Here is a 122,672-nt window from a genome sequence, read left to right on the forward strand (position 1 = left end):
CATGTTATTCTTATGGAGAATATTGTAAACTGTTGTATTTTGCTTTTTTATGGATATATTTTGATCAAACTTGGCAAATTTGTTTATTTTACACTAAGCTATTAATATTTTACTAAAAAATACACTATAATAATTTCCTTGTAGCAGCAAACCTAGGTACTCATTAAACCTAATGTTATTTAAATAAATTTCATTGAAAATCAATTCTGACAAATGGAAATTCGCTTAGTCGGCAGGTTTGCTGCGGTGGGGGTATTTATACATACAAAAGTTTAAAACATGTACAACGTATAATGCCGGAACCTTTACAATAATTTATTAAACTTTTATTTTATGTTTTAGGTGAATTTTATAAACATAAAAAAACACTTTATTTATTCGAATTAGTATCTGAAAATTAATAATAACCACCTATTCATTTGAATATTCTCCAAAGAAGTCTTTTCTGAAAGTCTTCAAATCATTTTATACACAATTACAGTTAAATACTACATCTACCCAATTACTTAAAAAATTAATTACGACAAATTATTTTTCATCCAAATCAGTTCTAGTTGGAGATGCACGGTTGGCATAGTGGTTAACCACGAGGCTTTTATCCTGAAGATACGGGTTCAAATCCTGCCAGTTACCAGTAAACTCTGTGAAAATGTAAAATCCTGGTGGTTCGGAACCCACGATCAGCTGTAGGAAAAATTAATAGTTATGTTATCAAAAAAGAAGACCGTTTTCTGTGTTGAAGAACTCCTTCAACTAAAATATACACAATTATTAAGAAATGTGTTATTAAAATTATTGATTCGGATAATCCGAATCACCAGTCAATATCCGAAAGTATTTGCATGCACGACACGACGGTCGCACGGCCGCCACGAACACTATCATTTAACACTTTCCCGGCCTAACAAGAGCGGTTGGGGGCGTGGCACAACCGAACGTGTTAGGTTAAGGTCCTCTCTGGACGTAAATCATGTGCAAAACTAATCAATTTCTAATTTAATTCCTTTTTTAACCCACCGCTCGTATCCAGCTCTTCCTCATTAGATGGGAAATATGTGTGGAAATTCTTTCACGTGTTCTCAACGGGACTTTAAACCGTTGTGAGAGTTGTGGTATTTATTTTAAAGATTTTCAAAATCGGTATAGTGTAAAAGTATATGATTATATTTCATCACGAGGGTTTAAAGTGACTCTTTTCGACACGAACTGATGTTTAACGACTGACACGATAGCTAGGTTGAAAAATAATCGAGGGTGAGACACTTGTCCATTTAATGAACTGAATGTTCATGATGGCAAACCTCTCTTTTATCCAGCTATATCACAAAATGTAAGTTTCTTATTTTGTTTACCTTTTTTAATTGTTTTCCTTCATGTTATCAAATTTCCCTTATAGGGAAGAAGCTATATAGGAAGCATTTATTTTTGTTTAAATTTATATAACGTATAAGTATGTGTTCGCAAACACAATCTACAATGCGCGAACAGGCTTGAGCGGACTATGCGAGCAGAGCTTTAAATAAAATTGGGTTTTCACATTTTGGCCATCCATATATTAAGATTCGCAATTTCTTTTAAAAACTCGTCTGTATAGCTTAAAAGACTGCTGTGTAATGTTTATGGAGTATAAGTGCTTATCAAAACTCGTTCTATTTAAATAGTGAATTAATGTAACATGTTTGAGGAATTACTTGAGATAAAAATTCATTCAAACAAATGACAATGTGCTTAGTCTGCATGTTTGCTGTAACGGGACAATTTTGTTTTTATATTCGACAGTTATTTTATTATGACCGTCGATTTCACGCTGTATGTAATTTTTCCCAATACAATTGAAAATGCATATTACAATTACTCAGTTTCTTTTAATTTGTCTAAATGAAGTTTTAGAGGGATATAGTAAAATGAAACATGATAAATATAACAAATGTGGGAAATGATATGATAATATTTTAATTATAGTACTATTATTTGATTTCGTCGGCGATATAAGCGATGATTGTACAGCCATAGATGAAGTAATACTTCATTTCTGGTACAACCTGGTACAACTATGAAAATGTACAGCTGATATCCGAACCGAAGCTGTATCTCTTTTTGCCATAGGGAGGAAAAAACTACAGTAATTCAGCCCCGCAACGCAAAGTATCTAGCAAGGTTTTTGAATTGTTAAAAAGAAGGTTTGATCCTGATAAAAGTGTAAATCTGAAGTTTCAACCTGAATTCAGCTATCCTGATCATAGGTGAACTGGTCTGAACAGCCTGATCTTATTCAGTAACAAAGCTGTAATTGCATTTATTCAACATTCATCGTTCACTCTGCAAAATACGCATCCTGGAGTGATGACGTAATATCTACCGTGATCTTTTAAAACAGCCATGTGTGCCACAGTATAACGAAAATCATTTCCCATCACTACTCTCTCGCATGAGCTTTCTTCCCACCGAAGTTTTGACCACACAAGGATTCAATCTATAAGATTACAGTTCGAGTAGGTGAGTATTTAGTAGTAAATTGTATCGAAGATGCAAATACCTAGTGATGTTATTAGTTGGAAATGGACGAGTGTCGTAATGAATTTCGGTTCACAGGGGGCGGAGCCCTAATTGGGAAGGTGTAGGACGGAGTTAGGGCTTGATGAATTGACTTGGGATGACTATCAACATTTGTGTGATTAGTTGTTTGTATTTACAACACTCAGTTATGGTGGGAACTGGGGACCATTTAGCTCTTTCTTTTTAAGTTAAGTGGTTTACAAAAAGATTCTACCATTTTTTTATGACCATTTTACTGTATAACAATAATTATTTTCTTTCACTTTTTATAGCTAATTAAAACATAAGAGTCGCATGGTTTCGTCTTTAGAAGTATGTATCATTATAGCTTACTGTACGATATAAACAAAAGTAATAGTTTTCAACGCCAGATTTATCCCTCTTCATGTATATTTTTCTTATGTTATCATGTTAGTTAATTTCCGTTTTTGACTGTTTTATGTAACACTTCTGGTCTTCCTGGACAAAGAAAATTCTAAAATTCATTTGATTTGTAGTTAACCTAACAATCTTTTGTTTATAAAAAATAGTTATGTTTTAAAACGAATCCATCTCAAATCTGAGTCGCAATTACCCCTGCAAAACCTTCTAATCACTGAGACCCCACTGTGTCTTTTGTAGCTGTTTTGTATGTCTCAGTTGGTATTGTAATTCCGTTAGGTATTCTTTGATGGGAATAAGGCCATGAAAATCGTATATAACCATTAAAACCATTTTTTTTTACATTCCATCCATCAACAGTCGTGAAAATAATCCAGAGTCAATGTGGAACAGTTTATACTGTTTCACGTATTGTTATGTTTATTACAACGTTGCAGTCATCTCCCGTTACTGTTATATCCTATTGTTATTCTTGGTTATGCGGACATCAGGAGCACAATAACAACGTTCTTTGGGTGAATAATACAATCAATGATACACGGAATCCTTTAATACGTTGGGATTATCAAATCTTGTAAGTTTGATAAAGGTTTATACTAATAGTTTTTAGATGATCGATAAGCAACAACCATCACAAGGTTTCTGTTACGTTTCTAGTTTGTATTTTCCCGTCACTCATAATTGTGCACCATCGATTAATTTACTATAATTCAAAAGTATGTTAGGGAAACATCGTAAGCATAAAACATACAACAGAATATTGATAATATTTGTTCACATAAACTAGGAGAAGTAACAGTCGTTGTAAGCATTGTTTATTTCAGTGTTCAACCGATTTTAACTTACAAATATTACACAAACCCTTTAATCAGTGTTCTATAATACGTTTTGACTCTAAGTTAGTCCTATCAACATCTCTAAACATAAATAGACATCTTTAAAGGTTTGTTTTTAAATTCTGTGTTCAATTGCAAAACATAGACAAATCTTCTAGTTTATTCATAAGATACAATAAAAGTGTCAATCGTTAGGATAAATAACGCAAAGTATTGGTAAGTTTCACTATCATTTCGAATGCTTGTTATCCCCTGAGACACATGCCCGTCTGTCTGTCTGTCTGTCTGTCTGTCTGTTACTCAATCCAATCAGAGACGTCCCGGTGGGTCCGGTAAGTGGAGGTAGGTGACTAGGCAGCGGCAGCAGATTCCGCGTTAGACGATTAGACTGGATATCGATAAGATTAGATGAGATGGAAGTGATGTTCGACCCAGCTTGACCCTACAAACTGTGTCATCCCACCACGAGGGGGGCTGTGTAAGGACTTCATTATACAATCTCTTAACAACTGACTTTCGTTGTAAGAATCTCGAGGAATTGCAAAGATGAAACTTGAGGTCATACTTAATCCACAAGATATATTGGGTGAAAGACATCTTATCGACAGAACATCAGTACGATACAACCTATTACATAATATTTAAACTTGAAATATGTAATATTTAAAATTCCACAGCGTCACACTTAGCCTAACACTCTTAAATAATGCCTTTACCTTTTTGTAGAGAACTACCTACCATTTGTTTCTGCTAGCAAAAAGCTTATGTGGATTTTCTTGGTCAGCTAACAGTTTCATTTAGTATGTCTGGAAAGCGTTATGTACCATTTCCGTCATAAGAGTTTGTCCCAAAGTTCCTCTGCTATCCAAAAGTGTCTTAGAATTTCTCAGTAAGCTCAGTCAGCTAATAAGTTCTTATTATAATATTTCTGTTCCAGCCAACAGCTTCGGCGTTCCTTTTTTATGGATATTTACTATTTATTTCCCTTGGATAAAATGTTACTACTAGAAAATACTTTTGAAACAGTTGTTCCCAAATTAGTGAGTTCGATACATTTACATGTACAAGATGCAACAAGAGAACAGAACCAGATAGATTGAATATTCCTCTTTTTTTACGGCTGATATTAAAAAAGGCTAAAATAGCTCAAGTAAAAAATACTTACAATGTTTCTTACAACATAAGAGTTTACAGTAGCCTGCATTGGAAAATGACTGACACTACTCTTTGGAAGATATTAGAGCACAACTGGAAGATAAGTTCAGATATACAAACACAAAGAACAAAGTTGCATCTATTTTGTGCTGATTCCATGTCTGGTGGTGTTTCCCGTCTATCTTTATCTAGTCTGTTAATGGCATTACCTTATTCATGAATGCAAATAAGCGTTTCACTTATTGTGAAAGGGGAGAAGGCAAAGGAGAGTACATATCGGACGTGTCCAGCGCTGCACCTATGAAATCCGCCCGGCTGAATTCCTGGACGAGGAATGTACTTTATCTTCCTAGAAAACATTTATAGGAAGGTACTGCGTATGTCCATATTATAAATTATAATATTCATAGTGTCATTCGCCTATTGGGTCTGATGATGATTGGAGGGTCCAATCGAAATCGATCACCACTTACCATCTTGTAAGTATTTACCACAGACGATATAATACTTTAAAGTTTTAAACTTTATTTCTGTTGTCTGTGGTATTTACCGTCTTCTGAGTCGACAGTATAAGTGTAAATATATTACTACAAGTGTTATTTGACTATGTTTTGTACTTTCAGGAAATTCTCACGGAAAAATATCCTAAATAAAATAATATCCAGCGGTTTTGTTTCTAAAGACAGAGAAAATAATTCTGGGTACAAAATCAATCTTTGCTTGTTTACTAAATGTACCTTCTGCGTGGTCTCTAAGCCATCGAGTCACCACACGATAATATAGCTACAAGCTACAAGTGACAAGGTACAAGATACAAATGATAACCTACAAGCTACAAGGTACAGGCTATAAACTACAAGAGACAAGCTACAAGTTACAATTTACAATATACAAGCTACAAGGTACAAGATAGAGGCTACAAGCTACGATCTACAATGTGCAATGTACAATATACAAGCTACAAGGTACAAGCTAGGAGCTACAAGCTACGATCTACAATGTGCAATGTACAATATACAAGCTACAAGGAACAAGCTAGAGGCTACAAGCTACAGACTACAGGGTACAGACTACACGCTACAAGGTACAATGTACAATATACAAGCTACAAGGTACAAGCTAGGAGCTACAAGCTACGATCTACAATGTGCAATGTACAATATACAAGCTACAAGGTACAAGCTAGAGGCTACAAGCTACAGACTACAGGGTACAGACTACACGCGACAAGGTACAATGTACAATATACAAGCTACAAGGTACAAGCTAGGAGCTACAAGCTACGATCTACAATAAATGTGCAATGTACAATATACAAGCTACAAGGTACAAGCTAGAGGCTACAAGCTACAGACAGACTACACGCTACAAGGTACAATGTACAATACACAAGCTACAAGGTACAATCTAGGAGCTACAAGCTACGATCTACAATGTGCAATGTACAATATACAAGCTACAAGGTACAAGCTAGAGGCTACAAGCTACAGACAGACTACACGCTACAAGGTACAATGTACAATACACAAGCTACAAGGTACAATCTAGGAGCTACAAGCTACGATCTACAATGTGCAATGTACAATATACAAGCTACGAGGTACAAGCTAGAGGCTACAAGCTACAGACAGACTACACGCTACAAGGTACAATGTACAATATACAAGCTACAAGGTACAAGCTAGGAGCTACAAGCTACGATCTACAATAAATGTGCAATGTACAATATACAAGCTACAAGGTACAAGCTAGAGTTTACAAGCTACAGACTACAGGGTACAGACTATACGCTACAAGGTACATCTTACAAGATACAGGCTATAAGGTACAGACTACAAGCTAAAAGCGACAAGGTTCAAGCCATTTGTGACTTGAAGGATTTAAACACGGGTCTCCTAAAAAGAAGTTCCACGCTTTAACGACTAAACCAGCCACGACATTTGGCAATAAAAATCAACACCTTGAACAAAACCCATGCTTGTAATACCATTTTTTTAAATTGCCTGATAAAAACAATATTTATTATAAAAATGCCTTAGTTTTAATCATTCTAAATATTCCAGACTTTGAATGGAGTATGCTCATTTTAAACATAATTATTGTAAACGCAGAAACTAGGTATACATATTAGAACACAATTAATTTAGACTAAATTGCATCGCCAACCGTCAATAGTATGGTAACCGTTAAATCATCCTCTACACAAATCGTACGAAACGATCCTTAAAAACTTGCATAACCTAGATTACAAATCCGCCATGATACTTACAGCAAAAATAAAGTATACATTCTGATGGACATGTACGCCGAAGAAGATATAGATTTATTTCAGGTAAATTGAACAGAAAGAACAGTTTCAGTTGGCGAGAGAAGTGAGAGGACGGGAGAGTGAGAGAGACGGATCAGTTTAATTTACACAGGAGCCAGGCCGGCAGGATGGCAGGATCAGCGGCAGCCTATTTTCCATGTGACTGGATCCAAATCGCCTCTTTCCATTGTCCACCTAACAAGAAGAAGGACTGTAGGGATCTACCGGGATCAACGTGGAATTGCTTTTTGAACGCGTTTCAGAAGTCGATGTTGCGTTAAAGTAGACGAAACTTAAAAAGGAATCTGTTAGGATCCCGGGATCAGCGGAGTTGACCAAACTGCTTTGGGTGTCGCCGTTGAGGCGATTGGAGGAACGCTGTGATAGATTGTAAACACGTCAACATATCGTAAACGTACAACGTTAAGTGTCAGTAAGTGTGAAATTGAATTATATTAATCATGGAATTGCGGAAATCCCGTTCTTTTCCGTTAGTTAACTTTCAAAATTCTATGAAAATGTGATAACTATAAACCTTTGAACAAAAATTCCACGAAGCTGTAACGAAATAGTTATACAAATGTATAATGAGATTAATACGGAAACACGTCATTAGAATAATAAAATATCCCGCAAATTCGCCACCACTATATTTTTCCTTCGTTTATTCACTATAATTTCAAAGGTAGGTTTTAGCTAAAGAACGGGATCCGTCAACTATTTGACATGATTCTTTTAACAGATTTGATGCTTCGTATCTCGAGTGTAAGTGTATAAATAAATATTTGTGATTTAAGTAACCTGAGCTTATACAACCTATCCCAACCTAACTGAAAGTAAGGAAAATAGTGATGGTGAAACGACGGAAAAGAACCAAACATTCACAATATAATGAAAACCACTGACTGATGACTCTGACTCAACATGATTTTTCAAAGATGAATGATAAAGAGACAGTTAATTAAGACTACGTTCATAACGTAGCAGTGTTAAAATTGTTACAAACTTCTGTCAAATGGCTACTTGGATCAAGCGAAGTCTGTATTAATGTAGTCTTCGTTTCGATAAAGGGTTTCTATATAATATTTTTTTACAAATATTTTCGTAATCCCGTTTATCGGATTTGGAAAGTACGGTGTAAAGCAGTTATTAGAATCCACCATCGTCCAATAACGCATCGATTTGGAAACGAGGGAAGCCATTAAAATGTTGACCGCTCCGATCTGATAAAGAGGAACATCCCCGTCTCTACCTTCTACAAACATCGTTAGCCGATGTCCAACGCTTCTACAAGGCGCGGTTATGATTCTAGATTATCACATTGTTAAGTCGTTATGTCAATTTGAAAACACAGTTAGATGGATAGTTGTGTGAAAAAAAATGTTATTCAAGTCTTTATTACTATTTTTCTATAAACCTACAAACACTGCGCAAACCGTAGTTAAGCATGATAACTCGAACCTTCCTTCATATTAACTTGCAAAACACACAATGGATAATTATGTGAAAGTTTTAAATATTTAAACATTTTTAGGTCTCTTTGTCATTGATAACAGATTTTAAGGATAATTATTTTAAGTCCAAACAAGTATTTTCTTCTGGGTAAAACATGTGCACACATCCCTACGCTATAATATAAACAGGAAAATATATTTTCAACAGTATGCATAATTTTTCTCTGCGATGCACACGAGCTGAGAAAAAAGGTTTTAAAGAAACACGCTTTTGCCTATTAATAAATAACTTCTTGATCAGCATCGCACGTGTTATTATTTACCTGAAAGCACAAAAGATGCGTCAAATAACACTTATTATATATTTACACTTATACTGTTTACTCACAAGACGTTAAATACATATAAATACCCCCGCCGCAGCAAACCTGCAGACTAAGCAAATTTCCATTTGACTGATTTGATTTACACTGAAATGTGTACTTAAAAATATAACATTTATTCCCGATTTAAAAAGAATTAGTTTAGCAAGTACTTAGGTTTGCTGCATCAGGGAGGGTAAAACTGTTTTTTTTTTTTTTTTTTTTTTTTTTGTAAAATGTTAATAGTTAGTAAGAAATAAAAACATTTTCCAAATTTGATCAAAATATGTTCATAAACAAGCAAACTACAACAGTTTACTTATTCTCCATAAGAATAACATGGGAATTTTAAATTTACAATTTTTTGGAACCATTAGGCGCATAATAACGCTTCAATATACTAAATTATTAGTTTTTTTAAGATCTACAAAATGGTTTCGAAAGAAATTGCTAAATTTTATGTTTTTTGGGTCAAAAATGGGAAAACCCTATTTTTACCCCATAAAACTATGGGGTAAAAACGGGGATGTTCCTCTTTATCAGATCGGAGCGGTAAACCCCCGTTCCCATGGTCCGATCATGCTGGATCGCGAACTCGTTCGAATAAACGTAGGTTTACACGTTTGTACCAAATTTCATCAAAATCGGACCATTTTTGCTCGAGTTATCGTGCTAACGGACACACATATATATATATATATATATAAATATATATATAAATATATATATAAATATATATATAAATATATATATATATATATGAATTTGAACGGATAGTGTTTTTGGCCTCTAGGGACCTCAAAACGAAAAAAAAAATCGGTCCCGCGTCCAGGTCTTACCATGAGTACTACGGTAATAGCTTATTCCCTATATGGGAAATTTGCTAAAAATGGTAATTGGTGATCGATTGCGATTGGACATTCCAATCATCATCAGACCCAATAGGCGAAATCATTATATGGATATACCTATTAATATAATAGATTTCAATAAACACCAAGATGGATGATTGTGTAAACAAATTATGATTTTTGAAGTTATTTATTCTTAATTGCCACACCTGAAACAACAAATAAATAACTGTCTCAGTCAATATTTGAGAGAGTGGAATAAACTATTTGTATTTCAGTAGACTTCATCAATAGATTAAAACGGACTTAGGACCTTATTATCCTTACATACAGTTAACATATCTTAGATCAAACCTTTACATATCAATACAGTATATCAATTTTAACAACTGGTATCAAGATGGGTAGTTCTGTAGGAGGAACAAACATTTTGAATTTAAATTTTCATTTATACTAAGAACAATGGTTTATTTTCCTACAATAAACTATTTATCTTCATTGAAGATATTTTTTATTTATCTTCTTGGCATAAGATATACAAACATTTGTCGAAAAATGATTTCAACAATATAGCAATATTTTCGTAGAAGAGCTATTCTATGTACGTTTACAATTTGAAAACACAGCAAGATGGGTAGTTGTGTAGAAAAATGACCGTTCTAAAGAGTTTTCATTGCCATTCATTGAAAAAATTACGAAATATGCCTTTAAAGTCTTTAAAGTCTTTTGGGCACTGTGTGGATTTAAGATAATTGAACTACTTAAGATGAACTACTATTTAATATGAATGTTTACTTGTGGACTTGCACGTTCCTCTGTTATTTTATAACAGTGGTACTCAGTGTGACAAATTTTTTTGGTGTAAGTACAAAGTAAATGAAGTGTGATGATGCATATCAAATGCTCCAAGTCTAAAAATTAGCTTCCCAAAAAATTAGTTTATGTTTTTCAAAAATAGCCATGCTTTTAAACTTAATACAGCGATTCTCAATTACCTGTATATGGATTTGAGTAGATATTGTCATTTTCGTGTTCTGCATTAAATTTTGAACAAGAATAATAGAAAATGACGGAGGATCAGGCGTAAAACTCCATTGTCAATAGATTCAAAGATAGAAATTAAGATGTTTGATAAAAATTAAAAAAAAAACAATAGTCTATTGCATTTTACACACCCTATATACAAGAAAGTGTCGGAATATGTTAAAAACTGCGCCATTTTATAAGCTTTCCAACTATATGCTACACTATTGAGGTTTAGATATTTTTTGTTTGTTTTAGTGGTTTGAATACCAGAAAACAGGGAACTTTTTTACAGTTCTTACTGTTCAAGCCGAAACAAAAATACAACTTTTGCTTATATTAATATAGGCCCTATGCCGACTTTCTATGTTTTAAATGTTAAAGGTACCATGCTTAAGTCTTCAAACCACTAAAGCGCACACAAGCAGACATAAAACTCAATGGTGTATCATATAGTTGGAAAGCTTATAAAATGGCGCAGTTTTTAACATATTCCGACACTTTCTTGTATACAGGGTGTGAAAAATGCAATAGACCATTGTTTTTTAAATTGCTATCAAACATCTTAATTTTTATCTTTGAATCTATTTACAATGGAGTTTTTACGACTGTTCCTCCGTCATTTTCCATCTTTCTTGTTCAAAATTTAATGTAGAACACGAAAATGACATTATCTAATCAAATCCATATACAGGTAATTGAGAAATCGCTGTATTAAGTTTAAAAGCATGGTTATTTTTTAAAAACATAAAATATTTTTTTGGGAAGCTAATTTTTAGACTTGGAACATTTGATATGCATCATCACACTTCATTTACTTTGTACTTACACCAAAAAAATTTGTCACACTGAGTACCAATCACCCTGTATAGATTAAAAGTGTTATTAGATAATTCAGCGAAGACATTGTGTGGTGTGAGGGCTTAATTTACTAATAACTTCTTAACAGTTCGAGAAAAAGTGTTGATTAGTAACATCGAGCAAATCAATTAATTACTTAAAATAGTTGTTTCATTATAATGTTTGTGCAGTATTAAGCTAGTACATTTGTTGTTTATCAAGTTAATCGACGAAACGCTAATAATTAAAACAATTATGTAATTTTCCGTAGTATGAGTGTTTGACACAAAACCGTTTCAATCAATAACTTCAATTAATAAGGAGAAACCAGATCTAAAATCGGTTTATCTTTTGGGTTAACTGGTTCAAAAGAATCGTTTAAACCTCGTTTGTAATATAAATTTTCCAATAAAAGTTTTTTAATTAATAATCTAATAAAATCTTGTTAGAAAAGGTATCTGCAAACTAAACTCGGTCACTGGTAAGTGATGAGATTTGCAGAGCTAAGCAGTAGTTTGGCAAATCAATGAGAAGGGAGGGTGAACATCTTAACAGCTGGGGGGGGACCTTAGATTTGAGGGATACTAGACACGTCCGATTTTTCTTACTATCGTAACTTTCTATATCATCAAAGTACGCTGTTTGCCAATCAGTAATAATAGAGGCTGATTATTTCCAAGCTATTTACTTTATTGAAGTAGTTGACACTATTATTTTACAAAGGTTTATTATCAATTTACCACTATATTATTAACCGTATATCCAAATAGGAACTGCCTATTTAGTATTGGGACTGACAATAAAAATTCAGAATTAATTATTTATAACTGATATTTCTGAGTCGAATATTTGCTATCAAAATTATATTGCCAATAAAGTATTATGCTATTAAAATGTTAAATGTTTAATTCATATAATGCATTGAGTTTTTATTGGACCCAATTCGTTTTACAATGGTATTTGTTACAAACTATTATTTATCAGATTCCATTTTGAACAGTTTTACTAATATTTAGTATGAAATAACTATCCATTAATCTTAATACAGTATGTGTGTATTGTAATAGTTCAAAAACAGGAACTAGTGATTCCATGTTTTAGGTCAAACTATCAATAAAATATATACAAGGAAGTGTTAATTTACGTCAAACAGGTATACAGTCACACGCCATGACTATCCATAATAATATGGTCATTGGAGGTGTAAATATAATCCATCATCTTTGGTTCTGTATTCAAATGCAACAATTATAGGCCTATGAATCTGATAAATTCTGCTTTTTATTTTACTACTTGTTGTCATTTATTAAAAAACAATATAATTCTAAGATGGGAAGTAAATGTTCAATTTGTCGAAAAGTTAAAGTTTTGATATTTTAACATCACTAATGTTAACGAGGTTAAACCAGTTATGCAACAACCGACATGTGACTTGACAGATTGTCAGTGTAGCCAACACAATATAGGTAAATTAAAATTCTTACTATTTGTGCCTAATATAATAAGGAATTACGGTATTTAATAGTTACGAAATTACTACAAAAACCCAACATGTGAAGAATTAAAATCTTTCATTGGGCTAGTTGCTTATATTCCAGTACGATTAATGCTATTTTTTTAATTCATCGACCTAATTAATGGGTGAATGAATGACTGTATGCTTCTTTGTTGATTTGACGGGGAAAAGAAGCAAGCAAATACTCTTTTCTAGCATTAAATAAGTTTAATTATTTATTTTTTATAATAAAACATCATTATGTGGATCCTCCTATATATAGTAGGCTTTGTTATAGAACATATGTGGAACGGAGAGACTACCCAATGTTTTAGGATTTATGTTACCTGTAAAGTATATTTAGGAGGCATATTTTGTTATATATTATATGGCGTTTCTATGAAATATGGCTAATTTGTTATATACTTTGTAATCAGGCATTCTATGAAATATAGCTCTTTATATACTTGTTATATTCATTTTACAGAATGCCCGTTGCTACTGCTGGTAAAGTATAGAATACGCGGTTGTAGGATTGTGTTGTGCTGTGTAGGACTTTTGTTTCTCGTTTGGCATTAACTAATCTAATCTAAAATATACAAACCTAAGCTAACCATCCATACATTATTGCATTATTCTAAAGCACTTTTTTAAGACTTTTATTCTTTTTTCAGCATTATCTAATATCAAATCAATTAGACTTAACTAAACCAACCCTAAACATAAATAAAACAATTTAATACTTTTTTTGCTTGATTACTTTTTTATTGCTTACTTGTTCATACTTTGTAAATAGTTTCTTTGGTAGACTTTGCCTGACACACATGTGGGCATTTTATGGAAAGACTAGATATAATACACAATGTCTAAGTCTAGTCAAAGTGTATTAAATACTATGGCGATTGGTCATTGTATTTAGACAATGTATATAGAATGTCTGCGTCATATAGGCCTTCATTCCCGGTAACATATTACATTAACCTAACACCTCTTCACTCGCTTAGCTTAGTGAAGAGGTGTTAGGTTAATGAGACATAAGACTGCTTAAGGGTGTTACTCAACGTGTAATGAACAAAATATAAATTTAAAGGAACAAAAAGTTACAAGGTGAAACAACAGCAAAAGAAAACTTTGAAAGGGAAAAATCAACAATAATAAAATAAATTAATTTACAACGTTAAATTTACAAGAAAAGAAAATCAATTGAAAATTTAAAAGAATTAGTTACTGACAAATTATATGACTTGTATGTTTGACAAAACTTTAGTTATATATTTTTTTCTTTTTACATACTGTTTATTGTCCCAGAAGCACACGCACTCCGTAACTCCTCGATCTTCTTATGTTTAATGTTTAATGTTATGTCTTATGTTTATGTTTCGATGTTCTTATGTTTATGTTGTTTTCTTCTTTGTTTATGTTTGTTCTTATGTTGTTTTGTGTTTATGTTTTGTGTTTGTGTCTTGTGTTATGTGTTTCTTATGTTGTTTCTTATGTTTATATTGTTTATTTTATGTTTTTAATCAAACGTTGGTTTGTCCTATGTTTTCTTATTGTTAAAACGCACACCTTGTTTTGTTCATAAATTAATACATACACATAAATAAGTTCGTTTTTGTTATTCATCTCTGCTATATTGTTTGCATCTTGCAATGTTTTCTGGCTTTTTAGACTTTTGAAATGGAATAATAAATGGAGTTAAATACATTTTCATGATCGATTTTGATTCAGAAAATAATCATTAGCTTTGAAATACAAAAAAACTAACCTAAAATATTTATCACATTTGTCATAACGTGTTAGTTGTTTTAAGTTAGATCAATGTAAAACGTTTTGACCTTTCCTTGTAATAACCATATAAGTTCTGAGTCTAGATAGTATATTATAACAACAAACGAACTAAAATAAATATCCATAATCATTCCACATTCTCATATTCTGTGTAGGTTTATGTTCCAAAAATCTATCCAATCTGTTAGAACAAAGGATAAGTCAACTAGCAACAATTTATTATAGGACAGGACATGGCAAAGGACACAACTGTAGTAATACTTAATAATATGTAATTGTTTATTTAAATTAGGTACACGACAACGCACACGTAACTGTATACAAATAAGTTGTCACAGGACATGGATATATTACAGGTGGGTTGGTCCAGCGAGCGAACTCTAGATCGCTTCCCAGGTCGCCGGTAAACAATATCATACAATATCATACAATTGCAACATATCACTAAATAATATCATAAACTGTCATTGAACATTTACAAGTGTATTTATGGTGTTATCTCTGATAAACTATAAATACATTTATCTCTAATTTTAATGTTTAAGTATTGCTCATATTAGCAATTGGTAGTACAACCATTTTACAAAATAAGTATGACCAATGTATCTTTTAACTATTGGTGGAATCACAATTTCGCTAAAATTAAATGCCAATAACACTTTGATTATGTTTTCTAACTGTTGAAAGAAATTATAACGTACACGAGTCTCTAGAACACACATTATGTTATTAGCCTAAAGACTATAAAATTAAGACATTTGGTGTCTAGTACAAAAATACATAAGTTTACATTGATGTAAAGTTGATACTCAAACAGAATAATTTAGTGTCACGTATACATAGTCATTTCATGTCACAATTTACAAAACCAAAATAAAATTTCTCACATGAAACAATAACAAATCCTCCCCAATTTACCAGTGTCTTTGGGAGGCGACCTAGAATTTAGAAGTACCCAATTCTTATAATTATGCAAAAGTAATCAAAATATAATTTACAATTTTTACATTAAATAACACTTTAAATTATCTTTCACTATTTGTACAATAACAAAATTTAAAACATTGCACTCCTTAACACAAACGTGTTTAATATAGCGATCGAGACGAGCGTTTTAATAAATAAAAACCGCACTGTACAGTCTATAACGGCAGTCTAATATACAATATATACACGAGACAGTCTTGAGAACGCCATCTCGATCTCGGGGTGGTTTTGTACTTAACCGAAATCTATCACGGAACAACCTGCGTATTTACAGTATCAATGCCGTAAACAAAATGAATGTGAAGATGGGGAGTTGTAGGACATTGGTGAGTAAGTTTGTGATTTTGATGATCGGGATCTCTGTCAGATCACAGGGATTGGGTTCAGAATTCATAAAAATAGGATAGAGTTTCGAGTCCCCTCTGGAGGCAAATCGTAAAAACGGATTTTTAGAGGTTGGCAGCAGGTTGGCAGTCTCTTTTAGCATTGCTTTTTCACATATGGGACCTGAAATTTATGTGTGTGGATCGTATGAAAGGAGTGAGAAGAGCAAACGGTGATACCGAAACGCCAAAGCTACGATATCACCTTCCCTGATCCGATTGATAACCAAACCATGATATATATCCAAGACTTGACAATTAGTTTGTAATAAAGCCACTTTTGTGTTTTGTAACGCTGCGTTTAGTAATATATATTTTTGAGGGGTTATTCAAACTGTCATGGTCTTTTAAGCAATGGTTGTTACAATTAAAACTTATCGAGTGCAGTTTGAGATCGTAATGTATTGACAACTAAACTCGTATTTCATAACAAACCCACCAAGTCCACAACACCCTATCCTCCACACATGTGGCTATGTACAAGGTCAATTTACAAGTACTCGACTTGGCCGGTTAAAGCTCGACTCGGGACGAAATCAAATAGGAATCTGTAAAAAAGTGGGTTATAGCTAAAGGCAAGGGAGACAGATAACACAGATAAATCTATCAGTCTGCTAGACTGGCTACAGCGGACACTCACGAAATAATATCTCTTAAACTAGGACTAGACTGGAGAGCGGAGGAGTGAGAGCGGTGGCGACTCGGTCGGCACATCAGGTGTATTCAGATCTCCAACTGGGCTGAAACAAGAGAAAAATAGGTCAGAGGGTGGTACAGTAGTGTATAAATATAAATAAACTCATGGAAAGCCTACATCGTCAAGTGAATCTCAATTTGAAAGTGCTCTGAAGAAAAAAAACAAGTTTTAGAAAACAGGGTGGTTAAACATTACAGGCAAAAAATAACTATTTTGTTGGAGGAAAGGAAATAGTATTTTATCACTTGGGCTAAGAATGCCTATTTTCGACACAAGCCCAAGTTAAACGACCAAGGTAAAGACTACATTGGAAAATAACCAAGGATGGAAATTAAACTTTTGCATGATCAAATACATTTTTCCTCATACTGCGCAATCTTTTAAGGTATCCAAATCACAGAATGATAATGACAAAATACTCTACAGGTCGATAAGGGGTGAATTTTGATTTTATTGTAGAGAAACATTCAGTAAATTGTTGCACAATAGCAAACAAAAGAATATTTTGATAATAATAGAGCTTTAAGTCAGAAAAATTTACAGATGATGCACTGTAACCAACGAACGAAAGATTCGTTTTCTTTTTTATAGGTAAACCGTAGTGTGAGTCTCCTGTTAAGCAGACAACTTCAAAGTTTCTTTTAACATTTCTAGCCATATAATACTATAGTGTGAACAAATGTTGAGAATTTTTGAGATCCTAAGTTGGCACCACTGACGGAAGTACAGACAGGTGATTGATGGCGGGAATGTGTCGTGAAACAAGGGACGTGGGCGTGCCGGGTTAACAAGGTTATGTCGACATAAATCCATTAGCAAGTGTTATTAATTGTAAGTTTCGACAACTCCAAGGCTTGGCAATCTTCAATTATTTGCGTAATCAACACTTTGGAACCATTGGAAAACATTCTTTAGCATTGTATATTTTGATACCCATTAGTATCTGTTACTGTAATCGTACTTGGTGTGGTTTATTCTAATTGTAAAAAATATGATGTTTTCGGAGACGTTCGTTCATCTGTTGTCAAAAAGAATTGGCTCGAAGTTTTCTTTCGGGACCTTAAAATGCCCTTTCCGAATTGGGTGAGTACTGTATTTAGATTTATTTCAGTTAACGTTTCGCAATCCTACACATAATATAGTATAGTCCTTTCAATTATTTGGCAGTGGAAGTGTATATACAATACAATTGACTCAGGAGTTCGTAATAGTACTTGATAAAATAGAAGGGAATGAATTTTGCATTTACACGATCACTTTTAAAACGAATAATTAGGAACAGTCCGCTATGTCCAGTTACATGTTCCTAACAGTTGGACCAGCTGTTATTTATGTGGGAAACGGAAAGAATAGCAGTTGTATCAGAGTTCAGCGGGAACGAGTTTTCGAACAAATGTCTCGGAAGTGTTCAGGATTGATGTGTTGGGATCTGGTGGTCGTAGTGGGCGATGTCGCGTAGGTCTCTCCCCCACTACAGCTGTTTAATACCTTGTCCAGTCACTGCTGCTTGGATATGTTAATTGTCAGAGCAACTAACTTGCCACACAATCCGATTGGAAAGTAAATAAGGTGTGAGTAATGGGTCAGGTCCTCTACCTACTTACTTCAAGTTGGTATGCCAAATAGGTGTATAGGAGGAAAGTTGCTGCAGGTAAACAAGTTTTCACGAGTGATTTAAGAATTAAGTGCTTTAAGTGTAGCATTCGTTCTGAATCATACATCCAATGTTTACCAGCTATAGCTAGATTTTTCAAATGAATCCTTCAATAGGGATTTCGCCAAATGTATAACTCTGAATCTGTTTTTTCTTCCCAAATGAAATTTAGGTGATTTATGAGGCAAAAAAATCGTACAGTTTAGAATAATTGTGCTAATAAGTGTACAATTGACCTTTGGTTTCACAAAGGTTGGCAACAAAAGTGGTACCAACGTCATCAGATTGTAGGAGGCTCAATCAAACCAGGGCTAGAGATATACATATACTGCATGTATATTTCTAGCCCCGCAATCCAACTACGTTCTCGCTTGTATACTCATTGTCTTCTGGATATCTACAATAGAGGCCGCAAACTATGGTGCGGATTGTGTGGCTCAACTCACCTACTCCTCTATTGACTCACACTACCATCACCGTCAGTCCATGAGGATAGAATGCATTTAATAAAAATATATTCAATGGTTAGTCAACAAGATATCTCTCTTGTAAGAACAACTGTAAAATATTGTATTATTTAAGACCTCTTTTTGACTAGCTTCAACTTTAAACCTTCAACGGCAAGTATACACCATGATATTCTATCCATTTCCAAGGCCAAAGAAACTAGGAACATTACTTGTTTGCACTGAGTAACTTAAACAACTGACTTCCCAGTCGCATTTTACACTCACCATTCCGTTGGACGTCCCCGGAAAGCCGAAGCTGGTGAAGGTGGCCATGTGATGATGGTGGTGCATTCCCGGAGGTGGCGCAGCTGGGCCCGGGGGCTGCGGCGACCCGAAGTGCGCCTGAGGGTGGATGTTACTATGCGGATACATGTAGTGACTCATATGGTGACTGTTAAAGGCGTGAGGCGAGCTGAAGCCTGCCCCCTTCGACCCCATCCCGTCCCCTTGGAAAGGTTTCATCATGTCCCCCATGACCCCCGTCAGTGCTAAGCAGGAACCTGGCAAACTCCCGCCTTTTTTCTTCTTCGACTTTGACGACAATTTTCTATTCCTCGTCTGTATCCCTTCCTTCTTCATCGTCAGCGGCCTGTTAACCTGAAACAAAATGCATACGTAAATGTGGTGCTTTTATTTGAAAATCCAATGAGACATGGGTTTCAAGTTGTTTGAAATTGTAAACATTCAACTACGAAATACGATTTCAGATTCTTTCCAAGTAGATGAATATGCCAATGTTATCATTATACTGATTAAGGTGCATCATTATGAAAAAGTTTAGAGTAAGATGGGTTTTTACACGAATTTTTAACACAAAGGGTTAGTCGCTTAAAATTTTAAAGCACCATAAACTAGCATGCTAACTTATGTGTTGGAATATTGGCATTGATCTTGCATTTACTGTATCCTATTTTATCGAAGTATTTACAGTTGTGTTTAAAATATTGAAAAAGGAATTTCCTCTATCTTCTAATTTGTAAACCTTGATGAAAATCGAAGCAACAAAAATGCTCAAAAACTTCTTAATTTACTAAATCATTGGTAATTACAGCTTATACTCTATTGTATTACGACGATGAGAAACAATCTGAAAGAGCTTTTATTGAGTTTTTACCAAGTATTCTATCGTACCCTCAATTTTTGACTACAAGAAGCATAAACATACAAAAAATACTTTTTGTACATTAAAATTTAAACCTTAAGCGCTTCCAATTCATCAATATTCCCTAACCTCAACTTGTCGAGTTGACAAATGAAAGTCACTAAGTGCCCAAACCTCACAACTTTCATCCGCAAGAAAGGCCCGTTGTTTGAACAGTTAATCGCAACAAGACCCATTGTACTGCTGGCTGCCCACACTGTTAACCCTGACATGATAGGTAATTATTAATTAAACAGACGCGTCTCTGGCACGGCGGGTGATTCCACCCCAATCTGCGTCCATTGTAACACCCTGCGGGACGCCTAACTCACATCGCATATTGTTTTTATTTTCAATTTAGTTTAAACGCTGGACGTGTATTAATGATAAGACTGGGTTGTGGGTGGCTCGCCGAAATGAGCTCACTTAACCTTGTGTGCTGTACCGGTTGTGCTAGAGCCAAGTGTTGGGATAAACTTTAAACCTATTTGTTAAACTCACTAATTTGCATTTATTTTGTTACTGTTGGTAGAACTTTCCATGGATGCAGTCAAACAAGGGACTAGAAACGTGGAATAAGAGACTACAAATGTGAAGCAGGGGAGATAGGACGTGGAAAAAAGTATAGTGGACATGAAACAAGTATAACCTATATCATGCTATAAATTAAAATAAGATCCATCTTTTAACCAATTAAAAATGCATATTAGGTTAAAAAAATATGAGTAAGGAGACATGATGAGATTTCCTATGCATAAAATCCAAAGTTAAATCATAAACGTAACAAAAACCTTAAAACCAGCGAAAATGTTTGTATGTACAGTACTTAAAAACGTCGAAGCAGACGAGAGACATTCATTGGCTTACTTTGGTGACCATCAATTTCAACCATCTCATCATTATTGCAATTAATAACGAAAACAAAAATATGACAAATACATTCAAAATAAACAAAAAGATTCCTTAAAAAGTTTCCAATTAAAAAATGCTACAAAGTGAAAATTACTTTTTCCTTGGCCTTGGAATGATCTAGTAGAGTCAATGACATTCCGACCTTCTTCAATGGAGCTTTTGTTTTAGCACTACCTTTTGGCATTTTGACGAGATGGAGACACAAAAGCCTGGGACAGACAGACACGCCTAGTGGCGCACCCAGACGGAGGGTGTCGTCGTAGTCGTAGTCTGGACACTAGACACAAGCGTCGTTCTGTTATAGCGGAAACACGAGTCGCCGGGCAGACAGCTTGTAACAGCCTATTTCACTTTTTATACGGTCACTCCTAAAATCCCGAATTCTTTTCGAATGAGAGGGTCAATCGAGCTGAAAGCTAATCCTCTCCACCAGTTAATGCAGTTAGATGGGCAAAACGAAAGAATGGTTAAATATTATGAAATTAGATGTTGTCTCCTATACTCTAACACTTATGTGTATGTATTTTAGATTCAGAACACTATTACAATAAAGCTTGAATATTGATGAAATAATAAGTGAGTAGTATCAACGAAAAGGATGTTTCTGGTCTTCATTTCTGATCTTCCAGGACTGTCTGATATTCAGGGATTGTATAGTGTTCAGAGGTTGCATTTTGAAGGGTTGCCTTCTCTTTGGCTCACAATATCCATCTTGGAAACCGAACATTGACTATAAATAAAAAAATATCTGATGAAACCAGATTAATGAGAATATTTTGGTATCTTCAGACTTTCTATTTGTTTAACAGCTGCCCTTTTTTATTTTTCTCAATATCAATTCAGAAAAAAAATGTTGCTTCCTGTAGAACTATAGTAACGTGTAATTTGAAAAATCAATCTCGTGGATTTGAAAGTTTAAAGCCAGATACGTCGAATCTTAAGGGATTGACTGATCTTGAGGGATAAGCTGATCTTACGAGTTCAAACAGCTGCTTGAACTCATTGAACTCAAAGGGTTGTTGAAGGATGAACACTACAACGTTCCCATGCACACCTAATGAGTCGTAGAAGTACGTCAGCCGTGGTAGACCGCAAGGGTTGTGACTAGACAAATATTAGCTCGCCGTTAAGCCGCAGATTTAATTGTGGGCAAAAAGAGCAATTTGTCAGAGGAGAAGTCTCGGCCCATCTGTCGTCTGTCGACACCGCACCACCCGACATCCCCTGACTAGGGGGGAAACACCCACATGATTAGGGCAAAATAGTGTTTAGGGGTTGCAACATTACATAGTATTGTCTTTAAGTATAAATCAAACCTCTGCAGTATACACTCTGCCCAAGACAATTTACTAATTATTCATCTAAACGTGGCATCATCAAAACGAAATTATGAATCTTTTAAATAAAGCTATAGTTCGATTGATGAAAACATTTCCGGTTACATGAGCCAATAATCATCCTATAAAATGTTCCAACATGAGTCCTAATAGCAATATCAATCGCAATAATTGCAGTTCATAAACACAGCGGCTATGTAATTGTTTCGTTGACACAGTATATTGTTGGTTGATGGTCATGTGCTCAATACTGTTCAAAGAGTTTATGTGCTATTGGAGTGCGTTGAACATTAAAATTATATTTCATTAATTATAGTTCTCTAAGAAGTTAAAATTTCTGACAAAGCAATTGGAATCAAATTTTGTCTTACTTCTCACATAGGAAAAAAATACTGCCTTTTTAATTTCTAAAAATTAGTTTAAGTTTTGATTTAGATTTATGTAGGGGTGGGAGTAGGGACTACTCCAGATTAGAAGGTTCAAATATAAATTTAGGCCTAAGCTCAAGTCAGCACATAAATTAAACAAACTGCTTCCTCTAACTTATAAAAAAAAATTATCAATAACTTAAATACTAGTAATCGCGTCTTTCACTACTTCAAAGAGAAAAATGGAAACCTCAATTTCTCTTACAGATGCCTCTGGACATTATTTTTAAGTGAAAATATTCTAAGTCGATGCTAAAACCAGAACTTAGAAAACCTAACAAAAATAGCAGTTGGAGCAATTACTGGAGCTTTCTCTGAGTTTTTGCAAAGGGCTCAATTTAGCTAACATTTTAGCGACGAAAATAGCGGAAAAGAAGGGCAGTGACCGCGCCCTCCGTAGTGTTTTGACAGCGAGGTTATCCCTTTGTAGTGGCCAAGCCCTTTAGGGTGGATATCCTCTCATTAAGGGTTTTATTTGTAGCACTTTAACTCGCTTGTACTTAACGTTCGCAATCTATTTTCATCCTTAACTTTAATATAGTTTACTTAAAAAGATTAAACGGTGACAAAATGAAAAGTGTTTATTAGTAGAAGACAGAAACTGTATAAATTACTATTTTACTATTTTTAAGGAGTTTGCGTTCACGTACAATAATTAACTAGTATATTTGCCATATTGAAATTATTACTAGTTAATTTTTTTAATCGGACAACTAGTGAACATCTTCTATTATCTATGGCAAATATATATTTTTTTTTAAGTAAAAACAATTGAACTCGTTTTTTAATAACTTAGGTTGAGATCAAAATTTAATAAATAGAAATATTGACATAAATTAATTTTAATAAACGAAATCATCCGTAAAAATATCACTTTTGGGATCATAGAAAGTGAAGGTTTCAAGAACGGCGTGAGTTATAAGTTATAGATTACTTGAAAACCAGCGACATGGCAGAGAACATCTTGAAATAAATGATGTTGCGGAGAGAAACCATTAATCATATTCTGGTAGAGTGACTTGGCGATCGGAGAGAAACATCAAGCGAAGTAATCTTGTGACATGAGCAGAGTGTGGGACGGGGAATTGGGGACTAGGGATAGAGAAACAGGGAACAGGAACATAGGACTGATGGAACAGGGGACTAGGGATAGGGACACAGGGAACAGGAACAGGACTGATGGAACAGGGGACTAGGGATAGAGAAACAGGGAACAGGGACCTAGGACTGATGGAACAGGGGACTAGGGATAGAGAAACAGGGAACAGGAACAGGACTGATGGAACAGGGGACTAGGGATAGAGAAACAGGGAACAGGAACAGGACTGATGGAACAGGGGACTAGGGGTATGAGACAGATGGAACAGGGAACTAAGAACACAGAATACGGAACAATTGGAACAAGGGGACATGGAACAGAGGATTAGGGGTCCAGGAACAGGACACATATGAAACAAGATAATGGACAGGTAACTAGAAACCATAGAAACATAGAACAGGAGGGGGAAAACACGAAACTGGGAACTATATAAGAATAAGGGACATCTGACTAGGAATATGAAATAGGGAACTGGGTCCAAAATAACAGATGGATATGGAAAAATGGATCGGAGAAGTAAAATATGAAACAGAGGTGAACATGGAACAGGTATACACAGAGGACTGAAAACTTATAACAGATGAAAAAGGTGTAGGAATGTGGAACTGAGGTATCAGGGAAATAGGGACATAAAATAAATACGATATGCAGCTAATGATGTGGAACAAGGAGCAATGTAAGAATTACTGTAAGTCAATACTATTTCTAATTGTTTATTTCTCCAGATTTAGTTAACTGTTAAGAATTTACAAATAAGTACTTATTTATAGATAATAACTACCATACCGATAAAAATACTATTTACGTAGAAAACCCCTAGATTTGTAGCTAAAAAGGGGTTAACGTAGAAAATAATACAAACAAATTTACATCAATCATGAGTCACTAACCTATTAATTTTCATAGATTATCTCCTAATATTCTGACGGGAATTCGTATTTAGCACACGACATAAGCTGTACAAACACACATAACCTAGTTACAACAAAGCCTCAGTTGGAGACAGCGGTCCAGACGTCCCGAGGGGTGTTCACTGTTCAGGGAGCGCCTGTAAATGTCGACGTTATCTGACAAGACTCCCAGATCTACATGTCACCGCCACTGTGCCCTTTGTACCCTTTGGCGGTGGACGTATATTTAATTTATTTCAGGTGTTCAAATGAAAGTTTGTTGAGTTAAAAATGAGGATTTTGGGTGCAAATTGAGTTGATTATTTAAGATTTAATTTTAGATTTCAACAAGTTATTCAGAATTTACTTTTAAAATATTTGTTTTCCTTTTTAATTGCATAATACTCTTTCAACACTCAAATTTAAACCCTCCAACGTGTAAACAGCAATTACTCCTGATTTCACCAATTGAGAGGACGTTTTCTAAACTTCGCACGCACTTTTCGCGCCACCGAGGTTTATTAACAATAAAGCGGCTATTAAAAAGCACTTGGGTGATTGTTGGTACAAAGTAAGTCACGGTAAATACCGCAAGACACGTCAACTTCACGGTCTACTTGGATAGTTCGCGTGGTACGTGGTCGAATTGTGGACCTCTGGAGTAGTAAACTATTCGGCGTTGCAGAAGACAGTAGGTGGAATGAATACATTACAGATAAATAATCGTTGAGCCACCCACCGCGCCGGGCACGAACTGCTGCTTTATGTGAAGCGGTTGAAAAGTACAAAATAATTTTGAAAAAAGAAACAGTAATATTTCCTGAAGTAAAGAGTGTGCATATGAGATATGAAACGCAGCCTGAAACAGCAGGGTTTTTGTGGAATTGGGTTAAGAAAGTTCAATATAATTTTAGAGGGAAATGAAAAGGTGACTATTTCCTGGGTGAAGTGGTAAAGACTTACTATCATACCATATTCAGTAAGATTCTTCTATTTGTATCGTAATGGTTGTGAATAAGTTTATAGTCAACCTCCTTGAATCAAACTAAAACAACCATCCTAATTAAGGAATTAGAACGTGGTGATTAAAACTATCCAATTCTTGCACCAACATATGTCAAGGAAACTTTCTCAAACCATAATCGCAGCTTCAGTAACCACTTCTACATTTTCCGCCCGATCTACCCCACCGGGCTCAATGGAACACATGTATCGCATCGGAAGTGTCCCACTCGGCTTTGTCCGATTGTCGCTTGTTGCGATCCGATTGCGAGACACAAGCACTTTTTGTCAGCGATAATCGATTCCAGCCTCCTCGCTATTCAATGTTGCTTTATTCAAAGTCTTTTCTAAGGAAAATTGGCGTTCCGAGGCGGCTTGAGACGCCCTCCCCTCTCGGACCATTGTTGAGCGTTTCCTATATCCCCGCCCCGGTGCTGCTTTTATGTGACATCGTATAAACAATAACAAAACCTGCAAACAGCCTCTATAGCAGATTTGTAGCGATATCGTGTGGCGTACAATGGGATATAATAGCTACAAGTTTGCCAATCATCCTTAGTTCGTCAATTTCAAAATTGTACAGCTTTACATAATGAACGGTGGTCAAAGCGTTTATATTATACCACAATAAGGTTTCATAGTGCGAGTTAAAAAATGTAGATAGCATTTAACTGCCTATACTCTTCATGAAAGAATTAAGAAACATCTTTGTTGTAAATATTGATTTAGTATTTTGTTTTATACTGTTGAAATTGTTTTAAAATTGGTTAAAACCGAGACACGAATTAGCGCAAACTATACTTTTAAAAATATGCCTTCAAATTGTCTACAACTGATGCATTATGATAAATCTATAAGAAACTGTGTTAATCTATGTATCGTAGGATTCTTAAAAAGTGTGTTCTATATACAGTAATTTAGAACTTGAGCTACTCAAGTTCTAAATGACTAACATAAAATGTTAATGAATCATTTTTAATTATCTCAATAGGTTACAATACTTTCTCAACACGGAAAACAACACATTGGGACGAATCATTAAACAAACTCCTAGATTACATCCGAACAGTAAATCTCTCTGATTCCCCGATAAAATTCCCTCCCCAGCTGATGCGATCAGTAAATCTTGTCCGGCCGACCGCAACGCCAGATGAGCGAGCTCCGTTACGGCGTACCACAAGGTGGCCAAATATACCCGCAGCTCTTAGGTACAGATGATCAAAATAGCGTTATCTCTGTTGGCAACAAATCTCCGATAATCGGCCCAGTTGATCGCGGCCACACAGACTCAAGGAGGCCGTTGTCGTCGGGCACGAACCATTACTCGGATCCCCTCCATTACCTCCCCTACCACCCCTCATTTATTTTAATTAGTCCGGACGGTTTTTTCGTGAATCACTCTCCGTCTGCAGACTGGCGAATTCTCAAAGGGTTTACACTGAGATGCCATTCATTAGATGAAGGATCGTGGGAGAGGTTAGCATTTTGCGAGTTTATCAATGTTACTACTTTTTCTTAACCCAACCCTTTTCGTGTCTTTTGGCTGTTTATTCATTCGCAATTTACAGAATATTCATTCTATTATGATGTTAGTATGACTTTTTGAGGAGAAAGATCTAAAACATAGAACCAGTTATATTTTTATTTTCACTTAATAGGTGGACCAACAGTTCCAGATGTGCTTCAGACTCAAACATCGCATTGGTGACTAAGGCCAGGGAAATTCAACCCAGGCGTGCAGGAAGTTCCACACTGTAATCTCTCTGTCTTCAGCATTTCATCCTTATGATTTAAACCCCCCCCCCCTTTAAACATTTCTATACGTAGCAATTAATGCAATATTGCATAGGCCTACTTTTTTTATTTCTTTTTAATTCAATCGTCGCAAGTACAAGATTATAGCATTTATCCTCAAAACCAACTACAGGTGACTTCTGTTGAAAACACTGATGCGGCAATGGTTTCTAAGGTGGGAGGTAAGTACACACCCCCCATGTATTTACCCCCCCCCCCCAGAATATGCCGTCGTGGCGCGTCGAGTCTTATCAAAAAACGATGACGACGCAGCGCTGGCAGCTCGCCAGACGACGCTCGTTCACACCTTCTCCGGTGTCATGCTCGGCCACCCTCGTGACGGTTTAATCCGTCCGGACAAATCCGTAGTTGTTCTCACGACTGTCGTTGTCGTTTTTTGCCGGTGGCAAACAACGTGATGTTAATTAGTTTAAACAATCAAGAGTGATCTAGTTTACAGTATCATTTTGAGCGAGTGTGAACTAAATAGCTTCGTAACATAACGGTTATCTGGCCACAAAAAAGTAACGTAAATGAAATGTATCGGATACAGTAGTGTTGTAAGGCATTCTGCGACAACATTAGGTTATAGACGTTTTAATTCCGTTTGTTGAAGAAGAAGAACGTGTAAAGCGTAAAAACAAGAAGTGACAATCCAACACGTCTAAATGTGAAAATTTGTATATGTAATATCTTACTTTGATGTGATAGTTACTGCATCGAATCATATTGATAATTTATCACAATGCAGTTTACATACACTGAACAAGGCTGATGCCTTGGAGCGTAAACTAAACCCAATAGTGTGCGTTTTGAAATTTAAACATCAGCCCTCAAATATACCAAGATCGGAATTAACAAAATAAAATTCATAACCCAATTTGGAAGTTTTAAACTGTAATTCACATCAAATCATGTGCTCTCCCTGGGTAAGACGAAACCAATTAATGAAAGGTAAGTTTGGAAGTATAGGTTACACTTGCATATAATACATAATTTAGTCTACACTGACACTTATAAATCTACACATTAGACGAATCAACAACAAAGTCCACAAAACACTAAACAAAGAAAAATATTACTAACCGATCAACAAAGTGATGTATTTCTACACAATATTACGAAGCACGAAACAGAAAGCGCACCCAAGTTCCGGTTAGTTCATGCACGGACCAATAACGCTCGTTGTGCATGACACGAAATGTACGAATTGTCAATTGTTGCGCAAACATCGACAGGATTTCCCGCGATGTTGGGACAGCGTGAATATCACGCGAAACGTTGGTAACGTGAGCGATAACGTGGATGCTTAGCGTGGACTATTTTTTATCATAACATATTCGTGGCAAACATGCTATACTGCATGCAATAGTGTCGCGCATTTGACGCAATCTGCTGTACAGCAATGTATACTATTGGAAAACTCAAGAAATGTTTTAAGTGCGTTTTTCTTGTGTAAAGAGAGATTTGATGGGCAGTTGAAATATTTTTGTTGTCATTAAGTTATATAGTTACATTTCTAATTGTTTCAAAAGAGTAGGTACAAAAAAATATTAAAGATGTGTGATGAAAACTTCTTGCAATACATCTCCGTTAAAACTAAGGTTGTAAAATATGATACGAACGTGTATGCTATAAAAACGCAATTCCATATTTCACGAATCTTTATGTCGTAATAATACAATACGATGTCTAGCGTGATAGTGAATTAAAGGCAAAATGCCTTAAACATGATGATATATACCTTAAACGCGATCATATAATTCTATTAATAATGTACGTATATTATTCGATTACTTAGTTTCATCCAGTATTTGGAAACTTATATTTAGAGCAATTTTATCTGATTCTCAGCAAAGATAAAATAAAATATTATAATTTAAAACCGAATAATTAATTATTTGTATGTCGTAACATATAGATATTTTAAATATCCCGGACAGAAACAACTTGAAAGTGTCTTAAGTTTGCCCAAAAGGATAATGAACTTCTAAGAGAATATTTTCTGATGACAAAGAAGTCCCATTCTAACAAATACTATTCAACTAATAATTTGTAAAGTCCAACTTGGAAGTGCCTTCTAAACCTGTGGGTATTCCAAGTCTCACTCATTACACGCGGGTCCCTGTAGAAGGCTAATTGCCTCATTAGACCAGTGCATCTGGACCACCAAGCTGTCAGATCCTAATCACCCCTATTACTATTTCGGGCATAGTTGAATCATACCTCGGACACATTGTAATAAAACTCTTAAATATGCTTGTCTTTTAATCGACATCAGCGCACTCAAGGGTAGCCAGCATGAACACAAATTATGCTTCAGACTTTACATAGGATGAGAAGACTTTTAGGATTATAACCAAGTCAATCTTATTTAATCGAAGTAAAATAGGTACAGTTTATTTGAGTTTTGTTTAAGATTTGTGTTTGTACTACAACGTTTTCCTAAGGGACTTCTTCTAGTGTTTGCCTGAGCTTTAAAATGTTGAACAATTATGATTTTTTTTTTAGTAGTTGGAAATTGAGAGTTATGCTTTGCAAAATTGACTTGGATACTTGTATGGATACATGGCATGTAATCTTTGAACCCTCATGTACCACCTCTATTTGCCTAGTATCCTTATTTCTAGATAAATGAGACTACAACCAACAGAACACAGAAGCCGTCATCATCACTGGTGTAAAACCAATTGGCGATAAGAAGGTCTTTAAACTGATTCATCTTGACATAAGGCCTGTGCACTACAGTAAACTCGTCGCATAAGGGAACCATTATTAAAAAGGTTTTTTGAAGCATTTGACGATTGACGGGTTTAAAATCAGCTCTTTACAGATGTCCCGCGATCTAACCAAATGACTCCATAACTGAATTAAACAAATTATTGAATGTAACTCACGTTGTGCAGCTTGTAGTAGAGCCCGCAAGCATTACAGACAGGTTCCCCATTCTGATTGCGTCTCCAGAGGGTTGTGGTGGTTGTCTTGCAGTTGGCGCAGCTCGTACCCGCTCTCCGCGCCGCCGACTGTAGCGACTGGAACAGAAGTTAAATGTTTAGTTTGGATGTGGAGTGAAAAGTTATACAGTATCTATATATAAAGCCAAAAGTACCCTTGAACTTTTGAGAAAACTACAAGTCCCTATAAACCATATACTTAAAATGTTCGTCATGACGAGAAACCTTGCGCAAAATTATCCATTATTTCATAAATTGCCCTATAAGGTCGTAATTGCTCCCCAAAGGGAACTTTCCTTATACCTAATGTTCAAAATATCTCAGCTGTTCTTATTTGTTTGTATTGCTGTATTCTGTTTTGTTTATTTCAGCTTAATCAATTAATACCTAATTTATGAAGTCAAACGGGTTGAAGCACGTGGGTAACAGCTAGTAGTGGTAGTTGTGAATACAAATAAATCAAACAAAACATATCCTGGAACTCTTGATCAAAAGTTGGTTGATGTACAAATTATTCACTGCGAACAATTCAGTTATACATTCCGATCCATAGACAACAGAGGTTGTAACCCCTACTGGGTTAAATTACCTCTCAAAAATGTCCAACTAAATCTGTGGTAAAAATAAATTTATGAAAGAGTAAACACGTTTTAAATGGGCTGAAAGAGAGAAAGTTCTTGAAATCATCCAACAAAGTTGCAGACATGTGAATTTTTTTAAAATGAGTTTGATTTACTTGTCAAACAAAGATTATTGAAGGCAATTTGAGATTTTATAATTAGGTCGTTTCATTGCCGACGATTACACACGTTATTTTTTTAGTATTTGAATCCAAGAAGATCTGACAGCTAAAAAGATTTATCGTGTGACATCAAGTATAATTTTAACAGTAAAAAAATACTTCACAATCTATGAAAATAGCTGTGTAATAACGAATATCAACTAACAGTTAGTGTAACAGTTGAGAATCATTCTCTATGAGTAAAATTCCTAGACCCGAAGGATGAGACCACTTGATCATTCCAGCCGATTATCCTTCAGCTCCTGAAACATCGTGATGAACACCCCAACAGTAGCAGTCCTCACCATTACCTAAATCTTTCATTTAACCCTTTATCGGCCGAATCAATAATGAGAGGCATTTAGCCGCGATGGACTTATTGGAAAATGACGACATTAAAGGGAACAAATTGGAAAGGATAACCATAGCCCTATCGAAGGGCTAAGGGTTAGTGCCATTATTAAACGGCGTGTTAATGGCCGCGAGCTATTACTGAAGATGACTCCTCGTCGTGCTGTTAGACTGCTAGCCGTGTGTTTAGGCTGCCTACGTGATATCGGGACACCCCACGATTAGGTCACGATTTTTCGAATCATCCTGTATAAGTAGTACAACAACATGATCATTGTGCGCGCGTCAAATTAAACTGAGGCGGACAAAAGATCGTTTTGTAATCAATAATTTTACAATTTTCCTTTGTGCTTGTTGTGACAACAATGTCTGGATGCTGACGAGCAGTCTGGCAGTCTGGTATGCAACAATGAGGAGCGCTATGAGGCTAAGAGAAAATATAATGTACACAACGCTTCTTGACTTGAGGTTGGGGAGTCGTACTTGCCCTTTCTGTGGTTATGTTCTCATTTATTACCAGGATATGCATTAATTATGTTTCCAAATCATGTTTCTGAGTTAAAAAAATAGTATAATATAATTGTCATCACCTTTTATAACAAACCTACCCTCTACAGTACCTTTAACACAACAGGATGCTGCATAAGCAAAGAAAAACTTGTCCTGAGTTGAAGTCAAACTAGATATACAACTAACTAACTTTAAAAGTAAAAATATTAATACTCTAATGCGTTTTCATTTCCAGAAAGTTTGAGAATTGTTTACTCTATTTCAATAATTAGTTTATCAGTTTCTTGTTCTATCTTTGTTCAGCGATCATCCAAATTTTCCTAATATGTACTTATCAAAAAAATGAATCATTCACCTCTAAGATTTCCATGAGTCATTCAGTTTTTACTGTTACATGAACAATTTTACACAACCGCTTAGAAACCAAGTTTAATAAAAAAACACGATTCTATTTCTTTGTCCGATTGTGTTGACATTAGAGAACTAACTACTGCAAACTATTTGATCAAATCTCTTCAACTTTCCAGATAGATCACCCTACTAATTTAAATTTACATCAATAGTTTGGGATTTTTACAAAATTACACAATCACTTCCAAACAACATCTGCACAAACAAATTGAATGAATTCTTCGTCGATTTAAGTCGAATTAGAAGTCAGACTACAAAAAAGTATAATAAGACCAGTTCGACTCCGATGGTATGGTTGATTACATCGTTATGTGAATGGGTCATTCATCAAAGCAATCGTCAAATGCTGTATTCTCCACTCAGTACTCAAAACGATTACGATTCCACCACGTACATTCGATTCATTGAATCCGACTAATGCTACATTAATATCCAGCCAGTGCCCGGTTGGTCCCACGGTCCCTTGTAATAGTCCTGGTGATAAATACTTAATGGGATGCCAAGCCACCATATTGGGCGAAATATCAACTTCGTAAATAACGTAACGCGATATGGCCGAAATCGTAAAGTCGCCAGGAACTTGAGGTATGTGACAAAAACCTTGGTCCCAGACAGACAGGGCAGGCGCGGGAGTGGCGTCTCATAGGGGTGGTGAGCTCCCTGCCGCGCCGTCATTAAAAACTACAATTGTGACGCCATGGAGACACCACCTTGGCGACTTTGACTTTAGCAAGAGTTTTAGTACAGAAATAAACTTTGGCGTCGGTTTGGTTTTAGGGCTGTTGAGAGAAAACGCCACAGTAAACAGATTTTAGACCCTGGGTGAAACATTTGACTATTTTGACATTCTATACCCAATCCAGGTAAAACCTTAACTAGTTGCAAAAATGAAGTTTGTGTAAGTTGAGCCACCGACAATGTGGGTTATTAATCTGCAATGTAAGAGCGATTTTGCGGACGCATTTTGGACCCTGAGAGAAATGATTGCGTTGTGTTTTGACTACTGTATAGATCAATGCAAACTTTCTATTGCTATGTTAAATTAGTAATTTTAGATACAGATGAACGTAGCTGAATAAACTGAGTAATAGTGTATTACTGTCAATTGCTGAGATCTGTTGATGATAATTGTTTAATTAAGACAATCTATCACATCAATGATCGTAGTACAAGATAAAAAATATGACTTTGATAGCATAGTTCTGTACTCTATGAGGTGATAATGAAAGTATTTATCTTTTGATAAAACATTGGCTACAGTTTTTCTCTTTGCTGTTTTGGTTCACTAAAAAGACACTACCAAACCCCTAAATTTCACACTAGAAAGCACTCGAATCAACGTGACACAAACAAAAGCGTACGAAAAGGTTGAAAAGCAACAATAAAAACAACGAATCGAACAAAAATGGCAAAGAACAAAACTTAAATAGGTGAATAACAAAATGACAAATTGTTGGGGACCTGGACGAATCAAAGTTGGCTACAAAGGCGAACCTTCCCTCCTCTCGAACGTGAAGTGGGGTTTGTTAGCAAACAAACAACTTGAAGTGGCTACTCAGTAGCAACAAACACTTCACCGCGTATTGTCACCAGAACTACCCTTCAGGAACAGCTGATCTAGGATGCGTCGAAAACTGTTCAGTGACAGATAAAAAACGAGATAATAAATAAACAATCTTTTTACGCTAGGATGATGTGATGTGTCTGTGGATAGATATTTCTTCGGTATTTGCTAAAGGTATCTTTGAATCATCACTTTTCCTTATATGAAGAATTACACAAAAACTGTACTTACAATTCATCTACATGCATGCTTGATAAAACCCTATCTCAAAAATAGCAACAGCTACATTCTTCGCTAATTTCTATTAGAAACATCTCTCCACATATTCCAATCATCGATTCTCCACACGAGTGATTTTTGCAGCCGATCAAGGGATTAAATATAGACTAGTGTCAAGCAGAGGAGGTTTTTAATGGGCAAAAGCAAGAAAGTATTTTCAATTAAAGGAAAGCTATTTCCAGCAGCATACGACCCGTCAGTTTAATTCCTTGACGAGAATGTAAAAACCGACCGTCGCTATGCCGAGGATCGCTGTCTGGACAAAATATTCCGCCAATTAATGAAGTACGCTGAGAAATGCACTGAGGCGGCGAGATTGGCCGAGGCGACAGCTAACATGGCGAAACAATGCGACTCTGATAGACATAGGAATCTGGACTGGGCATTGGCTGAATGAAATAGGACAAGATTGTGTCGGAAGATCAGGAAATCTGTAGAATTCGAATGGTTTGGAGTTTAGATAAAATAAAAAATTTGACTTTAAAACTGAGCACGGGTTGGTAATCTCAAATAATAAATTTTATTAAAAGATATAACACAAAAGATAAGTAGGTTGTTGGGATATAAGTAAATATCGCGGTGTGAGGGTGACGGGGTTGACCCTTGGCATATTCATAAGTTTGTGAAGTTTTTGACCTACCAAAGAACTAGTACCCTTTGTTCTTTTAACAGGACTAACCTAATTCTTGTACAGAGGAGCAATATACCTCCAAACACATAATATCAACATTGGACATAATGTGTTACACTCAGCTTCATGGCATTTAACAGTGAAACATGTTTCTTTTAATCAAGTAACGTTTCCATCCGTCTGAGTCACATAAACAGTTGTTGCCTAGTTATCAGTTAGTTGGTTACCAGTTAAAACATAAGACAATCTTAACCTTTGTTATGCTTAGAAACTGGACCCAGCCGTCCTTTTGTATTTTCTCTGGTTCTTGGTGAAAAAAAAAACTATTTCTGATCAGTAAAGGTGGGCAACTCAAACTCTGCACTCAACCTTCACTCATATCTTTAGTATGCAGCATTGTGTTCGTAAATGTAATGATAATGATCATATTATTTTTTTTTAATAGTACATTACATTAACTCTTTCGTATTAATTTTAATTAGCTGGCGAGTGGAGCAACAGGTTGTAAGGTGGATCCGTTTCGTTAATTCGGCCTGGCTGGAACCGCAACCTGGAGACTCCAGGCGATGATCCATCATCTGGACACCTCCAGTGACACGGGCTAACTGGCCTGGACTTGGACTGTGGTGTAGCAGTGTCCAGAACCGGCTGTTACTGTTATTGTCGTTACGGTAATGAATCTAGAGGAATACGTAGTGAAACATATGGTTTTTAGTGTTGCAGACCAGACCCTAGAGATTACCCAGTGTGTGTTTGGAATAATTGAGCCTACAAGACAAGATCATGGACCTGATGATGGAGTGCTGCAACATAACCGAAACGTCGGCCAGTGTTTTGCTAGTTAAATATCGCGGCCAACTCGTGAAGACCAAGATTCGGTAAAATCTGTATATAGGTTGTTTTCTACAATATTTTAACTGTTTAGTGAATTATCCGTTTTTCGTTGGAATAAGCAAATTAAATAAACGATCTTTTCCATATTCTAGATAAGGATACTCTATATTCTATACTTTTTAACATTACCGGTATGGTAATGTAAACTATGTAATTGTAATTTAAATCATTTTTGTCGTCACCGAATTCAGCCATATTTTACTACTACTTGTATGAAAATACACGCATACACACTTATTGTTTCCATCTGAAACTGTGATTCTCCAATTCATAGACAACACACAAAATCAAGAGTTTGATTGAAAATCCAATTCCCAAACAACTGGATCTAATCACAGTCTCATTGGCCGGCAAGCACGTACTCCATGTAGCCACGCTGGCTAGACTCCCCATCTATGATTATTTTTTATTTGATCACCTCTTTAAAAAATATATATTACCAATGGTTCAATTTCCCCAGTAATTTATTGCCGGGTCGTGATGGTCGGGTGAGCGTGTTGGGGGGAGGGGGGCACGATAATCTTCGGTTTGCGAGCAATATCGCCAAGTAATAGCTTCGGGTTCCCAGGGACGCAACGGACGCGAAAACATCTAGATGGCGAAATTGATCCAGTATTTCAATATATGTTTAATCCTCGGGTGGATCATGAAGATGTTAAAAATAAACTAACTTATTAATCTAACTATTCTTGTATTATCTACAAAGGATGTACGGTTTTAGAAGGGTCACTCCCTTTATTTAATGTGTGAGTCTTGGAATATTAATTTAAAATTTTGAGATCAAAGTTTGATGTTTCGTTATATGATGGTGTGTAGGGGTTCGTAGAAATTAAATTAAAAGCTATACACACGTGTGCTACGGACCCAAACATGTACTAAAATAGCTTAAAGGAGTTCACTTAATTTATTAAAGAGACGAGAGGCGCAAATATTTCGGGTGTTTTCTAAGGGCTTGGGATATAGCATTATAGAATCATAAAAGAACTACTTCTCGTTTTATGCCAGAAATACAACATAAAAATAGTTGTACGTATACATAAATGATGAAATGATGATAGAGGTGCATGAAACGCACCAAAGGGAGGAATACAACCCCTTGTTGAAAAAATACCACTGCGTAACCCCTCACGTCCACAAAACATACAGGAAATTAAAGAGTTTTTCCCTTGCCCAGTTGACAATATCCCGCTCCAGTCCAATCACCCCCACCTGTCCAGAGCCAATCTTTGGTTCACACGGCGACGGCGTCCAATCTCAGTAATTACTACATGTGTACCCGATACCGGATTCCCAACTTATAATTAAGACAATATGTTAAGTTCCAGATTAATAACAACAAAAAAACATTAATTATAAATGACTCGCACGTACACGAGGAGTGTCGTCTTGCTATAGATCACGGGGAACTAGCCGGGCAATTACCTACAAAATTGGAACGTCCCTATATCGGATCGCCGTTTTTTTAGACCGATCGATATTCCAAATTAAAAACTCGAATGTTTATACGGTGTTTCGAAATAACGCTGTCGGATTCATATTAAACGTCTTGTTAATTTCGGAGGTGTGGGACCTGTTGTAATTACTCGGGCAATTCTCATCTGAATTATCGGTTATTAAAAGCCATCCCCTCCCCGAGCCTGCGTGTACGAGGTACGCGACGGCGTTGCCATGGGAACACTGACCACTGACCATCGCGACGGTGATATTGTAATAATGTTCTGTCCTCGCTTTGCAGTTATTTTGGAAATGATTGCGTCATAGATAGGTTCACTGTAACTTGGCAACTATGGTTTCATTATGGTTGTAGCTTATTATGTGGTGGTTTACTGTAATACTGTACTTTGTATATTTACTATTTTACGTTGACGAGGTTTTGTGATAAAAGTGTGACAGAATTTTCAAGATTGTTTGTGATGGATTTTGTAGCTAAAGATCAATTCAACATAGAGTAATATTTTTCAATTTTATCAATTAGAACAACGATTTTACTAACTAATATATCCTTCATTATTTAGGTTCATTGATTTACTTCAGATTTTTGCTCTCATATTGTAAACATAATTTTGTAACAATAGTTCTAGACTGGTAAGTCAGCAATACTTTTGTCAAAACAGATTTCTACCCACACGCGTGAAATTGAATGCCGCTGCCTATTGGACAGGAAGATTCCACATTATTGTAAAAAACTTTGTTGTATGTAATAGGGAAACCGTTTGTTTTTAATTAAGCCAATTGTATGATACATTGGGTAGGATAGAGTGTGTTAGTGGTGGGGGTCTGATGTCATCTACAGCACGGTCTACAGTGTCCGGACACGACTGTACATATCACAGTCTACAGTGTTCCGACACGACTGTACATATCACGGTAACCGAGCTCGACACTTGACATCAGAATGGACCGAGTCTCGACTTGATTGACAATCGAGTCTTCCTACAATCGAATTGACAATTTCGATACTTCGTGTCTAATTAAATGGATGTCTTAGGTGAAGAACTGACTGGAGCAACGATGTTTCCTTCTTTTTATTGTTGTTCTAAGCAGGTGCCTCCCCGGGAGACACTAATATGGTCTATTTATTGTACGTCGCGATCGCACAGTGTCGGACCTTATATGGTGTGGAAAGTGGGGGAAGTAAGTCATGGTAATCGTGGCAGAGTTGGGGTTACAGAAGGGGCGATGGTGATTGTTTCCTCACAAAAAAAAAGAAGAGAAATGAGAAGAAGTAGTATAAATATGTTAAAAGATTAATTTGGAATGTTTTGGTTGATTAAATTTATCTTGTATCTACCATGGTTCAGGAATTTCGTTCTTATGTAATGAAAACTACAAAACATCAAAACTATCTAACGACTTCATGACGTGAATGGTTAAAAAATGCATAACATTCATTTGGGATGTAAAGCATAGTAGAAAAGCACCGCCACAGTACTTTTAACATTTTACATCTACCAACGTGTATCCAATTTAGAATACTTGTTTAACTCCAAATTCCACGCTGCGTGCAATCTCATGTAGTAATTTAGCTTCAAATTTCATACTCTGCATGCTCAAAGCTGCCATTATGATTTGTAATTTAATTACCGAGCAAAGTGAACTTTCAATTAACGAGCAGTAATCAACCGTTGATTCCCCAATAGCCTAAAATTAAAGGGAACATATTAATCAGGGGCTAGTATTTAGCGTGAGCCATAACTCTTGAAGCACATAAATTAGCGTGGACAAGCACAATGTAGCGGCTAGCGGCTAGCGGCGAGCTCGTGGCAGCGAAAACTCGAGAGTAAGCAATTAGCCATGCAACCCACTTGTATTCTGAGGAAACATCCGCCTACGTCATACTTGGGAGATGTGACGTTGGCTCATGGGACAGGTTGTCCAGGAGGGTGGAAGGTGTGCTGAAGTAGCAGGGATGAGTGGCAGAAGAATTAATAAACCGGGTAGTTAGTGTACCAAATATTTGAGGAAGATATTTTGATAACATCCAGTCTCATGAATTTTTATTCCTTTAAAAAATATTTATTCAACAAACTACGTGAAAAGGCTTCAAGATTAGGGTGTCAAGGTATATTATATATATATTATATATAGTAGGTAATTCTCTACCAAGACATTTATGAATTTTAAAACCTTCAAACATAAGCAAAATGTTGACTTTTCTTGTCTGAATCAAAATGTACTGGACATTCATACTGTAATTAGTTGTGGACGTCGGACTTTTAATGTATTGGATAAGATAAACACTGAAAAAAAAGACATCTGACTTTATAAAGATTTACCTACACCAGGAGTTTGAGACTTTGACGCATCCAAGGAAGGACTGAGGACTGATGTTGAACACGCTCCAGTGGTCAGTATTCGGTCAGATCCCTTGTAATGTAGAGACCAGCTGTGGAGAAGGACATGTCGACCGATCTCAACAACATAGCGCATTGTTCACGATGTAGACTTGTTTTCGGGAAAGGCAATAAACAGTGGGTCCCATACGAGACCGAAATTTACTAAGTTTGAAAAAGGAATGCTGTTCAACTACCGTGGAAGAATGTACAGTCCGGCCACAGACGTCCCATAACGAGCGACCCGGGCTTTAACGGGTAAAATAAAAGAAGCGACACTAAATATACTGGTTTGTTAAACTCGCACAACCACTGTAAAACTCAACAAGCCAATTAAAAGAGAAATGAGGCAGGGTAGATTTGAGGGACTGTACCTCCGTTCTGTCGGTGCATATCTTCGTTTGTCTTTGCGCTGTAGTACAATGAGAATGTAGAATGCGGGACAAAAACGACGCGATTGAGGCCGGCTAGAGCCGTTTAACGTTATTGCCATTTTTGCGCGGATTAACACAAGGTGCTCGCGTGGTTCTCTAATTATTCTATTTGTCACACGCGCGGAATCCTGATTGCCAGCTCTAATGATCGCGCTAGTAGGATGGCGAACAAATTGGTCTAGTTGAGTCTGGGGGAGTCAATAGTGTTAGAGTTTAGTTTAAGTGGGATATCTAAGTACTTCAATACTGTAGTCGACCATTCTTGAAACTCATTAGGTTAGTTCAGCTACTTACGCTGAACAGAAAAAATTGGTGTAGTAAAGAAGAGGAAATACATGATCGAGCGTATTACTCTGTGGTCCGAGAGTGATGTCTTGACTGTTATTGACAGGTTTATAACCTCCCCTGAACACAATACTTGATCAAATATTAAAAAAGCTAACAAAGAATTAATGATTTTACTTTCCAATACTTTCCGTACCTTTGTATTAGTCCTTCATAAACGATTGTTTGCCAAAGCATATGGGTGGGATGGTTTTTATCATAAAAATACTTAACGAAGAGAATAAAATGAGCTGAGAAATATTTAAGAAATTGGCAGGGTAAATTTAATGAACGTCGATCAAAAAGTTCAACATGTGACCTCTTGTCTTTTGGCACACCTTGAATTGGCCTCAGCTATCCAACTATCAGGAATGACTTGGGTGGAATGTATAGATGTACGAAAACCGTTCTTGAAATTAGATCTATTTAAAAACCAGTCATTACTGAGCCAAGATAACCTGAAAATCCTGTAGTTTCCGAAGTTTGAAATCACAAGAAACTTTTAATTCAACACGACTGGAATGTTGAATGTTGAATGCTGAATGCTGAATGCTGAATGTTGGACGTTGACACGGAGACAATGCGGAATGTAGTCGTGGGCCGCAACATCAGGTGGCTGACGTTGATCTATTATTGAAATGCGATTTGAATATCCGAGTGACACGGGCATCTATCACAACAAATACATGTGGGTCACAGGTACGCTGACAATGGTAGCCTCTAATAGGGGCGTGTCTGGCGTAATTGACAGGCAGTGGACACCCGAGGCGACGGACACTCCAGGCATTAGAAAATAATGTAGAAACGCGCAATCAGCTGTCTTTTATGAAAGTTGTAAGGAATTCCGCAGATTTTAATTGGGAATCTAAGTCAGTTGTTGAGGAAGGTGGACATAACGAAGGTAATCACAATTTTTAAATTGTCTCTAATTAACTTTTTTTCCAGAAGATTGATATAAAGAAACATTTTTAAATATTATACAAAATCCTACATTGGCATCCGAACTGTTCTGGCTCTTTGAACTCCTTCAAGCGTGTTGATTGTTTATAGAGATTGTCTGGCATTTGTAAAGCTATTGAATGATCCTGGAGAAAAGTCAGTAGTTTTTGATGGTTCAAAACTACACCAAGCTGTTCTGGATCGTGGAACTTGCTGTTATGGAAGTTGTAAGGAATTCTGAATCAAACTGACTTTGACTGACTGGGAAGCCAAGCGGTAACAGTGTACGTTTGCAATATGAAGATTGCTATTTGGTTACCCCAAGTGTCAATTCTGGGGATGGGATTGCGCTGCCTATAAATGATTACTGAAGATTGACGTTTGATAGTGTTAAGAACAGGGATTGGACAGTTTTCATAAATTGATAACTTAAACAATGCTGTGTCGAAACACGTAATAAACTTGCTTATTTATGCTTGGTATTTTAAAAACCACTAATCTCATTTCATGGATGCCCATTTATCAGCCAGCGTACTTGATTTTCATTGTCTGCCACGCTGCTGTGATTTCTCGGAGGAATAGGTTTACAAAATTTTAACAAATTCTATGGTGGTGGTATTATTAGCAAAATTTTCTCAAACATTATGTTTGTCAAACCCATGAATGCGATTTGGATCTGTATTTGCAATGATAATCAAGAAATAACCTCTTTTTATGTAACTCTAGACGCATTCAAGAACCGTAACCCAGTGCACAGTTGCAAATAACCCAGAAACAAGTAGATTATTGCCAGCAACAATGATATATGCAGATGGATGACGGTGTTGCAACGCATTCTAGCGGAGTTGGGCTCCTACCGGTTACGTGGCGGGGCCGTAGGCTGCTTGGCTAATGTTTGTATATGATATGTATGATATATTAACTCCGTTGAGTGAAGTAAGGCACCGAACGTTGGAACTAGAACGGTTGCGACACCCAAGGCTACACGCGCTTGTTAGTGTGTGAGAGTCAGTGTGAGTGTGTGTGGCCGGTCATTTACGGACCAGTAATTCACAATGTAACTAAGGAAAGTGTTTAAAGAAGCAAGTGCAAAGTGATGATCCAGTGAAAAATATGATTTTACCTCCTCAACCAAATAGAAATGTACCCGCATTCGTTGGAAATAATGCGTTAAATTTATACGATTAGTGTATTGCACTAATTTATTTTGTTCTGACTAAAATGGTTTCAATGTATGTTATTGAACCCGAACGGGTTCAGTTTATTGACCACTAGTTAGATTACAAAAAGAAAACTCACCCTAGCCAAAATATGTTTTATGGACCGGTAATGTAATATTCAATACAAGGTATCTATGAGCTTGTAGACAGACCTTATCGAAGGTGTGAAGGATCATATTTTGAACGACTTTCCACCAAAAATTACTGAAAGTACCGGTACGTCCCTCTTTGAGAAAATTTAAGAAAGATTTTCAAATGCAACATAGGAATGACATTTCCCAATAACATTACATAAAAATATAGACTTCCTTTCAAATTCAACCCCCAAACAGCCCGAGCAAACAATCCCACAAACAGACTAGTGTACAGCGAACGAGCAAACCCACTAAACGGCCATAATTACCAAAACAGCTCTACATTTTCGGGGGAAGAATACAACCCGTCATAAAACAGGGGCGGTGTAGATTGATGACATAAAATCTATATCTGGGGTTGATAAGGGGATGATGGATCGGCGCAAGCGTGGCCGCGGCAATCGGTAAGGTGACGCCTGCGTGCGGAGATTGTATCGGCGTACGCACAATGCGATAAGGGCGTCGATAGCGTCGTCGTAACCTTGCCGCCTTCACCACCCCCGACCGTATGTTCCGACACATTCCCGCAGCCCCCGCTCGCTCTACTTCAACCCCGACAAGTTTTGAATCGATAGGCGATAAAATCTGCCTTTATCTCTTTGCCTTCGGCCTCGGCGTTTGTATTTATGTTTGGAACTTGAAGGATTGAGATGTAAAATTAGTGAATGTGATTCCTAGAATTTAACCATCTAAGGACAGTAACATGAACTTGTAGTATAGAAAACCATTAATTTCACGAATTATTAAATAAAAAGCATTCACAAATGTATTTTACAGCACAGGAATAAAATTTTGCCATCTTCGACTAAAATCCTTATCCAAGCCAACATTCATTGAAATACTTTTTTAAAGTAACGATCAGTTTGACTCAAAACTCTCCAACCAGAAGAAAAAGTCTTCACAAATCGAACTAGTAGTATAGAAACACCCATTTTAACCAAAATCACCATCCAAACCAACAGCACAATCGGAGAATGCTTCAACGACATTTTTTTACTCCAATTTTTCCAAAGCACGCACGTATTGTGATCGGACCCTCCATAACAGTGCGCCGGGAGCCCTCGCGATTCTGTCGGTTTTGATTGGTACTCTGATAACCAGGGGAGGAGCCTTGCTTTTCAAATCTCCCCCAAAGTACGGCTTAATGTATGCAGAGGACGACCGGATCGCTGCGAGCAAATTACCATGTTGCCCGCATAAAAAGTGAAAAAGCTGCGTTCGCAGCGTGCTTTGTGCTGCTTGGTTTTGACTGTTGAAGTGTTTGTGGTGTTTAACCAACGTGACCCTTTTTTCTTGTGTGTTTGTGGTGTTTCTGAAAATTTAATATTTTTTATAGATATGTATACAACTGGATAATGATTATGCTAAAACACTATGACGATGTTGCGCTTCAAAATTGTCAAACGGCAGTGACTTGTGAGAGTATTGTATTGTTGTTTCTAATATAAATTAATTGGTTCTTCCCGAGGGAAATTAATTGGTTTCAACATCAGTTGTTTGAGGTTAATATCAAATTGTCTTACAAAGTGATAAATTTTTAATGACAGGTTCGTGTGGTATAAATAACTACGTGAAATGATTTTATTTTTAAGCTATAGCACCACACAATTCTTGGCTTAATGTTCGATGATTTTAAAGGATTATTGTGTACATGTTTCAGAAACACCACATTTTTCCAGTGATGGAAAATTTCCGAAAACCACTTTGTACTACATTATTACACAATATTTAGCAGTACAATTAATCGATTTATCGAAAAATGTTCACAGCTCTTATGCATTGCAGTATTTATTTATTATTTCATTTTGAAGACAATTATATCCTGCCAATAATTACTTAACCGTTTACCACTTCTGTAATATTCAAATCTAACTTAATCAACCTAATGACTTATAAACAAACCTGGCCAATAATTCAAGCCGTTATTCCGCACCGAGTCCAATCCTCGAGCAATGCCCAGTCGAATTATCGCCAATGTTTACGAGGTAGCCAGCTACATGTAGCAGCCGTGATTACACAGCGATTTATTAATAGACCGTCGAGTCATTACACGGGATTTACATTCGGCGATGACGAATGAACGGGAAAATTAAAACGCGGGCATAAATTCCGCATCGACATAGATATGTCAACATCCAGTTGTAGCTATACTCGGCGCGGCAAAGAATGGGCCCGCGATCGTGTACTATTATAATGAGTAAAACACACGCGTTCCCATGAAGAATGGACTGTTATTATGGGGATAAGTGGTTAATGAGGTAGGTACTCGATTCTTTCGCGAACGCAGTGTATTTGCCTAGAGTGCCGATCTAACCCAGTTATCACCGGTCGATGTTTTGAGGTAGATGAATGATAAGTCGGTTTTGCTCTCGTTGGCGGTACATGTGTCGATTTGATACGGCCCTTCGATATATCGATGGTTGTCGCGATAGGCTACTGAATTCATTATGCGTGGTTTATGCTTGTGCAGTGTGCAGGTGCGCTACCGGTCGTGGTTTTGCTGCCAACGGCCTCAAGGTTAAAGATACAAGATATGCATTGGATGACATGGGGTAGGTCGACGTTGGCTAATTTGGTTGGCAGATATTTAAACGTGATTATTAGCTGAAAGTGATGTTTTCAAATAATGTATCGCAATTACAAGACGAGGTTTTGGTTGAAGTATGAATTTACATCAATTTCCCAACTATCCAAATGAATGCATATGAACGGTTTCTGTACACTTTCTTTGTAGTTTATGCTACACATAACTTTTGTCTAAAATGTAACACTGCCCCTACAATTACACTTGGGCCTGTGATTATTACCAACATTTAACAATAGGTATTGGAACAGTGAGCCAATAAAGTATTGATGTGTTCCCGGCCCGTTACATAGTTTCAAGGGAGAGGGGGCGGTGTACTTTGACCCCCCGACACCACAACTCTCTCCTCCACTGTCTAGCGTTGGTTACCAAACTTTATTGCTCATTAATAGCCACAGAATGTGAAGGAATCTTGCATTTTACGCTATAACGCCATAATCATCTTCAGCTTGTACATTATAATGTGTTAAGATCGCAGAGTGAAAAGGCAAGTTTGCAAAGATAAAGTCGAATCAAAAAGGTTTTCCAGCAAAAATATCACCTCATGAAAGAAAGTAAAAATTAATAGAAGGTACTTGACAATTTTGTTGTTTTCTTGAGGAACAAGTTCAACAATTAACCGTCATTCTTACCTTAATAAGAACAATAGCACTCCATGTTTTACAGTTGTATCTTCTGCAGAGACTGAAGGTTTTTGAAAGAGTTTGGAGAAGTTTTTCCATTAAAAGTGTGTTAATACTCTTTTCTAAGCCCTCAGAAGAACTTTATAAGGCTGAAGAGACCCAAAGTCCTTGATATCTGGCGAATGGCGAATCACCCTCTGAAGCGAGTGGATATAGTGTTCACAAAGTAATAAGGTTACCAATTCAATCCTGGTAAGTCAGAAGCCTTTTGTTAGTTCAAAACTGGACCTAGCTGTACATGTTCAATTGGGTCTTACTGACATGGGAAGAAGCTGATCTTGGTCAGTGACAAATTTGTAATTTTCATCATACACTCCGCGTTTGCCTTACAATACGCATCCAAAAGACCATGCTATATTCCAGAGCGATGTAGTGGCAGTGGTGCTTGGTGCCCATGGTTGGCCCCGCTGGGAGGCCGGGTAGCTATTTATCAAGAGATGCCCGGTTGCTCGGCTGCCCGGTCGCCCAGGTGCCCGGGTAAGTGCCCAGGTGTGCCAGTAGCCACTCGTACCAACTTTACTCTTTGTTTTGTACCTTCTACCCATTAACGTGTGTCCTGTCCAACACTCCGGTCTGTAAGCCGATCCTCTGTTCGCCGATTATTGTCCGAGTGTCTTGCAGAAGTTTGCTGTAATTGGAGAAGAGTCTCATTCAACCTGGAGGCAATGGCAATGGTGTTTGGTGTACAAATTAAGGGGTTGTACATCTCAGACTAATTACTTGACGAGTGCATTAGCTAACCTGTTCAATTATTTTACAGTTCTTTTCGGTAACTCATAAACCTGAACTTTGGCAAGTCATTTTCAAACTTAATTCAGATAAATTGAAAATTGAGAAAAAAGTATTTATATGTATTTACGCGTTACTTTACTTATACAATATTTTACAATTCACTGGTAATGTATATAGAATTCCCATGTCTATACATATGACGATGTAAATTCGTATCAAACAATGAACCGCTTTTTGACAACCAATCGAACACAAAAGTATGCAATTTATCTACGTCCATTCGATAAAAACACAACCATATTGGAATCGCAGCCATCATAAAGCATTGTCAGGCGCTGTGGGAAATATTGTGCTCGTCAGGGACGGATGAAAAAGTAAATTGTGATGTGGCCGGGTGCAATATGGAGGGGAGGAGGACAATGTAGATGAGATAAGGCTTATCAGCGATCGCAGTGTCATCTGTTGGCGCGGTGGCGGGAGTCTGGGTACTGCCACAGCCAACAGTGAACAGCTTGCCAACTGACTATAGTAGGCGCGATGTTACTTTACATCTGGATCAACGGTGGATATTGCGATGTAAATTTGCATTTGAAACTGGAAATGTTTTGACAACCAACTGTAGAATGGGTGTTGTAAGTTTAAACATCGGCGAAGTAATTGTCAATATGTCAATTTTCTTTTAGCAAGCCTGTAGGAAACAGTAAAGACATTGTCAATCACCTATAATAGGAATGATGTTACTTTACCCTAGGAACAGGAGCGTTATCTTTAACCTCAATTGTTTAGATGTATGATTTAGTTTTGTTCAATAAAAGGATCTTTTACTAGGACATGATTTAATTAACAATATACACGTTTACCGTTTTTGTATATTTTCTTTAAAAGTAGTATGAATTGAATACTACATAGCTGCAGTGCTCCAGACTATAAAATCTGCCATATACTGTGGCGACCATTCACTATATTCAGCAGTAGCTTGCGTAGTTGTGTAGGCACTAGGCATGCCCAGTAGCCGTGTTGTGGACCCCTGTGGAGCTGCCTTTAATTGACTACCGACAATGAGCCCCTGCCGCGCACCCCACATTAAAATAATTCGAGAATATATCACTTTTTAATATTAAATTTCTTTTCAATTAGTCTGGTTATAAGATGAGTTATGTGAGCCGCGCCGCCCGCTCACCTTTTCTACCTTGATGCTTCCCAGGTATCTCTGACTCATTCTGGCCGCGCGAGTTCTTTTGTTTTTGGATTTGTGGTATTTGAAGGGAGTCAGTAAAATGAAATCCGACTTTCATAACGTATTGTGCGTTATACAGTAAGAGGAAAACAATACAAATTAATGTGCTTTTCCAGCAATTTTTTCTAAAATCCATGAGTTGTAATGTCCCTATTTCCAGCTCCATACTCGATCTCCAAGAACAATTTACTTTAACGATACATATAATTTAGATTTAATTTGCACAACACATGTATTTCACGCACATTACGGTCGTTTCTGTGCACACTAGCCAACGTATCAACAAACGGTTACCATTAATTAACATACCACAATTAACTCGGCGATGGAAATAATTAAAACATCGATTGGAGCCGCGACACATCGCCATCAACTACACACGGCATTATAGATAGTTAAAGCTGCCTATCAATTAACGAAACCGTGTCGGCATAACAAGTAAACCGAACTGCGACACGGGTTTAGTTAAAAATATAAAAGCAATCTAAAGTGGAGACGTACGACGCCAATTAACACGTGAATTGTAACATCTCGGCGGCGCGTTGCAAGCGCACAATTAAGTTTGTCATCGGCGTGAAATATCGTTCGGTACATAATGTATTCCACTACCGCTACCGACTTAATTGGGCCAGCTAACTTTCTCGGCCACGCCTAGCTGCGAGGACCTTAAACCGGGTCTAAAAATTATTTCTAATGGCACGAGACGAAATATTGCGGCGAGGGACACGTTGCGATAATTAATACGATCGAGTTAACAGTTAATTTTCCGGTGGGCTGTGACGGATCGGTACGGTAACCGGTTGCCTACCAGTCACTGTTACCGCCCGGTACCGGTACCGCACAGGTACGGTTACGGTTACATGCTACACGCTGACGCTGTCGAGCAGTTTGCTACCGAGTGTGGTGTTTACAACCGGCTCAGTTTGTATCACTTTCTCGATACGCTCACCTTACAACGCTCACAAATGGGGCTGAGTGAATACAACCTGTTGTGTAACATATAGTCTTAATATATAGCCGAATGGGAGTGGGTATGGTGCTCCCCTGGTAACGGAAGGATGCCGGTAGCGAGTAGCATGCGATCGATGTCTTAAAACTCACCAAACTGTCTGTGATAGTTGGTTTTGGGTAAAGAACTAGTTTGTCTTAAACAAAACTATGATTCCATCTATTCAATACTCATATTCGCCATAAACAAATCCTAGTGTCGGCGATAGTTAATACATTATTGCTCGAAAACCTAATTACGTCCATACTGTAGGCCTACATGGTTACATTATGTTTCGGTGAAATTTAAATTTAACCTTTACATATTTGAAAACATCGTCTAAACGACGGTTGATAATTAATATTGAAACAACACAAATAAAACTAATAAGAAGAAATGTATTGAAATGTATGTCTATTATAAACAAACAACTAATACACATTATTCCAACATCGTCACTAACGTTTTCCAAGTCACGAAATTTGTAAAACAGGCGTAACGCAAGTGGGACAATTACAAACAATTCGTTCCCACAATAACCTTAACAGGTTCCAAGAGGCAGGTGAAGAATAGAGAGGCTCATTTTATTCAAATCATATTGTAATAGAAACGGAAATGAATAAGGAGAAGCCTTGATGTTTTGTTGTGCAAACATAGTGAGTGTATCCTTGCGCTCGATGGCTACCCTTCCATGGACGAGGAGATCACGCCATCACTACAACACTACACTGTACAGTGTTGACTCGCTACGGCAACCGTGTATAGTAAAACGCTAGATAATTGGTGAAAAATTGGCTTTGTTTGTATTGCATATAGAGTAGCCTATGTTTTTTTCCAAAATACGATTTCCATGTACTGTATGTGTTTTAGGTTATGCGTAAAATCAAATAGTCCATTCTAAAAGTTTGTCATAGCCCAGGACTAACTGGTATGAAACTGTATGCCCTGAGCATTTAAGAACTGATTTTGTTGTATATGAACCGTGAGCTGCTCGAATAATAAGTTATAGTCTGTGAATTTTTATTTTCGATTACTTTATCCAGCGGCTGGGGGTCACTTTTAACCTTCTCGACTGATAAGACAAACTGCTGGGCTTAATTCCACCACGTTGCAATATATATCCATAGTCAATAACATGGTTTGCACACCATACTGAAAATATTTCAACCGAAACCAGTATACAGTCTCTCGACCAGAACATAAGACTTGTCAGACACGAATTTAGCAACAAAAACGCCACGTAGGAGTTGGAATGCATTTATTCTTGTCAGGGAAAAAAGAATCGACCATTGGTAGCGCGCGAAGTTTATACGAGGTGTGAAAAATAAACAACTGGAGTGAAATATCCGTGTAGATCTGAGGATGGAATTTTCTTAAAATTTGAGAAGGGACATCCGGCCCGTGGTATACCGCGGGTGCAGCACATATATTACCAGCGGACCAAACCTGTTCCTGATTCACATGCGGTCCCGGCACGGTAGCGACGATCACCGATAACGCGTCTGCACATTATAACGATTTGATACGCCTTTTTAACCCCACCGTTGAAAACTTCATGACTTTTATGGCGATTTAGGGTTATTAACCGGACACTGCCATAGAGGGAGCAAGGAAAATAAAAGACGCTGTGATTGGCTGACGAAGAGAAAAGGAACAGCTGTGGGAGCTTCTGGTCCATCTCAAGTGAGACTGGAACAGTTGTTATGACTGAGCAATGGTGTACTGAGTTGGCATGGTGTAGATGACGTATTTGTCTCATTGACGCGCTGAATCAGTGGTTTTAAATATATCTGTGTGAATTTAAAGGAAACACATTGTTTCTGTAGCCATAATAATTGGGCAAAAGCCAGATAAACAAGGACAGCTGGGTCCAGTTTGGAAACATCAAAAAGCCACTGACTTCTCTACGGATAAAACCAACTACTTACTTGGCGAGTGCTAAAACCACTAAGCTACAAAACTATATAAAAATAAAAATCTCCAATCAACTAAACTATGAAAACCTGAGAGGTTACCAGATGGTCTAAAAAATAGAGGTAAATTTCTATTTATATTTAAACGCCATAAGCTTAATAAATGAAAGGTTAAAAAGGCCCAGAGGTAACAACTCCAAGTAACAGACGAGTCAATTTTTACGTCAACGCCGTTTGAATGACGAACTTTTCTTCGTCTGATTCCATTTAAAAAGTTCGTGCCGCAGGGCTTCATCCCCCATTTTATTGCCTAACTTTTTCAATTTTTGTGACCAACGCTGTTATTTCCGTGTCAGGTGAGGTTTTCTTCGATTTATGTCCAAAGATGAGGCAAGATTTACATTAGCAGTATTTCTTCTAACAATAAGTTTGAGACTAAATATCCTTATTATCAAATTGTTGTTTGACAGGGATAAAGGTGATAGTACAGGCCAAACGTGTAAAAAATTCGTTGTACTATGAATGAGAGCCATTTTAAATTGATTAGAAATTCACCTTCCACTCAATTTAATTTGGAAAGTACACGTTTGTTTCACTTATTTCCATAACAATCTTACCTGGAATTTTGGTTGTTGTTGTGCATGGTGGATTATTTATTTATACGGTTCATTTCATTATTACAATGTATACAGTTTGAATGATAAGAAATGTTATGCGAAATAACATGCAATAATAAAGCTTATCTTAGCTTATACATTTGACAACTCAAGAGTGGAAATCTAACGTAAGGGTAAAAAGCCTAATAAAATACAGTAAGGATGTTGACATACGATACCGTAGGGATTCCCTTTAAAATACCAACTTATATAAGACTTAACAAAACTATGCTGGAGTGAAATTAATTAATTAGACTTATCTCGAATACGCCTACTTGTTAACCAAACCAAACTGAAACGGTAACCGTTAACTAGACCAAATGTTATGTCAGCTAAGTAAAGCAAAATAATGAATTTTGACAATGTTACATAATTTGACTTGCTCGTTTGAAAACGTTCTAATTGGGTTTATAATTGGCTCTAGGAAAGATGGGATGTCTATTTTGATACTAAATTCAAATTTTTAACACTACAACATTTAAAAATAAGAATAAAATTCACATCTCTCTAGTTAGTTTCCAAGATGGCAGCGAAGTACATGTACAGTAGTTTAATCGCAGAATGTGCCATTGTGGCATTTAACGGCTGGACGAGTGGACGCTCGCCTGCTCGCCCCTATACACATTCAATCCTGAGTTGCGATTGGCCCGTACAATTAACCCGTGATTATGTCCCCTGCACAGCTGGAGGCAAAAAACTATCCACACAATGTCCCCGTATAATGTGCGCAAATTATATGGTTATTTGTCCAACATCGCTTACTGTGTTCGGTTGAAAAGCTTTACACTTTATTGGGTAATCAGTTTAAAACATGAAGGAAATGTATTTTAATGATAATTAATGAATTTTTATTTAACTATAAACTCAACTTTCTCAAGTATTCTCAAGTAAGCAATGGTATAATCCACACCTAATTTGGTTTTAATAAATTCAATAGATTTATTGATACATTCATAAGTTTTTTATACAATTTTAAGTGCCAATTTACTGTTATTTATGTCTCTGCTTCCACTCCAAATTAGTAAACAATATTTTTATTTTAAAAATCTATCACTTTCCTCTGTTTTGTCGTCATTGTTATTTTATGGTTGATATGTTTTACGTATACCAAGGAACCAGCACAGAACAACTAATTCTATCAGTTACAAAATTACTTTTACTCAACTACTCGTTACTTTAAATGTTTCAAATAACTTATTACTATAAAATATCTTATTTCAAACATCAAAATTCCACATGAGTTATGGAACGATTACGATAGCCTACCTTTCCACAATTAGACTTTAGAATAAAGCTACCTCCTAAGACAAAGACATTGTACAGTAAGCACTCCTAATCCTTAAGCACCGTACTCACTATTACATCTCATCTCAGCAGCACTCGAGAGGTGAACTACGGAGCACCCTGTATATCGATCCCTCCCCAAACAATCTTAGCGGGTTCTTTCTAACAAAAGGTGCTACTGTCACTCTTCACGACACCACTTCAGCGCTACAAAGAAATCCATCAAAACTGGACACAAAAACAGCTCGGTTTTCACTGTGCTTTTAGCGAGGGTGATTTTTAAAGAGGGGGCGGGGCTAGGGCTGAAAGGGCTGTCGCGAATGAGGGTCCGTGAAATTTACTTTATGGTCTATTTGTCTCGGCCGATTACTCTGGTGGAGATTAGGGGAGATTTTGATACTTGTTATCTCGCTTCCCTACTTCTATTGGACCGGGACTTCCAAGCTGTAGGGGTGTAAAACGGTATTGACAACGTTATAGGGCAATACAACTAGACGATGCTTAATAGTATTATGTAGTCCTATCGTGGTCCATGAACTTTCAGCCAGTTTCAGGGTGAAGATTACGCCAGTTCTGCTGCCAATTACTCATTTTGACGTATACATAAATGTTTCTTACTGTTAACTATAGCAGTTTTAATGTCCCATTAATTATCAAAAGTATTGAATGAACACAAGGGCACACTTTGTAAGCGATTTACTCAACCCTTGTTCTATTTGTACGGAAAATTGCTACAGATCCATATTATGTTCACTCTTATCCAAAAGTCAACAGTAGAAACAGTAGGGTTTGGACCATCCCCTTACACAAAACATTACAAATTTTAATTATGTTAAAACGCACACGCAAAATTCAAATAAGCCTTGTTTGTGGTTTGAGTTTACATCGTCAGCCTGATGAATCGTTGACTCGCGCCAGTCAATATCTCTGGGGCGGTTCAGGCGATCGACCGGACATTGTTTTTACCTCAGGGCTGAAGGGTGCATTAATAAAACAAAAGCCACGTGCAATAACGAGTAGGCGTACACGGCCCAAAACTGTTACAAACCTGTGAGAAACCCCGGTCTGCGTGAGAACGCTTTCATCCCCTTCGGTAAATCACTTGTGGGGCGAATGTAATTAACAAACTTTGTAATTAATATTGTGACTGCGGAGACTGTATGAATGCCACTGTTGAAACAAGTTGGTAATGTTGTCTGAGTTACAACACGGTTTTGTGTGTAGATAAAATGTAACCAGTGTTGAGAAAACACCTGGTGGAGAATTTGTTTGTTGGATCTTACATTTTTCCAAGTTTAATTTAAGTTTAGTTTAAAATCGGTTTATTGTATTAACATTTCTCATTTGATTAGTTTGCACTAATTAGTAATAGTAAAAAGGCTATAATAGTGTGATTATTATGCAATATGAAACTTATATTCGTTTACTAATTCCGTTACGATTAATTAACCGATTGTGTGATAATGGATTCGATATTAGCATTGCGAGCACGAACTACTCCGATAACTATTCAATGTTACACTGAAACTTGTTACGTTTACTTCAATCAATGCAGTAATTAAGTAAGTAATTCAAGTCTGTGCTTTATTGATTTATGTTTTGTGTAGAAGGTCGATAGATGCAAGTCTTAATCTATAGTAATTACTGTAAACAAACCTTAGTAGGCTACAAGCTGCATGATAAAATGTACCGAGTTAAATATGTAATAGTGTTCTAAATATTTTCAATTTTTAGTTGATAATTATAATTATGTTTTGTACCTAAAAAGATATTTTTAGACAACAATACCTACGTAAATCTGGTGATACTAGCTTAGTTCAAAACCGTATTATAAAACTGACTGACCTTAACATAAAAATATAATGTTTAGTTCTATCCAAAGTAAAATTCCAAAACTATAAGATACACTTTAGTGACTTGAAGCTGTTAATTATATATTGGATAAATTAGTCTTGCCCTTTCCAACATGTGCTGACGAAGCCACAAATCCGGCTTACATAGAAAAGCCATAACCGCCTATAATAACCAATTGCATGTTACAATCTTTCAATCGAAGTCGTTAAACTAGGCTGTAAAACGTTAGTTTTGACATGTCGGCTCCGTGGTATACCATGAGTTACAACGGCGTCGCAGTTGCCAAGGTATTTCGTGCGGAACTGCGCATGTGTTATGTACAGACATGCGCTTTATAGACTTCAACTGTTGTAATGGACAAGGCTTTATTGCTTGCACCTAGGGCTGCGTAAGCCGAACTTAGAAGTTGGCAAAATTAAAAGTAAATACCTCTGAAGACCGATTAGGTAAAATTATCAATATTTCGAGATAGGGGCGCAACTACTAGTACTTTTTATGTGCACTCGAGATTAAGCTGAAATAATATCTCTGACGTGGATCATCAGATTTTGTATAAACAGAAATAAAATTGAAGCTAGCTTAACACATTTTACAGTAAGGCTTGCACCTATCCGTAGGATCAGGTTTGCCTGTAACCAGATGAACTATTTTCGGTGCAGTCAAGTCTGTATCACGTAGCACAAACCTGCGACTCGTCTGAAGATTTTCAAATACAAATTTCTTCGATTTTGATTATCTCACCCATAGAATCACGTAGTTCGTGCAATAGAGATCATCCCCATGTCTTGTCATAAAAAACTATTTCTTTTCAAAATAAAATTGAAAAATGATTTTTCCTACAGTCACCCGACAAAGTTGGCTTCCTTGTACTGTTTATAGTACAGAAAGCTGCTAATTGCTGCATATTTATACTTTGCCGTACGGTTTATACTTTGCCGTACGGTTTATACTTTGCCGTACGGTTTATATTTTGCCGCACATCAGGATTCCAACGAAACAACACAAAACAGCGTGGTTCTATTATGCACGTAATCCGTGTACGCTTGGAAATAGGTTGGCAACACTTAAAGATAATAATACTATGAGCAGCTGATTGACTATTATAACTACGATATAACCTGTCATTTCGTGTTTATAGTTTCGGTATTTCTGAACTTTCTGGACTTTTCTTTTAAACGTTTTTAAAACATTCCTACGATCTTAATAAACAAGAAAATACCTTTAAAGCATTTTTTTATGCGCGGAAACCACTTCAAATTACAAAAACATACGGAACTATATTCTCAAAACGCGGAGCACATTTCTTGCCGAGGAAAAATAGCGGAGTGATACGGACCGCGGGTACTACTTTCTCTAGGCAATTTGTGTTGCCAGCTGAACCTAAAAACGTGTCATATAGTGTTTGAAAGACTAATTATTTATATGCTTTATAGTGACCGTAGGAAAAATATAATGTGTAACACGAGTGAAAAAGGCCTTTGCTGCACTCAAGATCATTCCGCACTCGCCTGCGGCTCGTGCGTAAACATTGCTCTCGTGTGCAGCAAAGTGCCACTTTCACCACTAGTTACACAAATAACTATTTCTTATTGGCAAAAACTTCAAACTAAAAAAGATAGGCTTCAACAGAAATTACACTTCAACGTCCATTTGAATCTAAAGTTTCACTTGAATGGATCTTTAAACATCGATGGGGTCATAATTGGGTCTGGATTCCCTATATATTAGGCAAAACGTGCATCAACTACCCAAGACCTTTCACACCTTCCATTCTGACCTGATTACAACTCTCCCCCAAATCAAACCGGGCGATTATTTTCACGGTGTAAACAAAATGAATCACAGCCCGCTACCAATCTAGTAGCGGCCGATGTGAGATTTACTGTGCCGGGTCGGATTGTACGTTATGGCCGTAGTAAAGCAGTAAGCAGTGTAGTGGTACTCACCAGTCGCCTCTTGGGCTTGATGAGTGGACGGTTCTGGCCGTTCATCTTGTAGTAAAGGCCGCAAGCGTTGCAGAGGTAGTGCCCGGTGCCGTCCCTCCTCCACAGTGGCGTGGATGTCGCCCCGCAGTTGACACACTCTCTCCCTTCTGTGACAAACAGGGTATTGTTACAACAAGGGAAAATGGAGAAAAATGTGAAATATAAGCTATACAATCCCTCCAGGAAAGTTTAACAATGTAAAGCAAAATATTCAATTTTTGAGGTGGGAAAAGGCGTCACCTAGTTAAGGTTTGGATGGAAATGCCCCAAGAAAACGAAACCTGGATAGAAATGAATTGCTACACAATTCATACCCAGCAAACCCCTAACATTTACACCAAGAGTTTCGGAGATTGGCTAAAAGCCTCCCTGCTGAGGTTCGGATGGAAATGATCCCTTCGGCACAAAACATGGACCTGACAAAATGACTTAGTAAAAACATAGATGTATTTTATATTACGTATACTTTTAGATTCATCTCTAGAAAAGGTTTGTTTTCTACATGAAGTGTCTAGAACAAGGTTGGCAAAAGTCACCTTTCCCTAATTTTTGGAAAGTCTAGAAATAACGTATCAACTGTCAACCGGGTCCATGATGTGGAGAGTTTTCATGGGATTGGGAAATGTAAGACATCGTAGATACGGTCTATAGTTCTGGGCATTTATGAGAGCTCAGTTCAAATCAGTAAACCACAGCTTAAATTAAAGTCTAAAAGAAATTCCTAATGAGAAAAAGAAGGTATATAGACATTTTTGCATAGGTCCGGACTCAGAGCTTCAGTGAGGTTGTATTATTCTATGGATTTACTGATAATGGGTGAATTGTGATTAGATTGGATAAAAACTACAAGCACAATCCGTTGTGAAAAATTTCGTTTTCTGTATACATACACTATAATGTATACTATGTGTTTGCAGTACTACAAGCCGAGATAGACTGGTGCATCCTATCAACATAAGAACAATAATCATTTGCTCTCCCATACAAGCCCATTAAACACCATACGTTGTGGGCAATCAATGTGCGTACAAGTTAAGCACTAACTGTAAACTGTGATCATTCTATTAAAGACTGCACCAGTTTAATGGTTGACAGGGCCAATTTGCCGGTCGGTTGGTGCTCGACGCCGACGCCGACGCCACACGCTAATCATATCTGGAGTGATTGAAAGTGGGTCCGCTCACACACACACACACACGGACCTACCGCTTCACTACCGGATAAATAAATTAACACTGTTGAGCAATCGGCTCGACCGAACGATCGTTGGGGCCAGGGAGGTGTTGTGGAGTGAAACTAAAATTGAGCAATGTGTATGTACACCAAAAGAATTGTATTTTTATTTTTATTGTGCAGTAATCAAGAGTTTATACTGAAGTAATTATTAGTCTACCTAGATACATATTATGTTAAATAATATTAATAATACGCCTTGTTTTAGAATCGAATACAATTTACAGCAATGCAAAACTTGTACTCGCAACAATATTGTATAAGTTTTTATACTAAATAACAATGTGGCTCATAATCTTTAAAGCTAAAGAAACTAACTTGAAAAGGTTAGTTAGGAAAGTACGAAAATCTGAGTTATTGATTGTCTGTCAATTTAACTATTTCTTAACAGTGTACGTGTACGTTCATTTTCTAAAATGTCAAGACAAAATACTTTTAATTTTAATTTTAAAATTTACTGTTTTACTCTTTGAATCCCAGATTGGTAGGGAAAGAAACAATTGTATACAATCGCTTTAAGTTTCTACAACCAGTATCAGGAAAAGAAAATATCCATAATGTGTGATTACGATATTTTATTTCGAAAAGAGAAAACTCAACAAAAACTTCCGTAAAAGATAAGAGTGAAAAGCAGTTTCTCCGATGCGATTCTCACGCTCCTTGCTCCCAAAATACTCGGTCGATCACGGTCGATGTAGGCGCAAACATCCTTGCCTAGGACAAATATTTATCGCTGCGAGTATTTGGACTGATACGATCGCGACTTGCGAAACTGATCCCAGCAGCCAGGCAGTCTGGGCGGAGAAACCCGGTCTGCATTCCGCAACGTTCGCGGCGCAGCAGACGACGCGTCGAACATGGAGTGGCGAAATTATGTGGTAAAATATTGATAGTGACGAAAACAAGGTACACAACTTCGGAAATTTATTGTTTTAAGGGTTTGCATTTATAATACTTTTAATGTTCGTTGGTCTTGTCATATCGCTGCCCTGACTAAAGTAGTAGTTGATCTTCGTCAGTAAGCAGTCATCTCATCCATCATCCATTCAACATAATTTCGTTATCTTACCTAAAAATACGCACCCTGGTGTATCGGAGTAGGGTACATCTTCGAAATACAATCCATTATTAAGTTTTGAATGTTTCAACCAGTGGTAGCCAGTGACCTTTTAAATTCTTTAAACGTAAACGTTTATTAACCCCAACTTTAAAATTGGAACAAATTATCTTAGGGCTAAGTATTTATTATAATTTTGGTTAATTAAATTTGGTTCAATGTTACAAGACCTAATATTTTCTGGAGTTGTTGTACCCAAACTTCAATGAACGTAAAAATAAAACTGTAGCACAGGCTTACTCCGAACGTAAATAAGCATGTACAATTTTAAGAAATACTAAATGCAAACAATTACTATTTTCATAAAATAGGATAGAGCTGGTTAATTTATCACTGTAAAATTGTTTGCAATTAATTATAGCCTACCTATTGTTTCAAAAAATATTGTACAACAATTAAAATACAACCAAGTATAGTACAAACAACGAATCCTCAAAAGAAAGCAGCGCACACAAGAAAGAGAACGGGTAGTCCATCTTTCATGAAAGCGTCTAGAAATTTCTATTTATGCCAATTATTTGCTCATTAAATCAATTCAAATTCCTGGCGAATAGTGTACAAAAATTACACGCCAGGGAGGACAATTTTGAACAGGATAATGCAGCATAATGATCGGTGGTGGACGGTGTTGGTTTAGCGTTGCCGACCACGTAATGCTAGGGGCAAGGCTTGGTCACGTATTGGTGTACCCCAGGGTTCAGTGCTGGGGCCACTCTTGTTAAATCTGGCCTACTCAGCACCCAGCGCTCAGAGCGTCTTGAAAATTACCCATCCAGATGCTTTAGTTTACAAGACGCTTTGAATTTCGGTTTGGATTATGAATTATGTATGCGTGCGAGGGGTTTAATTTTGAAATATTTTTCTGTTCAAAAACTTTCGGTGATTAAGTTATTTGTATTAATTCAACATTATTAAATTTATAATAGTATCTCTTGTTTTATTTTTATTTCTTAATACACAGCATGGTTTGTCTTTTGTGCGTAGCTATTACCTCATTCAAATTTCAAATACTGTACTTATGTTGATATGTTAAATGTTTATATCATATTATATCATATTATTAATTATTTTTATGGCTTCTACTTATGATTCCGTTGAAAATCGGAGTTGGTGTTGGGATTTTAAGTATTATTAAAATGTTGTCTTTATCTTTTTATATTGTTGCAGTTACGAAACATTTTTTTCGTGCTCATTTATTTTTTTGTCTTTATTAATGTCAAGTGTAAACAAAAAAGTAACTTAAATATTTTTGAAAGAGATATGATGGTGTTCGAGTTATTCATGTTACAATTCACAATTGTAAATTATTAACTATTAAACACCTTTACCTCGATGCTTTTAAAAGAAATAGACAATTTGATAATACAATTTTAAAATTTTAAAACCAAAAAACAATGTGTTTTTGTTGGTGAAAAGGTTATTAAGACATTATACCTGGGGGGTAAACTTCGATATGGTGGACTGTATAAAAAATGAGGGATGTGAGATATATTATGTTAAGATCAGCTTTAGAGACACACTGTGAGCACAAAATAATAAACTTTTAAATAGGAAGAAATGTGATTTGGTACCTTCCTTTTTACTGAAGTGATGTCTAGTAGACCGTTGACGCACTTGATGTTTGCTGGCCAGCTTTCGCGTACGCGACCGGTAGTTGCACCAAGAACCGTTTGAATACAGTTTTTAACTATTCAGTTCACTTTTTTGTTAGGTGTGTCACAAATAAATACATAAGATAAACATACGATAATATAAGTTCAATTTATATGCCACAAATAGAGTAGGGGAATATTATAATACAAAACTAGGGAAAATGGCGAGAACATGATGCCGGGTTGAAGAGTACATGGGGAATGGGGGGAATTGCCAGACATCACGTGACAGGGCAAGGGTCAGAACAAAATATGAATGAAGTCTGGATTCACCTAGGTTGCGTAGATGCTTGAATACGGAACATGCCGCCCGCCTTGAACCATACATGGTTCAACAGATTCATAAATTGATTCATTGACTCATAAATGGGCACAAGTAATACAATGTAGATATATATACACAATAGATAATGATGACACACCTAATTATAAGATATGATATATATGACAATTATAAATATAAACATGAAATAGGACATTAAATAGAAATATTTTGTGATTAGGGGAGCGGGTACACCTTGGTAGCAGGGCGACAGAAGATTCCTCTCGAAGTCTTGATGGAGACAACTCGAACGATGCCATCTGCTCCAGGTGATGTCTTCACAATGCGACCAAGAGGCCAGAGAAGTGGTGGTGTTTTTGGGTCATGGATAATGACTAAATCGCCTACTTCAAGATTCTTGTTTGGCTTTATCCACTTTTTCCTTTGTTGAAGCTGGTGCAAATACTCTTGGTGCCACCTTCTCCAGAAGCGTTGATGTAGAGCCTGAACTGTTTGCCAATGCTTTAGTCGATTGTCAGGAATATCGGATACATTTACTTCAGGTACTGCAACAAGAGATGTCCCGATGAGAAAATGACCTGGGGTGAGTGCTGTGATGTCAGATGGATCTGCTGATAGAGCTGTTAGTGGACGAGAGTTCAATACTGCTTCCACCTGCGTGACAAGAGTTATCAGCTCCATTAGTGTTAGAATTTGATCTCCAATTACTCTCTTGAGATGGTACTTTGAGCTCTTTATGGCACTCTCCCAAAGGCCTCCTTGGTGAGGCGCGGCTGGTGGTTGGAAATGAAAATTAATTGAATGATCGAGGGCGAAGTTAGTGAGAGCATCTTGAGTATTCCTTTCATCAATGAAATTCTGGAAGGTCTTATTCAGTTGCTTGGAGGCACCGACATAGTTCGTTCCACAATCAGAGTATAGGTGAGCACAAAGTCCACGACGAGAAACAAATCTTTTAAGAGCAGCAATGAATGAGTCCACTGAGAGATCAGTTACAACTTCCAAGTGCACCGCTTTTGTGGTAAAGCAAACAAATAGGCAGAGGTATGACTTAAGCTTTTGAGAATTCCTAGTGGTGTGTACTTTCACTTCAAAGTGACCGCTATAATCCATGCCAGTATGATAGAATGGTCTTACAGGCCGTAGTCGAGTTTCGGGTAAGTCTCCCATAAGTGGAGGTTGATTTGTAGGTTTCAACTTAAAACATCTTTGACATTTAAAGATTACAGATCTGATTACACTACGAGCAGATAATATCCATACTTCTTGAGTGAGGATCGATTGCAGCAACTGAGGGCCTGCGTGTAAATATTTGAGATGATAGTGCATGACCAACAGTTTTACAACATTATGAGATTTAGGTAACAGGATTGGGTATTTGGCATCTTGAGTAAGGTTTGAATGTTTCAACCTACCGCCTACTCTTACCAAACCGTTATCGTCAATGTAAGGTGATAACCGAGCCAGTCTTAAGCTGCACTGAGTGCCCTTTTTCAGAGCTGTGATGTCATCCTTGAAAGATGAAATTTGAATGAGTTTGAAGAGATTCATTTTAGCAGAAGAGATCTCTTTAAAACTAAGTTGTCCAGCTAGTCGGGCGTTCCCACAAATATTATGGATGAATCGTAGAACATAAGCAGTGACATTTACAAGTTTTCTAAAGCATGAGAATTTTTCAAGTAAATCAAATGTGTAATTTTCTAACTTTTCAACGTTAACTAGGACATTCAAGGGATTTGGTTTGACTTCAAGAGTGTCTTGATCAGTGATTAAACTGAATTCGGGCTTTGGCCAAAGATCTGATGACAAGTATAACCATTCAGGTCCCTTCCACCACAATTGGTGGCTTAAGAGTTGAGATGGGGAGAGTCCTCGGGTTGCACAATCTGCTGGGTTGTCTAGGGACTTGACGTAATGCCATGATTCAGGAGAAATTAATTCTTGTAGTTCTGAGACACGGTTGGCCACATAAACTTTTAAGCGATAGGGGTGAGTGCGTATCCATGTAAGAACAATGGTAGAGTCACACCATGCATACATCGAGTCAATCTTAATGTGGGACGAAAGAAGATTTGAACAGTATTGCAGGAGCTTTCCAAGTAGGTGAGCACCGCACAGTTCGAGACGAGGCAGAGATACTCTTTTTAGTGGGGCGACTTTAGATTTGGCCATTATCAGATTAATTTTAACATCATTCGATAAGTTGATCACACGGAGGTAGACTACTGCAGCATATCCTTTCTCCGAAGCATCGCTGAAACCATGAAGTTCTGCAAGCTTATGAGTTGAGGTAAAGATGTAACGTGGGATCCTTAGGTTTTGGATCACGGGTAGTTCTTCTAAAAAGGAAATCCATTTTGTTCTTATCTCATCTTGAATGGGATCATCCCATTTTAGACCTGTGGTCCAAAGATATTGAATGAGTGTTTTAGCCCAAAATATTACAGGTGTGAGAAATCCTGGGAGATCATAGAGTTTAGCGATTGTTGAGAGAATCATTCTCTTGGTTAGCAAGTGGCCTACTTCAACATTCTTTACTTTGTATGAGAGCATGTCTGTCTCTGGGGTCCATCTTAAACCCAATACACTGTAGAAGGCCTCACTACCATCAGTCAACTCCACTGGTGATTCTTTGTGTTCGACTGGAATCTGATCCAAGAGTTGGGGTGCATTACTGATCCACTTACGGAGTTCAAAACCGCCTTTAGACAGCAATGTTTTCAGTTCATTTTGAGCTGACATAGCTTTATCAAGATCTTCAGCTCCAGCTATAATATCATCATAGAAGATAGACTTGGTCAAGATATCAGAAGCTTGTGGGTATGGTTGACCTTCGTCCAAAACTAGCTGGTGCAAGGTTTTGATTGCAATAAAAGGGGAACAATTAAGCCCATATGTAACTGTATTGAGTTTGTACGTTTGGAGTGGATCATCTGGACTAGCACGCCAGTATATCATTTGATAACTTTTGTCCTTATCAGAAACCAAGATCTGACGATACATTTGACGTATGTCACAGGTGAATACAATTTTATGACATCTAAAATACAATAAAACATCACTGATATCATTTTGAAGTTTGGGACCAGGCATGAGAATGTCGTTCAATGATATGCCATTAGTAGTTTTAGCGCTGCCGTCAAAAACAACACGTATTTTTGAATTCGGGGGATTCTCCTTGAAGACACCGTGGTGAGGCAAATAATAGTATTCAGAGGTGGGAGGTTCTTTACAAATAGTCATATGACCTGATTCAATGTAGTCATCCATAAATTCAGAATAGAGCCTTTGTAACTCGGGTTGATTAGAGAATTTCCTTTCCATCGAGCTAAGTCTCAATTGTGCTTTGGTACAAGATTCACCAAGAGGGGAATGATTTGGTTTCTTGGGCAGCTCGATTATGTAACGACCTGAGTCATCACGTCTATGGGTGTTTTCAAAATGTTGTAAACAGAGGGTATCTTCCTCAGTCTGAGCCTTGATCCGTATTGGGGGTTCTTCTAGCGTCCAGAATTTTTGAAGTGAATTATGAAGGTCCAAATCATGAGTTGTCAAGAGTGAGATGGGAAATGTGTTTGATGAGTTTCCTGCTACAGAGGCTACAGGAGCGAGGCCCATCACAACAAAACCAAAAATGGTTCCAAGAGCTTGAGGTAAATTTTGTCCTAATCTATGCTGTTCGCCTGTGAGGGTTAGGGCAAATAAGTCTGCACCGATAAGTAAATCTATCTCTCCAGGCTGATCGAAACAGGGATCGGCTAGGATAAAATGTTTCAAAGATTCCTTAACCTGGTGTGAAACTGGTATCTGAGGCAGGGGTGATGTGATACTACTCAAAACCATACAAGGATGGTTTTTAGCCAAAGGATTTCCATTGATCGCAGACATGTTGACATGTACGATACCTCTAGAATTAATAACTGCACCAGAGATTCCTTTTATTTCATCATGGAGTCGAGTACGTGGGGCGTTGATGAGTTGAATAGCTTTCTCTGATATAAGGGTAAGTTGGGCAGCGGAGTCGAGCACAGCACGGAGTACAGTATGTTGACCATGTTGTGAAGAGACATGAACTAAACATGTACCAAGAAGGATTGTGGTTTTAGTTGGATTGAGTTGACTAGACAATCCTACAAAAGCGTTAACGTTTGTAGAAGCAGTAGGATTAATAGTAGTTGTATTCTTTGAAGATGAATTAGGTGTGTAGGTCTTATTTTGAGGAGACAGCTTAGTTTGATAGCTTGACTGTGACTGAAGTGAACTACGTGTGGGCTCATGCAATAGAGTATGGTGATGTTTGGAGCAAATCTGACACACTTTACTTGAGGGGCAGTTGATTGTGTTATGAAGATAACCGAGGCAGTTTGTACAAATCCTATTCTTGCGAATAAACTCAGATCTTTCACTCACACTTCTAGCTAGGAAAGCTTGACACTTGTATATGTTGTGATCTGCAGCTTGACAAAATCTACAAGAGTTGGTTGTGGCGACAAGAGCAGTTTTTGTATGGTTGGTGAAATGTGGCTTACTTTCACGTGTAAACTTACTAGGCCTAGTTATGTTTGTAGGACACTTTTGGCCAGTGGAATACTTTGAGGTAGATGGTGAATTGAGACAAATACTAGCACCTTCTAAACGTTTGAATTCCATTTCAAGAAAGGTCATTAAATCATTAACAAGAGGGATCTCATTGTTTAAGGCGCGAGAGTCTTCAAAAGATTTTCTAATATCAGCTGGGATCTTCTTTAAAAGTGTTAAGACTAACAGGGTGTTTTCAGTTGTAATGTCATGATTTAAGTTTTTCAAGGCTTGAGTATTTTCCTTATATACAGTGAGAAATGATTGTAAGCTCTTAAGCGAACCACTAGTAATGGGCGATAAATCCAGAATTTTTGTAACAAGCTGAGTGACAATACGTCTCTTGTTTTCATAGCGATCCTTGAGAAGTCGAAGGGCTACCACATAGTTTTCAGGAGTAATATTAAGACTCTTAACCAAGTCTAAGGGCTCACCACTCAGGGCACTAAGCAAATACTGAAACTTATTCACTGGGGAGACAGAATTATTCGCATTGACAGAGGCTTCAAAAATATTATAGAAACTGACCCACTCTTCATAGTTACCACTAAATTTAGGCAACTCAAATTTAGGCAGGCGCAGAGAAGCTGGAGGTGGAGTAGGTGTTACAACAGGTTCAACTGGCAAAAGAACTTTAATGTCACTTATAAGGGCTACATACAAGTCAGAAAGTTCATCATGCATTGAAAATGATTCCTCCTCATCACAATCAGAAGCAGGGTCATCAGTCACAACTCTATTAAATAAAGTTTTAAAGTCAGTAAATAGATCTCTGACCTCCTCATTATAATTGTGTAAACGCTGTATATTAGCAGGAGTCAATTCTTGACCTTCAGTTCGAGGAAGTTGGTTTGACAAATATTTATTTATTTTCTGAAACCTGTTTTTAACAAGTTTTGCTTTTCTTTGTAGGGTAGTGAATCTCATCATGAACAAACAAGTTAAATAACACACAACAAGAATAGATGAGTTTTCATAAAATAGCCCAATATCTTAAATTAATAATGATCTCATAAATCTAGGCCTACTGAAGTGCATAAATCAATTTGCAATTCAACTTCAATAGTAAAGTGAAGTCAATTATCTATTTGTTATTATCACCAATAATCTCTGTTGACAATAATATTTACAATAATGAATAAAGAGAGCATAGCAATAACAATAATTACCAGTTTTCTCCAGTTCAGGACCCTTTTCAATTAGTATTTGATTAAATAAATAATGTCTTCATTTTTCAACAACATAAACAAACTTGCAGGTTATGTTGATATGTTTCAATTCAATATCGGGTTATATTTAAACAAACAGCTGATGTAGATAACCAGAGTTTTGATGAGTTGAGTTTTCAGTTTAATAGCAGACAGGTGATTGGTTCGTCCTCAGTTCCACCGTTTCACTAATCTTGTAGGATATTGGTTGCCATGTAGCGCAGAGCGATCTGTTGGCGAAGTTGAGAACTACCAACTACCAAGGTGTATCGCAAAGGACAGAACGTTGTTGCAAAATGGCGGACAATGGGATAGAATATTTCAGGGAAATAACTACTAACTTTGCAGTTTTATTTATACACCCAAATAATAAGGCTGAATTGATTGTGAGACCTTATTATTTAAAAGGATTTTATGGATGAGATGTGAATAAATATTCAATCCTGAAAAATGTTCTAAGCTTGATTTATTTCAAGACAAACTAGGTAGGCCTAACTTGACGTGATTTAGGTGGCAGTGACAAAATTGAACATGAAAATAATTGTCTGGTATGAAACAGGAATGGACATTAAAATTGTTCGTAATAATGTTTCACAAGACAAAATATTACCAGTTAGGGATGTGACACTGATCATAAACATTCATTTGAGAAATAAATTATTGTACTGTATCAATTATATTTTAATTGGCAAATGTAATCCGGGTCGACAGGACCAGCGAATGGGGGGTAAACTTCGATATGGTGGACTGTATAAAAAATGAGGGATGTGAGATATATTATGTTAAGATCAGCTTTAGAGACGGGTAATGGTTAGCTGGTCCCGTAATCCGAGGGTTGAAAAAGGTTGGGGCAATAAAACGACTCCACTGGTCCCGAGAGGTCCAGGTAGTTTTGGGGCGGCTAATCCATAGGGGCAATGAGGCATGAAGCGTGATGTAAACAAACAATAAATACTTGCAGTCCTGTCCTCGGCATGAATGGTGCGACTTTTGGAATTCCCTCGCCAGGTCATCATCCCATCGCGAAGCTCTAAACAAAGCACAACTTCACTCTACACGTCAACAACAGCAAGCAGCGCTCTCGGCATCAAAGAATGTCGCGAATTTGGGCTTTTGAAGCATTCACCTACCATAAGGGGAAGTTGATAAATATACCTTTAAACATCAATGAGAGAAGTACCTAAACAAAATGGAGTACAAGAGGTAGTACTGTAATAAGCAAAGTTAGTAGGGATATTTATGTTCAAAATCAAATGTTAAGGGTAGAGAAGGAACGTGGAGGAAAAAGAAGAATGTAGCAATGAAATACTTCATCAACAAAAAGCTAGAATCTCTTTCAACAGGGGAGATCGACCTGGTCACTTTTAGCGAATTTCCTCTATAGGGAATAAGCTATTACCGTAGTACTCATGGTGAGACCTGGACCCGGGACCGATTTATTTTTTCGTTTTGAGGTCTCTAGAGGCAAAAAAACCATCCGTTCAAATTCATATACAAACACCACACCGTCCGTTAGCGCGATAACTCGAGCAAAAATGTTCCGATTTTGATGAAACTTATGTTTATTCGAATGAGTTCGCGAACCAGCATGATCGGACTATGGGAACAGGGGTTTATGGGGGGTTTTATGGTGTTTTCCCATTTTTGACCCTAAAAACTTAAAACTTTAAGAATGTTATTCTTATGGAGAATAAGTTAACTGTTGTAGTTTGCTTGTTTATGAACATATTTTGCTCAAATTTGGAAAATGCATTAATTTCATACTAAACTATTAACATTAAAAAAAACACATTGTTACCCTCCCTGTTGCAGCAAACCTAAGTAGCCATACTCGTTAAACAAATGTTATTTAAATAGGGAATAAATGTGACATTTTTAAGGATGCATTTTAGTGTAAAACCAATCAGGCAAATGGGAATTCGCTTAGTCTGCAGGTTTGCTGCGGCGGGAGTATTTTAAAATGTGTATCAAACGTTTCCTTACCCAGAGAGGTTTAGTCGAGGGGAATAGTCTCTAAATATAGTTTTTAGTCATTTGTAATATGGTACTTTGTTTGTAAAATCTGTGTAAGCATTCAGTTTGTCGTATTTTTCGTTTTTTCGTAAATTTTATGAGTTTTTTGTTTTGTTATCAATTGTAAATATATCTTTTCCGCAATTTAATTTCATATATATGTTTTAATTTCATATATGTGTTTGATCTGGTTTTTGATCAATGTTTATGTAAATTTTTGTGAAATATGTTTTTAAATGTACTTAGTAATTATTAAATCGTAAATATTCATCTTTTAGCTGTGTGCCCGTTTTACGCACTTGGATCTTATAGTGGTCAGTTGAAACCTTCCTATATAAAGAACAGAAGTTGGTTTGCATATTTTCAAATATGCTGGCCAAACTATTATATATAAACAAACGGTTTCAAGTAAAAAAAAAAATGCGTAATAGAACTATAAGTGGTACACTTCCATATATGTTGTCACAAACAACCAAAGGAGTAATATTGATTATTCGATTGTTTAATTCGATATATCGTTTGGTTAGTTACCCCTACCTAACTAACCAAACGATATATAGTTAAAATACTATACCTCAACCTCGCTATTAAACATTCAGGTTGGAAATTTCACTAGGTCTTCTTGTCCTGTCCGTACGGAACACTGAGTAATATAATATGCGCTACCAACTTATGAATAATTGTTTAGGCCTACGAACCCAAGAGATAGGCAATTGGTCTATTGGTTGTATGGTCCACTGGTCCAGCGAGCAGCACATAGCGTTGAGAAGACACATTGGAAAAGCGATTTGAGCATAATCCGTAAACCTCTGTTACAATCACCCACTGCAGTTGTCACTTTACACTTTACACAACCACCATTGAAGTGCCGTCAATGAGTTGAAACCTTTAATGTAAGCTATTGGTAACGCTTACCTATGTAAAAAATGTAAGTTTCCCAGCCATATAAAACACTGATTCAAGGTATTTTTCCCAGTTATCAAAACTCAAGAAAACTTTTATACACAAAGAATCTCTATTTTCATTTAAGGTTACCCTACAAACTATTGAACTTGAGATTAATTAAATCCGTTATGTAAGGAAAAACTGTTTTAATCCAACTTGGTTTGGATTTGCTTTTGAAACGTGATCGGAAATAATTGCGGTATTTGTAAATAACATTAATGTAAACATATCAGTGACATCTAGAGAAAAATAATCTTGATCCGAACAGCTGTTTGCTACTGTATTTCATAGATGATTATGTGATAACAATTGGGAGAAAACATGGAAAAAATGGCACAAAATTGGGTTTTTAAACGTCCGTAAGTTTATTTAAAAAGTAGTGAGGCCATATTTTAATAGCTAAACCAACTCTCGCCAATCCAGTGAATACATTAAAATGATTCGCATCTTGATAGGTACTCTCGTTTTTCAGGAGAAGGCCGCGTAAATGGCTCTTGGGCCCTGACAGACGGAAGACAGGCAGACAGAAATTGAGATGAGACTCCTTTCGGCTTCTTTTAAAACGTAAACATAACCTAAAAATTTATGATTCTGAGCAATGCACATACAAAACTATAGTTTAAAAAAATAAGAAAAATGAATAGTTTTCCCTCAAAATTCACGTCAAGACCTTTAAAATAAGACCCCTCCAGTCCTTCTACGGCCATCCAGTCACTCACAATTTCTTTACAAAAATTTGACTTACGGAATTATATATATAGATTTATATAGATTGATTTAAACACATGTCTTTGTATATTTTTCAGTTCTTTTCTTAACGCATTTGTATTTTATAATAAATATTTTCAGCATGAAATAATCGAAAATTATTCACAACACTGTGTATTAGTATCCTTAGGAATTAAAACCCAATGAATTCTATAACATGCCATATTACTGATACTCATTCGCTGAATCACCATTTAAACACTTGAAAGTATATAAACATTAATGCTGTACTTTTTAATGTTACTGGTAACACTATCTAAATCTATCAAACACTCTCCAAACATGTGTTTTTAGAGACAACGAAGCACCTCAGGCCCCTTCCTCCTACTGATGAATGGGCATTGATAGCTATACAGACACTAGCCGTAATCCTGTTAGACAAATTACAAAGGGGCTGCCGACGGGACCAGTGGAAGTGCGGATTAAGAGACCTTACTTGAGACTGGGACCAGTAGAAGTAGGGTACCTGGCTTACGGGACCAGTTGAGTCTGCCCCTTAGAGACACACTGTGAGCACAAAATAATAAACTTTTAAATAGGAAGAAATGTGATTTGGTACCTTCCTTTTTACTGAAGTGATGTCTAGTAGACCGTTGACGCACTTGATGTTTGCTGGCCAGCTTTCGCGTACGCGACCGGTAGTTGCACCAAGAACCGTTTGAATACAGTTTTTAACTATTCAGTTCACTTTTTTGTTAGGTGTGTCACAAATAAATACATAAGATAAACATACGATAATATAAGTTCAATTTATATGCCACAAATAGAGTAGGGGAATATTATAATACAAAACTAGGGAAAATGGCGAGAACATGATGCCGGGTTGAAGAGTACATGGGGAATGGGGGGAATTGCCAGACATCACGTGACAGGGCAAGGGTCAGAACAAAATATGAATGAAGTCTGGATTCACCTAGGTTGCGTAGATGCTTGAATACGGAACAATACCCATCATTAGGATTGATGTTAACTTAAAAGAAAACTATCGACTTAAGGGTTTGATTATGTTCGTAAATTGTAAATCGCTATAAAAGTTTTTTTCAAAACAAATGTAGAGTTATTTTTATAGCTTGTACTTATGATTATGTTGAGAATCGGAGTTGGTGTTGGGAATTTAAGTATGTTTAAAATGTTGTCTTTATCTTTTTATACTGTTGCAGTAAGGAATTTTTCTTCGTGCTCATTTAATGTTTTTCTTTATTAATGTCGAGTGCAAACAAAAAAGTAACTTAAATAATTTTGAAGAAATATGATGGTGTTCGAGTTATTCATATTACAATTCACAATTGTAAATTATTAACTATTAAACACCTTTACCTCGATGCTTTTAAAAGAAATAGACAATTTGATAATACAATTTTAAAATTTTAAAACCAAAAAACAATGTGTTTTTAGTTGGTGAAAAGATTATTAAGAAATTATACCCTTCATTAGGATTGATGTTAACTTAAAAGAAAACTATCGACTTATTTGATTATGTTCGTAAATTATAAATCGCTATAAAAGTTTTTTTCAAAACAAATGTAGAGTTTATTTGTATACATTTTTGGATCCTTTTAGGTAAAATGTACGGTAAAATACAAAAATTATTCTAACTAAAAGAATCAATTAAAAGCATCTGTTTTCATTTCAAAACAATAATTACTTGAAGTTACTTTTATTATGTTTACGATAATTTAACAATCTACCGATGGTAACTACATAAATGCGACCAAGAACTTTACACACATCGAGCACCTTTATTAAAGTAATAATTGCTCGGTGACCGTGTACTTTAATTACTTTACACCCAGAATGTCAAGGCTCGGCGACGGCCGCCATCTTGCCGACGACAAATCCCCATCTCACCATTGTCGACCGGCGACACACAATGCCATTCGTATTTATAAGGTTCCCAGTTTGAATAGAATTATGAAGCCGTCATTTTTCACTTTAGATCCTCGTGGTTTTGAGGCAAACAGACTGAATGGCTATTGAGTCAAAACCGAATTGGCTTCATAATCGTTCTATTGAGCGCTACCTTTTTGTGCCTAGATAAAAAGCTTGTGGATATATTGCCTCTACTGTGTGTGTGCTTCCTTTTAGTATTACAGTGTTTCTGTTATTGTATTGGTTATGTTAAAATGTAAGTTGATGAATTAGATTTATTTATTATTTATTCGGTACCTAATGTGTCATTTGGCGAATTACCAATTAAAATTGCACGAGCAAAATCTGATACAATCGGATACAACCATAGTGTATATCAAACATACATATTCATCTTATCTTGTCGGAAAAATAATTTAATATATAAGTTAAACTATACTCGAAACATCCTGGAACTATGGATTCATACGGTCTTATTCACTAGAAACATAAAACCGCTCGCCAAACATTCCCGCTAAATTTTCCAATCACAAACTCCAACAAGGAAGCGGTCGGCGATTATCGCGGGTAATGTCCAGGCGTTCGTGAGTATTATCGCATTACTCACGAGTATTCCTTTCCCATAAATCTGGTTAATTACTCATATTACCATAAATAATGGGTAATTGTGAGGGAGAGAAAGCAGATATGATGCAAGCGGCGCGCGCCTGTTGTATTGTGTATTGTTGTGTTTACAGTGATGGTTCAAGGTTATAAGTTCCCACACAGACCTTGAGGTTCCGAATTTGGGTTTGGCAAATAGTAGGATTGTAATATGAATATGTAAACTATTGAGGGGGAAAACATGTGGTAAATGTTTAGTGTAATAGGCACCCTACGGTTACTTTTTGTATGTTTTACCATGCATTAATTTGCACAATACGGATTCGGGAAAACATGAAAAGTTTAATTTAGTTTATCACTTTTTACAACAATGATTTGTTTATTATTATACTTTGAGACACAAACGCGCAAGCCGAATATTGTAACTCATTAACACACGATGAGTGAAGGAATTGTGGGATGATCTGTATAACTTTGTTATTGACATAAGATGAGCTTTTTCTTCAGAATGGACCAAAAGACCGATGATCAAGGACAACTAGGCCCAATCGAGACCTTAAAAAGCTCCTGACTTATCTCAAGATTGAGTCTACAGCCTTCTGATTGTCATACGAGCTTGTCACTTCTAAACTGTCCAGCTGATAGCCGCACTCCTGTGTCACCAGTCAACATTATTATGGGCACCTAGTTCATTCCTGCGCTGTACCGGCGTACTCCTTGCCATCGATGTATGATAGTCCTTGCTTGATACGTTCTATGCACGGATCTTTGAGGCACATATAAACAACTAGTACAGGTAAAATAGGCATGTAATAACAAAAAAATTGGTCCGTTGATGAAACTTGGTGAAAACTTTCCTTTTGTCATAAGAATTAAGAATCTAAAGAGTCCATAAAAATATTTTAGGTGGAAGGGTGTTTTTTGGGGGGGGTGGGGGGAAAATATCAGTTTGAAAAACTGAAAATTATATTTTGACGAAATATAGGCATGCGACCCATGTTTTTGGGGTTATTTTTTATGCTGAATCGAATAAAAATAAGATCCAGACGATATAACCTCCATATAAAGAGTTATTGTCTTGATTACCTCGTATATTCAATAATTTTCCCAATTAGTACAGGTAAGATGGTACAAAAACACTATATAGGCTACAGTAGTGTAAAAATATTGGTCCGTTGATGAATCGGGATGGAAACCTTTCTTTTTCCATAAGAATAAAGAATTAAAATAGTCCATAAAAATACCCCCGCCACAGCAAGCCAGCAGACTAAGCGAATTTCCATTTACCTCATTGGATTTTCAATTAAATCTATTTAACTTTTAAATAACATTAGTTTTAACGAGTACCTAGGTTTGCTGCTACAGGGAGGGTAATAAAGTGTGTTTTTTTTTAGTAAAATGTGAATCGCTTAGTTTAAAGTAAATACGTTTGCAAAGTTTGATGGAAATATATCCATAAACAAGCAAACTACAACAGTTTACTTATTCTCGTTAAGAATAACATAGGATTTTAAAATTTATAATTTATTTAATTTTCTCCATAACCGGTAACTGTAAAAAACCACTTAAATATACTATATTAAAAGGTTTAAAGAGAAATTGAGGAATGTTATGCTTTGAGGGTTAAAAATTAGAAAAACAAATTTTGACCTCATAAACGCCTCTATAACACCTTGTTTCCACGGTCCGATCATGCTGGTTCGCCAACTCATTCAAGTTTATTCCAACCTACACCTTCAAGCTAAATTTCATCAAAATCGGAACAAAATTACTCAGATTATCGTGTCCATGGACGTATATATATATATACTGTAAATGTGTATATAAATTTGAACGAAGGGTGTTGTTTTGTGGTTATTACAATTAAAATTACACCTGGGAAACTTGTATACCTACCCGTTTTCTCCAAAACCTACAGCTGTAAAAGAAAGTACTTAAGAATAAAGATACTGTATCTTAAAATTACATGCTATATTGTTATCTGTCATAAAAATATTGGGTTTTCCTGTGCTAGTTCTAGATTTTCACCATAATAAATGGCGATGGTAAAATATACTGCAGAAAGTATGCCCACCACTAAGTATTAATATAAGTATAAGCAAACAGTTTAGGCGATAAAGAATATATATTGTAATGATACAAAGATTAAAGAAAAAAACTTATGGTTAATCATTTGACTATAAGAAAAATATAAAAATATTAAAATAGTATAATAAGGTTTATACTAATTATCTTCTTCACAAAAATGGTTTGCCTTCATTCAAGTCTTTTGGTAAATTAGTGTTGGTTCCTCCTCTTCTACTTCCGCATTCAGACTTGTAAGGCTTTCACACCTTGCGTAGGTGTGTACATGTGATTACACTCTTCTTGAAGCTGCACTGTTTTGTTAAACAATTGCCTTTGCATGTACATGACACCAACTTCAGAATATTTTCTGGGGTTACATCTTATGTCATATTATTTGGTAGCAACAAATTTCCATCCTGTCGTGTCCAACCCCTCTGTTTAGGCACTAATTTATTACCAAACCATAGCTGAACTTTATTACATCTATATGATTTAACATTACATCCGACGAGGGTGGCAGCGATTCCAGTTTTGAACTAGCCTTTTTCAAAGACTTTTGAAATAGTCTGTATAGAACTTCCAATTCAATGTAGAGAATATTTACAATTTTTTCTCCCCATACATCGAAAAATAAAGTTTCTCCAGCTTCATTCACTTCAATTTCTGTTGAACCTTTTGAGTTGAAAGTTGATATGACTTTCTCCATAGCAGCCTCAGATTCCAGTATTTTAAGAATCTTTTTTTACCGTTCCCAAATATAACACTAGTGCTGTCACAACCACTAAATGGATGGCCCAGCAATATGTAGTTGTGGATGTACTGTTGTAGAGAAGTCAGTGAAAAAAAATTACGTCCGTGAACAATTTTTTGTCCGATTTTGATTAAATTCTGTTGAAGGAGTAGGGCGGAATAAACTTGAATGAGTTCGCGAACCAGCATGATCGGACCTTGGGAACGGGGTGTTATGAGGGCTTTTATGGGGGAAAAATTGATTTTTCTCAAAACAATTGGTTTGGCGAGCAAAACATAAAATTCCTCAATTTATCTTTTCACCTTTTAATATAGTGTAAAAACAAATAATATAGTATTTTTAAGTGTGTTTATAAGGTTACGGGTTACGGAGAAAATCCAATAAATTGTAAATTTAAATTTCCTATGTTATTCTTAAAGATAATAAGTAAACTGTTGTAGTTTGCTTGTTTATGAATATATTTCCACCAAACTTGGAAAAAGTATTTACTTAAAACTAAGCTATTAACATTTTACTAAAAACAAACTATATTACCCTCCCTGTAGCAGCAAACCTAGGTATTTGTAAAAAATAGTGCTAAAGGTATTTAAAAATTACCTAGATTTAATTGAAAATCCAATCAGATACCAGTATGCCTAAATGGAAATTCGCTTAGTCTGTAGGTTTGCTGAGGTGGGGGTATTTTGATGGATTATTTTGATCCATTATTCATATGGAAAAAGAAAGGTTTTCACCCTGATCCATCAACGGACCAACTTTGTTATACTATGGTGTTTTTTGTACCATCTTACCTGTACTAATTGGGAAAATTATTTAATATCAGAGGTAATCAAAACAAAAACTCTTTATATGGAGGTTATATCGTCTGGATCTTATTTTTATTCGTTTTAGCATAAAAATAACCCCCAAAACATGGGTCACATGCCTATATTTCGTCAAAATATAATTTTCGGTTTTTCAAACTGATATTTACCCCCCACCCCCCCCCCCAAAAACACCCTTCCACCTAAAATATTTTTATGGACTCTTTATATTCTTAATTCTTATGACATAAGGAAAGTTTTCACCAAGTTTCATCAACGGACCAATTTTTTTGTTATTAGAGGCGTTTTTGGTATTATTTTACCTGTACTAAACAGGAATATTTAAGAAAATAAACAAACGGATGTCATTTCTAAAACAAGTGTCTAGTAACATGTTTGGCCCCATTCACCGGCGAGTGGTCAATATGAAGCAGTCCGGCAGCCATTTGACCATCAGATAGGCCAAACAATGCGGAGAAAGGTCGCTCGATCCGACGACATCCTCCCAGCGATATGCTGAAATCACTGTAATTCCGATAATAACTATAATTAAATAATCATGCTGGCCGCTGAATCAGCCTCCATGACCGGCAAGTCGCCCCGCTTCCCGTCGCACAAATTATTTTGCATCGATTTTCTCAGCTCATTTTGTCTAAGTATGAAAATTATTTCAAATTGATAGGTAGACCTTTTCTCAAATTGCGAAGCGGACACCTTGGACAGTGTACACTTTCACGTTTGATTAACATATAAGACTTAATCGGGTCTTGCGTCAAACTTGATTGGAGAACGTGTCAAAAGTGGTGTAAAGTGTTGGGCGAGAAATATGATAACAAATTAAAATTACATATTCAAATCAATTACGAGTAATTCGAGTTTATTTTCGATGGGTGTTCAGATGGGCTTCGTAAAAACTAGATGGAATTATTTATACGTACGTTAGCGTACAATTGAGTATTGTACTGTACTCACAAACTACAACATTTGCTATCACAAATCACGGATACTGATGCTTACCGATTATTGCTTCTGTGTGCTGCCAAGAAACATAGTCCATCTCTATTGGAGTTTGTGAATGTAATTCATCTGTTAGTTACTCTTTTATTTATTTTTCCAAAAATGTTGTTGCACAAAATATACCTCATTACTGTGACCGTACGTGAACGCTCAGGAAACTCGATTAGTACCTAAAATAAGTTTGATAATGTTAGAACACTCATCAGAGAATCTGAAAATTCTTTGCTTGACTTGCAAATCACGAGAAAACTTAACAATTGACATAATACTTATGAATCAATTTAATAACTTCTCTCGAACCCCCAAATCAACCTAAACTATATCAGTGGTTCAAATGAAGGGGAGGAAACGAACCAGTGAAGCCCAATTGAGACGATCCGATTGTCGCGATAACACAATCGTCAGCGACGCGTGAATATTTGATATGTGGCGCTGTAGTCGTGGAAGTAGGGAGAAGTGTTTGGAACAATCGATTTGTACAAGCACACACTAATACAAGCCACTAAACACATGGGGGTGTCACAGATGATTTTGGATACTGAAGAAGACAACTCATTCATATGGATCATATGCAGAAAATGGGCAAAGTAAAATTTGAAAAATAAAATAGATGAATGACCGTCTCACAGAGAGTATTATTGTCTAAAATTATAATTGATTTCTTTGTTTTCAATACTGTGCTATGAGGGCTAATGTGATAAGAAAGACATTACAGTTTTCAATAAGTGGCCCTATCAGTCAGTTGTTATTCGTCGTAAATTTGCTTTATTCCATTGAAATCATTAAGTAAATTTGTATTGTAAAATCAGCAACAGATTATGAGAGTTAGCTACTTTTATCCACGACCACTTTTATTTAATTGTTATGAAACTGCTTTAACTATTGACATTTTATCTAATTGACACTTATTAAATAGAAATTATTTATATTTGTATGTATTAAAGTTTGATTACTAAATCTGTAAGTGTACTTCTATCGGGATTATTCTCTGTAGCTTATACCAAATAAGGGTGTATTAATTTAGTCGTAAAAATAATTCCTCGTAAAAATCAATGAACTGTAAATAATCATCCCTCAAAGGGATTCTCACACCATACACAATTTTAAATCCAAATTACATGTGCTTACTAGGGATTGGTAAAATAATTCTAGACACAATAAATTAACTTAAACATTGTGTATGTTAAACCAACATCCAATAGAAGATGAAACTTTATCTCGGGAAATTCCACTAACACAAATACTAATTCACGTTAGACATGTTTATGGAAAAACCGCGATGTCATCGTGAGAACGGATTTATAAGAATCTGGAGCATTAACAGCTGTTTTGTCCACTAATGTGTTTGCGCCCGCAGTGCCAAGATCCCAGACAGCATGGTGCGCAACAACGCCGCAAGGTATTCTGGGTAGATAAAACAACGACTGTTGTGACAAGGTTGTCATCATTATCGGACAATCACTCTAGCCGCGGGGGATGTGAGAACTAACTGTTGACATGACAGTAGGCGAGTGTAGGTCTAAACTAAATAGTTCAAGGAGAGAAAACTGTGTGCGGAAAATATTGTCGTATCAGCTGGCGGTGTTTACGAGTACATCGTGAAACTTGTATTCCTAAAATAATTCTTTAGGAAACAATTCTTCTGTGACGTGTCAATTGCTTGTGTGATGGTGTTTGAAAAATATTAACATGTAGAATAGAATTTCAACTATCAATCTGACCCCATAGGAACAAATTAATTAGGTGATTACCATTATCATACACTTTCATTGTTTAACCATAAAACTCCTGGGGTAACCTCCTGGGGTCTTGTGCTTTAAGATATTGGTTTTTGGAAACCAATATCTTAAAGCACAAGACCCCAGGGGAAGCATTTGATATACTGAATCAATAGGTTATGAATTGCTGGTTCGTCCCTTGCTTTGCTTCATATTTTCCACACACATGCCTATGTTAACGACTATTTGTAAGGTATATAGAAGCTGCCTACCTAATTTATGATACATTGACAAATCCAACACATTTATTTAAAATTCCGGCCAAATAGATGACTTTTTTTATTTACACCTTATACAAATTTTTCTTGACGAGCAGATGAATGTCTCGGAAATGATGTTATGTAATGTTAAATATACGTTGTTAGTTCTCAAAACTAGACTACAAAGCTACATGAGGTACAGCCGAGAAAGGCAGCATTGCAACAGTAGCTATAGCTAGTAGCTAGCTGTCCATCCGGCGAGCAATAGTTCAAGTCCAGTCACGACTCGCCATCGCCAGTCGCCACCTCATACATCCACACTTATTATGTATGTATGTTTCGTAATATATTTGCCACGCCGACACTATACTCGGGTAGAACAACATACGATCCGTGCTACAGTGCTACGCTCCACGGTAGTCGACAACTTGTGAGAATTTAGTTTAAAATCATTACTACTACTGTACCTAAAACAGAATTAAATGGCGAAACTTTCCTTAATTTATTTTTCCTAATTAGGCAAGAAAGTTGTAAGTGGCGTTCACCGAGTTATGCAGAGTGTTTAAAATGCTTTACTATTTTCACAAATTGTGGAAGTTTAGTCTAAGTACTAAGGTATGGAAATATAATGTACCAAAATACTTCAAAAGTCTTCTAACCATCTAACCTATAAACAAACTAGTTCCAATATCACTTCAACTGGTGATTTATAAATCATAATAATGCTTGATTTATATTTGAGGGGAAGTTGGTAACAGATACTTTGCATTGCTGTTCAAGAAATCTCGATAACGTAAACAATGGTTTCTTGATAAACACTTAAACGTAAAAACAAATGTAGAACCCGAAGAAGCAATGCTAATACTTGTACAGATACATTCAGGAGCAAAGAGTTTATCAGTAATATAAAATACATGAACTATATAAGTAGGAAACGCCCCCTGTATAGACCATGTAAGTAAAAAGGTTAAACGTCTTCAATATGTGATATTTATACGGTATTAGCACAAGTTTTCCAAACTTAAGTTTTTGTACAATACGTTTGTGAATTTAATACTCAAAACAAAACAAGTTGCTATCGCGAATGCTCAAGTGTGACCGCCATCATTGTTGCGGGTTTCCTCGTTAAACAATGAAGGAGTTTCCACCGCACAATTGAGTGGCCACGGACCAAGGCGGAACGATGGAACGGACCATTGTACCTTCCACCGTTCCTTTTCCTCCGTTCCGTCAGTATGGTTCGGTGTGTTTTCCGCTAGTTCCCCTAATGCACACGGGGAGCGTTGCATGTTAAATATTCATCACGGTTTCTTCACCTCCTAATTATCAGTATCCTGTTTTCCCTTTGTTTCGTCTTCTGACCATTTCCACGGCCCTATTTTGTATTCCATAACGCGGAGTGTTCCGACATTTCCAAAAATAAACAATGGACTGTCGGTCGACAATACAATTAACTGCGTAATTGCAGCATTCAATTGTTCGATTGAGTTTTCCCTGAGTTGGTTGATGGTATCAGCGCAAGTGTTCAGCTACGGTACTCCACCTGTCTTTGTACTCAGTGTTCGTAGTGTTTAAAACCAAAGTCACACATACAGATTCAAACTTATCAATAGGATTGAAGGTAGACATTCCATCCTCCATGTTAAAGTTGTTATCAAATTTGTAAAAACAGCCAATTTGAACCACTGGCAGAGTGTGTTGTTGCTGTCAAAATACAACTGACACTAACAAGGGAAATATGTATAGTAGGCCACATATAGCATATATTGTGTCTCTATCAACTAAAGCTGATCCATGAAGGAGGGATGTCTACTTTAGTATCCGAAAATAATGCATACAGTTCATGTAAACTTACGATTAAGATATTGTAACTTAAACTACTGTTATATCATTAGTATGGACGGTTAGGAGATATTCTAAAGGTACGAGGTGCATTGGAACTTTGGTGGACGATTGGTGAAACGTTTAAAAACCAAAACAGTAACATAAAGCAAATAATAGTAAAGGGTAAGGGTTAGTAAGATAAATAAAAGTATAAGCAATTGATCCAGTTGTAAAAAAATAATGAATGTGTCACGTTTTCAATAAAATGTAAAAAAAATATTTATTAAAAATCATTAAGGTACTATAAAACGATTATATTATAAAAATGTGTGTTTGTTTTATATGCTTGTGGTTTTAAAACAAGTTTGGTCTTCAATACGATTTGTACCTCATTAAGACGGTACATCGTAAACATTCCAGCAATTTAATGTAAAAATGCTTGTTAAGAATCGTTAATATTAATTTAAATTCTATGAAATTAGTATTAACATTCTAGCAATTTAATGTAAAAATGTTTGTTAAGAATCGTTCTATGAAATTAATTTCTTTGTAGAATTAAGTTTGGTAAAAAGTACGAACCTGAGCTCAGCATAAACGTTAGCATATGAACATGTGATGTGCTTTGGTCTTTAGGGGTAGTTCTAGATAGCAAATGAGTGTGCTTGTAATACCTACTACCTTGAAACCCGGAGATAAAAATTGAACAGTAGAAAAGTAAAAGTAAGAGATGGTAGAAGGTTATCAAATCAGTATCAACTGGATCAAATCAACTTAAAATAAAGGTTAAATAAAAACAAACAAAACAAAAACTCACCAGCGCTAGTTCGAGATTTACTCTTAGCGGCAGACGAGTACTTGACCAAGGAGTTGTTGGAGAGGGAGGAGGAGGTGTTGTTCTGATAGTATCCCTTGTTGTAGAAGGATCCGTGGGAGTAGGAAGGGTAGGAGTCCTGGGGATAAGGTTGGTAGCCCTGGCTGGTGTGAGGGTAGGCGGGGGAGGTCGTGCCGGAGGAAGAGGTCGAGGTACCTTCACGCTGCTTGGACGACTGCGAGTTGAGCATGGGTTTGATGTCACACGACGACGCCTGGTCAGGATGGATAAACACACCCATGGAGGCGGCGTGGACGATGACGTTGGAGTAGTCGTTGGCGTTGGACGTCGGCGTCCCCTTGGACATGTAATCCGAGGACGTCGGTGTAGATAGCGCGTTGGAAGTGGACGCCGTCGGGACACTGTCAGGGTCCGGGGTAGCGTCCTTAGGTGGTGTGGGGGGAAAACTGAACATGGCGTGGGACACCGAGGACACGGGGTTGTGAGGCGACTTGGCGGAGGCGGGGGTGTCTTCGCTGGACGACTGGACGGGGTTGAAGGGCGAACACCACGAAGACGCGGTGGAGGTGGAGGGTGGGTGCCCGTTCTGGGGGTAGGAGAGCTGCTTGCTGTCGGACCCTGATATCCATGGGTGATGGCTGAAGTGAGGTCTGCACACTTGCCTCGCCGCCGCTGCAACAGACAAAACACCCGTTAAAGTATCAGCAAGCAGCTCTCGCCCCACAGAAGTACTTCTTACGTCAACATGATAACATAGACATTTAATTAAATACAGGTTTTAATATACCGGGAAGGTCAAGGAGGAAATGTGGACGTGTATTCTAGCAACCATCCTGCTCGTGGCTAGTTCTTTTCGTGGCTATTCCTATTTTATTGCATAGCTCAATTGATACACACTGCAATAATTGAGAAACAGTAGCTCAGCTACAAAAGTGTAGACCTGCTAGGGAACTTTCCGTGAGACCTGAACATAAGTCACTATCTTTTTATGACAAATTCAACTGAGATATCAAATTAGTACCAGTACGAGGCCAAGTGCCAAGGTGCTACTTAAGCAAAGTCTGAAAAGTCTGAAAAGAGTCAATTTGGCCGGCACGCGCTGCGGCTGCAGTGCAGTTCGCGTAAGTGATGGTTGTAAAGGCATTAAGGACAATTGGGGAAACAATGCACAGGTGTGGTTATCAATTAGTGAGGTTCGGCCGCAGCTTGTGCAGGTGCGGACTGATTCATCGTTTCCTGCGGACAGGTGCGGTAACGGCTCACTCGCCCAAGGATGATTGCGGTCAACTTAAGTATTAGGTAAGTCCGGGCTTGGAGTAGCAAAACCCAAACAGCTGATATTTGACAAGGTATATATGACAGGGTCGAAAGTCGTTAACTGGTTTAAACTCAATTAAATATAAATTAACAAACAATGTTTCAAAACTAAAATAGTTTTAATTTACCTCTCAAAATTACTTCTAACTTATTTTCAATTTAATTTGCTAAAATAAACAAGCAGCTGTTTAGCAAGTCATTCAATCGTTTCATCTATAAGATTGTGTTAGTGTGTGTACATTATACTATCGTCACTATCGATATGTCGAAATATTTACAATAAGGCAACAATTAACTGAAATCGATTTAAGAATCTGTACACACTTTCGACACATGCAATTTTATTTACAAACGAAATTTACAACTGAGCTGACAGAATCAGCAGCAACCGAAATACTTGAATCACTTACTAAACAGATAGCTGCTTATTTAGCAGGATATAAAAAAGCTAGATGTCGTTTTGAGAGGTAATTTTTACAAAATATATATATATTTTTAGTTTTATTATTGGTAACTTACATAGTTTTCTTAAATTATGGTGCAAAGTGACGTAAAATATAGTTCATCACACGTGCAAAAAGCTCGAAAAGAGTCAATAAACGACATAGTTATGAAATATACTACAGATCGTCGCGTGCTTAATAAGCTAAATTTTCAGGCTTGTTATGACATTTCCAACGTGTGATATTTTAATACCATCGCGACTGAGGGCTACAAATAACCTGATGACACATAAGTAAGTTTACCGTAACAACTCGATAAATATCAATGCTAAAACTGAAAGAACGACCTCGGAAGGCCAAGATAAAATCGATCCACAAATAAGTCGTGCAAGAAGGTTAGACACCGAGAGTTTGTAAACATACTTGAGCGCAAAGGGCGATCGACTGTAACCACAAACTGTTCGACGACTTAATTTTACCGTTACATTATCAATTCAATATGCGGTGTGGGGAAGATATTGATCTGGCTTAGCTGGCATGTGATACAAATACACTCCCCTCACACGACCAGCCATAACATTAACTGGTGGAATCGTTACCCCTTCCATCCCCCACTTCCCACCTACTACAACCACCTTCCCACCCTTAATGTCAATACACGCTCGCGTGAAGGTCTTCATTATGCTATATAAATATATGATTGCGTTCTCTACAATGTGGGTGCGCTTGTGCTGTAGTTGTAGAGGTAAACAAGTGAGTTTCAAGATAGGTCTACAGCTTGTACACGAATAGTTCATACACAATATTAGGAAGTTGCAGTATTGTATGTGATGGGTTCAAAAACTGATTCGTATATTATACAAACGATTTCTTACATTCTCTGATTTTTTTTAATAATACAGAGCTCTGATGACAAAATATTTAGCAGCGATGGATTCTAAAGCTGAAATATATATTGTTGGATTAATACAACGTAACGTAGTAATTAACTTCACTAAACGTTATGAAAAATTGAAAGCTATGTTGGATATTTTACTGGTTTGTAATTTTGTTTACATGTACTTAAAAAAAATTGAATGTGAATATTATTTGAGAGACAATAGTAAGCTAATGCTAGAAACTTTGAATACTGCTGTTACACCCGTAATACGTATGAACAATATTAAGCCAGAATTAATTTTTTCCTACAGTTACCTAACAATGTACATGTTCTCTAACTGATTTGAGAAAGCAAAGTGGCCAATTCGCTCATCAGTGAGACAATGTTAACATTGTCTCACTCTAATTACTTTGTCTCACTCCAGTTTTGCAACGAGAAAGCACGAAATAGTGAGCGCGTAACATGCAGGCAACGTCGTATGCGCGCGAAATACGTTGGCAGCACTGGCTGTAAATCAGCTGGTCAGCTGTTGTACTGTTGTATTTGTCACTTCACATTAAATGTTATATTAAAAGTTCACTTCTGTGTAAAAATAGGTTATGTTTCTTCACCAATTTATTTGTTTTATGGTAACTGTAGGAAAAGTATAATGTGCAACTCGAGTTCAAAGTACAATTGCCTCAATGAGAAGTGAGTCAATTACTCACTTTTCTCACTAGTTACACAAATAACTATTTTTTCTAGTTGCGGTTGATTTTAACTTCTGTTTCATGTTTAATTGTGCAACGTGCATTTAGTAACCAGCCAATTTAGCAAACCACCTACGCATACATGACAACAAATATATCATTCTAAATGTCCATATTAGTTAGTAGATAAAACAACAGTGGTTTACATCAAAAGTGCACTCTACGTACCGGTAAAATGACGTTGTCTTAAGCAGAACTGCAAGGATTGTAAATTTAATGAAGAGAGTAAGTTCAACACATACGTTAGCTAAATAAACTCATTACAACTCCATCTCAAACTTGTAAGGGCCCGCAAGCACTGTTTTAGCAGATTTTGCAAAGTTTCCAGACAAGCGGCAGTAGAGAGATCGGTCGCTAGTTTACGTAATCTCTCTGTTTACATTCGGCCCCAGCTCACGTCCGCCACATAATGCCGACTCGTCGTGGCCAATGAGCGCGCGCCTCGATTGACGAATCGCGTCCTCTGTGACAAGTGTTTTTGTCCTCCTTAATTACTCATCTGGCCGGGATTTACGAGCTTGTCGCTGACTCGTCCTTTTTTATTGTACATAACCGGGAATTTCATTTTTATGTAAATGTAGCTTTTTATCGGCCCCGGTTTATTGCGGGTTTTTGTTGCTCGGCCATTGGCACGAAGCGTGATATTTTTCGCGGATTGGGTTTTTGTTTTGTTCCACCATTGTTGCCGCTGAAGGTCTGTGGTTGTATATTGGAGTGATAAAGTGATTGAGTTGGTTATTTCCTTCAAATATGTAGATACGCTATTCCGTTTACATGTTAATTTGTAGCCAGGTTTAGAATTAAGAACTTAATTTGATTGAATCGCTGTAAAAGTAAACTGCTATGAAATCTGAAATACAGTTATCCTTATTTTTACGTAATCTTTTAAATCATGCCAAAATAAAAAGACATGTTTGTTGCGCTTGAGTGCCCCATAGTATGAACCGCTTGAAAATGAAATAGATCGTTGATAATATAAAAACGATTTTTTTAAATTTTTATTTATACACAATTTATACACAATTTAATTTTTTTATATCTTTACTTTAACTCCATGAGAGAAGTTGAAACCACTATGTTCTCTTTGAAAATTGACCGCAACTGGTCTACATAGATGAAATATTTACTTCAGTGTCCAAAAGTAAATGGTTAAGAGTCTATGATTTTACCGATGTTGATTCATCATTTATAACGAAATGTAACACAACTTTGGTTGGGATTCGTAATTCTATCAACTAATACTTCATTGTTAGAAAAATTGTGGCAAGTATCTCTTAAACTAAATGATGAACTGTAAACACTAAATCACACACAGACTAGCAGATAATCAAAAATATTAACAATATTTATATTAATGGTTGATCACCGTAACTTAAAGAAAAATTGGCTTTAGAGGGACAAAATAAGGAGGTAGGTTTAGGAAAAGTATTGAAAGATTTTGTTTTTGATTGTTTTAAAATTAATTGACTAAAATTTTTCCGTTTACAAGAGACAAGCCCACCTAGGAAGATCGTGTCCAAGTGCGTGTGAACACCAGGGACACAAGGGGGTAACATAAGCAGCGTATGAGGGCACCTCCTTGTACGAGGCGTGGGACATCGTACTAGACGACTTGCTAATTGGGGGATGAACACTGTTACGGATGTTATTAATTATTTAAATATTCACTCGACTGAAAGATAGTTCTAAGGTAACAGAGGAACTTTGTCCGCACTAAAAGACAAAATGATTATCAATAGAAAACTCCAAATAGTTAGAAACATTTGTTCTGCATATTCATGAATATATGAAAACAAAATACCTCAGGTGTGTTTATTTGATACATAACTATTCTTCACCTGTGTTCTATAGTGATAGTGTTTAGTGTGTGGTGTGTAGCACGTTGCCGCGGACATGCACGCCTAGCCACAGCCAATGGCCAGCCGTAGCGGACAAATATGGCCGACGGCCTCTGAACAAATGCTGGAAACATGAGGCCCGTAATGAGCACAAGCATGGGCTGCGCAAATAATTAGGCATGGAAATGGCCGGGTCGTAGCGACTAGCGCGCCATGACTGGTGACCGACGACCGTGACGTGGACGTGGCGTGACGTCATAGATGAACAAAACTGACACTGTGTGGAAAATGGGCAAATTGTGTATAACTTTTGTATAAATGTGTATAAGGTAAGAGAGAAAATATCGACGAAAGTACCGTTCATGTGAAAATCACTAAAAGTTTTCAAACTAAACTGGAATAGAATCAAGCGGATCGTGAAAGTTGAATTAATTTGATAATAATCGCAACATCCCTTACGTCAAAAAATGTTATGAAAATCTTAAAAAAAATCGTCAAATTTGTGTTAGGTAGTCGAATTTGTCTTACTCGCATCAAAGTTTGAGACCCTAACCATTATAACGCACAAAATAATTGTTTTGCTATTAAGTCTTAATGGACAATGTTAAATTAGTTCAAAGTTATACACGAGTGTGTGTCAAATTCGTAATTATCATTGTATGAGTTCCTATCATACTGTATTTAAAAAATCGGAAATCGCATTTAATCTCTATCGTGTTTAAAATGGCGTAGTAATTTTGTTTGGTGAATAATGTTTGTAAATACAGTTATTTAACCTCCCGAGTTTTCATACTATACAGTACTTGCCCAATCTTTTTCCGTAGGAGTTTTTATCAATCTATACACAAGCAAGTGATAAACAACTAATTTTTTCGATCTGAAAGGTAAAAGGTAATGTATTTAACACGATCCATGTGCAATGTCGTGTTAGTTGTCAACTAAACCAACACTTCCTTAGGAATGAACAATGCTAATCAGTCATCATGCCTTTTTTCTAGATAATTTCAGTGTACCAAATTCCTCTCAACATCGATAATCCCTCGTGAGATGAAACGTACCCCACAAAGCTGATTGGAGTACGAGAATCTTTAGAGAAGAGAGAGGGTAGTGATTGTTTGTGCATCAGGGCATGACCGAGCCTGTAGGCATTAGTCAAATTGCTTCCTGTCCTCTATTCTTGACGAATTCGCGATCCCTGATAAGTCTTGTGTGAGAGGCGCCTACACTAAGTGATGAATACTGGCGATTGGACAGTCTATCTTACCGCTAATGGGATTAAACAGCTCGTCCAATGAAACCTTATCAGTCACCCTACAAAGTTCACGCGAGGATGAAAGGCACAGTGTAAGTGTTATTAGAAGGGGTTGCAATTTTAGGGTGAAACAGAATGTATTTGAAAGATTTTCATTTTACTTTGCGATTTTAAATCGATATCTTCCATAGGGCTTTGAGTTGTTGAGCTTCTCTTTGTAGTGAATTTAGTGTTTGCAGTTATTTTTTCTTCTGTGATTTTGTTCAATGAATTTTAAATCGATATCTTCCATAGGGTTGTTTGAGTTGTTGAGCTTCTCTTTGTAGCAAATTTAGTGTTTGCAGTTATTTTTTCTTCTGTGATTTTGTTCAATAAATTACCAATAGACGCGATAACAGCTTCCTTGATAAGCATCAAAATATTTTACTGCTTTTATTATCGTTCATACTTAAAAAGGTACAGTTTCCAACCACTAAAAAGATCCAAGATGCATACACACCACAATTACAATTTACTATAAACACTTTTAAATTAAATTTGTAATTTATTAACACATTAGAAAGTGTAACAGTCGAGCTGTCCTTTTAAATACACAGCAATAAATAAGTCGAGATTTATATGGTTGGGGAACGAGCTGAACACAGTACAATGGTTGCCTGCACTGTTGCTCTTTATGACCTAAAAATTAAATTGCCCGTAGTGTGTGATTCTTTTGTGGCGCCGAAATAATAACAGGCCACTAGGGAAATTTATTGCTTTTATATAACTGTTTAAAAAGAGTCGGTGCACTGGTGAACATCGGGGAATTATAATATTAACTTGCCTGGAAGTTTATAATAGTTCTAGCAAGGACATAAGTTTTAATTCATAATATTATATTTCAATTTAAAGCTGCCAAGTAGCAAAGCGTTAGAGATTTTGATAATAATGACGAAGAGCATTTGATTTCAATCCGTCAACTAAATTAATTACAAATGAAGCATAGAGATTTTGAAGCTACAGTGCTCCCAAAAAGAAAATCATAATTCTTGTTTGTAGCTGATGTGATTCGCGATTCTTTTTATTCAGGTAAATGTAATCGTGAATTGGTTAAAATTAAATTTAAATACTTAAGAAAATGTATGTACAGTATATTTATTTTATGACTTAAAATCCAATAGTTTTCTGTATGGAATCTTTGCTTATCTTGAGCTGCTTGTGCATTATTGATATGTAAGTGGCATGGTAACAAGATACCAAGAAGAACGGTGGATTATTGCCAAGACTATACAGTGCATTTCTCGATAAATTAACATTACACCCACAGTATAGCCAAGTGTACAAGGAACATACAGCAGCTAGGTGAGGCTTGAGAGAAGTGATCATTCAGCATTTATAAATCCATCAGACCAGACATGTGTCGCGGTAACAAAGGTCCCGCGTGATCTAACAGTGCATTTCTCGCTATGTTAATGCCACAGTAGTGCCAAGTGTACAGGGAACATACAGCAGCTAGGTGAGGCTTGAGAGAAGTGATCATTCAGCATTTATAAATCCATCAGACCAGACATGTGTCGCGGTAACAAAGGTCCCGCGTGATCTAACAGTGCATTTCTCGCTATGTTAATGCCACAGTAGTGCCAAGTGTACAGGGAACATACAGCAGCTAGGTGAGGCTTGAGAGAAGTGATCATTCAGCATTTATAAATCCATCAGACCAGACATGTGTCGCGGTAACAAAGGTCCCGCGTGATCTAACAGTGCATTTCTCGCTATGTTAATGCCACAGTGGGATCATGATTGGAAAGGCTCGGTCTTTGTACAGTTCGACCTTCGGGTGATGCGATCTAACATCCACGCCGTTATACACTCAAGGACTGTATATTTACTTGATCGACAACTGTAGGGATTGTAAAGTATTCAAAATTCTATTCAGGTGGTCGAGAATTTCCGAAAACAGCAGTACCCGATGTTGCCGATAATAAAACGCCAGGACAGCGGGTTTTATTGATACGCTCGCCAATTAAGAGTCCCAAAACCGTTCGCGGTTTAATGTCGGGACAGGAATCTAACCTTGAACAACTGAATTATGCCCCCTCAAATTTCTAAGGTCAAGGCGTAAGGCGAGACGTGCTGGCTGTTGATATTTTCACCTGCTGGCGCGTGCTGGGGCAGGTGTACACTCTCTCTTGCTTCAACACAAAAACCGTTATAATTTAATATATTATCCTAATTTATGCTGACAGTAATACAGGTGAGCAATTAAACTTAATACTTTACGAAAACAAATACCACCACAAAAAGTGCGGCTCTAATGGGATCGTGTTTTAAGACAAAGAGAATTTCTAATTTTTACACATTGTGAGCGATTTTTGTCCAGCACGATCTGTGACATTGTATTTGTTTAATTTCTTTATATGTTTAAAAGATACGTACTTAAATTTGTTTGACATATCTTCAGGCGTTTTGCAGACGGTATACTAGATATACTACTAAAATACAAGACCAAATCATAGGTTAAAGACCCTAAAACACAATGATTAAACCGGAGTTAACCTGTTGAGGATTTTAAAAACTTTTAATCCTAGGTTTGATTTACACGATTTTATTCAACACTACAGTAACCGTAAATATACAAATTACCTCATCACATTTCTCACAGAAACCTACAAATAATCGTACAAACACAATTATCGTGCCTTCGCCGTCACCGCGCCATGGACGGCCGGAGACTTGAACGCACGGATGAGCAGAAGTGTATCCGTCCACGCTCCCACGGTGTATCAGGTATAATGAAAGGTAAGTATTTTTTGTGCAATGATACTGTTGCGCGGCTCCCGGACCCCGCACGCGTTCGTCACCCGATACTTCTGTGTCGCGGCGCCGCCGAGGAAAAACACCATCTTGGAATTTTCAAAAAGACCATTTGTCCCGCGCTGTTTATTACACTCGCTTGCGACTGTTTATGGATTGCGTTATGCGGCGCGTCCTGACAAGGTGGGTTTCATCGTCCAATGAGGAATGGGTCGCCGAGAGTTATGTGACGGGCTGGGATCGTATGTGGTGGAGAGGTTGTCATGTGGCCATGTGGGAGTCGCTGCACTTTTTTAACTTGGATTAAAGTTATTTTATTTTTAGATTAGGGACGTATAAAATAAGTCCAAATGTATGTTTACAACGGCATTATGTGAGAAATATATTAATTAAATTGTTTACGTAAATTAACATACCTCCATAACCAACTACTACGTCTTGGTAGTTGCATTGGGAAAGGACAAATTTTGTTTGAAGTCAAATGTATAGCATTTTTGTACATAAGGTTCTTCAAGCTAAACCATATGGGCTTCAATTTTTTCAAATAATCAATATTCTGACTTTTTCTACTAACCGGTTTCCAAACCGACGATCATACTGGTAGCTTTTTACCAAACAATACGTGGACTATTGATCAGTGGGAGTCTGAGAGAACTTTTTACACTTTATGTTGATTTACATGCACCCATTTCAAGACTATTTCAAGCAGTTGACCCCCCATCATCCCATTCAGTCAAAATACAGCTTTAATCTACGCCTAGACTAATATTTCATCACACTGGCTAAAAATCTACCTTATTATTAAACAGAGTCGACTACCGACGGTGTTCCCCGAACATTACACCTCGAAACGTATAACTCGATCAGTTATAATGCCTCTAATGAGTACGGATCTTCTATAATCGGTTCGGAACCGCCATTTAAAGGCCATCTCGGCTTTGGAGTATTGTAAAACTACATATTATACGGAGGAGTGAATATATTTAAAATAATTCGTGTAGTGGGGAGCGGACGGAGCACTGCGCATGAACGTATCATTTGGCTTAGCTACAATTAGAAATAAACGGTGCGGGAAAATTATAGTCTGGGTCGAAACGGTATGCTAATCCGAGAGTGGAAGCCCATATTGAGAGGGAATCATCGGCCTCGGTGTTTTGGGAAAATGGTTATAGACGCTTGGATGATCCGTCCCTCCCCTAGGTACAAGCTACAACTCGCACTTCAGGCTATGTGGTGGCGGTACGACTATAGTGGAGTTGCGCTAACTTGGGTCTAGGTTGGACGTAGGGTACAACCTACAACCACCGATGTCTAATAACTCTGCTACAACTCGTACTTAGGTCTATGAGGTGGAGGTACGACTATAGTGGAGTTGTGCTAACTTGGGTATAGGTTGGACATAGGGTACAAGATACAATTCGTACTTAGGGCTATAAAGTGGAGGAACGACTATAGTGGAGTTGTGCTAACTTGGGTCTAGGTTTGACATAGGGTACAAGATACAACTCGTACTTAAGGCTATGTGATGTTGGTACAACTATAGTGAAATTGTGCTGACTTGGGATTAAGGTTTTACATAGAGTACACGCTACAATATTGAACTTTAGGCAATTAAGCCAGGGGTGCGTCTATAGTAAAATTGTGCTTATATAGGGAAATTGTATGAGAGAGGGTGCAGACTAAAACTTCCAACGTAGTGGTAGGTGTGTGTAGTGAAAGTTACTAATATTTGTGAGTGCATGCCGCGTTAGGGTTGGTGATAACAAACGATTTCTTGAGAGAACTATAGATTTATGTTTACTTTAAAGAGAAACCTGTAAAATGTGTACACGTTATCTAAAACTTCTTGTGGTGCCGAGGCCAACCTCTTGCGTACTGTTATTTGTCATCCTAATGTAAGGTGTTGTGAGTGCTTTCTTTCAGATTGTAAGTTATAAATGTATAATTTACTTTACACTACTTACATTTAGCGTTAAGCTGATCGAGATTGATAATATTGTTTGTGTGATTCTATTTCCTGGTACATTTTTAAATTTAGATTTAAGGTATAATCAATTTTTTGAAGTGCAATTATGAGGAAGGCGAATGCATGTTATGAGATTTTTTTTAAAGATAAGAAAAAGAAGTATTTTACATGCTCATAAAAGATAGAGTAAGGATATTGATAAAATAGTACGAGTTCTACTACTTTAAGAGTACAATGAATACCTAAGATGAATTTTACCTTCTCCTTTAACAGTACCCCAAACAATATTACGTGTCAAAAATGTCTAAATGATTTAATCATATTACTCTAACTACTTATTAAGGTGCATCAGTATTCCAAACTCAACGTTATACTAAATTAAATTTGATTTTGACTTACTTGATGGAGAAGTCCTGGAGTCCGTATCTAGAACACCATATTCGTTTAATTTCTAACTAGTTTTATAATAAAATCAGTAAAAAGTGTATAAAAAATACCTAAAAATGTATTAATTTGATTTTGCTTAACACAAACACTTAAGTATGTGTTCTTGCAAACCACAGACCTATTAAAAACAACATTGTATTTCAGTAAACAACTCACTTGGTGTAGCTTTAGACGGAGTGCACAAACAATTATAATTAAAAATGTAAAATTGATTAACATTTTCTAACTTAATACCAAGTGTCATAAGATACGGTAATTCTTAGCTCATCGTATAAGCTTTCAAAACTCTGTTTTAAAGTTCTATTTTGAGTAAAATATTGAACAAATCTTTCATATCTTACATTGATTTGTTTGTCATTATTATGGTTCAAAGCCGTGCAATAGCTAACCCAACCTGAGTTATATCTAGGTTTTGCCTTTTATGAAGAATTATTAAACTACACCGGTCAAAATCGGCCAGCTGCCTTTGTCTACTTGAAATGCAAGTTGGGTCCAGCAAAAATAATTATTTCGTTTGATAGTCTATATTTTGGATATTAAATATAAAACTAATTAAAAACGAAACCATACAAATTAAATTATTATCCTAACATTCCTAGCCTGCCTCGACTTGCATTCAAAGGGGCTGCGGACAGCTAACGGAGTTTAACAATTACACTATCAAATCAAATTTCAAATTTTGTAATAAAGTTTTCCCCACTGAATCGCGAATGCTATTTTCACTATGTAACCGTTTAAATATAACATGCACTAAATTATTTTTCCTCCCTGGGCCTAGAACCTGGGGACAGACTATAGTGGTGTTGAATTCCTACAGCCACCTGTGGGGAAGTATACCACGCTCTGTATCATTACCCACATTATATTACTACCTTAATCTTGATAATTGTATTAGCCTTCCGATTACAGAGCACAGTAGAGATTAAACGGTTCGACGCTAGGGGCGCTGCGGTCGAGCTGGCTCGTTCGCGCCGAACACCGATGCTCTCCTCTGCTCTTTTATTTTTCAAACTCTATGTCCCGAACTGTCCAGTACGAGTACAGCGTTATGTGGCAAGATTGTAATCGTAAAATGTTAACATTTGTGATTTTTTTAAATAAACTACTTCCTTATACATTTATTTCTTCATGTTCTTGGCAGAGAGCGATGCCTTTTTGCAACTTTTTTGTAAGGAAAATGTCCAAACCCTGGTTGTGTTACTGTCTAACCGTAACCAAATTGTATAAACTTGAACGTCAGAAATTGGCGCAAGAGAAACTAAAGAATTTTCAAGCGTAGATAAAAATAATGTAAACATTGTGCATAAAAGCCTTTACATAAAGTGAATTCCCCAAACTAGACACCAATTTTCGAGGTACCATAATCATCTGTAGAAATGTTTATATTCATCTCAAGACTACATATCGTTAACCCTCCGTAAACTAATATCTGCATTACTAAATATACAGTATAAATTCGTCGATAACCGATCTAAATATTCACTGTCCCAGTAACTTACAAGTACAACGAATAAAACTGTATATATTTTTTTTAATATGAAAAAATGCATAACGAAATCCCAACGCAAACAAACATAGGCAACGTTTTTGCCGCCCCAAAATAGAGACAAGAAAGCGCAGGGTATGGATATACTGCATTACTTATCATATTTGAATATTAAACGGGAGCTGAGAGCTGAAAAACACGTTGGACAATTTGTAATTCATTATTTCATTTATAGTTTGGCGGGCGGCCAGCCGTGTGCTGTGTGGTCGGTGCTGCGATTGGAGCCCAATTGATACCAACTTTATTGCTTCACACCGCTTCCTCTTGTCAGCCTTCGAATTTTATTTGTTTGATTCAGTTCAAACTACTTGACGTATAATTTATTTATTTTGAACTAAAACAATGCATGGTTTCATCCTACTGTTTCCTGAACAGTTTATTGTATTTATTAGCATAACGGTAAACCTATATATATGTGCTATATATGTGTATCTTCATTATAAGATGAATTGCTATATTTTAAGACGGATATTTTCAAAAAATTTGGAATTTATTATTTTAATTTTGATTCACTCAGATTTACTGCAACTGGTATACGTTTAAACTGCCTTAAATTATTTTTTTTATTTTAAAATCAATCACCTATCTGAATACTATTAGTATGGTAGTATGGTATGGTAACACACCGTATCATCCCTATGCTCACCAAGGCAGCCCATACCCACTTTACCTAGGTTCTTGGTACATACCAAGACAGTTTATACCGACTCTACCTAGGTACTTGGTACATACCAAGCCAGTACTTGAGCTTATTATTGATTGACGTCACGTATACGACCCTACCATGTTCTCTCCTCACTCCGTCCTACCTTTGACCTTAGCCGTCGCTCGTGGAACTTATTAGAACGGAGTCGTTAATTTTTTTGTAATTTATGTCCCGTAATCGACGCAGGTTATTAATTCCCGGTTGATCCTATGAGCCAGTCCTATCACGGGGACCCGCCCCTGCCGTATAGCCTCACACCGGACTCGGGACCCACTTCATTACCTGATTCGCGTATCGTGAAAATCGAAAAACGATGTTTCGAACGTCGACTCGAATGCGGTTATGTAGCCGTCTGAAGTAAACAGGTGGAATTTCGTGAAGCTTCAGGGATCCGAAATAGGGTTTGGAAGGGATAATACAACGATTTTAAATCTTGTTATTCTAAAGTACAAAATACAATCATCTCTATCTCTTCATTGTGTCCAAGTTTTAACTTAGATTCATATGCGCAGAAACCCCTTAAGTTTAGGAGTAAGTATACAGACTTAGCTTCGCAATTATGTGTCTCGGAAATAATACATTTTTTCATCTAGGTGGTTATAGTAGTACGTTTTCTGTGTCTAGGTGAATTACAGCTATCAATTTGACAAGGAATGAGTAAAAATACGTTAATTGTTGTAGAGATTGTTTAACACAGAAACAATTCTTGTCGTCTATTGTACTTAATTATTTTTTGGGTTTAGAACCAGGGTCTCCAAGATTTTAAGTTCTGCACTACACACTAGGCTAGTAAAATCAGCACCCCAGTAAAAAAACTGCAACAAGTCTCCATTACAAAATTTCACCACAAGACAGTGGTAATTTTACTCTTGAAACGTTCAACTTTTCCATCCGGTACGATTGGAATATGCAAAGTGAAAGACACCCGTCTTCTAGGATTAGAAACAGAAAGTGCGTCGCGGGTAAGGGATTAATGCAGGGAAACCCGTATCTATTGCGGGTGCAACCCTGCCACAAGCTCCGGACTTGTAGACTATAGACTTGTAGACATTCTTGGGACGAGTTCCCACGCCAGCCGCGGGCGCTGGTGTCGAATTTCACCGAATAATTGACATCAGACTGTCGACTTTTTGGTGAACTGACACTGACCCTCGGTGAAGAAGATGGGGACAGATATGATGGCCTGACACCTTCCGCCATGTTTATTTTTTACACCTCTGGACTGGTTTTGGTCATCTTGTTTCGGAGAATACTTTCGTACTGCCACATACGTATTTGGATTTTACAAATAAGCTTTTAGCTAATCTTTGGACTTGGACTTTCTATTTGTACCAAATAAGCAAAAAAAATACAATATTATATTTCTATCATGTATGTTTTATATCTTGGTACGAATATAATAAAATTCGTCTTCTAATACTTCTCAAACACGGTAAATAAGTATTTTTATAAGATTTTACGATTGTATATTATGTAGCTTCGACCTGACAGCCGGCCATCATCAGGCGGAATCGGTGACATACACGTAAAATGCAAATCGATAAATTACTTACAGCAACACTTAAGTACGGTGCAATGGCATTAACGTCATACCATAGATTAAAGGAGTTCTTAAATCTATGGTCATACCATAGATAAAACGAGGGACTATGTTTTATCTATGGACATACGCAGTATGTTTAGAAATCCTGATTGTTTGGATAAAGTTACAAATACAAAAGTTAATAGTTGGGACATAACCCTGGATGATTATTTAGAGGTTTATAACGATATACTATAAGAATATTTAAGAAAATAGAAATTTTACCACAAAAATGAAATAATATCGTGTAAATCACTCCTAATCGAGTGTTTCTGCCCGAAGTACATTCACACGTCCGCGGCCGCCATTTCTCCGACTGACGCCGCCCCCCGTGAGCGAACCGCGCGAATTACGAACTGCGGCAAATCAGGTTTCTATTAATGTGGACCTTCGGATCGCTGCATATAACAACATAATTTGCGATGATAATTTACGATTCCGCACGCATAAGTCCGTAATTTGAGCGTTTGAGCTCGCATTGTGGTCACGACGTGGGAAACGCCGCTTCCGGTGTTATCCGCAGCAGATCGACATGAGCACGAACACAGCAACACGGCGACCGTGACGTGAGAACTGTGGACATTGGACAGTCACCATCGCGACACGGCGGATCAATTATTAATCCGAAAATGAAAGCGCTCCGCAACACGAAAGCTCTACAATTAATCGACAATAAGGTTGACCGATGTACGCGGGAGTGCGGAGGAGCGAGCGATATTGAACCTTGTCGGCAGCGCGTGTTAGATCGTGGGTTAGATAGAGTATTACCATATCTGTGCTGGATTATCTAGGGGTGGGGGTAGATGTGCGGTCGACACGCCACCGACGTATCCACCCCGACTGTGTTTATGCAGCAACCGCGCTCTTTGTTCTCGCGATCAAGACAACTCCAATGCTCGACCTGTCAAAACATATTTGGAGTTCCTTTGCACGTTCGGCATGAAAATTCAACCCAGTCTTCCAAATTGAGTGTTTCTAGGTTTTTGCGTTACTTCAAACACAAATGAATTTATTCCATAGTAAATTTATCCCGGATGAATGTCAGTTTATTTACGAGTATCGATTAGTGACCCGGATTCGTTTATCGAGGATTAGATAGATAGATAGATAGATAGATAACAGTGCTTTATTTTTCTGAATCGTTTACAAATTTACAGATTGTATTATTTTTATGCACAAAAGACAATAGTCATTTGACCGTCTGTCTGGTTGGCAAAGTCCACTTCCACTATCTAAATAAAATCAACACTGCACTGATATAAAAAATAATAAACATAAAAGCACTCACTTAAAAGCTAAAATAAAATTTAAACTAATTTACATTCATTCCAATTTTTTGAACTGCACCAAGGATTCTAATCTATTGCCTACACATACTAATACACATACCTACACATCATACTAGGCTATACTGTAAATACATACATACACACATACAAACATACAGATATATTCTAACATACAGTTTTTAGAGTTAAACCAAGAATTTCCTTTTACAGTAAACAGTTAAATAATAAATCTTTGAGATAAAAAGTATCATGAATGCTGAAACATAAAATACTGCTCTAATAAAATGAAAGGAAAAAAACAGAGTATATGATTGTTGAGATTCATCATCAAATAGCCTAGTATATAATGTTTTAAACTGCTTAATTCATGTATGCTTATTGTCACCTGTCGTTCAAAAGATTACCCTCGACTCGAATACCTTTAGAACAGAATATTCCCATCAAGTTAGGATTTTTAAAAATTAAATTCATTTATTAGCTCCCTCCTACGGCCCCAGGCTATTTTAATAAAGTTACCCAAACCTCGCCAATCCCTCCCATTTAGATAAGATAAAAACTCATGATAATCAATAGTTAATTTTTGTAAATGACATTTTCTAAGGTCTTTAAACACGGGACACCTTGCCACAAAGTGAAAAACAGTTTCATTTTCATGCAGGTTACACAAGGAACAAAAATAATTTTTATCAACTACCCAGGGTTTATAATTTAAATCTAACATCTCCCCTCTACATTTCATAATCCATGAAATTGTGACGATATCCCTATTATCGGAGAGAAAAGTTCTATCGCCAAGATTGAAGTCCAAATCTATAAATTGAGAGTGAAATGCCGATGTACGCGCTCTGCCAATACATTCCGCCCTCCAGTTATCTCTCAACGCACTCACAACGCTCATCAGCTGGACCTCGACCTGACCTTGCGCAAAGTCTACCGGCAAACCAAACTTGTCACCTAATAATTTCCAGTCACGGTACCAATACACTTTTCTCCTTATCACTTCCCTTGCTAAAATATTTGGCAAACGATCTGCATCCAAACACAACACATTTAATATATATTTTAGATTCATCAAAATAGTATGGAATTGTAATTTGTCTAATCCTGACTCCAAATACAGAAAATAATTAGGCGTATTATTTGGCAACCGAAATAGTTTTTTTATAAACAATCTCTGAACTGATTCCACTGGATCACAATCTAAATATCCCCACACTTGACCTGCATAACACAAAATAGATTTTATTATTGAATTGAAACATACAAATTTAGAATTCAACGGAACTTTATTGTTATTTATAAAACTACTCCACACGGCATTAATAGCTAATTTTGCAGCAGCTGACTTATCATTTAAATGCTTATCCCAGTTAAGAGTTGGTGTTAAAACAACTCCTAGATATTTGTAGGAATTCACTATTTCAATAGGCTGACCTTTGTACCACCATTTATTGTTTCGTGCCAACCTACCACCTTTACGAAATACCATGATTTTTGATTTATTAAGATTCACTTGTAGGTTCCAAATATCACAGTAGGCCTCTAAATTAGTTATCATTTGCTGTAACACTGTGGCTGTTGGTGCTATCAGTACAACATCATCGGCATACATTAAAATGTTTATTCTCTTACCTCCGACTAAACAGCCACCTCCTAAAAATTCTGGCAAGTCGTTAATAAATAATGAGAATAAATTAGGACTGGCAACGCATCCTTGTTTTAAACCTATTGTTGATTCAAAACTGTTTGTTATGCCACTTTTACACCACACTGAAACATTGGTACCCTCATAAAGATTTTTTAAAATTCTAGAAAATTTTGATGAGACCCCTAAAGAAAGTAATTTAAAAATTAACGAATCCCTGTCTATTGTATCAAAAGCTGCTGTAAAGTCGACGAAAAAGCAAAATAATTTTTGTTTATTTAAAGATAAACTCAAATTTACTATACATGATAGGTTGAATATATTATCGATAGTAGAATAACCTTTCCTGAATCCAGCTTGAAATTCAGAAATTACTTTATTTTCCATTATCCACTCGTTTAATCTAAAATTCAATAAACTTGAGAAAATTTTACAAACACAGTCGATAAAGGAAAGACCCCTGTAATTTTCTACTAAATTCACATCGCCCTTTTTGTGTAGAGGAAATACAATAGATTTTTTAAAACTTTCAGCTACCTTTCCGTTGTTGTACATATCATTATATACCTTTAACAATTTGTAAAGAAGAGAGTCGGGAGCATTTTTAAAAAATTCATATGGCACCCTGTCATGACCAGGAGCCTTGTTATCTTTTAGTCGTAAAAGAATGGTTTTCAACTCTAACATACTGAAGTCAGCATCTAATATCTCGTCTGTTATCAAAGGTTGCGCATAACTGATACTTGCTGATAACAAAGGTGGGTTGAGTAAATTTTTAAAATGCAATACCCAGTTTTCTGGGGCAATATTACCAACAAGTTTAACTTTCCCACGCTTAAAACTGTTCAATGCAGACCAAAATAATTTTGCATCCCCTCTATCATTTAAATCAAAAATAGTTTTCTCTAAAAATAATCTTTCTTTATTCTTACATAACTTTTTGAACTGCTTACAAACTACTAAATATTCGGACTTCACAATTTCACAATTAGTTTTACGGAATTTATTTAATAATTTGAATTTACGCCTCCTCACAGCCAAACATTCGTAATCAAACCACTTTCGCTTCCTATTAAAATTCGAATCAGGTATAGTCGATTGTTTATTCTGGGCCGAGTCAATAATGATTTTAATAATGTTATCTACATTCTTTTGATTGTCCTCATACAATTGCAAGCAACTGACCTTCCGATCCACTCTCGCCCTGTAAAATTGTTTACAATTATTTGACCATTTGAGTTTTGGCATCAAAGGTAATATCTGACCACACTCGTTGTCCCTCAATTGCATACCTTTCACCTTTAAACAAACCTCAATGGGCATATGATCCGATCCCGTATGGCTCAACACTCTAAAACCTTCTACTAAATGTAAACAATTAATAGACACAGCGGCTAGGTCAATGACAGAAGAACCCATGGCCCCGATAAAAGTATACTCCCCACAAGAATCCTCAACAGATCTACCATTTAAAATTATTAAACCTAAATTATCAAATAAGTTTAAAATTTTTCTACCCCTGCAATTCAATATTTTATCCTTAGACTTACGTGTATCATTGAATATAGGATTTATCTCGCCTAGGAATAACTCTGTTATTTTTTGTTCATCCCCCACTCTTCCATTTAGGTCCCCAATTATTACTAGGTTTTCATGCCATAAATCAATTAAACAGTTTGAAACCATTTCAAAATCAGTTTCCCAAAAATTACAGTTAACATATAAAGGTACCAAAATCAACCTTTTATCATCAATTCCTGTATCTATCTGGACCAAAATTAATTCATTGATTTCAATAAATGAAATTAAATTAAAAAATGGTGACTTTAAATTGGTTAATACAATCAACCCACCCCTATACCTTCCATAATTTGCAGTTCTCTCTGCGAACTTAATATTTATTTTAAATCTACTAAGCTTTTGTGAAATAAAATTAAAATCTCTCTCTGAAATAAATGATTCTAAAATGAAAACTACGTCATAATTGTCTATAAATTCCAAAAAATAATAATCCTCTAATTTATTCTTAATACCACAAACATTGTAACAAATGAGTTTTAATGAACCTGTTCCACTCGCACACCGTCCGGAGAACACCCGATGTTCGTCGTTCGCTGGATTGGCGTCGGTTCCCTAGCCTCTTAGCGCCTGTGAGTAGCTCGCTGTAGCCGTCGTCACCTCCCCTGGTCCTGTCGCGCCATTGTCGCCGTCACCTCCGTCGTTGGTCGCCTCCGCCCCCATGTTTGAGTCGTTGCCTTGCACCAGTAGTACCCCAGAGACATTCTTTGAAGGAGAAGACACAGGTTTACCTTGATTTGGATTCTCACTTGTTCGACGTGGAGGTGGATTCTTCAAACCGCTCACGAAAGCAGAAAAATCGTGTCCAAACATTTGTTTCAGCTTATCCACACCACACTGTCGCCCTGCCATGAGACTGCCGTTTTCCCAAGTAAACCTACACTTCTTTATAGTCATGTGGTCATACACTAAAGGCATTCTCAGTTCTCCTGACACTTTCTCGACTTCAGTTCTTACTGCTGCCAAACACGCCCGTTTAACCCGAATTTCGCGCGGGAAATCGCGGTACACACTGTAACCCGTATTTTTCAAGTTTTTCACCCTACTCATTATGTATTCAATATCTGAATCATAAGGCAAGTGAGCAATAATAGTGTCTTTTTCCTTTCCCAATGGATGTGCCCTATTGATGCAAACTTGGTTAATTCCAAACATCTCACTACAAAAGGTGCCTACAACGTGCTTGAAATCTGATGTTCTTGGACCCCATTTTAACCCCCTGAATATAAGGTTATTCCTTCTGGAACGGCTTTCTAAATCAAGCAACTTATCCATAATAAGCCTATTTTGGACCTTAAGTTCCCTAATCTGCTCTCTTTTAGAATCATTTTCTTCCTCCAGGACTGCTACTTGGTTAGATAGGTTAATTAAATCACTTTTTGTGGCCAAAGTAGAGAGTTTGGTGTCAAGAAGCTCAGACATAACATCTCTTAAAGCACATCTTAATTGACCTTTAGTGAGATCACCCACCTTTACCTCGTCGTTTTCCATGTCTATGTCGGTTAATCCCATACACTTCTGAAGATTACCTGGTGAGGCAGGTGACGAACGGGATCTTCTCCGTTTTGCACTTCTATTCGGAGTAAAAAAGTCACTAATTTTACTTTCAGTCATTAAAATTGGCACTGTAATAACTGGTAACTACTGTAGATTATCACAGGAACTCGCACTAAACAAACCGTACTCGAAATTGTCCTCGGTCTCAGCAACACACAAACACGCAAACCTGTCCGTCTCCGACCACGTGGGGACTGAACCACAACCACAACTACTGATATCTTAACGACCAGTTCACTTCCCGACCCGAATTATCAGTTAATATCTTCCTTGACGGTATAATGTTCGGTAAACACACTACTGATAAACAACTCGGTAATAAACTTTTATAATTTACCAAATTATCGGGAGCTAGCGACAAGCATGTCATACAACAACTGCACCAGTGGTGCCAACCCCAGTCTTCCAAATTGAGTGTTTCTAGGTTTTTGCGTTACTTCAAACACAAATGAATTTATTCCATAGTAAATTTATCCCGGATGAATGTCAGTTTATTTACGAGTATCGATTAGTGACCCGGATTCGTTTATCGAGGATTATATTTCGACTTAATGTAAAAAGGACAATAATGATTCAAAGGACAATGATGATGAGCTAGGCTGTCGAATGTGGGTTTTCTGGGAGGTTACTTGTTCCGAAGATGGCTTCCTGAGATGGATTCGGAAATTCGGCCAGTATTTTCGATAGTTCAACTACTTAGTTTTCTTCTGAAGACCATGATACGGCAGTGCAGTATTAAACCCAGTTACTTAAACCTACTTAACAAATTCAGGAGTAGTAACAGTTTTCATTTTTTTAAGTATTAGTATATAAAACGGAGCGAGTCGATGAAAAAAGAAGACTAATGAGTCGGAAATGGAGCTAAAAACTTGTAATGAATCAACATTAGGATACACAACTCATCCGCAGCCGCTGTAGTGTGGTGAATATTCAAATAAGGGAGGTTTTGTAACGATAAATTACTCAAGACCGGCGTAGTAATTGCAGAGTGTCTAATTGCCAGAGCGCGCTGACATCGCTGGCTACAGTCGGTTATATGAATATTTGGCGGGATGATGAACATACAGTAGTACGAGAACAACTCATATCATTAATGTTGCTCCAATTGAAACGAGATTCTACATGTATTTCATGTTCAATAGAACAGTTATATCTATACACAAACTTTGAAAGATAATTTTAATGTACAGATGTGCTGCAAAGAAATTGCGAATATAATATCACAGACATCACAGAATATATTAGTAGTAATATATCAGTGTAGTAGACACGACTATCCAGTATATTATACTCTACACTATTTATTCTATGCATAGCTTACATATTACTTTAAACTAAATTACAGTATGAATATTTGTTACAGTCAAACTATAAAGGCCAGTGACAAAAAAAGGAATACAATTTGTATACTATAAAGATTCATCTCGAAAATGTTTAAGATAACTTTTAACATATTGTGAGTGTTGTTGAGATTGAGATTAATTTTTCATTGCCACTAGACATCTGGTTTATGATAAGTGTCTAACTCATCAGGAAACGTGAATTCGCATTGACAATTTATGTTTACGTACTTCGGTACTTTCTCCCGTGAAGACAATGTCACATAAAGACAGCATTTTGTGAAAATCAGATTTAAGATACCAAAACTTCGTATAATCAAGCAATAATCACTCAAACATCGAATTCTCTTTGTTATGGTGCATATACAAGTATACCCACAGTATTACTTATTCTGCCACTAGCTCCTATCATCAGTGTACTAACCATGCTGCGCCGCGTACGAGGAGGCGTGCCCATGCAGCTGTCCATGGTAGTATCTGCTGGTCATGGTGACCGCCGCCGCTCTGTACCCTGGGTACTCCCTGGTGGCCGCAGGTTCCAAGGAGGCGGCGTGGTGGTGAGCGAACAGGGAGGATATGTGTTCCGCCACTGACAGTTGGGAGTCGCCGTCCTCCCTGGTCGCGGACCCACGGTAGGCTGGGTACTCCCTGGACCCGCTGGGCTCCTGGGCGTGATGGTGGGCGAACAGGGAGCTCATGTGTTCTGCTACAGATAGTTGGGAGTCGCTACCTCCCTCGCGGGGAGTGGTGCTGTCGTACCAGCTGCGGTGGGGCGAGTCTGTCATCGTCATGTCCATATCTGAAACAGATAAGGGATGGATTAAGCAACTGTAACACATGAGATCATGGATCATTCTCTGTATGACAATAACTACTAATGATAACGGGGTTGTAAAATAAATTATCCCAACTGGAAAAACGGGCTGATCTTAGTGTCTCACAGTTTAGGTTTCACAAAATTAAATTACCATTTCAAATTAAAGGGGGTACGTCACGGATATTTGTTAAATATTGATTATATGAACTCCCTAGTTCTCTAACTCTACTTTTTTTTGCAAAAAAACCTTAAACTTAGAAATACTGAACTGAAACTCGACGGAACTTTGCATTTCATGGAACAAAAATGTTTACAAATAGTTTATACCAAATTCAGTTCAACAAAATGTGTCCGTTTGAAAACCGCTTACTCTCAAACACAATAGCGAATTACGATTTAAATTACAAATCGCCTAAGCTGTGAAACTATGTAAAACTGGCAGCACGTGCGATGGCCAAGTTTGTGCACGCGCCGCATAAAACACTGTAGAAACTATGTGGATTGGAATAAACTTAGACACGTAGCGGGACAAACACCATAAGCGAAATGACTCGGTTGCATTTTAAACAGAGAATCTGAAATCTGATTAGACAAATCCTCTGTAATTAGGACCTAAATGCGCAAACAAAAACTTGGAGAAGCCTTTCAGCAAGAAGCTCACTTGATTATTCGTGATTTGAAATGCAAGATTACACCTCAGACGGTGAAAAACGTTTTAATTAAAAACGTTGAAATTCCGCTTGAGTGATCTGTTTTAAAGGGGCGTTCGGTGAAAATACTAATTAATTTTTAGCGTTTTTAGTGTTTGGTTTGTATAAGCTTTAAAATAAATCAATAATTAAGGTAATGTTCAAGTATTTTGGGAATAAATAAAACAGAAAATTCAACACTTTCCACTTGTGGTATAAGATATCGAAATAATCACTTTTATAAAACACAACGAATCATTTCATAAACTTTAAAGTCCATATAGAGCTTAAGTTTAGTATTTAAAAGTGAATAATTTAAACTAGGCCTACCTTATTTTCATTGGCCAATGCATTCCAGCTAACGATATACTTCCAAATACTTCGTAAAAAATTTGGTTACTTTAGGTACCTGCAGGAGTATTATTGCAGTATGTGTTTTTTTTATATACAGTACAACAATTTCGTTAAATAAACTCATAAATCGTTTATAAACCTATAATGGAAATTGATACTTCTGAAATTATTTCTTTGATAAAAATTTAGCGAATTTAAATCAAAACAATAATTTGAACATGAGTAGAACATGTTTTGGAAATGAGTCGTTATATTCTATCGTAAATGCACAATAACATGGAAAAATCGTCTCTTCTTACACACAGTGTACAAAAACCATGAATAATTTAAAAAGTCTCTCAAATCTATCCTGGAATATATTCCTCGTCATGAGCCGCCATGTTTTCTCAAGAGACGGGATGAGGTCCTTGCTTTGGGGGGAGAAATCTTGCACGAACATCAATAACGAAATCCTCTCTTTCTCCAAATCTCAAATCTAAAATCTCCCTCCAATCCTATCCCAGATATTCTGCTTAGTGCGGACTGGCTTTAACATGAGCGAATCTTAAACAGCTGAAAACGCTGAACTCCTCAGCTTAGTCGCATTGGGTTTATATTAATATCCACATTTTGAATTTAATTCTATAAATGATGTTCATTTAATTCAATTTTTAATGTAGAATGATAATTGCATTTTTTGCTACAAACTATTTACAATAATTTAAAACACATAGAACATCGCTCTTATAGCTGGCAAAAATAATTGAAAGAAATTTGATCCTTATCATACATAATCATAGTGCTGTATACATTTCTACTTTGGTGACGCATTTGAATCAGATCATAGTTGGTTTACTTGAGATGCACACTTAATGCTTGTTTTAAAGCGCATTTAATACGTACCTACAGTTAGTTCAACGTAATATTAATTTAATTCCTTTTCCACTTCGGAATAGAAATGTTTTTTTACATATTTTTATGTTTTATATATGTGACTTTTGCCCTGTATGCTGCACTTAGTTCTTTTCGGCAGTACAACTCTTATTCTGATTCTGTATATTTCTAGCTATATCGAGTGTTGTACATAAATGTTGGAGGGTGTGTTTTATTAGCACCGTATAATGCTAATACAATCGTAAAATACTATTATTTATTATTAGTAAACTCAAAACTTTATTTATTAGTAGGTCTCACGAAAAACTCTCCTACAGGTTTACCTCTCTAAAATGTCTACATTTCCAAACAAATTTCTCTGTAATATTGGTGATTCCGGATCAATATCCGTTACACAGCACAAATATAAACCTGGTTAAAACTGATTTCTGCATGTTCTCGATGACACCACGCCTCTATTTATAGAGAGATATTGGCCAGGGATTCCCGAGTCAAGAATACATTGTGGGAGAGTTCCCTTCGCATTAGCATACCCCGATACCTCACAGTCCAGCGAGCCCAAATTGGGGTTTGGATAAAATCGAAACTGATTCAATCAGCCCAGTGGTCCTCCTTTGCGAGATTTATGGACCAACTGCATCTCGAGATAACTGAATGCGTGGGGCAACATGGTGCTTCTATGTAAATATTCGTAAATGTCCAAGAGTTATTAAAAGGCAGGTGACAATACGGTTGAAAAGTTGGCCAGAAAAGTTAATAAAATAAAGTATTTTACGAGTACGACAAAAGACATATGTCATCACCATTGAATTTGCAGCATCCAAACAACATTAAAAGAGTTGAGTGTTTATGTTTGTTTTAATCAAAACTTGTTGGTCTCCAATTACATGAATAGTGCAACCATTGTATGATTAATTTATCCGAATAAACGACAAATTATGGATGAGGAAAGATGATGAAATCAATACCTTTGTTGTCATGCAAAATATTTTACATAGCATTGAAAAACGTCAGGCAAAGTGACAAAGATTCTAAGCCAAACTTATACAACAATAACAAATAAACTAAATTGCATTTCAATTTTACAACTAATAGGTGCTGCAATCTTACAAAACTTATAGCTTGATGCTACTACTGTATTATGTAGATCTATGTATTTACACAAATGTGAAATGTGACGAATCTCCTATTTGGCCTTGTGATGTTTGGTAGGATTACTCGAACACAATAGCCCTTGTTACATCTCATATATATTTTTACGATCTGGTAAAATATATAGTGTAATTGTAAGTACCGGGTGTCCCGGAATCCCTGACCTCATTATATACACTTATTCAAATTTTTGTTCAGATGTCAAATAACACGTAAAATGTATAAAAGAAATAAATAAATGTGTTATTATTCGGAGTTGTTTACACAGATATAAACATTTTTAAATACTAGTATAAACATAAGCCAGTAGTAAGTTTTAAAACATTTATCTGTCCGTCTTAATGTGATTTGCAAAGTTGTATTTGAGGTACATACTTTACATCATGGTTACTGTAAATATGTAAAAGTTTATGTGTCTGTTTAATTTGTATTTTATATTTTCCGTTTTAAATTACCAGCATCAAAATCTGCTTGAAACATTGATAATTAAAACTACACTTAAATATAGTAATTCTTACAATGGTTCACTTCACCTACACCTTTCCATAAATTTAATATTCCTTCAAAAACCTCGTACACTTTACACTCATTCGGAAATTACTTAATGTTTATGTAGTTTTCCAGACACCGTACTGCAATACCGACAGTTTAGCCAACATTGGCACGAGAGCGCGATGTAGGGTTGCTGCAAGGGGGTACTGCGCTCTGTCGCTCAGTGACGAAACCAAACCTAATTAGTACAACTAATTAAATGTAAGACAAGGGGTTTGACAGGAAGGCTGGGATCGACGCCTAATTAGGACTAACTAGGAACAGAAATGATTCAATAAAACTGCAAACCTCCAGCGATGCGGGTAGAAATGTACGTGCAAAGGCAATTAGTGGAACAAGACCATAGTAGAGTATAGGGAGTTGTGTATGTGACACATACTGTGTTATATTTGAGTCACAGATATAGTTTTTCGGCTTTTTTATTTAATTCAATTAATATTTCATAAACGATGAAGGAAAATGCATCAGTATCATCATTATACGATTTTGAAGTTGCGTCAAGTTTCAAAAGGTAGTACATTCAATCTGTGATGTTATTTTTTTAATCTTGCTAACTTGGATATTTTTAGTAACTTATTGTAAAATGGGTGAACTGTTAGAAAAAATAATAATAAAAGACAAATGCTAATCTACTTGCAAAAGTTTAATGTATAGAAATTGCCACTACTCTAGTTATTTAAAAACAGTAGTGTAGACGCTGGAAGTGGTACATGAACGTAATTTGAGTTCAATACATCTCACTTTCATCAAAATGTGTTTTTCAAAATAACTCTTAAATTACATATGTGTCCACCACACTGCAAACATTTTGAGACACTAAATGTAAACCAGATAATTCCATAATACAAAAAACAACTACGTAACCTTACTTGACACATCACTAAATACACATTTGCGCGGCTTATAAAGATACACTAGTGTACATGTTGCTCGAAATCGAGCAATTGCAAAAAAGTACAGGAGTTATCTATAAACAAATTACTTGTTTAAAAACTAATAACAGTCATAATTTCCGATTATTTTAGAGTCGACTAAAAGCTTATTAACTGATGGAAATACTCACAATTTACATAACAGTCCTATTCCAGTTTAAAGGGGTAATTTTTTACAATCAAACTGCCCATGGTAAATGGTAAGCTTACAATTTAAGTCAACGTAAAAAGGCTGTCAGCTTTTATAATGTATCGTACCTAAGTTATTTAGCCAAATTGTAGACAATAAGGTGTAGGCTACTTTAAACTCTACTGAACAGAGTTAGGCAAAAACTGGCAGAACTCTGAAATGGTGTTATTTATCATAAGCATACTCATATGCCAAATCATTAAAATAAAAATTCAATAATTAATAACTTATATCATTAAACACAAACCAACATCCAAAACTATACCCATTTTTAATACAACATATTAGACAATTTGCACATTGACTGTTTACAATTAACATATGTTCTTCTTCTCACTTTATATTTTGGTCCGCAACGGAAAAATCTGTTTCAAAATCATTGAAATAGATTTATAATAAATAATCTATCATAAAGTTTAAGATTAAATAAACCTACCACATAGGTGTTTAATTTTTTTGGGTCAGCTGTCTGAAATTGTGAAATAGGCATTTAACAGTTCTGGTTGTTTACATTTAAATGTCAAAGCAAATGTAAACATTGTGAATTTTCTCATGCTTCCATTTCCATGGAGACCAATTTTTAATATTTAATTTCTGACAACAGCTGAAGTTTCAAAACAATGTTTGTTTCCCATGTTAATCTTATGGAGAAATACGAAACTTTAAAGGGCCCCATGGCCTCACTCTCTAATTATTTCCCTAAAAAGAAAGTTTCCTGCACATCTTCACGTTACGCTCTTTCCAATGACACCAAAAACATGTCAATCGGTTCAGTAGTTTCAGAGGAGTAATTGTCACAAAAATCCTGCTTGCGTATTAAATAAGTATAGATTAATTGGCCTGGTGAAGAAACGTAGGGTTTGCGCCGTTTCCCAGTGCCTGGGTCACGCCGGATTGCTATTGATCAGTAATGGCGATTCTCACATATTTAATGGGCCTTTAGCATAAACTGGACACGGCCGACACGGCTATTCTTTCTTCCCGCAACCGAAATCTTCCTTTTTCTCAACCGAGAAACTGCTGTTTTGCATCCCGTCTTGAGTCTCGGGCCTTGGATTTCTCATTGTTTTATTTCACAATCTCGGTTAACAAAGTACAGTGATTTTGTGGAGCTTAGTTTGTTAAGAAAAAATGATGTAATTTTATCATTTCACACTTCTAGCATGAGAAATATTATTTTACTATGTATAATTAAAATGTATAATCTATTTTAGTATATCACATGCTGCAAATTGCATACATTGTAACAGTGGAAAATGCATAACAGATTTTTTGTTCAGGTCAGATATGTTTAAGCATTGACCCAACAGACATTTGGTAAAGTCTGGGCTTATTGGATGTCATGCGAGAGATTCTCCGATATCTCAGAGATAAATTTACTTTTTCACACCATTTAAAAGTATTAAAAAAAGATCACTAGTTAGTAAAAACATAAAATACAACTAATGCAAACCAAACTGTTTAAGCTAATAAATGCATGAGTACCAGTATAAAATGTTATATTTTTTCTCATACCAGTACACAAACTATTTAAACCTTGCCACGAATACACGGTAAACCTGTAGTTTAACTGAGTTTGCGAATTTTTCAAGGCTCATAATTACTTTTGATCACTTATAGAATGTCGCTTCATTCACTCACTTCCAAGTAAACCTACAAATACCTAGTGAGCTATTTCAAACAATTTCTAACAATTTACGCTTCTACGAAACAATACACCTTTCAGAGGCTTTCAAGCGCCGCAATGAATGACATTTTGACAAGGGCTCCTGAAATAAAGTGTTACTGCGAATACGCTTCTATAAATGTGCTGGATATATTTTTCCGACAGTGCTATGGATGAGTTCATGATAAATTATACCCCGTAGGGATTTAATATATAAGATTTGTAAACTAGTTTTCTTGTAAACATCCCGGTGTACAGCGATAATTTAAAATAAGAGGGTTTTCTAACCTTAAACCTACTGGGGTTATTATTTATTACTGATTTATAATATGTAAGCTTAATCCGTCACTTACTTCGAACAGATGAAAAAATTAAAAACTGAATCAAACTAAACTCATTTTCTTTACATGTTTAGCCTTATAATAACGTATAATATTTATAAGTAACTTGAAACTTGGGATTCTACACGTTATCATCTCGTAATTGTGTTGGGAAATCTAGGCAATGTTTCTATCATACTTTAGGGTATGAAGAATAAACTAAAACTAAGTTATGTATTAACTTAGTTATGTATTCAATATGTATTTTACACAGTGTGCGAATTCAACATACGACACGATAGCTCGAGTGAAAATCACACATTTTGATGGAATTGGGTATTCACGTATATAATCTAAGTATATTAAAACGAGTTCGCAAACCAGCATCATCGGATTATAAGAAAAATGTTTTAAGAAGGGGTTTTATGGGGTAAAAATTGGTTATTGCTGTATATATAAATTTAAACTTGAGGTATTTTTGCCTCTAAGGGGGCATAAGTAAATCTTCCCTGTATTTAACATTATTATTATCAGTTTATTAACAGATTATTTATTTATTATCTAGGAAATATTTCTTTCGGGGGAGTATGTTTTATCTATGGCATAACACACAGTGTGCGAATTCAACATATACGACCCGATGGCTTGAGTAAAAATCATCAGATTTTGATGGAATTTGGTACACACGTATAATTCATACTTGGCTTAAAATACCTACTTTGTATGGTCGCCATTTCGTTGAAAATTATAAAGTAAAGTATCTAAGTTCGAGAACCAGCATGATCGGATTATAAGAACAAGGTTTTAAGGAGGGGTATTATAGGGTAAAAATGGTTATTACTGCATATATACATTTAAACGGATGGTGTCCTTGTCTTTTTAGGGCACTAAAAAGGCAAATCTTCTCTGGGATATGGATTACTACGGTAATAGCATATTCTTTATATGGGGAATTCGCTAAAAAGTCAACTATGTTAAGTTAGCTGCCAGAATTTCCCATGTATTAATGCTCCTGTGGTGACGATCTCAATTAATTTAGGGTCACCCTTTCTATTATCCTCTTTAGATCCGTTTCATGTTTAGTATATCGCCAAAATTATATTTGGTTTTACCTCAAAATGTATTTTCAGTTTTGTTAAGTATGCAAGTATTTTGTACGGGGTAGCTTATAATTTTCATCCTCCGACTATATTGCTTATTTTCATTTGAAATACATGTATCATATCGTTTGAAGTTCTAAACGATTTCTATTAGTTCGGCAAATAAAGATTGTATTTTCTATAGTTCGACTATCATATAACCATTGCTCATCTATAAATCTCTGCCACTGGCCTGTCTCTGTCGGGGTTGAGTTTTCCCTCCAGTTCCCACACGGACGTGTCTGGCGTGCAGATTCCCGCCGTTTTGTCACTTACTATTTATCGACACGGAGAACATGGCGGGCCGACTTCGGCTTTATTACTCTTTTTACACATTCAATCACCATTTCGAGTGGAAATCGCCATCCAGAGTTCGCCACAGAAACTACTTTAGAAAATACCTGGACGAGCAGTAAGTGCCGATGAAATGTTAACCGAGAAAATAGTTTATACTTCTAAGGGTTTTCAACTTATTTTTGAAAGTAACGGCATCAAATTTAGGCTCCAAAGTACCTATCAACATTGATCAACTACTTTTCTCCTTCTTGTGTATAAGATGTTTCACAAAGCCGAAAAACAATGTACTTGAATAAATAATAAACTAAGAATAAATAAACACACACACACAGATAGCATAGTTTAACTCTACAATAGTATTAATGTTGTATTGTCGTAAACGTATAACAAAGCTTGTTTAATATTTTGGTAATGCACATTATAATGTAACATGTTTACATAATTATGAATATTCTTTTTGTTACAATTATGAACATTGCATGGGTTTTGTTACAAAAACGTTACTGCAAGATATAAAATAATGACATTATTAGTTGTATATTTATATACGAAGTGTCTTTAAAAAATGTTTTAGGAATAATTTTTACACGATTTTGACACTCGGTCGGAAAGTTGGGGGCTTACATTATGTATTTAATTAATTTGTGTTTCGTATTGGTGCAGTGTTTTTAAAATTGAATTGAACTAGTGTTACAGTATTTTTTCCGTACGGTTGGAACGGAAATTTTACCACATGTATACTTATATAATCATTGATAGCGTTTCTTACTCTAATTAAAAGTTGTGTTAGGTTTATTACTTTACTTCTTAAGGTTGGAAAAGCTAAATTGCACTCGTTTACATGCAGCTGAGAATAAAATCGGTTGATGGTGTTTTCTTAACAGTAAAGTATTTTACGCTCGTGTTACCTTTTCTGAGATGCTGTAAACTGTAAATGTCATCACTTTTGCGTATAACCATTGCCTAACGTCCGTTGCTGGGGTTCCCCGTCGACAGGTATAACTACTACTAGTAGTAGTTATACCTATCGATATATATCTATTAGTAGTAGACATATATCGGGGTTCCCACAATGACGCAACATTATCGAGTTTTCACGGAAATTTTGTTTATTCATTTGCATTTCTGATTAGAATATAATCAGAATGAATCATCAGTTCACTATCAGCTCCTTCAGGATTATAAGAAACGTGTATGGATTTATCTGGTTTGCCCATTTGTTTTGTTCGATATATATTATTTAAAAGGTATTAGTTATCTCCGTCGTTATTGTGGGGGAGCAAATTATGTTTATTAAAGCAGCTGTTTTAAAAAGTAAAACGTCGTCATGCTACTATACTACATATTGTTGTTAAACTAAATCATTTGCATGAAAGAATCAACTGGAACCATCCAAAAATTTCGCCAGTATATCCGACGGTTCTTCGACGAAGTTATTTCCTGAATAACAAAAATTGAAAATTAAATGTTTTCCAACGTCATACAATTTTTTACTCGTTCCAAATACAAAAAAATGAAAACACCACCGAGAATTAAATTGCATTAGTTTTGTTGGACATCAATTAAAATGTATTATTCTTCTATGTGTTTTAATAATTCCACCGAATTATTCAATACATGCTTCTCATACATAAATATTAACATTCAGTTTCGAAGCTAGTAAAATTTGTAAACGCACAGAATAAATACATTATATTCTACGGGTATGCAAGAATCATTATCAAATAAACTAATATAAACATAATAAACCAATATATATATTCTCAAAACAAACTCATCAATCATGGATGTTTCAACAAGATTTTTCATGTGGGATAGTACAAGTTATTTACTCTATTATACCTATTATATTGTATACCCATTAATGCACAAAGTATATACATATATGTTTGTAATCTAATACCATTCTACCATGAATGGCGTTATACTATAAGTTTAACCGTAAATATCTTTCTTTCTGTTGTTTACATGTTCATTAGATTATTGTTTTTAGTTTTCACATATGTGTTACCCATGTACACATTGTTTGCTATGGGGGGAGGGTTGTTTTCTTTATTTTCAACTTCAATTTACCTCAAAATAGCCATTGTTCCTTATTTAAAATTTAAGACTTGTTGGTTTATGTTATGTTATAACCTATTGTTTAAATTTTGATCTTTGTGAACGGCGTTTATTGGTGACAATAAATAGATAATACACTTTTATTTGAAATATGTTTCTGAATTATTCAAACTCCTACAATTACGGTCGCTTCCCGACCATTCCCTTTGTCCGCACAACTTACAACATAAATACGTCAACCAGTCAAAGAATAATCCTGAAACTAGAGCTTTATGATACCCGTAAACACAGTAATGAGGTGAAGCGTAGAGCGTATAGAGTATGCGAGACGCGGCGTATAGCTGAGTTATACGGCCATACGCCACGGAACCGCCCAGCATATCAACCATACGCCATCATAACACTGAACATGGAAATGTATTCCGCCGTTAGTGACCCATAACAAACATAGCAACATAGCGCGTGATTAACTACAAGATACTCACTTGCTTTGTTAGAAGATGTGAGGTTGAGGAAAATTAAAAACATGGACCTACTTAGATTGAATTCGTAATTATAATTTATTAATAATTATTATTGGATGTATTGATCGGTTACATTAGCTTCTTAGCATCTTCGGTCTAGTAGTACGGTAAACCAATCCATCATGGTAAACGGTGTTTTAACCATTAAAAGAATAAATATTAATTTAAAGTTAATATTGCACTGATTAAATCAATTTACTGTGTTATCATTATGCAATTTAACTATGCGTTTAAGTTATCTACATACCTTATTTGCATTGGCATTGGATTTACTCGATTTAGTTTTCAATTATTTATTACAGTTTCTTGTGCATTCTTAATGTTGGCCACGCTTTCATAAATTTCTTTTTAAATTTACATACACATCTTGTGGTTTGAATCAGAGAGCACAGAATAGAAAGTTTGAACTTAAAATGTTATGTTTAAAGTGAGTATATATGAATATTTTTATTTACTTGGCGTTACAAAATACACTTAATATATTGAAAAATTATTATGAATTCCGCGGATATATGGGGTTTATAGACAGATAATTATTTTTTATAGTTCAAAATATCTATCTTTGTTACCCACCTCACAGCTGAATTATTTTTTTCCAATGTAAACCAAATCAAGAATTACTGTCTTAATTAAATTTAAGGTATAAACATTGATATTTATTTATTAGATCAAGCTAATCTAAAAATAATTGCATATTTTTAAGTACTTATTAGTTTCATTCAGAATGACTATGCACTTTTTCACAATAACTTTTTCAACAAATCCATAAATTAAATAAATCTATGATAAATAAATAGGCAGTTATAACAGATTATAAATTATCAAAAGCCATAAGTTGTTATTGTTTTTCTCTTTCTAAATAAATATTTATTGCACAGCTGTTATTATTTGTGAGCCCTATTCATAGTTTACGCCCCTGTTATTAGTTTTATAGTTATTCTTCGGCATTGTATGTTAAATATTTATTTTGTAACTGTTATTGATTTGTAATAGCTGCTATTATTACCTATTTTTTCAATCGTTATTCTTCTTCACACATATTTTCCAAGCTACTTGGTTATGTTTTTATCACATAAAATCAAAGTGTTCTATACATATGTATATTTATTGTAAGCATACCAGCTATTGCCATTGACAGGCAAAATGGATCAATTTTAGTTTGCGTGTACTCTACATATCAGTAAAAAGTTTAATGTTGTTCTTCTTTTTCAAGTATTCTACTGTAATGTATCAATTCGATGTGTACACTGTACTTATTGTAAAAATCGTATCTGCCATGTAAAATAAATAAATAAACACAACTTATCGGATCGGGTATTGTTGGTATTGGTAATGAAACGGGTAATAATAATATAAGAGGCTTACATCCAAACTGTTTCAGCTCTAAATTAAGTTAGTTTTTAATTTCAGCTCCTATTTGGTAAAATAACATTTCCGATAAAAACGTTAGGCATACTACTTTAAATAAAGTGAACAACTTTGAAAACTTTTTTTTAATTAGTCAAATGTATCTATGTCTACATTGTAATTGCCTATTATGTCGATCAGTGCATTTTATTTATTCTGCTTGTTAATGTATGTATTTATTTTCAAATGAGTATGAAATATATTAATTTCTATTATATATTATTTATTTCAAGCTTCCTTGTATACAGCCATATTGGTCTCGTATATATTATAATCTCAGTTGATTTTATATTTTAAGACTCATGTGTAAACATATCTCCATCTTATAAATTAAGTTGTAAATTTGCTGCTCGCAGTGGATTTAAATAAATAACAACTTAGACTTGTTAAATTTAATGTTGTTAATTTTGACGTTCGCTATATATTCCAAAGCATGGAACATATAATAATTACCTAGAGGCATGATGATGTTTGTACACTATATTATTTAAATGCGAAACTTTATCCTAATTTGCTACTTGTGTTACAGTAATTTGTTTTGAGTTATTAAAACACGAATCTTCTAAAGTACTTTAACGACGTTCGTATATTTGTATTAATGTTAAATTTATTGTAAAAACTGAGTAACGCATGATTACATATAATATTATAGTGTCACTTACAGGCGGAGACCTGATGTATTTATATTTAATAACGTCAACTTATGTAACAAAGTTCAACTACATTAGTCACAAATTTATTTATGTTTGTACATACGTGCCCAGGTATTTATTTACTTCTACGGTATCTCGTTATTCGATTTAAATCCTAGATACTCGCCACTTAAGTTATTTCTTACATTTATTATTATTAGCCTACTAAAATAAAATTACCTATTTCAGTTCCACAATATAACGTTCCCAATAACTTTATGGACAAATTTTGTTTTCCATGTGTACATGTGACCCTCTCTTATTTCTTGTATGCGTATAGACGGGATTTTTTAAGAGCATTGGAGATTGATTTAGGCCTACTACAGAGATTGATTCGCTATGTACTACAGTACTGTATATGGAAATAGATCACACCAAAATTAGCCCTGTCATTTTAAGAAAAATACACACTCTAACACAAAGATTGGAAAAAAGCGCCACAGCAATGGCGCGTATAATTTTTTACATATATTGTTACTTCCCAATTGAATTTTGTTGTATTGCATGTCATTTTCAAGAAATATTTAGTTTCCATTTACTATTTAAGTGAGAATAAGTCATCATTGTATATTTATTGTAAATTGGTTCATATCTTGTAGTCATATATGTTACCGGTTGGACGATAATGTATTTTGTTTTAGCTTTATATTTCGCATTAATTTTTGGCTAAATATTAGTTGCGTATATCATAAAAGTAAAAATATTAATTTAATATCAGTACTGTATATTAATTTTAGCAGCATTTACATAATTAAGACTTTACATGATGTCAAGTTATTATTTTAATTATATCTCTTTAATTATTTTGTTTACTATATTGTGCTGTGTTTTAATACGCCGGGTTTGACCAACGCTCTACATGTTATATATTATTTTTATAACATTTTTTAAACATATTTTTATTTTTATAACATACATTACATACTATTAGCTATATCTATTGTAAAAATATGTGTTAGCCATCAAATTTTTCATATGTATTGTTTGGTTAGAATTTTTAGCATATTAGCATATTATTGTAAATGGTTGTTACCGTCAAATAAATAAATAAATAAATTTTAATAACAGTGCTTACAGTGTGAAAAAAGGTGTCATTTGCACATAAACTCTATTCGTAGCATCGTTTAACAAGCGCAATCGGTCAAAATATTTAAATTTCAACCTAAACCAGCTACACCCCCATTTGTAAAATTGAGTATCCGTTGATATGAATCTATATTATCAAACTCTTTGCCGTGGATATTATTACTTTAAATTAATTGCTTTAGTCAGCCTACAATTTTCATACTATGGAATTATCAAGGAACGGCCCAATGTTTACGTTTCCGACAAAAGCGTTCTAACGTATTACGGAAAGCGCTTGGTATATAATTATATTTTGATATTATTGCTATAAGCTTCATTTTTTTTATTCACGCATCGTCTCAACTTTAAACAGTTGTTCATGAAGAATCATTAACGTGCGTAAACATATTAAAAACCATATTGTATCTGTACCGGTCCTTAATAGCCTCTTTAAGGACATTTTTGTTACGTATTTTCTCTACACGTTCACCTAAACGCCCATTAGGCCTAGTACGACATTGACAAATAAATAGTCTATATAACCCTAACTGTACTGTAGTACAGAACAGAGCCTCTAGCCATGTGGACTAAATGTATTCGCTGGACGGCGCGGCGGCCATCACTTCATTTGACATTTCGCGCCTGCGTCCACATACAGTTCACACTGTTGTAGGTTATGGTAACATCGGTGTATTTTCTTCTCAATTGTCCTACACAATACTGACAATACATTAGTCCTTACAAGTGTACCAACCCAAAACACGCGTGATGTTAGATATGAACGGTAGGCCTACTTCTAAGATTGTACAGTATACTGTATAGACAAACGTCTGTATAACATGGTGAGCGTGTAAATTACACTTAACTATACACTAGGGTAACTACTGTATCCAACACCCCCGGTGTTAAACTTTACCTCGTATGCACAGTTCAGACCTCAGACGCTACTCATCTGGACGGTGGAAGGTACTTGAGATCACACACTACACATGTCTCCACGATGTAGAATCACAGTCACAAACCGTCAAACCGATCGCGAACCGACAACACGCCACTGTCACAGAATACACGTCCTGTCAAAACACATCTGTCATTGATAAAACTATCGGAGTCGCTGCACGAACTGTTCGGCCCGATCGGTAATGTGGAACTGAACAATTCTCGCGTTCGTTCCGCTCGGCCCGCCTGTTCGGGCGTCTCCGCCGACGCTCGGCCCTCGCCCCGCCCCCTGTAAGCCCCGCCTACTTCGCAGCAAGAACTGAAATCGATGGGAAAAAATAATTGGTAGGATTGGAGTGTCTGTTTTGTTAAGTTTAAGCGGGAATAAAACAAAACAGGCTCCGGAGATGTGCCATATTCTGGTGGGGTTTCTACCGTAAACCTACCCTTGTTTAACCCTCCTACCCCTACCTGCGCTATTTAATGGGGTAACTTCGGTTTCATTATATTACTCTTTGTTATCTTTTGACACTGCTATTCGACTATCTTGGATTTGTATTTGTTTTCCGAATTTGGACACAGGTTTCAGCAAATTGTATTCCTGTTGTAAGTTTATTGAAATTAAGAATTAGAATCTGAATGAGATTGAGTAATTTTCGTATGTTTAAAACAATTGTTGGCTGTCGTTAGAAACCTTAGGTTAACAGTTGAATTGCTCATATCTTGTCAAACCTTTTATAACGTTTAATATACTTGTTTTATTACAGAACATGGTACTTTTTAAAAGGATTTGTATGTTTATAGGTAATAAATTATCGTGAATGTAGTTAGCTATACAAAATTATAATTTATGACTAATGTGTTAAGATTTTATTTTTGTTAGGCCTACTATTTATTTTTTTCCAACGGCATAGCCACTTTACAATGAAAAAAAACATTCACAACTTTAAATTACAGAAATAAATAGAAAATAGCTGTAACAAATAGTGAACAGTAACAAATAAATAGTAACAATATAAATATTTACAAACTAATAACTATTATTAATGAGTTTGTACAAATACTGTACACAAGTTCATAGTTGTCCACGAATATTTTCCATCCAACGTTGATATTTCGTTATGGAAAATAATTAATTGACACATGACAACATCTATTTGAATAAATTAAAGTAAGATAGAACCATCATTATTTGAATTGGCTGTGTTAATCCAATAATTGGATTACTGTATATTTTCTATAATAAAAACTTCATTTAACCTCATCTACAGTACCATAGCATAATAACCAATTTGAACATAGACAGCACTCATGTGGTGTATAACATTAATATGTCTCTCATAGTTTGAACACAAGACTTCATGAATAACGTGGACTTTAATGACTTTATAAAACGATGTTTTTTTTACGAAATATGTAATATTATTTTTAATTGCTGGATTAATTTAAATCCAGAACATGAGCTAGGCAGCAT

The 122,672-nt window shown here is 36.2% G+C and overlaps 1 protein-coding gene across 3 annotated transcripts; it reads right to left on the reverse strand.

The window, feature by feature from the left end:
* Nucleotides 1-15,350: 15,350 nt before the first annotated feature.
* LOC128994085 (GATA-binding factor C-like) lies at nucleotides 15,351-121,398 on the reverse strand. Of its 3 annotated transcripts, none has more exons than XM_054418330.1 (8): nucleotides 121,176-121,398; nucleotides 105,954-106,328; nucleotides 94,239-94,265; nucleotides 82,797-83,273; nucleotides 57,022-57,167; nucleotides 30,783-30,917; nucleotides 19,508-19,879; nucleotides 15,351-17,162 (listed from the first exon to the last, which is right to left on the reverse strand). In XM_054418330.1, exons 2-8 carry the CDS (start codon nucleotides 106,324-106,326, stop codon nucleotides 17,136-17,138), a joined length of 1,557 nt encoding a protein of 518 aa, XP_054274305.1. In that variant the 5' UTR covers nucleotides 106,327-106,328; nucleotides 121,176-121,398; the 3' UTR covers nucleotides 15,351-17,135. The 3 variants fall into 3 exon arrangements, with proteins under 3 accessions (XP_054274305.1, XP_054274303.1, XP_054274304.1); XM_054418328.1 differs by having other exon boundaries at nucleotides 82,584-83,273; XM_054418329.1 differs by lacking the exon at nucleotides 94,239-94,265 and having other exon boundaries at nucleotides 82,584-83,273.
* Nucleotides 121,399-122,672: the final 1,274 nt, after the last annotated feature.

The sequence above is a fragment of the Macrosteles quadrilineatus genome, unplaced genomic scaffold, assembly GCF_028750875.1.
Source record: "Macrosteles quadrilineatus isolate MER2022 unplaced genomic scaffold, UCM_ALF_1.0 Scaffold_5__1_contigs__length_97177068, whole genome shotgun sequence".
In the NCBI taxonomy this organism is placed as follows: Eukaryota; Metazoa; Arthropoda; class Insecta; order Hemiptera; family Cicadellidae; genus Macrosteles; species Macrosteles quadrilineatus.

Bases quoted from the DNA above. Each gene is read 5' to 3' on its own strand.
- LOC128994085 (XM_054418328.1), bottom strand. From the start codon at position 106,326: ATGGACATGACGATGACAGACTCGCCCCACCGCAGCTGGTACGACAGC. The intron at 19,880-30,782 runs GTGAGTTACATT...ATTTTGTTTCAG, and splicing joins TCTACTACAAGCTGCACAAC to GTTAACAGGCCGCTGACGAT. The intron at 17,163-19,507 runs GTGAGTGTAAAA...CTCTTGTTTCAG, and splicing joins CGGGGACGTCCAACGGAATG to CCCAGTTGGAGATCTGAATA.